Below are 121,896 nucleotides of genomic sequence, written 5' to 3'. Positions count from 1 at the left end.
GGTAGGGTTTGGTAAATTCTCCCAGCTTTGTTACGTCAAAACATCTGCCACACTTTCATCTTAATGTGGATGAGGCTGGTCCTGGGCCTGACCCAGGGGTGGAATGCTACCGGTTCTGCACAGTTCTATAGAACTGTTAGCTCTGAAGAGCAGCAGACACCGAACCAGTTCTGTGTTTGCTGCTGTTTGGGCCACCCGCCTGCTTGGGCTCTTACCTGTCCTTTATTTCCTGCTTTTTCAACCTCAGCTGCTTTGCGCGGCACAGCTGAGGTTGTAAAAGCAGGGGAAAAGAGGCTTTTCAAATGCTGCGCACCTGCACGCAGCACTTTTCAGCTCTCCGGGCGGCACAGCTTAAGGATTTTTTACAAGGGCGCAGAGCGTAGTAAATGTAGTAAACGTAGTTACTGAACTGGTAGTAACACCGGTTCAATCCCACCCCTGGGCTGAGGATATGCTCAGTTTTCAAAGATGGCTAGACCAACAAGTTTAGCTATCTGAAAAAACGTATTCTGTTCTGTATATGTGTGTCCATAGCGGGTGTATTCCAGAAGAGTATTGACTAAAAAACAATCAGTCCTGTTGTTAAAGGGATTGGTTAGAGGATTGCAGCATTAGGTCTTCAAATCTCACCTGAGCATTGCCAGACCTGTTTGTTCATCTTCCTTCATGGTTGAATAGCTCTAATCAAAAATGGGTAATGATTTTGTTGGATTTGTCCAACAATTGGCATGGAACAGTCCATAGATCTAAATCCCAAGAAATGTGATTTAGTTGCTTATTCTACCACCAAATATGCTTTAAAATAAAAGAGGAATTTGGCTCAATGGTCAGTATCAATCTGCTTTTGGGAGATATGTCTTTCCAGAATGACTTTCCTGTCCCCCATCAACTGACGATCTCATAGTAGCTAGGCCATAACATTTATAATTATGCAATTCATATTGTTTGGTCATACCACTTTAATATAGGGGGAAAAAAACCCTGATGATTGATGAGGGGATGAATTACTCAGATTCCCAGATATTTGGGAAACGAAGAAAATAATGTTAAAATAATCCATCCCTGATTGAAACGTTCAAATAGACATAATTAACAGTAATGCCTTGAGATTTGATCTCACACCTGCTTTACAATATAATTTGATACATAAGCTTTTCCCTCCTTTGTCTATGATACTGGAGGAGAAATAGTTGGATACTCTCCCACTCCAGAAAGTGACAATTAACATTAAAATTGCATAACAATTAAAAGGAGGGAATATTTTGCTTAGACCAAGGATTAAATCCTTCCAAAAAATGAATGGGCTTGGCTGCATTTGGTGAAATTGTACTCTTTTTGCTGTCAAATACATAAGATAGTTTTGCTTTTTCCTATGAAAAACTCCAGAGAGTTTGCTGGCTTTGGCTGCTCCAGCCAAACCAAAGAAATGTGAGGTTATAGGCCTAATGAAAAACCCCTAAATATTCTTCCCCCAAAGTATATTCATAATATTTCAGTCTGTCTAGAAGGTGTGAACAGAAATAATTTTGTGGTTTTGCCCTAGGCTAATTTCATTCTGTTTTCTTTCTAATTCTTGGCCTAAACCCTACCATTTATCTTTGCTCTCAGCCTTTCTCAGTCTAATGTCCTCTACCTTCCCCTGGTATGTCGGAAATATAATTCCCAGAATTCCTTAGCACACATGACAATAGCCAATACCAGTGCTGCAATTCTGGTACATTTCATTGGCATGAAGTCAGTGACTTCCACTTAAAATGTCTCTCATTCTGTCTTTCAAAAATCCCATAGGACAATAGACCTGTTCATAAAAGAGCCATGAAGGGATGATGGTTTGTGGGAAAATATCTGGTGCTTAACTGTCGGATATCTTTCGTCAGGTTCCTGTGCTCTCTTCAACTGTCTGCAGAGATTGTTCATAGGAAATAGACCTTTTTGTGGGTTTCTTTTCAAAGAAGGGAAATGGGATGCTCAGTATGATGTAATAATGGAATAAGATACTCAGTGATGTCAGTACTTTTCATATAGTTTGAGAGTTTTTTTAAAAGAAAAGTGAACAAGAGCCCCCAAACCAGCCTCATTCATAAGAGGCGAGACTGAACTACAAGCTGGTCTTAAATCGGAGTACGATGGCAAATGCAGAATTGAAGAAACAAATAGCTGCAAAGGTATAACATGTTCTGATTTTCCAGTGTTACCACAGGAAGTCTTGCCTCAGCCATGAAAACCAGCTGCGGGACTTTGGATCGGTCACTCTCTCTCAGCCCAACCCAGAGTTGTTATCGTGAGGAAGGTAATAGAAGGAGGAAGGTGTGGTGGATATGTTCACTGCCTTGAGTTATTTGTAAAAGTAATAAAGGTGGGGTGCAAATAAATCAAACTTTTTTGGGGGGGGAGGGAAGGGAAAAACACAAAATTTAAGGATCAGATTTTGAAAGTCATATCAAATAATATGACAAATTGTGTAAACTGTTGTTTGGGAAGGATAACGATGGAGGACAAGAAGCATTCATGAACTTTGAAGATAAATATGTATGAGTGTTCCACTTCTGAGTAGTTTAACAATCATTAGAGGATAATTAATTCTCTGGTGAAAATAATAAATAAAATCCTGTGTCCTTTTTATATTTTTTGTAGCGGGGAGCATGATTTCCCATTCTAGGCAGCCAAGTGTCCCTATTCACAGGAATCAGTGTGACGGAATCATTTTACTTTCAGACTGCAACCACTTACCCACATTGGACAAGAGAACCAGGGACCAAAGTATGCAAACCATTACACACGAAGGCCGGTAGGCTCCAGAAATCAATGTCCCTTATATTTTGCACCAATTGTAATGTGCAGGGGTTTTGAGAAGCAATTTGATATAAGCAATGAATCTTAAATAGTTTCCTTTAAGTTGAGCTCAGACATATCAATGTAGGGATTTTTGGGGGGGGGCAACAGTATGGTAGTGATCTGACACTATGTTCATCCAACACTATGTTTCCAACTTTTCAGTCTATTGCCCTGATCTTCCATCCATGTATTAACCAGACCCAACCCTAGTTAGTGTAATAGGTAGAAGGAATAACCTTGAGGAACAGGAGAAAGAGCTGCAACAAAGACAAACCAAGAAAATGGCATGTGGCTATTTAAATGTCATTTTGCTACATCTAATTTTTATCATTAGGACACCAACCAGCATCTTGTACAATTTTTATAAAAGACTAATAGGTTCCAAACTAAAGAGCGTAAGAATCGCTAAAGATCTAGAAAAGTAATAAGTTCACTATAACGCTAAAAGTGCAAACCATGGGATTCTACTTTTAAAAAGTAATAATAATAAAAGGAAATTCTAAATATTAAAAATGAAGAGTGGGATTCGAAAACTACTTTATGGATAAAATGTTTAAAAGCTTGCTTGCTCAGTGCCAAGATGCTAAGCACATATACATATACGTGTGCATATGCATGTAACTTGGGGCTCATGGGCTTAGTGAGGTGCAAATTGAATTATATATTCAACTGGGATCTTGTTGTAAGGATTAAAGGAACAATTTCCTGCCTAAAGCAATAGCAGCTGAAAGAAATGTTACTACTTCCCTCCAGAGCTGGCTTGACGATAGGAAGCCAATGAAATTGTCCTCGGAAGAGCATCCGCAAATGGAATAGTAAAGTTAGGGTGCAAGTCATTATAGAAAGGACATTGAAGAATAGGAGGGCTAAGGTTTCATGTTCTTCTAAGGAGGCAAAGGCAGGTTTGCTCTGCAAGGGGGCTGTTTTGTACTTTTCTTCAAAACTGCAAAGGCAAAACATAAAAATGAGCCTAAGAAAATGCTCTGCAGTGCTTTGGGCAGATATTCTTAAATAAGAGTTCTGTTGGCAATGAAAGGTTTTCTGCTTAGTAGCTGCCAGTACTAGTGATCCTGTTCTCCCTGTTGTACTTGGAGAACTATGTTAAATAACCACTGCTGGATTATGGCTTTAGTTCTAAAACCAGGAGGGTTTTACTTTACAGTGGTATAAGTCATTCTGAATTCCAGCTTTCCAGGAAGAGGGAAATGTACTGAAAAGGATAATGGTAACCGGGGAATGACTAGAAAAGCGAGACATGAACCAGAAACAAGATTGGCATATGTGGGTCCTAGATTTCAGAGGAATCTTTCTGGTTTCTGAACCACGTGCTGCCTCTGAAAGGCAGCCAGGTCTTCAGAATTCTCCTACGCCAATAAACTTTGCCTCTCTCTCTGTTCCACCATGAGACATAACGCCTTCTTACAAAATTCTGAACAATACCCTCTTTAGTTCGTAACTTATATTCTTAGAGTTCTGCTTAAAAAGGAACTCTGTGCTAAATATGCAGTACAAGTGACTGAAAAGCTTCACCCGTTATGCTGGCTATTGGCTGAAATGATAAGGTGTTTGGGGGAGCCCAATTTAAGTGGCAATTAGCCACTTACTTAGGAATAAATCTAATTTGATCAGTGAGGTTGATATCTAAGTTAACACGCATAAGGCTGTGCTTTTTAGCCGAATAATCCTGACATAATGTGTTTTTGTAAAGTATAGATCTCGTGCTTCTCTGCTCCCTTCTGTTCTGACCCATGTCCTTTTCCAACAAATCAAACACAATCCAAAAGGAACAGAAACCTTTTAATACTTCTGCAAAATAATTAGCTGTGATAAGCACAAGCCTTGCCAAACTGTGTGAGACTGCCAAAAGATAACAGATAAGAAATAATTTACAATACAAGAATTTTCAAATACAAACTCAGGATACTGGAATGTCCATGAGGCTGGAGTTTCAAAACGTCTTTGCTTCCTGCAAAGAACATTCATTTCACAGCTGTCTTTTATCTTCTTGAAGGAGGGGCCATTACCTTGCAGCCTTACTCCCGAGTCGCCTGTGCTGCTGAAGCTGCTTTTTCCTGCAAGCAATCCTGCACACATGTGCACTTAGCACAGGCTCCTTGGGAACGTCCTCATCACTGCTGCCTGTCCCCACAATCTCTGAAGGCAGCAGTCCACTCCCTAATGGTCCTGGCCCCTCATCTGAGTCCTCACTCTCCTCAGCCATCCGCACCTGCTGCCAGCTAACCACAACACCTTCATTGGTGATAAAACCTTTCAAAGGATGGCCAGTTACAATGTCTGGTTGCCTATTACAGCTTTCCTATCTTCCATTGCCACATCCAAGTGTGCTCCATCCAATTCTGACTTTCTTGAAAACCCTAGCAGATGTTGACCAGGACATTGTTGTACTTCTAAGTCACATCTCACAAAGGTCACCAATTTTCTACCAACCTGCCATGGCCAACAATAGTTACTTTGATCAATCAATAGGATGAAAATGGGATACCCAGATACTGGTTAAACTCTTGATGACTTCATTTAAAATTGTCAAACTGAATAATTCAGCCATAGGCCACAATGAACCATTACTCCAGAACTCACGAATGCAATTTCCAGGAACTACTTAACTGTAACAGCCTGATTAAAAAGACTGATGAGTTTATGATGAAAAGGTCAAAGATCCTCTACTTTTTTTTCTTTCTCCCAGATTCAATGGAACACGGTGAATTCATTCACCAGACTTCAATTTTCTACCTCAATGGAAAAGTGGAAATTAACTGTATCCGTCACTCAGTCACCCCCTAGCAACATCTGTAGTGCATTATAGCTTACAGAACTGGAGGTGAACCACAATCAGAGAGCTTTAAATCAAAAACCTCTGGAATTCACAGAAAAGAGTGGATTGGATTCATATTGGTATGCTTCAGTTCATTTGTATGTTTTTCCCTCCATTTCTTGACCATTGTGAGAGAACAGAGGAAACACATTTTCTGACTGTCATTTAAACACAGCTATTCTTTGGATAATCTGGGCAACAATGAAGGGAACAAAGTGTAAATGATGAATTAACTTTATTAAATGTCTTTGGCAAACACTGAACCAGGCCATGCTGTATAATTTTGGCACGTCTGATTGTAACCTAAGCTTAAATAAATTTATTCAGCTACTGCTGCATGACATTTTCCAGGTTTCACGGAGAACATTTTAGAAGGGATGTCACAGCCTTGAAACCACTTTAGGGTAAACTTAAAAATAATCCATAATTAAAGTAGCACAGACTGGTTCTTCTCTTCACGCTCATCTTTGGAATCTTCTGACCACATGGTCTTCTGACCATATTTCTGCTTGAATGAACAGCTGCTTCTAAAGAAAGAACTGTTTCTTTTAGTGACTCCAAAAAGTTTAGAAAAAGAAGAGTCAAGACATGGAGTTAAGGCTGAGGTTCTCTGACCCCCTGCTTTTTTCACGTGTTGCCATTTTTGAACGGCAGAGAAGCCATAGGTGTGGCTGATTTCTCCTAATGTGATCCTTTTTCGAAAAAGGTGGATGCATTTTTGTGAGGTTGTCTGGTATAAAACATAAACATTTCAGATATTTATGCCCAAGTGAGATAGAATTTGCTGCACATATGATCTGGAAATATCCCACTTTTTCCAAAAGGATGTTAAGACCTTCCCAGGGATGGATGGATAGAAGGAAGGAAGGAAGGTAGGAAAGTAGGAAGGCAGGAAGGAAGGATCAAATACAGTACAATGCTTTCCTGACCCTAAAAGCAAATTGTTCCGGACTAGCAGGCACGAAAGCCTGCAACTTTGATTGGCCCGCGAATAGCCGATCGTGATTGGTCGCCATAGACTGATGCGATTGGCCAGTAAACGGGCTGCCGCGATTGGCCCTGCCAAGAGCGGCAAACTCAATCGCCTTCATTGGCTGCCTAGCTGCAGCCAGCTCTATATAAGGGGCTGCTGCGGCTGGGATAGTTTGCTCAGATCTGAAGTCACTAATAAAGAGCTGTTGTTGCTATCTGAGTCTTGCCTCCGTTCTTGAACCATCCTCCCAGATCTAACACAAATAATATACACACATTTTTAATTAATCCAATTATGGCAGGAAATCCCTTGACAACAGTAATGTTGGAAAAGGTAGAAGGATAGAGAAGAAGAGAGTTATTGCAACAAGGCACGTGGATTCAATTACAGTGGTGATGGGGGCACATTTAGAAGAACTGAAGGACCAGATTAGGGGTAGATCACTGGGGGAAAAATTTTTTTGTCTGTGTTCTTGATAGGAGCTGAAAACAACTTGATGACACAATCAATCAATGGCAAGAAAATTCCGAATGTATCAATGATCACAGTATCCAGGCACAAAACACTGCAAATTTCTTTAGAAGGTACCATTGAAAGCAGGGAGTCCAAACTTGGTGACTTTAAGACTTGTGACTTCAACTCGCAGAATTCCCCTATAGTTGAAGTCTACAGGACAACCCTGGTCTAAAGGAAAAGAAAGCTACATTTCCTAAAGCTGTACAATTGCATACTTGAATGAATAAGTGATTAATCTTCATTTTCAGAAATTTAACTCAGCATTAACATTAGCGTGTTGCATCGCAAGCCAAATTCAATAGCTTGCAATAGTCCCAGCTTGCTAGTTAATAGGAACTGAGAACATAACCAGCTTCCAGAAATACATCTTCATATCAACCCCTATAAAATCAAGAGTGATTTCAAAGCATAAAATAACTCAATAGCAATTTACCGTAAGTAACTGAGATGGGCAGGCAAGCAGTGGATCACTTTCCTGCATGTACAAGTAGTTCTTAACTTGTGATTGGTTGTTTAACGACTGTTTAAAGATACACTAGCCTCACAAAGGTATTTTACAGCCCATAAAGCACTATTGTAAAATGTAGCATCCCCCGCTTCATAGTCAAATGACCCCAATTGGGGTGTTTGACAATCAGCTTACATTTACAACCAATTGTGGCATCCCAAAGCCATATGGCCAAAATTTGTGACATTTTCTGCTGGTTTCTAGCAAAGAAAAGCCATGTGGGAAAATGGATTTGCTTAACAACCACATGATTTGGACTTACAACTATGTGATTTTCTTAATGACTGCTGTAAAAATGGTTTAAAAATTGGATCTAGTCATTTGGGTGCTTATAACTATAGTCACTTATGAATGAAATTCAAATTGTAGACTTGCAAAATATTCCAATGAAGAATATTCAACACATACACACCCGCATTCATATCCTGTTACAACTTGCACAAATACAGACCTCTATATAGTCCAACTGAAATTCTGAAATTTTGAGTAGTTCGGAGAACCGGCAAATACTACCTCTGACTTGAGATTTTACCGTATCCTTCCCCTGCCACACCCACCAAGCCACGCCCACAGAACCGGTAGTAAAAAAAATTGACTCCCACCATTTCATTCAAGATATTAGTTTACTTGGAACACCTTTAAAATTAGCCCTGAATTTTCAAATACTCCGTAATATAATTTTATTGATATATGTTATTTAGTACCAGTAGTGGGTTGCATGTGTGAGAGAGAACTGGATAGACTACTTTAAGAAAAAGGAAAAATCGACTTTCTCACCAAAGTCAGCAAGCCACCATCAGTCAAAATTCATATTAATGGTCCGCAGGTTTTAAAATTATGAGTTTGGTGGTCCTTGAAGTCCAAAAGGTTGGTGACCCCTGTTCTAGTCCACCCTCTGCTTAATTACAGACAAATAGTTGTCCAATTTCTTCTTTAAAAAACCCCAGCATTGGAGGAAAGTGTTGGAAGCAAGTCATTCTGTCAGGAAATTTCTCCTTAGTTCTAGGTTGCTTCTTCCCTTGATTAGTTTCCACCCATTGTTCCTTGTTTGCCTTCAGGTGCTTTGGAGAATAGGTTGAGCCTCCCTTCTTCTTTGTGGCAACCACTTAGATATTGGAACACTGCTATCATGTCACCTAGTCCTTCTTTTCATTAACAGCAATAGCAATGGCACTTAGAGTTATATACTGCTTTAAAGTGCTTTGCAGCCCTCTCTAAGCAGTTTACAGAGTGACCCCAACAATCTGGGTCCTCATTTTACCCACCTCGGAAGGATGGAAGGCTGAGTCAACCTTGAACCTGGTGAGATTTGAACTGTCAAATTACAGACAGCCGGCAGTCAGCAGAAGTAGCTTGCAGTACTGCACTCTAACCACTGTGCTAAATTAAATTAGACATGCCCGATTTCTGCAACCGTTCTTCATATGTTTTAGCCTCCAATCTCCTAATCATCCTTGTTGCTCTTCTTTGTATTCTTGCTAGATTCTGAACATCTGTTTTTAAATGCCAAGACACTTGTGCCTACATAACCAATCCCACTTCCTACCCACCCTATGATTTCTCTCTCCTCCTGGCTTAACTGATTTTAGCACCACCATAATTGCATCCTTCAAATGGCCAGTTTACTTTCTCCTGAAGCCTTCAGCGCACCACTGAAAAGGCAGGTAAAAATGGTTATTCCCCATCTTTCCAAACTCTATAATTAGTGGAAAAATACATCTGTTCCTTGCCCTTTTTGTCTGTACTGAAGATCATCCACCCTGGAATAGAAGCCAAGCATAATAACTGTGCCAATATCTTATTTCAATATCTATAAACTTAGAAATTTCGTGAAAGTGTACATAGCTGGCACATCGAGACAAGTTGCTGTTTCCATTCGTTTAGCGTTTGTTCATTGAAAATGGTCAATAATAAAAAAAATGTGGGGGGGGGATTTTTCCTGATTTGATCATAGAGACCTCAGGTTTAAGCTCAGACTGGGAGGAATCTTCGCCCAATTAGATTGCTGCATTTTAATCTTTGTCTGGAGTCAATTCTGATTTTGAACCTTTCGTCCCGATTGTGACAGGAACGCTCTGCAGAGAAAGACTTGATTTCCTTCCTACCTAAACTTTAAGTTGTTTGAATCACATACTGAAAATGAATTCAGCTGTAGAAAACCTCTGGCATTCCAGATGTTGTCAAGCTATGAGTCCTGATAGCACTGCCCAACATGGGCTACGATGAGATTGACTGGAACTTGAAACACTGGTTTGGTAATATTAAAGAAGCTACGGGTTCCTGAACCCCTTAAATGAAGCTTAAGTTTCATTTTTTAAAAATATCTGTTTTAACTTGAAGTATTTACCGGTAGTCCTCAACATATGACCACAATTGAGCCCAATATTTCTGTTGTTAAGCGAGACATTTGCTAAGTGAGTTTTGCCCCATTTTATGACCTTTCTTATCACAGGTTAAGTCAGGGGTGTCAAACTCAAGGCCCAAGGGCTGGATCCGGCCCACGGGGTCCTTAGATATGGGTCGTGGGGCTGCCTGGAAACAATAAAGGAGTGGCCCACGGTGCCTCTGCAGGAAAGACAGAGCTCGGGAGAGGCACATATGGCCTTCCCAGACTCCGTTTTCAGTCACGATAGTCTCCTGCAGCCCTCTGCCAGTGAAAATGGAGCTGAGGGGGCCGCTTCAGGAGACCTTCATGGCTGAAAACAGAATTTAGGAGCCCGTTTGGGCTGGCAGAGTGCTCAAGCCACCACAGGCACCCCCTACCCTGACACGAATGATGTCAAACTGGCCATGCCACCCCCGCCCCCCCAAGGTCAAACACAATCCTGATGCGGCCCTCAATGAAATTGAGTTTGACACCCCTGGGTTAAGCGAATCACTGCCCTTATTAAATTAGAACCAAAGTTGTTGAGTGAATTTGCCTCCCTCATTGTCTTTGCTTGTTAGAAGGTCACAAAAGCTGATCACATGACCCCCACCCCACCCACCCCAGGACACGGCAACCATTATAAACCTGAACCAGTTGCCAGGCACCTGAATTTTGATCAGGGGACCGTGGGGATGCTCCAACAGTCGTAAGTGTGGAAAAACGGTCATCAGTCACCTTTTTCAGTGCCATTGACACTTTGAACCATCACTAAGTGAACTGTTGTAAATTGAGAATTACCTGTGTATGAGGTAATCTCAGAATTATATTCATAGACTAAGGCAGTGGTGGATAATCTTTTCCATGTTGCGTGCCAAAAGTGCACAACTCCCCCTGCCTCCCTTCGCATGCGTGCGTGAAACCCCCCTGCACATATGACTATCGTTAAAGGTTATACCTTATGATTCTTGACGAATGTATCTTTCTTTTATGTACACTGAGAGCATTTGCACCAAGACAAATTCCTTGTGTGTCCAATCACACTTGGCCAATAAAGAATTCTATTCTATTCTATTCTATTCTATTCTATCCTACCCTACCCTACCCTACCCTACTCTACTCTACTCTACTCTACTTATTCTATTAAACAAGTCTCTATGTGACCATGCCCAATTTTACGGGACTAAGGTCTCACAATTTCTTATGCTATTGTTATTATTCCTTGCCTTTATGAAGCACCACCATCTCTTCCCCCGCTGCAAAAGATTATGCATGAAATGTTGCCATCTAATCTATGGCACTTCTTAAATATTTCCGATGCGGTGGCCTGCACTGCTGGAAAAGCAAGCTGCTTTAAAAAAAAGAACAAGAATAAAGCTTCCCTTTTCAAACTAAGGAGGCGGGGACGGGACTTCAAAGCAGCTTTCAAAATCTCAGAATGCTCCCTAATTATATTTACACGGCCTTAGAGATCATTTGCAAATCTTCCATTTACCAAAAGAAAATCTTCTCAAACTAAAGGTTACACTTAACTAATCGTAATACTCCTTTGGCATCCTGGAAACATCGCCAAAAAAATAAAATAAAAAGAAGTCCTTAATTAATCAAGGATATTTGAAACTGAATCAAAAGTTTTCTTCCAATTTAATCAGGCCCCCCACCCGGTCGTAATTCCCAGCAGCTGTAACAATGACCCCATGGAAAAGCCAAACACGGAGCCTTAGAAGGAAGGAAACCACAGGAGGTGGAAACCAGCGTTGTCCATTAGATCATCATGCAACCCATATGGCTTCTAAGTGGGTTTTTTCTTTTTTCATATACTTTCCCACCACATCTCTACCTGGCCCCTTTTAACCCAGGCCACTGCGATGTTTAAGGAAGAACAGGTTCCTTTTGAGATGTGTGGGTGGTCCCTTCTGCACTACACATGTTGCCTGAAGTCCTATCAAATCAGAATCACGCACAATTTCTGTCACTTCCAGGCTTCACTCAGTTTGATAGAATCCTCTTTTGTTGTTAGGAAAAAACGAAGATAGGAGTGGAACAAAGGCAGGGTGAGAATGAGAAAAGGAACCAGCTCAATTCGCAAATTATTTCCAGAGTGTGTATTTTAAAATGTGCTTTTAAAAATAATAATAATAATAATTTTAAAAAGCCTTTATTGAGATTAAAATATCAAAATACAAATATGTCTATAAAGAAAATAAATTTGTACAATTCACCGTTGCAGTACTGCAAGCTACTTCTGCTGCAGCTGGCTGCCTACAATTTGGCAGTTCAAATCCCACCAGGCTCAAGGTTGAACTCAGCCTTCCATTTTTCCAAAGTGGGTAAAATGAGGATGCAAATTATTGGAGGCTGAATATGCTGAATCTGAAAACCACTTAGAGAGGGCTGTAAAGCACTATAAAGTGGTATATAAGTCTAAGTACTATTGCTATTGCTGTAAAGCACTATAAAGCAGTATATAGGACTAAGTACTATTGCTATTGCTATTGTATAGTACAAAAATCTTGGCTATATTCATACATTTCAAATATTCATACATTTCAACAGTTTCTAATTAATCATATACATATACAAATTCTTTATCTTATTTTTAACCTATACGTTTTATATTCCTATTCTCTATTCATCGATACCAGTTGCCCCAAATTGAAAAATATTCCAAGTCTTCCTTGTTATTTAATTCTATAGTGAGTTTATCCTAAAATGTGTTTTTCATCAACCTCATCAGTAGCTGTCTTCCCAAACAGTTCCCTCCATTATCACCATTCCTGACCAAAAGGGGAAAAACACTGACTTTAGTACATTGCCATAATTATGCCGACTGGCACTGATGCCATTCAATATCACACTCCTAAAAAAAGGTGGGAAAATAGCAACTATTTCAGTTTTGTTAGAGAAAAGCCATTTGGATCCATATTTATCAATGCTATTTTATCATTGAAAGGACAGAGCGAAAAAAGCAGAGAATCTCTTGGCCTAATCTTTGATGGAACCACATGTCCATAAAAGATTTGCAGATTTTGCATTGTTATGAAGAATTCTTTTCATCATAAGAGCCTTTGAAGGTCCACATTGTAGATGGTTTGGAGCAGGGGTCTCCACCCATGGCAACTTTAAGATTTGTGGACTTCAACTCCCAGAAGTCTTAAAGTTGCCAAGGTTGCAGACCTCTGGTTTGGAGAACATGTAGAGGAAGTATATATGCATGTATGTATTCAACTGATTTTTATTCCACCTTTATTACTTTATAAGCAATCCAAAGTAGCAAACATAACTAATACTCCTTCTTCCTCCTATTTTCTCCAAAGCAATAACCTTGTGAGGTGGGTTGAACTGAGAGAGAGAGAGAGAGAGAGAGAGAGAAAGAGAGAGAGAGATTTACAGTCACTTGGTTAAGTATGCAAAGATTACTACTGATACTCCTTGACTTACAACTGTAAATGAGTCTGGAATTACGCTTTCAAGTCATTAATGGTCATTAAACAGGCCACCATGTGACCAGGCCCAATTTTACAATCTTTTTCATGGCACTCATTAAGAAAACATAGTGGTTGTGAAACAAACGCTGCAGTCATTCAGCAAATGTGATTGGTAAATGAACCCATTGCACCCAATGGGTGTTTGTTTGTTTTTTTGCTGGAAGTTAAATGCCAGTTTCCAGGAAAAATTGCTGAAAATTGAAGTCATATGACTACAGGACCAGATGTGATATTCAGTAGGTTCTGACCAGTTCTGGAGAACTGGTAGTAGAAATTTTGAGTAATTCAGAGAACCAGCAAATACCACCTCCCACTGGCCCTGACCCCATCTATTCTCTGCCTCCCGAGTCCCAGCTGATCGACTGGGTCTTGTTTTGTTGCCCTGCACAGGAGAACAGAGCTGGAAAGCAGGTTAGTGGGGTGGGGAGGGAATGGAGATTTTGCAGTATCCTTCCCTTGCCATGCCCACCAAGTCACACCATGCCCATCAAGCAGGGGTGCAATCCAACAGGATTTACTATCAGTTTGGTCATTTACGAGGTACGGTGATTTACGATGTGCTTCCCTGCACGCTGCCTGCCGCACGCCTATAAATCATCATCAGCATGCTGCCTGAAGAGAAGCAGCCTTTCAAAAAGCCCTTTTTTCCTGAATTTTTAACTGCAGCTGTGCCTCGCACGGCAGCTGAAGTTGAAAAAAATCAGGAAATAAAGGTCAGGTAAGAGCCCAGGCAGGCGGGTGGGCAAAAACATCAGCAGACATAGAACCGGTTCTATGTCTGCTGCTCTTCAGAACTACCGGTTCTACCGAGGTGGACAGAACCGGTAGAAACCCACCCCTGCCACCAAGTCACACCCACCGAACCGGTAGTAAAAAAAAAATATTGAATCCCACCACTGTACACGTCAACAGGCCAATGCAGGCTGGTTTGCCAAGCATCCAAAATGCAATTGCATGACTGTGGGAGCGAGGTCGTGTTGGAATTTCTATGCCAGGTCATAAGTAGCCCTTTGGGGGGAGTCTATTTTAACTTTGGATGGTCAGTAAGCAATTGGTTGTAAGTCAAAGACTACCTGTACTGGCTACGTGCATTGAAGGTATGGGCTAGAAATGAAACACACTTGGAAATCTTCTAACTGTAGGACATTCTGTTTTGTAACTGCATGCATATTTTTTTTTCAAGATCATGACCCATCCTCTAAGTCAGGGGTGTCAAGCTCGATTTCATTGAGGGCTGCATCAGAGTTGGGTTTGACCTCAGGGATTTGGGGTGGGCGTGGCTTGGGTGGGAGTGGCCAGCTTGATATCACTCGTGTCAGGGGCACCTGTGGTGGCCAGAACGCTCTGTTAGTGAAAATGGACTCCTGAGCTCTGTTTTCACTGGCAGAGGGTTGCAAGAGGCCATGGCAGCCGAAAACGGAGCTCAGGAGCCCATTTTCACTGGCAGAAGCATCGCAGGCCTTCACTGTTTCCAGGGCAGCCTAGTGGGCCAGATCTAAGCACCCTGCAGGCTGGATTCATCCCCCAGGCCTTGAGTTTGACACCCCTGCTCTGAGTATATGCAAACCAGCAACACACCAGCAGTCTTACTAGATATCATAGCAATAGCACTTAGAAAACATTCACCAGTTCACAGTGCTTTACAGCCCTCTCAAAGCAGTTTACAGAGTCAACAACAATTTGAGTCCTCATTTTACCCCCAAGGATAGAAGGCTGAATCAACCTTGAGCCAGTCAGGATCAAATTCCTGGTAGTAGGCAGAGCCAGCCTGCAATACTGCCTTCTAATCACTGTGACACTACGGCTCTTAATAATGGTAATCCTAACCCATTATTACAATCTTCCAAATTCTATTTAGCTTGATGCTGAAATTATGAGGCAGGGAAAAAGGAGTGTATCCTTTACCATTTCCCTTCCAGTTCTTTATAAAAGATCTCCAGCTCTGAGAAAAAGCACTTAGACACATACCTCATTTCACAGTGCTTTACAGCCCTCTCCTAGCGGTCTACAGAGTCAACAGCAATTTGGGTCCTCATTTTACCCAGCTCAGAAGGATGGAAGGCTGAGTCAACCTTGAGCCTGGTGAGATTCGAATTGCCATATTGCAGGTAGCTGGCAGTCAGCAGAAGTAGCCTGCAGTACTGCATTCTAACCACTGCACCACTGTGGCTCTTTCTGGTTTTGTGATTTGAAAATTAAATATTATATACAAATAACAATAAATAGAGTGCCAGCTAAAGCCTTTGTAAATATTCTGTTAAAACTGTAAGTGAAAAAAAAAATGTTCTTTTTATTTACCTTAGTATTCCCCACTTACCCCCAAGTAGAGATCTTTGTTATATGCATCTAGCATATAACTGTATAACCTCAGTTGTACACTACCAGATGTTTGAATGTTTGCCTATGTTCACAGTCTCGTGCAAATATCCAACAGGGTAATCAGAATAGGAAAACATCAGTTAATCCTGAAAATCCCAAGTCTTGTTTAGGAACAATAAGTGACTGATGGCTTGATGGTTTAAAAGCTGTTTTTAATGCATTTCCAAAACAAATATGATACTGGAGTTAAAAAACCAGAAATGATGCGCTAAAGTATAAAATTAGATTTCTTTTTTCAAAAATGAGATGATGCCATAGAAATACAAATCAAACAGCCATCAAACTTCTATGCAATAAGACAGTATGTCTTTGTTGAAGAACAGGGGACTGTTTTTTTCATGTTTTTCTCAGTTTCATAAAAATAACTAGTTAGACACAGCTGGAAACAAGATGCTGGATGATGATGCTGGGATTCTGGTTTGATTAGGTATAGATAGATCAATCCTATTCTGATCCATATCCATATTTTTATTCCATCAATTCCATCTCAACTACAATTTAAAACTATATTAAAGTTGCATTTTCCCCTAAATTTTGATTTTGAAAAACAGACTCTACCTGAAAACAGAAATACTTTGCAGGTGTTTTATCCAAAACATCCCAAAGGTGCTTTTTTTCAGTCAACTGGACTTTCTTTCTTTCTGCTTGGTTTCTCATCCAAGAAGCTTCTTCAGTTTTGCTTCAAGATGTCTTCAAGCAAAACGAAGAAAGTCCTGCATGACTGCGAATCTCCATCAACATTTATCCAGAATGAATATGTGTTTTTTTTAAAAAAATGCATGCATATCAAGAGTTCGTACCATAACTTTCCAAAAGTTGCACAATTGTCCATTTTAATAGAATGGGTAGAACCGTGATGGTGACCCTATGACATGCATGCAGAACCAGGGGTGGGATTCTACCAGTTCACACTTATTCACTAGAACCGGTTGTTAACATTCTAAGCAGTTCAGAGGACCAGTTGTTAGAAGAAATTACTGGCCTAATCCTGTAAGGAAGGCAGGAAGGAAACATTCTGGTGTTGCTTACAGAAACTGCCTCTCTGTTAACCCTTATTACATTCTTGGTAGGACTAGACTTCCTGTCTCAGGAACTTCTCTGGAGTTTTTTTCCCCCTCCTTTGCTGGTACTTTGCTTGTGTGGAATGACCATTCAAAGTTACAATGGCATTGAAAAAAGTGACTTATGACCATTTTTCACACTTACGACTGTTGCAGCATCCCCTCAGTCATGAGAGGCCAGGCGAGGAGATGCGTGCCTCGATGTGAGTGATGTTGAGTTGGCCACATGACCACCAAGCCATGCCCACCCAGTCACATGACCACCAAGCCATGTCCATCCAGTCACATGACCACCAAGCCACACCTACCACCTAAGCCACACCCACAGAACCGGTTGTTAAAAAATTTGAATCCCACCCCTGTGCAGAACCATTACTGCCAGCATGCGAGTCCTTGCCCAGAGCAGGTCTACTGTGCATGGCGCATGTTGCCTACCTAACAGCTGATTGTCAGGTATCTGGTGCAGGGGGTGGGAGTACACGGGAGATGTGTGTGTATGCACAGAGATGCACGGTGCACACTGGAGGTTGCTTGCACATGCGCAGAAAAACGCTGGGGGGTGTCGATTGGTTGCAATGAAGCAACAGTTGGCGTCAAAACCAGAGAACATTTTGTTTACATTCCAGATAACAATTCTACTTCTTTCAAAAATTCGTTTTTCTGATTATATTTTAAAAATGCTAAAAATGATCCCTGGGGCCACTGCTTTCGACCGACAGCGATACTGATGGTCTTCTTCATATTTAACCATAGAACTTGGAATATCCATCCAACGAAAGAAGTGATTACTGTATTAACAGGCCATCTTCTTAATCATTAATCGCTACTCCTTTCAAGCAGTCAACCCAAACTGGTTTTGAGAACTATTGCCTGGTCTTCAAGTGACTGTCAGTGATGGGAAACTCTTTGGAGCATGCATTTGGAGGGGAATAAGGTTAAGATGATTAACTGGCGCTAACAAGTTTAGGATGTGGAAGAAATATTTTCTTGGACATCCATCAAAGAGAGGATTGAATGTTCCTAAGCTTGGTAGTGGGGAGAGGGAAGAAAGAATGGACTGCTATGTGTTTACCAGATGATGTTTCTAAACCGTCTTTGCCTTCACAGTCATTTTACCCAGCAGGCATAGTAACATTCTCTGCTCTTCCCTGCAACCATTCCTCCCCCTTCACTCCGCCCCACTCTGTCTAACATGTCCTGGCAGCTGGGCAGAAAAATGATCCAGGAGGAAGAGGGCAACGTCATGGCTCTTCCTGTTGATCAGGGTTTTGAGGACACCCTTTAGATACTGGTCCCAGCAGATCCTCAGGCTGCTCTAAAAGCCGGGCAAAGATGGATCTCAGCAGCTGAAAAGGACTTGCTTTCAATACAACAACCAAACGCTTCCTAGAGAACTTAGCTGCCAATCAGCGAGACGGGAACTTTGTGGCTTTCCTTTTTCTCTGTAGGCAGGAACGGAAGGTGTAAATTTGGGCGAGGAAAGAGGTTTGGGGTTGTGGATCTTTGCATTTATCCCGAATGATGAGGTAAATGAAAATTGCGGCAAGTGTATGAATGCCTTGAGATCAGGCTGGTGATCTTAGATCCTTCATTTGAGCTGGATCTGTCAAGGTGCCATGCTGGAATTGAAAACAGTTGTGGTGGGGTTAGATGAAAACAGTGGAGCAACCCCAAAGTAGATGGCAATGAAACTTTAAAGGGGTACAACTATTTTTTTGGGGGGGGGGGATGCTTACTGCAAATATTTATTTTTTTTCCTTTTTTTTCTTACCATGGTCACTGCTTTGTTTCTCCAACCAGTCATTATTATACTTCAGCGCCAAGTAGATTTGGCTATTTGAAATTATAATTAATTGAGAAAGGAGAGTATACAAATGAACAGGTACCTGCATAAGTAGTACTAAAAATTACCACACTTGTTAAAAACAAACCTAAAGTACTGTGTTGCTCACCAGACTTCAAAATACTGTAACAACTTCTTGAAGCGAGAGAATCCAAAGTGTCCCTCAAAATACTGTAACAACTTCTTGAGTCCAAAATGTCCCCCAGACTTTGAAGTCATCTCTAAAACTTCTCTTGTCCAACCATTTCTTTTTTTTAACTGGGACAGAAAAATGAATTAAATATATAGGCACCAATATGAATTGTCTTAAAGTAATTTTAACGCAGTTAAAGTTGAATCAAATTTAGCTTGTTTTTTTATTGTAGCCTTGCTCACTCCTTAAAATGCCGTGCTACTCAAAACTCAAGGGTGGATCAATGTTTCTTGCATAGTTTTCCTTTAAACCGGGGCGGGGGGGTGGTCTTCAAACTTGATAGCTTTAAGACTTGTGGACTTCAACTCCCAGAATTCCTCCTCCAGTCATGTTGGCTCAGGAATTCTGGGAGTTGAAGTCCACAAGTTTTAAACTTGCCAAGATTGAAGACCCTTGCTTTAAACTCTTACCCAAGTAGATTGGGCTACAATGATCTAATAATTCCCACTAGTTAGCATCACACAGCCCTTTTGAAGATGTAGTAGAGGGATGTGTCAAACTCACGTTGGCCCTGTCAGCTTGGAAGCCATTTTTTTCTTTGAGGCTTCTGGGCTGCCACATTCAGTGCCTGGGAATTTGGGAGGGACGTCTTTCCCCTTCACTAAACCCGGCTTGGGCTTGGCCAACATGTGAAGCATCTGGTCTGTGGGCTGGGAGGTTGACAGCCCTGATGTAGCAGTATCAGGAACTCAGCAGTTTCATCCTGAAAACAGGGCCTTCTAATTGGTTCCCAAGCTATGGCAGGCTAATTTTAAGGAGATCAGTTGGCCTCACTCTCCCAGTGCCTAAAACAATGGCAAATGTACTTATTTATTTTTTGTTAAGCTTCTAAGTATTCATGCAGTGGTGGGATTCAAAAATGTTTACTACTGGTTCTGTGGACTGGCTTGGTGGGTGTGGCTTGGTGGCTTGGTGGGCATGGCTTAGTGGGCGTGGCAAGGGAAGTATACTGGAAAATCCCCATTCCCTCCCCACCCCACTAACCTGCTTTCCAGCTCCGTTCTCCTGTGCAGGGCAACAAAAGAAGACCCAGCTGATCAGCTGGGACTCAGGAGGCAGAGAATAGGTGGGGGCGGGGCCAGTCAGAGGTTGTATTTGCCTGTTCTCTGAACTATTCAAAATTTCCGCTACCGGTTCTCCAGAACTGGTCAGAACCCGCTGTGCTCTCTTCGGCAGCACATATACTAAAATTGGAACGATACAGAGAAGATTAGCATGGCCCCTGTGCAAGGATGACACGCAAATTCGTGAAGCGTTCCATTTTTTTTAAAAAAAAAAGAACCTGCTGAATACCACTTCTGTGTTCATTGTTTCCAACAATACTGATTTTAATTTGTAGTTAATTTCTAAGTTTAACTAAACTGAAATTATTGTAGTAGTTTACACTGTGCATTTTGTGCAAGTGTTGAAAGATACCTAGAAGCATAATGCTGGAGTATAAATATAATAAATAGGCAGACATCCCGTGCATAAATTCCCTGAAATCTACAGACATCTGAATGATTCCTGAACACAGCTAAACTGCCAGTTTACTGGGGTAAGCATATTATCTAATTACATACTAGAAGGGAGCATAAAGCAATGTTGGAAGGAAGTTAACCAATCTCCTGAAAGTCATCAGCATGGAGATCTGCCAAGACTTTACTGTCAAGGAATTGCTTCATGCTTTTAGGACAGAGGTCTCCAAACTTAGCAACTTTAAGACTTGTGGACTTCGACTCCCAGAATTCTGGGAGTTGCAGTCCACAAGTCTTAAAGTTGCCAAGATTGGGGACCTTTGCTGTAGGATATTCCTTTGAGAGGTTCGATTGTTATCTGATCAAATCACATGCTGGTTTCTTCCATCGCACTTAATGCATCACAAAGCGGAAAAGGGATTATATTCCAGGTCCTGCTCCAAAAGCTAGTCAATGCAACAACGTGTTGAAAGGAATATGAGTTTGGATGAGTTTGCTTTTGTTGAAATGGTCTCGTGAGTTGTCCCAGTCATGTCCAGAGTCACAGTCTTTGCTTTAAAACAAGGAAGAAGGTTTTGAGTTTCAGCCAAGTATATGCTTCTTCTTCCTTTACAACGTGTGCAGATCTGCTGAAAATTTCAATTTGTCTTGACTTCCAATTATAAAAGAAATGGATTGTGAATCAGCCGAAAGACAGCTATTAATAGCTACCTGTTCCAGAGAAAACGAGTATGCGGCGGCACCAAAATATGCGGAACACACAGCATTCTATTATACAGGAAGAGGATTAGCAAAGACTAATACATGGCATTCAGAGAATGTTGGTTGAGCTGCAGACTCAGCACATTGTGAAAACTGTAGTGCTTTTCAATGCAGACTAAAGATCGTCCGGACCAACACCCCTTATTTTCAAAAGAAACGAGAAAAAGTTCTACATCATCCAAAAACATTTAGCTAGTTTCAGCAGTTTATTCATCCATCAGGGGTAACACTATGTGCTACTTCCTAATGCTATACAAAGTCTATGTTTTATAGTTGGAATGATGCTATTTTCATGAGGTAGTAATGACCCATTAAGCCAGAATGGTTTTCCCTGTGAATTTCTCCACTTCTCACTGTGCTACACTCTAATGCCAAGCTGGGAAAAACAACTTGGAATCACTAAGCCAACCCCTATTCCATATCTATCCATGTCTAAATTAGATTTATAGCTTTCTACAACTCTGATCGAAACATGTGCAGGCACAAACCTGTTCACACGCACAACTGTCCTCAAGATTGTGTTGAGCATTTGTTCTGTTATTGGGACATAGCTAAGCGAGACATTCAGCTGTTTGGGGTTAGCAGGAAGACATTTCTGGGGGAACTGAACCAGCAGAGAAGCAGGAAGGAGACAGAAAAAAGCTAAGTAGGAAAAGTCACTTGGATATAAAAAGTATAAAAGCACAGAGAAGAACAACCAGGATGATTAGGGGACTGGAGACTAAAACATATGAAAAACGGTTGCAGGAACTGGGCATGGCTAGTCTCAGGAAGAGAAGGACCATGATAGCAGTCTTCCAATATTTGAGGGGCTTCCACAGAGAGGAAGGGGTCAAGCTATTCTCCAAAGCACCTGAAGGCCAGACAAGGAATAATGAATGGAAACTGAACAAGAAGAGATTTAACCTGGAAATAAGGAGAAACTTTCTGACAGTGAGAACAATCAACCAATGGAACAGAAGTTGCTCTCAGAAGTGGGAGAGTCATCACTTGAGACTTTCAAGAAGAGATTGGAGTCCCGTCTGTCAGAAATGGTGTAGGGTCTTCTGCTTGGGCAGGGGGTTGGACTAGATAGCCTACAAGGTCCCTTCCAACTCTGATTATCTTTTAACTGTTAACTACAAGCATTTGCAGGTGGTCTGGTCTTTATATTTTCATATTGATAACACTCAAGGAGCACCTGTGGATGAATGCATGGTGGGTTTTTAAAAAAAGCATCCAAATATGGCATAATTATCAATCCATTGTTCTATTATGCTAAGTCGCTTGTCACAAAACAAAACTCTATACAGATCAAATATTCCCAGTTCTAATCTGGTGTCTGCTGATAAGAATGCAGAACTCAAAAAAAAAAAATGATCTACCCCCAAGATAAAATTTCCTTAAAAATGATATCCATCCAGTGAACAAGCTCTCCTGAGAAAAGGAGAGATGGAAACTTAAATACAGGTAGCCCTGACCAAAGTTACAATGGCACTGAAAAAAGTGACTTATGACCAGTTTCACACTTATGACTGTTGCAGTATCCCCATGGTCATATAATCAAAATTCAAACACATGGCAACTGACATGTACTTATGAACTGTCCTGGGATCGTGTGATCATTAGTTGTGACTCTCCTAGTTGGCTTACAATAAACAAGTCAATGGGAGAAGCCAGATTCCCTTAATGACCACAGGATTCACTTAACAACTGCAGTGATTCATTTAACAGCAGCCCCAAAGGTTGTACAATGGAGCAAAACTCACTTGAAAATTGCCTTGCTCTGCAGTGGAGATGCTGGGCTCGATTCTGGTCATCCTTAAAAGGGGCATGCATAAGTACAGCGGTGTGCCTATCGTCCCTATCTTACTGTCCCCATTTATCTGTATTTACTCCCTTTGTTCTTGTTTATGTTCATATTTATACTTGTTGTCTTGTACATGTTTGATAAACAAACAAACAAATCTATCTCTCACTAGATTGAGATGAGGGCTGCCTTCTCCCCCAGATAGCTTGGAGAAGCTTGCTTGTTTTTAAAGAAACTTTCTTTCCCGTCATTTTCTGTCTGTATTTTCCTGCAGGACATTTATGCAAGATGAGCAGGCAGGGTTGCAATGACTGCCAAGGGACAGGTGTCATGTTTCCCACCCTGCTGAGCTCTTTTGATGGCTGAAGGCCAACAATGGACAAATCGCACTTCCTCCCAACACAGCCTCTGCCCTGAATAGTCAGACCACTCCAAACTGGAATTTGCCTCCAGGAATCCAAACCATCCCTTCTGCTGCTTCCCTCTAGAGCAGGAGGCCCGGCCAAGAGATAAGCTGGCATCCAAGCCTTTAATCTTAACAGGCAGGTCAGGAGCCCCAGAGTCTGTCCTGTTATGGTTTAGGCTAGAGCTAGCAGAGGCCCAGGAAGGGTATCCAAAAAGAACAAAGAATGAAACCATAAAGAAAACCATGGCTTGTTTCAAGGTTTTTCAACCTGGGCAACTTTAACATGAGTCGACCTCAACTCTGAGATTCTGGGAGTTGAGGTCCACAGATTTTAAAGTTGCCCCGACCTATGAGATGAGATGAGTTGAAGTAGGGTGGGATGGAGTGGGAAGAGAAGAGAAGAGAAGAGAAGAGAAGAGAAGAGAAGAGAAGAGAAGAGAAGAGAAGAGAAGAGAAGAGAAGAGAAGAGAAGAGAAGAGAAGAGAAGAGAGAAAACTTGTTATTTTTTTCTTTGGACACACTGACACACATTAAAAATGAAATTCTGTTGCCTGCTCTCAAAAGTGTACACATATACAACACATATACATATGCCACATACATACACATACACACATATATAGACATGCTATATACATATGCATACATATACACTTACACACCCTAACATATAAGTATATATTAATATTAAGCACTGTCCATCTTGAATACAAAGCGGAAAGAGGAAACTTGAGGTATGTACGGTATCACAAGGTTGATACTGTATGGAACAAAACCGTGACTGAATCTAGATGCTCTGCTTCAGATACCATGAAGCCCCCTCACAGAAGGTAACAGAGAAAACAGGTTGTGAAGAAGATGTGTAGCATCCCAGACAATACTGTGGCCTCAAGCATTGCTTATATGGTATCTCCTGGATAGAAAGGAGTGAACTGTCAGTAATCTTTTCTGCCATCCTCACCACTTAAGAAACAATAATTTATTATGTTTTCCAATAGTTAAATATTTTTGCCACAACTAAAGTCACTTTTCCAGTTTGAATAGCAAACGATGATAAATCACCTCTACCTAAGAACTCCAGCACAGCAATATTCTAGAACAAGGGTCTTCAAACTTGGCAAGTTGAAGACTTGTGGATTTCAGCTCCCAGAATGCCTGAGCTAACATGACTGGAGGAGGAATTCTGGGAGTTGAAGTCCACAAGTGTTAAAGGTTGAGGTTTGAAGACCCCTGTTCTAGAATTATACGTAATGCATCATTTCCTTGCCAAATTAAGATTATAGTAATTGAAACACTGGGTTTATAAAGCAACCATTTTGTTTAAATTTCCCATAATTTTCTAAATTATGGTCCAGTTTACCATCCTTTAGATGTGTAATAGCAACAATCCCCAGAATTCCCATTGGCCATGATCCTCCTTTTGCATTTGCTTTGAATTGATGGGGGGTTGAAATAGGGTAGAGAACAGATGAGTGCACACTCCAATGTCTTCAACTCTTCCCAACTTTGATGTGTTCAGCTGGGAAATGTAAGAGGAACTGTACTTACATTCCCTTGAACACAAGTGAGCTTCTTCTGGAACCTCCTTACTAGATATTCTAGATCAGGGGTGTCAAATTCAATTTCATTGAGGGCCGCATCAGTGTGTTTGACCTCAGGGGCTGGGGTGGGCATGGCCAGGGTGGGAGTGGCCAACTCGACGTCATTTGTGTCGGGAGCATCTGTGGTGGCCCAAGTGCTCTGCCAGAGAAAACGGGCTTCTGAGCTCTGTGTCAGAGTTTGGGTTGTGATGGCCTCCTGCAACCTTCTGCCAGTGAAAATGCATGCAGCCCTCCTGAGCGCCATTTTCACTGACAGAGGCACCATGGGGTGGTCCTTTGCTGTTTTCATGGTGGTCCATGGACCAGATATAAGCACCCCAGGAGCTGGAGCTGGCCCCTGGGCCCTGATTTTGACCTCCCTGTTCTAGATTCAAAGGAACCCAAGCCCAGCTCTTCTACATATTTCCAAGCTCCAACTGACAGCATAAAGGATGAGAAGTGGAGGTAGCAGGCGTATATAGGCAGCCTTATTTTCATGCACCTTTCAGCCTCTCTCTCTCCCTCTTCTTCTCCCTTCCTCCCTCCCTCCCTCCCCCCCCTCTCTATATATGATGTGTGTGTGTGTGTGTGCCATCAAGTCATTGTTGACTCCTGTCAACTGCCTAGACTAGTCTCTGCATTTTTCTTGGCAAGATTTTGGAATTTGAATCACCATGGTTATCAAACACAAATCTTTCGATGCAAGATTTTCAGAAGCAGTTTGCCCTTGCCTTCTTCCTAGGCTGAGAGGGATTGACTGGTCCAAGGTGACCAGAGCTGGCTTTGTCCCTAAAGCGGAGCTAGAATTCACATGATGATGTAATTATTTAACACCACTGACAATGCTGTTGCCCTCCAAAGCGACCTTGACTATGTGTCAGAATGGTCGTGCAATTGGAAACTCCAAATTTCAACTAACAAATGCTCTGTCCTACACATTGGCAAAAAAAAAAAAACCCAGAACATCAAATATAAGTTAGGAGGAAACGATCCTGTAGATGACCCTCACTCTGTCAAGGACCTAGGAGTACTTATATCAAACAATTTAAGCACCAGAGCTCACTGCAACAACATTGCCAAAAAGGCTTTAAGAGTTGCTAATCTTAATTTGCGAAGCTTCTTCTCTGGCAATATTGAATTGTAGGGCACACAAAACCTTTGCCAGACCAATTCTCAAGTACAGCTCGTCTGCCTGGAACCTGCACTGTATATCGGACAGTAACACAATTGACAAGGTTCAGAGGTATTTCTCGAGAAAAGTACTCCACTCCTCCACTCACAATAGAATTTCCTTTGCCTCCAGGCTCGAAAATTTGGGCTGGGACAATCTAGAACTGTGCCACTTGCAGTCCGATCTAAGCATAGTACACAAAATGGTCTATTACAATGTCTTACCTGTCAATGACTTCTTCAGTCTCAATCTCAATAATACACGGGCAAACACCCGATACAAACTCAAGGTAAAACCACTTCAAACTCGATTGCAGAAAATATGACTTCAGCAACAGAGTGGTCAATGCCTGAAATGCCCTACGCAACTCCATTGTTACAGCCTCAACCCCTCACAGCTTCAACCTGTCTACTGTGGACCTCAACCCCATTCCTAAGAGGTCCTTAAAGGGGGCATGCATAGGTACAGCGGTGTGCCTATCGTCCCTATCTTACTGTCCCCATTTATCTGTATTTACTCCCTTTGTTCTTGTTTATGTTCATATTTATACTTGTTGTCTTGTACATGTTTGATAAACAAACAAACAAATAAATCCTGATTTATTAATTTTTAGTCTGGTGCTTTAACCACTACACCAAACAGTTTCTCTTTTAGTCCTTATACTTTCAGCAAAATTCTTGTGGAACAGTATAACTCTGAATTCTTGGGTCATAATCTGGGAAAATGCCAGGTTAAAGAAGGCTACTGTTAATGTATTTTCCCTATTATGAAAAAGGGCCGGACTTATAAAAATCTTTTTTTAATATAATATAGAACCATTGCATACCGTCTTTTCTATAGGTTTCTTTTATTCTGTTCCACACATGTCATTCACGCGGATTAAACCACTGTGCAATCGGCAGATTTGCCCCTTGTTTTAGGCTGGTAAGAAGCCACCTCATTCTGGGGAAGAATACAGTCATGAAGTCACCTTTGATAAGTTAAGAATGGCATGTGTGGTGTTTCATTTTCAGACCATACAGACCACACAATTATTAAAGGTCAACATGCAAAGATTATTTACCAAACAAGGCCCTGTATCTCTGGAATACACATTGCAAAAGATCCACTGATTGTTGTGTTCCTTCTCATGCAAATATGTCCCATGAGTGAAACACATGATTAATCCACCATAGCTATTTTACACAACTAATGTAGCAAACCCTTTTGCATTCCTATTCTTTTGCATTTTAGGATTTAATGACTACGGGCCTCACAGTTTAAGGATTGATATTGTAGTATTATAGTTAGGCCATGTGTAACTGACAGATTGGATATCAAATTGTGATTTTAAGATAGATTTTGTCTATTATTTATTACTTTATTCTAGACTTTTTAACTGGATATTCCTTGAGTATTTTTATTTGTTCTAGTCTCTGGTCTCTTTGACTGTAATAAACTTGATTTGATTTGATTTCAGTCTTCCCACAAGTTTCTTTAATTTTAAAATAGGATCTCAGTTGTAAAGTGAGGAAAAAAGATGAATGTCATTAAGTTGCTTCTTATTTAATTGCTCTAAAATGAGCATGCAAAACTTGCCTCAGAAAAATTACTTGATTAATTCATAAATTACACAGGTAGTCCTCAACTTATGACTACAGTTAAGCCTAAAATTTATGTTGTTAAGCAAGACAGTTGTTAACTGAGTTTTGCCTCATTTTATGCCCTTTCTTGCCACTGATGTTAAGTGAATCACTGCAGTTGTTAAGTTAGTAACATGGTTGTAAAATTGAATCTGGCTTCCCCATTGACTTTGCTTCAAATTTTTTTACTACTGGTTCTGTGGGCGTGGCTTGGTGGGCAGGGGAAGGATTCTGTAAAATCTCCGGTCAGAGGCGGTATTCGTCGGTTCTCCGAACTACTCAAAATTTCTGCTACCAGTTCTCCAGAACTGGTCAGAACCTGCTGAATACCACCTCTGCTTTGCTGATCAGAAAATTGCAAAAGGAGATTACATGAGCCTGAGACACCACGGCCATCATAAATATGAGCCCATTTCCTAGCAACCAAACTATTGTTCATGTGGCAATAAAGAGGTTGCAATGGTTGTAAGAGTGAGAAATGGTCATAAGTCACTTTTTTCAGTGCTGTGTACCTTCAAACGGTCATGAAATGAAAAGGTTGCAACTCGAGGACTACCTGTAATGCTGGCTCTAATGCCGGGAAGGTGAAAGGAAGCAGAAAAGAGAACAAACAGCAACAAAGGAGATGGAATCAGGTACAGAGGTGATGAGCGCATCAAAGAACAGGTGAGGACAAAAATCTATGTATGTGATTGCTAAGAATCAAAAAACGATTTGACGGGATAAAATCAATTAATTTTGAGTGTATGTATCTAAATAGACTTTTATCAAACGGAGACACAGGTTGAATGACAGGCATCCTAAGTCTAACTTTCAGTTACCCTAAGATGTTTCTCTCGCTGAGGTACGGGTGCCTTCCTTTCTCCTTGAAAGAGCAGTTTCATGCTTACGTGGGAGAATATTGTTGACTTTGACTCCTTCTAATGTGAAAGAAATTCTACCTCTGGCTTCTCTGTGGGAATTTAAGAGCACTTGGCCCCTTCTCTTCCCCCCAGCCAAAAAGAAACTTTCTGGGAAAGACACGGGGCAATGCAGAGACAAGCAGTGACCTCTGAGTTATTCCACACTCACCAATGTGCTATAAACATTAGAGAAGGCGAGGCCAAGATACATTTTTAACTGCTTCTTAAAGTTTGTTTGGGGGCCTTTTTTCCCACGTTTCCAGATTCATAAAAATTTGAACCAAGGAAAGGCTTATAAAACTCATTTAAGTCTGGCTTTCAGGATGCTTATGCATTATTGTGGCTTGAAACTGTACGGAATAGTTTAAGCTGCATGAAACTCATTCAAATAACAAGAGGAAAACAACCCTTTCCCAAACCAAAAAGGGGGAAAATATTCCTATATACTGCAAAGCAGACAAATGCATACCAAAGACTCCAAATTCAGCCTTGGAAAGCCCCACATCAATCTTTTCTAACTTGTTGCAAAGTTTCACACTATGAGGAAAGAAAAATGTATTCCATATAACCATTTAATCAGAGACCTGCCAATTCTGGGGGAAAAATAAGTTTGGAATATTTAAAATGTATCAGTCTTGAGGTTTTGCTTCAACTCCTTGATTTGTTCTATTGCTTTTGGTGGAAGAGGCGGTCTAAAATAATAATTAAATATATGTTCACTCATCCCAGAGAGCAGAGGCTTTAAGCACATTGACAAGAGATGATCATATATCCAAACTGAATTCTGAAAGGAGTTCAATTGTTAAATGAACAGGAAGTATCAAGGATGCCTCATTTATGATGCCATTCCTTCTACCGCCAGACCTGGCCTCATTAATTGGTCTTTGCTTTTTTAAAAAGTACATTAAATAAAGATATTTCCTAATTAAAGGATCAGTTGATATTTCCTTGACTCTAAAGAATCGCCTCACTTTATAATCATTACTTAACTCACATTAGTACAAGCATGAAGTGTAGAACATTGAGAACTGAACGAGGAGAACGTTTACAAAGAGTAAAGAAGAAAGGACAGAAAAATTAGATTCTTGGCTTTTCTCCCTTCCAGTGCTGGCATTTTGAAACAGCAATAACTGATGATCATACCATCATCCAAGAAGTATTCAATCATCTTATCCTACAGTTTTCATTTCCCCACCACCACCATGCATAAGGAGTCCTTACTGGTTGTCCAATCTTTTCTTAAACACCTCCAGCAATGGAACATCTACAATTCCGGGAAGCAAACCTATAGTCAAGATACACATCCCCACCATGATTGTCCTTCAGTGAGTTGAACAAAACATGCCTGTTTTTATGCATTGCTCTTCAGAGGTCATTCTTTTCTTCATAAAGTAACTCAGGGCACTGCAGCTATGATATATGCTTTCCATAGAATGCTAGCAAAGTGGAAAAAAATACTGGGAAATAAGGAAGTGATTAACGCAAGAGCTTTCCAAGAAGGCCTCTAAAATGGGCCTGAAGATGTTCCCCACAAGAACATTTCTTTACTTGACAGATGGTGGAATCATTAGATAAATGACTGTGCCAACACCCAGCTCATGTTGCAGTCAACAGGGTGGAGTAAGGTTGCTGTGGTTGGGATGTTGCTTATGCAATGCTTCTGGTGTCCTAGCATAAGATGTGCGAGTTACCTCTGCAATATACTCATAGATTCTTTGGAGCTATTTCTCCTCTATGCCCCAAAGTGTATCCTATTCCCCTTGTTTAATAGCTTCAGTTTATTGCAATAATGTTGGCAGCCTTAGATTTTATTTCCTGCCCATCTTTGGTTTCAAATATCAACCAGCTGTCTGTCTTCACAAATTAAGATTAAGGTGTTTTCAGATGATGATTTTACAGGGTATAATATCTTAATGTAAGAGAGAGACTGGCTGAGCCCCGGGTGGGGTGGTGGTGGGGAGAGTCAAATGGGGAATTAGCCTGGAATTTCTACATAGGCAGAAAAGGACCCTTCTTGTATGCCATCTAGTCTAACCCAGGTGCAAAGCACTACACTGAGAAGATTCTTGTGTTATAAGCATAAGCAATAAAGTAGTTAACTTTTCACCTGTGGATCTGATTGTTTGCACCTTACATTTACAATGGCAGCAAGGTAGAAGGAAGGTTGATTCCTCCATTTGAAACAGAACGTTGTTTTCCTCTCACTGTTTTCATTTTTTAAACTTTAAACCACTCAAAAGTGCTAAATGTCAGTGTGTGATGTTGTAGTGTTGCAGGATTTTGGGGGGTGCCTCTGTACACAGGTTTTGTCCAGTAGCAAATCCCTGCATGGATTCCCAGGATCAAAACTTGATATTACATGCATTTTAGAGTGAATCACTGAACCATCCTATCAAAATTTCAAATTTTTTACTACGGTTCTGTGGGCTTGGCTTGGTGGGTATGGTGTGGCTTGGTGGGCGTCGCGGGGGAAGGATACTGAAAAATCTCCATTCCCTCCCCACTCCAGGGGGAAAGTTACTACAAAATCCCATTCCCTCCCCAGCCCACTAACTTGCTTTCCAGCTCCATTCTCCTGTGCAGGGCAACAAAAGGAGACCCAACTGATCAGCTGGGACTTGGGAGGTAGAGAATAGATGGAGGTAGGGCCAGTCAGAGGTGGGATTTGCTGGTTTTTTGAAGTACTCAAAATTTCTGCTACCAGTTCTCCAGAACTGGTCAGAACCTGCTGAATACCATCTCTGCATCGTATGCTTTAAACTATTTTTAGTGGAGCTACTGCAATTTATGGGCGGGGGGGGGGAGAGAATCACCTGCTGGTTAAAAAGATGGAAAATTCATTTTGCTCTGAATTGATTTTGTATTTCATTTTTTTAAAATAGCAAAGATGGAAATTATGGCTTTTAGACATGAAAGCCAAATAAGACAGGCAGATAAACTAGGAGCCACATGTCTTATAATCCCTTTCCAGGAAAATGTTATTGTTTTTGGGGGGGTGGGGTGTTGTAGAGTAATTTAATGCATGCAAGTTGAATTTGACCTCAGGCTTTGTAAAAAAAAACCCAGGTTCCTACTCAGCCAGAAAGAATTATGGCCAGGGATTAATTTAACTCACAGAATCGTTCTGAAAAAAATTACTGCTGGGTGCCAGTCATCAGAATTGCTTCTTACTAAGTCATGCTCTTCATTTCTTGTAGCTCAGAATGACCTATGCTGGTTGATGAAAGCTTTCCTCAGGAAAACAAAAATGACGCAGGAACGAACGGTCATATTTATTTCTATGGGCTGGTGAAAATTCTGTAACGTGAAGAGGAAAAAAAGAAAGGAAAAAAAAACCCCATTTGTGGCCATGAGGTTCACTTTTTTTGACCATCTCCTGCTTCCAGAGCCCTTGCTTGCAATTTGATGGGATTTCCTTGTTCTCTGCAACATTGTCCCATGAACATACCTTATTGGCTACATTCCACAGTGACATCACATAACCATACCTTATTATCCAATCTAGTATAGTTGCTGAGGTGAGTCCAGAAGCCAAGAGAGATAAAGGTTTTAGGAAGAAACTGAACAAAGAATTTCAAAAAGCTGTTAGAAGAGACAATGAGCGGCATTGCAATGACATCTTAAACATATTGAAGGTGGAAACAGACATAGAAAATCAAGGGAAGTCTTCCTAAAGATTTCTGAAATGAGAAGAAGTTTCTGACCTTGGATTGGTGTATTAAAGGAGGCTATGAACAGAGAGTGATTGATTCAAGGAAGATCAAACAAAGATTGGAAATGTTCTGTACAATTGGAATGTCAACTTCCAAGGTATTTTAGAAGATATTCCCAGCTTACTGGAACCTACAATCACCCTGTGAGTGAGATGGGCTATCTCTACATTTGATATGTAAATAAATTAAATAAACCTCTAGTCCTAGAAAATGGAATTAGATCTGCAGTCTGGTCATTACCAAGCTGAAAGGTTAACTATACCAACAGATCTGGAGAAAAACTCAGTGGTCAAGGACTGGAAATGATCAGTTTACATACCAATGCCAAAGAAAGGAAACTTAACAGAGTGTGCAACTATTGTACAATAGCCTTAATTTTACATGCTTGTAAATAAAATAATACTTAGGAAATTAAAACCTTGCGTGGAAAGAGAGATACCAGATGTTCAAACTGGTTTTTTGAAAAGACCAAAGAACAAAAGATATTATTGCTGATGGGTGCTTAGATAATTGAGGAAGTCAAAGAATATTTTTTTAAAGGTTAATATGTGCTTCATTGATTATAGAAAGGCCTTTCAATGGGTCAACCATGTCAAGTTACAGAATGAACTTAAGCAAATGAGAACTCAAGAAGTTTTATAGCTTTAATATGATATACTTTTGATTGGGAGCTGCCCAGAGTAGATTATAAAATGGGTGGCTAAACAAATGTTTTCAATCGATCAATCAATCGATCAATAATAAAATCTCCTTATCATATAAAACCTATAGACGGGTTAAGGAACCATAGTATGCAGGAAATGTAGTAAAACAGTTTGATTGCTGGTCAGCAGAGAAGTGGGACAAAGTTGTATTCTCTCCCTTTATTTATTCAACAGACATATAAAATAATTATTGAGGGAAGCTAGACTGGAGAAGATGAGCGTGGCTTTAAAACTGAAGAAATGTCAACACTTTGTACTAGACTAAGACCAATGTTCTGCAAACCTGAAAAAATGCAAGTGGTCTGGAAGCTCCAGTAATGACAGTCAAAGAGCATTGTGGAAAAAAAAATAAGATTAAGATTAAAAACAAAGAAGACCAAATTAATGACAACAGGTACAAGCAACCAGACTGGTACTGTGGGTATTGAAGTAGTGGAGAGCTGCTGCTTTTTAAGGCTATCAATTTTAAAGGCAACCCCTGGCCTGAGAAATATGCGGCAGAGTAGCACTTGTAGCAACGAAAGCCTTGCAAATGCCATGGTGGAGTTATATGGACAAAGACCAAAATCAGATCAGAATCATGCCAGCCAATTATTTTCCCTTTTGACGTGCTGTGAAAATGAAATATGGACTTCGAAGAAGGAGCATGGAAAGAATGTTAATGCTTTTTAACGTTGGTGTTGGAGAATACCAGAGACAGTCAAGAAAGAAATGGATCAAGCAAAAATGAATCCAGAGTCACTCACTCAAGTTAGAAACAACCCGGTTCAAATTATCATATTTTGGACAAAAGGCTTTGTTCTCTGAAGAAGTTGGTACTGCTGGAAAGTGTCAGAGGCAGGCTCAATTATCATGGTGACGGGTGCAACATTGGAGGTCCTGAAGGATCAGGTGCAGGACAGATCAACCAGGAGAAAATCTATCTCTATGATTGCTAAAATTGCTATGGCAAACTTAGCTAACCCCACAGATGCATTTTTATCCAAGGTGATATATCACATGATGGCATGCACTGTAGTTGGATGTAGAGAACACACCGAATATTGATAGCATAAGCTTTGTCTGATAGTTATTAAACTTGGTGCGATCACCGTGGGAATAGTCCTGAGAAAATCTCTCCTGCCAAGGTGTGCAGCTATAAGTGTGTGAAAATTAAATGATTGGTGGTCTGTATCATTTCAGTGACGTCAGTCAGTCAACGAGACCGATTCTTCCGTTCCCAAATAGCATACTCATTTCAACAAATCAAATACGGAGACATGTTGGTGAAATTCTACCTCTTTTGGGAAAGGAGATTCTAGAATTGTTAAATTAATACACAGATAGGTATTGGTAGAGTCTCAGGGTTCCAAGTAACACATCCAAGGGAATCCAAACTCCAAGGCATGCATATTCCTCAAAGTATAGATTTATTAGGCATGTCATATTGGCACATCTGGGGAAGCCCAACTCAAAACCTTTCCTTTCTTTTCCTTGCCCATGCGATTCATCACATGGTCCAGTTAGGCCACAGTTCAAGAATCACCTAGTCTCAGATCCCATCTCCTCGCACCTGGTGGGAAAGTCCTTGGTTCTCAGAGGAAATAATTTTATTTTGGCTGTAATCCCCAACTATCTATAGAGCCTCTGTGGCACAGTGGTTAGAGTGAAGTATTGCAAGCTACTTCTGCAGCCAGCTGCCTACAATTTGGCAGTTCAAATCTCAGCAGGCTCAAGGTTGACTCGGCCTTCCATCCTTCCGAGGTGGGTCAAATGAGGACCCAGATTGTTGGGGGCCATAGGCTGACTCTGTAAACCGCTTGGAGAGAGCTGTAAAGCACTATAAAGCGGTATATAAGTCTAAGTGCTATTGCTATCTCTACTTCCCCCCTCCTGTTCCACAGCTTGATTCCTCTCCGCTGGGGCAGCCCTGAAGGTGCCAGGGGAAAATGGCTTCAGGGCTGACATAGAGGCTATTTGAAGTTTCCCTCACCTTTAACTTTTTGAAGTTCCCCTAATATTTTAATTACTAAAAAGTGCTTGGCAGAACTACAGTTCCGCCTGTATTATGTCATGGTTTTCTTCGCTTCCTTTAGAATCCACTTTGCCAGGAAGGTGGGGATGAATTAAGAGTCCTTAAAAAGGGATTTAACATAATAGAAAGGGTGAAAAACAATAGCAGGCTCTCATCTACTCCACTTTTCGCTGAGAGTGAAGTTTTAGAATAATTCGAACTGCTTTTGATTAAGGGCTTTTATTCTAAGAATACCTGACATCAGGTTTTATTTGAACCACGAGATGAAAAGACACGATATATGAAGTGCCTACTTTGAAACTCCAGGAGTCTCTTAAACAGTTTATGACATTTACCTGATATATAGGCATAGGTTTTGGACTGAATTATGGGGAGGAGAGATTACCTTGCATTTGCTAAGTAGAATAGACCAGGGGTCTCCAACCTTGGCAACTTTAAGACTTGTGGACTACAATTCCCAGAATTCTGGGAGTTGAAGTCCACAAGTCTTCAAGTTGCCAAGGTTGGAGTCCTTTGGAATAGACCATACTGAACAACAATCGGCAAAAGGTATAAATAGCGTTTCAAAAGCAGATTCCTTTCTGGTGTTTACTTGGAAGGCCCTGTCGTCTTTTGAGTTGTAACTCTTTATGTGTGGTTGACTGTTAAGATAGCGACTGCATCAGTGGCAGGATTCAATTGATTTTACTACCGGTTCTGTGGGCGTGGCTTGGTGGGCGTGGCAGGGGAAGGATACTGTAAAATCTCCAGTCAGAGGTGGTATTTGCTGGTTCTCCGAACTACTCAAAATTTCCGCTACTGGTTTTCCAGAACTGGTCAGAACCTGCTGAATTCCACCTCTGGATTGCGTGAAAAAAAAGGGTAGGATTTAATTTTTTTTTTCTTCTGTTCAGTTGTGTCCAATTTTCAGAGACTGTCTGGACAGATCCCTCCAGTTTTATTGGAAAGGTTTTGCGGAAGTGGTTTTAACATTGCCTGCTTCTTAAGGCTGAGAGAGAGTGACGGGTTCTGGGCCTAAAGTATGAGGAGAATTCAGAAGAGTGGCCTAGTTTCTAGCCTGACCCCCTTAACCAGTCCAGCAAACTGGTTCTCAGGACTGTGATGACCTGACTTACTCTCCCTGTTTTTCCTTCACCTATTCAGTTTATTCTTCTCCTTGCCTCATTTCTACTCAGTTTATTTTCCTCTTTCTCTCTCAGTGTCTTCGGCTTATCCTATCTCCTTTCTGTAGTTTCCCTTTTCCTGTAACTACTAGCAAGAAGAAGGCAATGTGTCTACCAGTATGTGTCTGTCTGAAAAAGAATGGTTGGTATTTGCAGGTAGGGTACTAATTTTTAAATCAGGCTATCTTATTTTACAAGCACTTAACTTTAATCGGCATTCTTTCTTTGACCCTTTCTGGAATGTAGCATCCAGGGGGGGAATTCTACCAGTTCGCACCTATTCGCTAGAACCGGTTGTTAACATTCGAAGCAGTTAGGAGAACCGGTTGTTAGAAGAAATTAGTGCCTAATCCTGTAAGGAAGGCAGGAAGGAAACATTCTGGTGTTGCTTACAGAAACTGCCTCTCTGTTGACCCTTATTACATTCTTGGCAGGACTAGACTTCCTGTCTCAGGAACTTCTCTGGAGTTTTTTTCCCCTCCTTTGCTGGTACTTTGCTTGTGTGGAGTGACCATTCAAAGTTACAATGGCACTGAAAAAAGTGACTTACGACCATTTTTCACACTTATGACTGTTGCAGCATCCCCTCAGTCATGAGAGGCCAGGAGAGGAGATGTGTGCCTCTATGTGAGTGATGTTGAGTTGGCCACACCCAGCCAGTCACATGACCATTAAGCCATGCCCACCAACTAAGCCACACCCACAGAACCGGCTGTTAAAAAATTTGAATCCCACCCCTGGTAGCATCCAACAGAAGTGTTTAGGTGAGAGAGAATGTGTACACACACACACACACACACACACACACACACACACCCTTATAGGATTTGGCTATGGATTCTATGCAGTGGTGGGATTCAACCTGTATAACATCTGGTTCAGTGAGGGTGTGTGTGCGCACCAAACGTGCCCGCTGCGTGCATCCTCCACATTTAAAAAAGCTAATACTTACCTTCAGCTGAAGAAAACAGCTGAGGCATGGCAAACTGCTTTGCCACGCAAATCAGCTGTGCTCTAACAAAAAGATATAAAGCACAGGACAGAGCAGGGAGGACCAGTCCACATGCTCGTCGGAGCGAACCAGTTTAGAGCCAGCTGATCGTTGGTTCGCCCGAACCGGTCCAAACCAGGAGAATCCCACCCGTGATTCTGTTATGTGAAAATTTTATTTTATTTTTATTTATTTGGTTTATCAATTGCTTACAAGATAATAGGTATAAGTAAAAACATAGTTATGAATACATGGATACATATAAGAAAAATAAATATGTATATATATAAAAGAAACAGTGGAACAGGGACAGTAGGCACGTTGGTGCGCTTATGCACGCCCCCTACAGACTTCTTAGGAAAGGGATGAGGTCAACAGTAGACAGTCTAAGGTTAAAGTTTTTGGGGTTTGGGGAAGAAACCACAGAATCAGGTAGAGTATTCCAGACATTGACCACTCTGTTGCTGAAGTCATATTTCCTGCAATCAAGTTTGGTGCGATTAACCTTGAGTTTGTATCTATTGTGTGCTCTTGTGTTGTTATAATTGAAGCTGAAGTATTCATTGACAGCTAGGAGATTGCAATGTATGATTTTATACACTATACTTAGATTGGACCGAAGGCGGTATAGTTCTAGGTTTTCTTGGTCTAGAATTTCAAGTCTGGTGGCATAAGGTATTCTGCAACGAGTAGAGGGGTGGAGAACTCTTCTTGTGAAATATTTCTGGACTTTGTCAACTGTGTTAATATCGGATACGTAATGTGGGTTCCAGACTGATGAGCTGTATTCGAGTATTGGTCTAGCCAATGTTTTGTATGCTCTAGTTAGTAGTGTGATATTATCAGAGAAGAAGCTACGCAGGATTAGGTTAGCAACCCCTAACGCCTTTTTGGCTTTGTCCAAGGAGACGGGAAGTTAACTTATATAGCGCATTCTATGAATGCACACCCGGTCGTTCCCAGTTAATTGTCAGCTGGGTTGCGCGATTCAGACTCCTTCGCAAATTGCCAGTTTCACATCCTCGCTTGTTGCGCTTAGTGTGATATTACCAAAGAAAAAGCTACATAAGATTAGGTTAACAACTCTTAATGCCTTTTTGGCTATGTAGTTACAGTGGGCTCTAGCACTTAGATCATTAGAGATGAGTATTCCAAGGTCCTTTACAGAGCTTGGATCATCAACAAGATCTTGACTATTCAGCCTGTATTTTATTTTCTGATTTTTTTGCCAATATGTAAGACAGTGTATATACATGTGGCTTAAACATTGGCCAATTGATGGAAGATGCAAGTCCACAGATTCCACAGAACATTTTTTTTTACCTTTGAACCTCTGCACAGGATGTACAAATACCTATAAGGATGTTAAAGGCACCTGTGGATTGGGGAAAGAGAAATCTACAGGTTTTAGACGGACGTGGCAGTGTAGGGAGAGTTTATTTGTTTGCATTTATGTAAACCCCAGAGTCAAAACATAAATCCTGGAAGTTTACAACTTTGGAATAATTTTGCTTAGTAGCTACAAGGTAAGCTTGGAGGTTGAACTATTAAAACTGCTACATGGAAATTGGAATCCTTTTACTCCCATACATTATTTTTACAAAAATGAGCCACTTATCTCAGAAGACGAATATAATTGCATTAATGGCAATTTCCTTCTTAATGCAAATAGAGGGGAAAATTCATTTTTGGCATTGTATAACTGGATAAATACAGATAATCCTCAACTTGGGAAAACAACATTTGTGTTTCTAAGCGAGGCAGTTATTAAGTGAATGTTGCCTCCTTTTCCAACCTTCCTTGCCACAGTTATTAAGTGCATCACTGCAATTGTTAAGTTAGTAACACGGTTGTTAAGTGAACCAGGCTTCCCACACCTTTTGTGATGATCACATGACCCTTGGACACTGCAACTGTTATTAATATGAATCAATTGCCAATCATCTGAATTTTGATTATATGACCGTGAGGGATGCTACAACAGTCGTAAGTGTGAAAAATGGTCCTAAGCCATTTTTTTCAGTGCTATCATGCCCCTGTTGGAACCTGATTATGCGGGGGAGATTGAGCAGCTGACAGGGAGTGGGAATGTGGCTCCATTGGCTGTGGAAGAAACTGGGGAAGGACACAGTCCAGCTGGGCATTCAGAGGAAGACCCAGGCTCACCCCCTCTGCATCCTAGGGCACATAGGGAGGAATGGAGAAGGGAGCAACATGAGTTACGGGGGAGAAAAGGGCCCTGATTCCCTTCATTAGCTGTAGCTGGGAAAACAGGATTTTAAAAGGGGCGTTTGCGCATAGCACCTTGCTGGAAGCAAAGTGTGAATTATTTTGGTTTGTCAAAGACTTATCTGGGTTCTGACGTCCTCCCAACTGTATGTGTTTTGTTATCTTTTGAAGTTTTCAATTTCTTATCCTGCCCTGTCTCATTAATTGCTGCAGCGTGGTTTTATGTTGGTTTTTGTTTATAATTTATATGGACTTTGGATTCAAACTGAATTTCTTCCCTTTCAAAACTGTTCTTGGGAGAGTTTTTTCTCCAGCCAATGATGACTGGACATTGGGGGCCAAGTTGGAGATATTAAAGGGACTTTACCTACTTTTGTGACTTTGTTGCTTTTGTGCCATGCCCCGGGTCATCACAAGTGCCTTGTAACTATGAATGGTCACTAAATGAATTGTTGTAAGTAGATGGCTACCTGTAGTTGCAACCTCTCCTCTAGTCATTCTCAGGCTGGGTAGAATTTCACCTAACAAATGTTATGTTAAGTTTTCAGACTAATCTGTACACCAACCAGATTTTTAATATAAGAACAGATCCCTTCCACGTAAAAACACAAATAGAAGAACCTGACTATAGTCAGTTTTATGATGACTATATCATTATTTCTTCCACTACAACCTCCAAAACCTGTCAGATGCCTTTTCTCATAAAATGACTCATGGAGAACCAGGATTTGTTAATATTACAGGGCTTACCCAATGCAAAAATTGGGCCACATTTGTGTTCCATTCCTGGTTTTCCTTTGTTTATATTTAGCACTGGAGGGTTATTTTTTATCAAGAAAAACAAACACGATATGGTCATGGATCTTTAGTTGCATAAACTCTACAGTGTCCAAAAATAAATTCATCCCATCTTCAGCTGATAAAGTGGACTCTAGCCCACAAGAGTTACTACTCAATAAATGTGTCAAATTTTTAAGAAGCCTCAGGACTTTGCATTAAATACAAAGCTTTCGTTCAAGCTTGCATGCATGCATGCATTCATAATCATCCACTTTTCCAAATCTGGGAGGCAACACAACCTGATAAATATCATTTTGGAAACGAGGTCAGCATGTCACACAACATATGAGAGCCCTGGATCCCTGAGTGAACTACAGGATCTGAAATGGTTTGCAATAACATCAAATGTCGGCACCAACAGCCAAGACCACCATGGCTGATTATCATGGTCTCAGCACAGAAACTTCCTGTTCAGACTTACAATGACCTTTAAACATTCAGTAACCCTACAGAAAATTCCACTCCCAGTGGGAGGCTGTATCTATCCATGGCAAGACAGATTAGTAGTGTCAACTTCCCTGCTTTAAAGAAACATTGATTTCCTGATCATGTCTATAAATAACACAGAAAAACAATCTGTTTTTTTTATTCCTGGACTGCATATTCTTATCTATAGTGATGAGATAAGCGACAGCTACCACCCACCATATCCACATCCTCTTCTCTGTTCCACATTTCTCAGCCCGGTATAAATGTACAAACGATTTATCTGGCTGGTTAGACTCCATACAATTTCTAGGTAGAAGCAATATTTTCCTGCTTCTCCCAAGGCATTTACAACCTGCTTCCAAAAAGTCTACAGAGTTGAACTGGGGTGCTTTCCACCTTTCTGTACAATCGCCAGAGTCCTGAAACTCCTAGAAAAATTATGGACCATATGGCGCAACATAATGGATGATAAATAGTTATTTTCATCTTGGAAGATAAGGTCAAACCTGTTTGTCTCCCAAACAAAACGTTGACTCTTCTAATAGTATAAGAAACCTTCAGGGTAGCCTGTGAGGATAATACTTTCTGCATTCAAGAGTTCATCTCAGGTAGCCTTTGCACGATTTATTTTTCTTCCATTCAATCATGTCCAGTTCTCAGAGACTGTCTGGACAGATGCCTGCAATTTTCTTGGCAAGGTTTTTCAGAAGCAGTTTGCTATTGATTCCTTGCTAGGGGCTGAGACAGGCCCAAGGTCACCCGCTGGCTTTGTGCCCATGGTGGAATTAGAACTCACAATCTCCCTATTCTTAGCCTTAATCACGACGTCAAATAGTCTCTCTTGATGCCCTCCATATATATTGGGAGGGCAACTCTTAGACTTCCTAGCTTGCATGATCCTGGAAGGTGTAGTCCAAACTTATAAAGGTGGCACCAGACTATAGATGTTTGATTGCCGACCTAGCATTTAAGTGTCTCAGGCATTGAAGGGATGAGGTTGGGGGGAATCAAGGGTGAAATGGTTCCATGGTCTTATAGAATAGAATAGAATAGAATAGAATAGAATAGAATAGAATAGAATAGAATAGAATAGAATAGAATTCCTTATTGGCCAAGTGTGATTGGACACACAAGGAATTTATCTTGGTGCAAATGCTCTCAGTGTACATAAAAGAAAAGATACATTCATCAAGAGTCAAGAATCATAACATACAACAATGATAGTCATAGGGTACAATAAGCAATCAAATCATACTAGGAAACAGTCAATATAAATCGTAAGAATACAAGCGACAAAGTTACAGTCATACTGTCACAAGTGGGAGGGGATGGGTGATAAGGAGTGATGAGAAGATTAATAGTAAGAGTAGTGCAGATTTTGTAAATAGTTGGACAGTGTTGAGGGAATTATTTGTTTAGCAGAGTGATGGCATTCGGGAAAAAACTGTCCTTGTGTCTAGTTGTTCTGGTGTGCTGTGCTCCACAGCATCGTTTTGAGGGTAAGAGTTGAAACAGTTTATGTCTGGGATGTGAGGGGTCTGTAAATATTTTCACAGCCCTCTTTTTGACTCATGCAGTATACAGGTCTTCGATTGAAAGCAGGTTGGTAATAATTGTTTTTTCTGAAGTCCTAATTCTCCTCTGGTGTCTGTGTCTGTCCTGTTGAGTTGCAGAACCAAACCAGACAGTTATAGAGGTGCAGATGATAGACTCAATAATTCCTCTATAGAACTGGATCAGCAGCTCCTTGGGCAGTTTGAGTTTTCTGAGTTGGCGCAGAAAGAACATTCTCTGTCGTGCTTTTTTGATGACGTTTTTGATGTTAGGTGTCCATTTTAGGTCTTGTGATATGATAGAACCTAGAAATTTGAAGGTCTCTACTGTTGATACTGTGTTGTCTAGTATTGTCAGAGGTGGTAGTATCCATGGTAGTATTCATGGTAATCACCATGAAGAAGCTTTAAATTATTTAAACTTCCACTATATCCAGTTCTAAAGCATAGTTATATCCATTCCACCTAACTATGTCAGCGCTTCTAGGTTCTCCACACAAGAGGAATTCCACCCAAAAACCACAATCCATGAATACTAATACTGCCTTTATTGTAGTAACAGAATCTTGAAGGCGGAAAGCCCTTTAGTTTTACTTTCCAGAAAGCTAGGGAGATTTTTCCCACACTCCTTATAATAAGGTAGTACCTCTGTATGTGTGTATGTGTGTGTGTGTGTGTCTGTCTCTCTCTGTCTCTCTGTCTCTCTCTCTGTCTCTCTCTCTCTCCCCGTGTGTGTGTAAAAGCATAACAAACCATTCACGTAAAAATACCACCATTTATTCCTTAGCTAAGGAATCTTTAATCTATTCAGTCAGATCAAGGCTCCATAAAAAAATTATCCATGATTTGGAAGGTTTAATTACATTAACATCTTTTGCAGTCTTTCTGTGGTTTCTAAGCCTTTTTCACAAATATTGTTAGCCCACATTATACTTCTCATTTGAGTTTGTTTCTTGCATTTACTTCTGTTAAATCTCATTCTTTTGTCTTTAGTGCATTCCTCTAACTTACCAAGATCATTCCTATTTCCTTGAATATTAGAAAGCCTGCTAAACTTTGCTTCGTTTTTAAACTTGGCAAGGGTTCCCACCACCTCTTCATCAAAGTCATTAATAAAAATAAAGGATGAATGTAAGATGGATTGACTTGACCTTGGAGCATGCGATGAGATACCTCACTCCAGTTTGATAAGAATTTCCTGATGATCACTCTTTCTCACCCTCTTAATTGCAACAGGAACATACTTTGCTAACCATTTTTCTACCCAATTCAGATGTTGCTCTGAACTCATCCCCAGCCAAATGTTCTTTTAGGTTTTATAGTACAGTAGGGATACCTGTAGATACTTGTTTTTAGAAATAACCTATGTGTATAATCATTTGTTTTCTAATTTTCACAAATATGATCTGTTTTTTTCTACTCTCCTCCATTTTTTAATTAGAATTGGTTGCCACTGTGCTTTCAATAACTTCCATTTTAAAAATTTCACCTGTCTTTAAGCCCCATTTTCCTTTAGCGTCACTTTTCTGCCTGCCTCTGCTTTGTTTCGATGACTATATTTATTATAGTCTAATTTGCAATGGTTAATTAGAATCCATTTTCAGTCCAAGATGCACTCAGTTTTAATTTCTCTTAAAACCAACTATTTCAGCACTTTCCCCCAATGTGCCTTCTCTTTCTCCTTTCCTGGCTTGGTATATTTAGTCAAGAGTTTGGAAGTAATCAAGTGGTTGGCAGCAGTTAAGAATTCTAAGTTATTATGTGCTTCCCCCAAACTGGTTGGCTCTCTTCTTGAACCAGAGCATATTCCAGGAGTCCCTTTTTTGTGTGTGTGCAAAATTCTTCTCTAAGACCTCTTGATGTTTGCTGTTCCTGGCAATTACCTAGTCTGCATGTCAAAGCTACTGGTAATGAGATATAGTACTTCTGCAGGTATTGAATGCAGAATGAAAGAAAACTATACACATGAGAGCAGAAAAGTGTCAATTTGATTTTTACAGAACAAAAGTCCTGGAAAAAAGACTTTGTATTAAGACTTCAAGAAATGTAAGAGAAATATTGCTGTTAAGTGATTTACTTTTCATGGTTGGATAGCCAACATAATATTCACTTAGGGATACATTTTCTTCTGTTTCCAGATATAAGGCTTAATTTCCCATTTGTAGTTAATCTTGATTCCCAGCTCTTTGCTCTGTATTTTTTAAAAAAATTCATTGACTATTTGTTGAGAGGTTGTATGCCTCTAGATACCAATGGCTAGGGGAAATTAATAGATCCGGAAGAAATTTTTAATCTGACCTGCCTACAAGGCTTCCTATTGGTATCTGGTGACCAGTTTAGAAGCCAGACACTGGACTAAATGGATCTTGTGCTGAATTAATTGGATGCTCTCCTATCTCCCTATGATCAATAATATGTTTGTCAGGGGGACTTCCAGTTTGAAGTCTCTTCAGCGACAGACAGAAATCCGCGATCGTGCGTGGTTTCTGTCTGGGCTCGCTGCTGGAGCGCCCTAAGCTGACTGGTTTCAGGGCTAAGTCACCCCGTAGAGGTGGTGAAGAGGGGGGAGACTGCCAGCAGGGTCGAGGAGAGCCACATCTCTCCTCCTCAGCTGGCCATTACTCCCTTTCCCGAAGGCGGTTGAAGCGATGGTCAGAAATGGCCACCACAAAGAAGAACTCGACCGGAAAAGAATGTGCAAGAGGAAGATAAGAAGTGAAAGTTTTGGCTGACCGGGTTAAATTGTAAAAGCAACAACCAAAATACCCTGGAATTCAAACTTACAAAAAATAACATCGCTCCCTAGAAGAGTCGGAAGCAGCAAAGGAAAGTGAACAGGGAAAGGTTTGGCTTTTTTTTTCTTCTCTCTCCTTCCCTATACTGACAACTAAGAGACTTTAATAAGAAATCAGAAAAATCCACTTTGACATCAGTAGGCAATTAAGCTGAAAATAAAACAAAATGCCAAAGGGATAATAAAGATTTCTGGACTTTTAAAATTCTCTTTTTCATAAGCAGGAAGGGAGAGAAAAAGAATAAGGGCAGGATCTGGAAGAGGGAGGAGACTGCCTGGAATTAAAAAGAATCTACAGTAAAACTTCAACAAGACTTCTAAATGATACATTTTAACTGAAATTTTGTAACCAAATAGTAACCCCAGGAAGAGAAAGTGAAAAAAAGAGCAAAAAGAAACAGCTTTTGTGTATTTGGATTATTTGGTGATCTTTGGATTCTTGGTTATTGCATTTGAATGACTAAAATTAATCAGGTGGTTGTTTAAAAATTTATACAATGGCACCACTTCTGGATGAATGGAAAATGGAACTTAAAAAGTACAAAGAAGATGCACAAAAAGGGAAGGGTTCTTTTGGCTTCATTTTTCAATTCTTAGAAATGCAGATTTGGAACTAAGAGAAACAACAAGAAATGACTGCAAAACAAGAAGACTGGGGCAAAGAAGAAGCCATCTTTAATGAACAAGTAATTATGTGGGGAAGAAAAAGAAAAAGGGGGAAAGAGAATGGAGAATTTAAGACTTAAAAAACAACCAAAGAAAAGAAAAATAATTCAAAAAATAAGTATAATATTGGAAAGCAAGAGAAAAGGGGAATACAGAAGAGAGAAGTAGAGGTAGAGAGACAAGGGGGTAAAAAGGGGAGAGAGAAGAAGAGAGGGAAGACGGAAAGGAAAAGAAGTTACAAAGGACCGGAGCAAGATATAGAGAAACAGGACCTATTTAGAGATAGTGGGTGAAAATCTAACTGAAAAAGGTATTCTGTAAAGGTACATAAGATTGTATTGTTATATTAGTAATAGAAAAAACTTTAGAAAATTGGAAACAATATATGATTAAAATGAGGGATAAAATAGTTAGTGTAATTTAGTGAAATGTTTGTGAATAAAATAAGTGAAATAAAATAAATGAGAAAATTGAATTAGGAAGGAACGGGAACATTTTAATTAGTTAATGTTTTATAAAATATAAGTGAATGGGGGGTGGGAATTAACTATGGAAAGCTTATAATATTTCCCATAGAAGTATGATATTTAATTGAAAAGTAATGTTAAAGATGTTAAGACTTTAATGAATATTAATATTAATGATAGAATTGAATTGGAATGGAATGTTGTTTCAATTATATACATTTATAATTTTTTTTCTTTTTTAAGAATACAGTGTGTATTTTAAGAATGTACCAAGCAGAATCCAAATGGAAGTTATGTATTATATTGAATATTATAACTTTAGGGTATATATCACACTATCACTATGGAAAGGACAACTGAAATGCCTTTTCTGGAGCGTTTCAGCAGACCTCCCATTTGTGAGAAATTTAACAGCAGGTTTAAAAGGTATCCCCCCCCACCTCCATCTTGGCTGATTTCTACCTTATTGTTTGAGATTGCCAATGACTATTGATATATAATACTGATTTTTCCAATTGATATATATTGTATTGTCGTTCTATTTTTATCTGTCATTGGAGGTTGTCGAGGAGACACTGTTCTAAAAGTTGTAACACAATTCATGGAAGCAAACAGAGAAATAATTTTCTCAACATTATTAAATTCATGTTTGCTCCTGGGTTGTATCTATCCAGTGATCATCATTATCATCATCACCCCCACCACCAGGTGTGATTCCTACCTGCTGGGCAGTTGCATCTCTGGTAGATATCTCTAGCCTCCCGATGTCTTGGCAAATTGAAGTTTATCCTCTGTAAAATGAACGAGGAAGAAAGTAACATTAACAATCACAAAGCCAAACGTTTCTGCTTGCTACAACACATTTGTGTGTGTGTGTGTGTGTGTGTAATCAGTTCTGAACTACAAGGAGGAAAAGACATGTGTTCCTGGGTCAAAAACAGACAACAGTCTTCAATTCTAATCTCAGCATCTGTTTGACTGAAAGCAGATAGAACTTAGATAATGGAATTTCTACAAAGCATCTTTGCTGTACTGTCTGAACTGCAACTGTGTGCCAGAGCTCTCTGAAAGGACTATTATCCCCTTAGAAGAGTTGGAGAGAAGTTAAAATATGGAAACTTTGATCCAAGATGGCACCGACAACGGCTGTCTTGGTGAAATGCTTTCTAATGGTTTCATGTACATTGAGAGCATTTGCACCAAGACAAATTCTTTGTGTGTCCAATCACACTTGGCCAATAAAGAATTCTTTTCTATTCTATTCTATTCTATTCTATTCTATTCTATTCTATTCTATTCTATTCTTATTCCTATTCTTATTCCTATTCTATTCTAAAAGCGCATCTTAGTCTTGCTTTTCTTATGGTCACCATGAGATCATAACCTAAAAGAAGGCCTCCTGCATTGAGACAACCTAATCCATGTGGGCTCTAGTGTTTGCAAGAATTGGGGAAATATTTCCTTCCCCAACCATTTTATGATATTTGAGAACTCTTTTCACTACTTGGCCAGCAGGAATGAAACATGGGATGGGGAAAATTCAGCCCATTCTGTTGGGGATATGGGAAAAAATGTGTTTTACTTCACATTATAATGAGAAGTTATCAGATTTATTTTTGTGAGTTATTATATGAAGCACTGTATATATTAATTTTGTCCCCAAGGTGCTTTTCAAAAGCCAACTGGACTTTCTTGAATTTTTCCATGAGTGTTTTGCTTCTTATCCAAGAAGCTTCTTCAGTTATGAAAAATCCAAGAAAAATCAGTTCTTTTTTGAAAAGCACCTTTCTGACAACCACGACCTGGATAACTGAGAATCTCCATAGACCATTTTGGTCCTTTTTTCCCAATTTTATGGTCCGAGTGATTTAAAAAAAATATATTGTTAATTGATTTCACTTGCATACTTCCAGAATCATCTTATGACTCAGTGGAGGTTTAATTTTAAAAAAAACATTAAAAACAGAAACAATTCTTAAAAGCTCAGCATATTCAACAAGCAGGAATCATAACAACATGCAAGCAATAATTATAGTCACCATCATAATATACACCTGATGGTGTCAACCACACATTGGGCAGCTTCCAAGGGCTTTGCAGCATATCTGTATCATCATGGGTTGTCAGAAAAATGCCAGACATGGTCCTAGCCTAACTTCTAGAGCAGGGCTGTCAAACTCATGTCGTCATGGCGGCATCATGTGAAGTATTGGGACTTTTTCCCCCTTTGCTAAACCAAATGTGATGTGGCCAGCACATGACGCATCCAGCCCATGGCCCAGGAGTTTGACAGCCCTATTCTAGAGGGACACAATTACATGAAGTTGGGGACACCATAGGAAAACATCATTGCTCCTTCCAATCTCATCTCTTAAGGCAGGGAAATGTCAAAGTCACGGCGGCATCATGTGAAGTATTGGGACTTTCCCCCCCTTTGCTAAAGCGGGCATGGCGTGGCCAGTACATGACACATCTGGCTTGTGGGCTAGGAATTTGACAGGCCTGTCTTAAGAACTGAGCCGCCTTACCATTCTAAAACATTCATTTTGGGCAAGTGATCTGGATATATTGGTTCTGGAGTATTACAAGTACATAGATATCAATAATTTAGAGCTTTAAATGTCAAAAACAAGATTTGATGTTTTGAATTGAAGCACCATTCAATTTTGAAAGGTAGCCCAATATAGAATAGCAATAACCTATACTAGTGATGATGAAGGTACTCTGAGAAAGGTATGTAAACTGAATGTGGCTCTCTGAAAGTACAGCTGACAGTCATAGCAAAAGGCAAGGAACTAGTAAAGAGACTGGTTTCATGGAATCTCTCCAGATAAGAAGAGGAAGGGAGATCATCCACATGTACACCGGATGGCTGCTCCTTCCAAAGAGACTACAGGACATTGGCTTTCTGTGGGTTTAAGCACCAGGAGACAACAGGATTAGCCATTTGCTTGCAACCATGGAGAAAATTGGGAAAGGCTCTCAGTTCACAATCCTCACTTTCTAACCACTTTCAAACATTTCTTATTAATTACTTCTAAATTACTAGAAACCTTGGGAAGTGCAAGTTTGAAAAGGCTACGTAAGTCTGTCTTCAGTCATGAATAAAAGGACATTTTCATCATAAGCTTAAAAATTTAAGGATTCGGAAATACACAGCAAAAAAGTTAAATATGATTTTAAACTTAGAAAGTTATTAACAGATTAAGGACCAGATAAAAATGGAATATTGAAATTTCTACAATACATTTTTGGATTAATTACAAAGAACAGTTTCTCATTGGAAACAGATTCTATTTTGATTTTTTTAAAAGATACATAAAAGATAAGCAATTTCATGATTTAAAAAACTAGAGAAGACTAAAAAATTTAGGTAAAGATTTATAAAGCTGTAAAATGTTGCAAAGCATTGTAACAATACAAATACTTTTAAAGAATACAAAGAAAATAGTAACAGTATTTATAAGTAATGAATATACCTCTATAAATATACAAAATATATTATTGCAGAAATGACAGATGTAGAATAAATTTTATCTGCCCACTCCCTCCCCAACATGTATGGCAAATGTTCTACAGGTGTTTATTCAAACCCCGCAAATAGGTCCTTGGAAAGCACTCCTATTGTGCAGGTCCAGATTCCAGCGCACTCTGAGCCCCGATCCTGACCAATACTTGGCTCCACGCTTTCCTCTGCAGACTCAAATTTACTCTCCTCCTCTGAACTCGCATCTGGAAAGGGGTCCAGGGGTAGATGTTGATCCATGACATAAAGATAGAAATGGTATCAAAAGTGGATTTACAACTTGACAGGCCAAGAAAATGATTTAGAAAATGATGTTTTACTGTACGTATCTACTAAAAAATACCCTAAAAAAACTGTCTGAACAGTTTTAAAATTTAAAAGAAAAATGGCAAACCAAGAGAGTGATCTGGATAATTTTTCCTACTGCGTTTACCCTAGAACAAAATTTGAATGAACTAAAGACTAAATGAATGAATTTAAGACTGTTAGAAGTGAAAGGAAAGAACATAAAGTTGCCTTCTTTATTCAGGTTAAAACATGATGTGTTATTTCTGATAAACCTTATGATCTTTCCTTATGATCACAATTGAAAATAACAACGTTTTATGAATTTGTTTACAGCTAGGATATGGGCCATGGAATGAAGAGATAAATATTTGTAACCCAGGGTGAGGAGTCACTAAATTTGTTTATAATTGCTGTGATGAAGGTTTGGAAGTCACTTCTTTTTATATTTCTTTTCTCTTTATTATATTTTTACTTTGCTTTCCTTTTTTCTTGCACTTTACTACTTTCTATTCTCTCTCTAGTTTGTATTAGATTTTATTATAATAATCAAAACTATATATATATATATATATATATATATATATATATATATATATATATATGTATGTATGTATGTATGTATGTATATCTATATCTATATCTATATCTATATCTATATCTATCTATATCTATATCTATATCTATCTATCTATCTATCTATCTATCTCTATATATATATTCTTAAGTTTTCGCGGGTACTTACATGTATGGCATTCAGCTTCGTTCCGGTATTTTCCCACGTCATTGTAGTTGTGCTTTTAAAGTTGTAGCAATGTTTCAGCAGAATCTCATCTGCCATCATACAGAAGCCTGATGATGGCAGATGAGATTCTGCCGAAACGTTGCTACAACTTTAAAAGCACAACTACAATGACGTGGGGAAATACCCATATGCATGTATATAAATGTGCACATATAAACTAGTAGTGATGCAATCCATGTTTCTGTCTCCCTCTTTAGGCAGGGTTGCAATGACACATTAGTTAAAGACTCATCTTGCCTCTAAATGCCTTTTCAGTATGCCATGAGTAAGGAGGTCATCATTAGAACTACTGGAGCATAGGTGTCAAACTCACAATGTCACATTGCCATCACATGAAATTTCGTGACATTTTCCCCCCTTTGTGGAGCTGGGGTAGGCGTGGCCTACGTGTGACACACCCCTGTACTAGAGTAACCAATGCTAGATTTGTCCTAGGACTAAGACTGGAACCTGATTGGAAAGGATTCAATTGGTTCGTTTCCTTTAGGGCATTTTTCAGCTGAACCCATAGTATTTTTTCAATAGCCTTCTCTAGAAAGGAAAGGTGATAGTTATAAAATACTGCAGATCTAGGTAAGTCCTCTTCATATGGAACATGCCAATACCTCCTTCAATGCAACGGAGTGGTCTCTTTTTTTTACCAAAAGCATCATTAATACTTTCCTGGTCCCAGCTAGTTATGCTTCTCTTTGATACTCTATATCAGGGGTCTCCAACCTTGGCAACTTTAAGACTTGTGGGCTTCAACTCCCAGCATTCCTCAGCCAGCTGGCTGAGGAATGCTGGGAGTTGAAGTCCACAAGTCTTAAAGTTGCCAAGGGTGGAGATCCCTGCCCTCTATAACCAGGATACATAGATCAAGACCACATCCTTCCATAAACAAGCTCCCTTCCTAGTTCCTTCCTAGGAAAAAGAGAAGGAAGAAGTAATGCATTCTGACTTGCAACTTTCTGTTATTATAAATTTACAAAAAAAGTAATACTGACTTCGATGGCATTGGTTTTTTCTTCTGGAATACATATGCTCCAGCTTTCAGTAATAAATAGGAATAATATTGTTATGCAATTTTGATTTATGACACTCTGTTATTGCTCTCTTCAAATGGGGCCCATTTCATTTTTACCACTAAGGCTAATAAATATTGAGTACAAGAAACTCTAAGGGAAGAAATCATTTATTTGAAAACTCCCCCAGTTTGCTGCCTGTAAATTAGGAATTCAGCACTCTACAGCTGTGATACTGATTGTTAGTAAGTGGTTGGAATATTTGACAATCAAATAATAATAAATATATTCACAGGCATGATGGTTTTATAAATTTGAAGAGTAAGAGAGCAAATTGAAACACATTTTTGCTGAGGAGAAAAACACAAAATAAATTGCTGATGTTCTTTTAAAGATGATTAAACCCTTTGCCGCATTGCAGAGATATGGTTAAGAAACACCACCCATATTTTCAGTCCATCAGGCATGGTATTCACTTTCCTATATCCACAAACTTGCTGAGAGGAGCCAAGGTAGTTAGGAATAAGATCTATCTTTAACCTTCTTCATCTATTTTTAAAATTTAATATATGTGACCTGGATTTTATTAACTCTGAGAAACCCAGCAATTCTTTTCCTCTGAATACACATACATACTTAAAAATGTGATAGATTTAATGAATTCCTCTTTGATGGATTTATCGGTAATGATATTATTCCTAAATATCTACTTATTTTCATACAGTACACGAATTTTCCGATAATTAGGCCTATTAGGTTTGGATTGGACCAGGATTATGAGTGACTATCTCTCCAAGACTATGAAATCAATTGCTCGATAAAGGGCCAAAGAACAGGGTGGCACTGCTCTGCTAAAAGACAGATAAGAACAACAGAGTTTTTAGCATTTTTCTTGTGCCTCACAATCTGGAGCTTTCATATTTCTCAGTTATAGAGATTGATGTTGCATGTTCTTGTCAATAAAGTCTTAAAGTTCTACAGAGTAAGTATAAGCTATGTAAGGTAGCTTGCTAGACTACATTTCATCCTTACACTATGAAGTCCCAGATAATCAACACAATACAATAACATGGTGTCCTTTAACAAAAATGTTGATGCAAATTCATATCTCTCCTGGGATTCTTCCAGCCTGCGTGCTTACCTCAAGACTATTGGCAACGAAAGATTCTAATTCTGGATCTTGGATCTTCTTAAGCGTGTATATAACATTTCACTGAGGGCCATAAATAGGACATGAATAGCATTCAGTCTAATCTGTAACCTGGGCTTTAAAGACATAGTTGGTTCATTTTATCCTCTCTTGTGTTGATTTAAACATCTTGCCATAGGAGTCTGCCATCTCATTAAGGTGGTTCCATTAGAAGTTGATGGGCAAAATATGCCATTTGTTCAGATGAGTTCAGGGATGAAGACATGTGGCAGGATTTGCATGGTCGAAAGAGGTTTGGGACAAGTCATCCTCTAACACAGGGGTCCCCAAACTTGGCAACTTTAAGACTTGTGGATTTCAACTCCCTGATGTTGATAAGCTAAGCATGATCAGACCAGTTTAATACATGAATGGGAGACCATCAGTAAAAAAAAAAAGGCGGAGTGTCAATCATACTATCGTGGTCACAATCTTGATTTTTTTTATTATTGTACCCTGTAAACAATGTCCTTAGGCTGTAGGCTAGTTAGAACAGAGGTCTCCAAACTTGGCAAATTTAAGACTTGTGGATTTCAACTCCCAGAATTCTCCAGCCAGCATAGCTGTTCTAACTAGCCCAAGGACAAATTCTGTACAGTCCAGTAGTCTCTAAGCAAAGAAATCTAGACACAGAATTACAGAGAATGCCATGATGTCTCTTAGCATTCATTTTAACACAGCATTAAATCTGGCCCAATCTACAAACTATACATTTTGGAGGGCCTTTAACTACGGTTGTTCAATATCTTCCCATTAGCATTGTTGGAGGGTAAATACCATAAAATCCCTTACAAAGGTTTTGTCCTTGTAAAGGTGGAAGCATTAAATCATAGGATCACCTCCTGCCGTCCTGTCCATTCTGATACTCTTTCTCCACCCATTCTGCACTGTGGGCTATGCCCTGTCTTATCTAACTGTCCCTTAGGCAGCATTTTTGTTGGCCCATATTTCAAGGTCTTTTTTACATCACATTAAAAAATGTGACTGGACTAGTGTCATAGTCCAGCCTATGACGATTGCAAGACTTGATTGGTTGTTTCTCTGCTCCTTGCCTTTCACACCTACACAAGGAAGAAGGCCCTTGCTGGCTAGGCCCTCTACGATCTGGTCTACCGGTGCCTAACATTTCTTTTTAAGAATTATTCTCTCCTCATTAGACCCCATTATTTTCCTGTATGTATGCACAGATGCCTGCCTTCACACTCTTCCCACGTATCTCCACTGATACAAACTTTTCTTTTTCATTTTCTTTTGCATTGTAGCATCCTTGCTTTGATGTTACCATAATCAAAGCATCGTATTCACCATCAGGTCCAAGAAAACCTTCACAGCAACGAAGAATTGGTAGTTCAGCTACATAAAAAAAAACTAATAAGTAAATGTTGCACCATTAAAGGTGGAGAACAAATGAATAAATAATAGGGGAGGAAAAAGGAGAGGAGCGGTTTTGCGATACTATGGTCAGGGAGAAGGAAAATAAGGTGGGCTTGGCTTACCTGGATGGGCAGAAACTGAAAGAATATCTACTGGCAGAGGTAAGGCTTGAATAGAGCACTAGCTTCTCAGAGTGAGACCTGTTCATGAATGATCAACAGCAAGAATATCTAAAAAGGAAAGATGGGGAACTTGGCAGCCTTTAATCTGGGCTGGAACTGAAAGGGAGCCTGCTGCAAATGATGGGGACCAAATGGAGCTTTTAGAGAGGGTGAGAAATCACTGCTTTTGAAAAGTTTAGCAGGGTATTATTGAGTTGACTGCAACATTTTTTTTTTTAAAGGCAGCAGGAAAGCAGCCAGCCAGTGGGTGGGAGGGGGAACGGGTGCCAGGCCCTGCATCCGATTGCAGCTGCAACTAAATTGAAATGAAGTATTTAAGACCATTCTTAAGATGTGCTTGAGGTGGCTCAGGTTTAAAAAAAAACAACAGAAAATATCTAACACCTTTGGGTGCAAGGTGGAAAATACAACTTGGGTGCATTTGCGATGGACTGGGAATAGGGTGAAGATGACACCTTCTCTTCCCGCACTCTGAAAGTGTTACATCAAGGGTCGCCAACCTTTTAGATCTTGGGGACCACCAAACTCATAATTTTAAATCCTGCAGACCACTAATATTAATTTTGACTGGCAATGGCTTGCTGATGTTGGTGGGAAAGTCGGTCCCCTATTCCAGAACTGCAGTAGTCACAGGACTGGCCCTTTGGTCATCCCGGAGCAGCTGCTCCTCCACCTGGGTGCACCGGCCTTCCATGGACTGGAGGAGCTGCTCTGGGATGACCAAAGGGCCAGTCCTATGACTACTGCAGTTCTGGAATAGGGGACTGACTTTCCCACCAATGTCAGCAAGCCACCTCAGGGCGGATTTCCCTCTCCTGCCGTTGGTCTTACTTTCCAGTTCCAGCTCACGTGGCTCTACTCGAGGTAAGGTTTGTGCTCAGCTGAAGGGTGGGCGGGCCAGCAGGTGGGCGGGCCCTGTGTGTGGCGCAGCCTTGTGTTCGCGCACAGCCTGGATTAATTACTTTGGGGGGAATGTTTGGGGGGGGGATGACATTTCTCTGCAGACCACCAAAATTTTCTCATGGACCACCAGTGGTCCCCAGTCCACCGGTTGGCGACCACTGTGTTAGATGAACCTTATTGGTGATTGGCCAAGCATATAAAATATGGATCTACCTGTGTTGAGGCCTGCATTCGTTGATAAAGGCACCGTTCTTAAACCATGCCAAAAATGCTAAGCGTTGCAAAAAGATTTTGCAATGTTTGAAGTCTTCCCAGGTTTTTGTCCAAACATGCACAGATGTTAAGTGATAATAAAATCAAAATTTTAGATGTTTTCTTACTTGTGTCACAGTAGGAAATCCCAGCCAATTGTACTCTACTACCCTGAGAGAAAGTTGCCCTTTCCCTTTGAAAACTTTGCCAATGCCTCAAATGTTAATGGCCTGGTTTGTCTTTTTTCTCAACGTACCATAAAGGCCGAGGAATTTTGCTTTATGGGAAGCCAGGCTCCTTTCAGTACCTCCTGCTATAGCATTCCTATTCTGCAAACACATTTGTCAGGAAAACATTCCGTACACATTCCGGGTTGGCAGAAAAACTAGCCCGTGGCTTCGTATGGTTGAGAAACAAGATCCTTTGGGAAACCAGATCCTCCCTAAGCTTCCATCTATGAAGGAGGTAATCTCAGTGAAGGAAGTAAAAGAATTTCATTAGGGATCTTGATGAGCGAACTTGGAATTTTCTCCTTCTATGGTATAAAGAATCTTATCAGGAGCAAAGTCTTGATACCTGCCTCAACTAGCTCTTGGCTTTTTTTTTTTTTAGCCTTTTTTAAATTGCAAAATCACCTGGTCTATACACAGCATCATAGCACTCTTCTCAGAGGCTGTATCTCCTTCATGGTATAGCCTGGAATGACCATGTAACCATGCATAATTGTGAAGTTGTACCTTGTCGTTCTAGGAAGTGCTGCATAGGAATAGGAAAGTTTCAGAATGAGGCACGGAGGGAGGAGTTTGTATATCTAGGCAGCATTCATTTATTTATTGCTATGGAGAGAAGACACAGTTGAAAGTTCCAAGTCCCCAAAATGTATAACTATTTCTTAAGATTTTGAATGGAAGAAGAAACAGTAAAGGAGACCATGATAATCTGGGCAAAAATTTTTGGATATAACATTGATTTGGATGTTAGGGGAAAATTATAGGAAATAAACTACAAATTAACATTATCAGCAGCCTATAAAGAGAACTTGTATAAAATGGTCTATCGCTGGCACTTAACTCTGGCAAGGCTGGCTGAAATGTTCCCTAACAGATCGGCAAATTGTTGGAAGTGTGATCATGAACAGGGATCTTTTTTCCATATGTGATGGACCTGCCCTAAAGCTAAGGAATATTGGCTCAAAAATCAAGAATTGGCTAGAAGAAATTACAAAACAAAAAATTGAAATTATAAAACAAAAATACAGAGATATTTTTATTAGGTATATTAAGATATAAAGTTCGCAAAAAAAAATCAATATATCATACTTCATATAATAACTGAGGCAAGAACTGAAAATATGACAATATTCCTTCTGATACCATGATAATAAAAAAGGTTTTAGAATGCACAGAGATGGATAGGTTATCGATGGAATTGAGAGAGAGAGGAAACAAGACTACCGTGAGATTTGAAACCTATGGTATAACTGGTGAAAATGTAGACGTAAAGTAGATGGATGACAGATAGATAGCAGTTATGATAAGATGAAATAATACCACGTATAACCATGTAAATAATTATGTAAATAACTATATGAATATATGCCATAAATTGAATGTTGGAAAAACCGTAACAATACTTAGTAGTAATCTACACATTTAGAAAGGTGTCAATGTGAGTGAATACTGTTACACTCTATGTAATGAGTGGAAATGTGTTTTTAATTGTGAAAATATGTTCAATAAAGATTTATATTTATAATAAAAAAGAAAGAAAGAAAATTCCAAGTCCCCAAGTATTTTCGAAAGTAAATGGAAAAAAAAAAAAACTATCCGCCCTAAACCAAACAGCAGGTTTACATCCTAACATTTCATGGAAAATCAGAACGGGACATCAGAAATGTATTTGTTTATGACAGGAGTTTTGCAACCTGTCCCATTCCATAGAATCAGGGCAATTCACATGAATTCAGAACAAGAAACAAATAGTAAAGTAACATTTGAAATGAGTTAAATCAAACAATAAAAAGGACGGGCATAAAATCGAGCTAAATATGGCCAGCACCATATTAAATACAGCCAACCACCATCTTAAGTCCTGCCACCCATGGCAAAAAGCCCTGTTTTTCACCACTTTCCTAAAAGTTTTAAAAAAGGGCGGGGGGATCAACAACTTCAAAGTTCTAGGGCAGCCATGGAGACGACAATGTTCAATCATCAATCCCTCTGACCACACCACGTGAAAACATCCTTTATACATTGCCCGAGGGCAAGCAAAATCTCCCCATAGCAAAAGTAATAATTTTGCCTCTATCACCATCCTGGCAGTTGGCATTCTGGTAATATATTCATGTGAATGACCAATAATCAAAGTATCCAAAGTCTGAACCTCTTTAATTATCAAGGCTGGTAGCGGTAGAACCTTCGTTCTCCAAGAATTCTGTTAATGTCACTTAAAGTCCTGTAAACCAGTGTTTTTCCAACTGCAACAACTTGCGTGGACTGGTTAATCCTGGGAGATGAAGGCCAGCGGTCTTAAAGCGGCTAAGGCTAAGAATCACGGTTCTATGCCAATGGCCACTGCCATGTTTTGAATATGAGGTTATGCTTAATGATTTCCTTCCTTTCCCCTTTGCTAAGCACTTGATAGTTGGCGCAGACCAGGGGTCTCCAACCTTGGCAACTTTAAGACTTGTGGACTTCAACTCCCAGAATTACTCGGCCAGTTTTGCTTTGCTGACCCCTGGTATAGGGTATCAAAGAGAAGCATAACTAGCTGGAACCAGGAAAGTATTAAGGATGCTTTTGGTTAAAAAAAAGGCCACTCTGTCGCATTGAAGGAGGTATTGGCATGTTCCATATGAAGAGGACTTGCCTAGATCTGCAGTATTTTATAACTATCACCTTTCCTTTCTAGAGAAGGCTGTTGAAAAAATACTATGGGTTCAGCTGAAAAATGCCCTAAAGGGAACGAACCAATTGAATCCTTTCCTATCTGGTTCCAGCCTTAGGCCTAGGACAAATCTAGCATTGGTTACTCTAGTACGGGGGTGTGTCATACGCAGGCCACGGCCATTAGGGGTGGGATTCAAATTTCTTAACAACCGGTTATGTGGGAGTGGCCTAATTTGTGGGGTGTGGCTTGGTGGTCATATGACTGGGTGGACGTGGCTTGCTGATTGGGTGTGGCTAGGTGGTCATGTGACTGGGGTGGGTACTGAAAAAAGCGGCATGACCATTTTTCATACTTATGACCATTACAGCATCCCCATGGGCCTATGTTCAAAATTCACCTGCTTGGCAGCTGACTCATATTTATGACAGTTGCAGTGTCCCAGAGTCACCTTCTGAAAACCTCTGACAAGTCAAGTCCATGGGGAAGCCAGATTCACTTTAACAACCATGTTACTAATTTAACCACCGCAGCGATTTCCTTAACAGCAGTGGCAAGAAAGGTCATAAAAATGGGGCCAAAACTCACTTAACGAACATCTCACTTAGCAACATAAACTCAGGTCTCAATCATGGTCATAAATTGAGGACTACCTGCATGGATTTTTTTTTAAAAAAACAACAACATCTATTTTCACAGCTATAAGAAAATCTGACCTGGGGTGCTCACATTGCAGCCCTGGTCAAAGGGGCCCAGAAGAGATTATACGACCTGAGACTTCTCAGAAAACAACAACTGAATGAGAAACTGCTGGTGACCTTCTACCGCTGCATCATAGAGAACATTTTAACTTACTGCACCTCTGTATGGTTTGCCAATTGCACAGTGGCAGATAGGAAATCACTCCAGAGGGTTAATGTCCAGAAAATCATTGGTTGCCCTCTCCTCTCTTTGGAAGAGCTTTATAGCTCCCACTGCCTTAAGAAAGTTCAAAACATCCTCAAAGATCCATCTCATCCTGGGAACCCCTTTTTTGAACTTTTACCATCTGGCAGATGGTACAGAATAATAAAAACAAGGACAAATAGGCTGAAAAACAGCTTCTATCCCAGGGCAGGAGCTCTTTTGAATTCTACTGTATAATGCAGTATTGGTGCAGTGTCGGGGGTTTCCGGTTCAATGTGTGGAGGGTGAAGGATGTGTGTTTGTGTTTATTTTCATGGTCATGATGTGCACTGAAGATGGTGTTTGATTTCTTTGTACCAGGTGCAATGACAATAAAGTAAACTAAACTAAAACAAAACTAAAACACAGTAGAAATATTTTATATTGTTCATTCCATTGAGAAAACAGGTAGGATATACCATATACAGAGCACACAAGGGTTGTCTACAAGATTGTGATCAAAACTGTACCAGATTTTTACATGTGTAGAACACATGATCTATGTAAAAAAAACAGGCAAGATTTCAATTCCACTACTGTGGCCACCATTTGCCTTTTTTAACCATATTCCAAGGCACCCCTAAAAGTACACTGGCTGGTTTGACACTCATGACACAAATGCATGAATGAAAGTACAGAAATGTATTTACGTAGCTTGAGATGGTCCTCATCCTTTCTACTGTGCAGCCTTGATATGGAGAATTACCCGGTCCAAGATACAATCAGTGAGATGAATGGGATTCAAATGTACTTATATTTGGCTGCATTATGTTGAGGATGGATGGATGGATGGATGGAAGGAAGGAAGGAAGGAAGGAAGGAAGGAAGAAAGGAAGGAAGGAAGGAAGGAAGGAAGGAAGGAAGGAAGGAAGGAAGGAAGGAAGGAAGCTAGCTCTATGCTACTTTATTAATTTGATGCTCTCTCTCTCCCTTAAATATCTCATTTTTAAAACTGTGTTTTTGTTGAATGATGTGAACTTTGCAGCTGTAAAAGTAATTAAAGTTAGAATATCAGGAGGCATGGCTGCTTGTTCATGAGAATGTGATAGTGTAAGAACTGACAAGCTAGAAGAGAGAAATGCTTAGGAATTTGATGGAGGCAAGTCACTCCATCCATGTGTTTTTCTCAGTCCCAGTCTGCTATCCATCATTCTCATCTCCCTCAGTGGTAATTTCCTATCTTGTTCTCTCCATTCCTTTCCTGATTACTTTGCATTTCTTGCCCTGTGTGTTTTACCTTTCCATTTCATACTTGTTTCCTCCCTCTGTGTCAGCCTTTCATTTGGCTGTTTTGGGAACAACATAAAGAAAAGAATAACAGAGTTGGAAGGGACCTTGGAGGTCTTCTAGTCCAACCCTGTGTTGACCCAGGGTGGGATACAAAACAAACACAGTCACAGAAAACAGGTAAAGCCCCTTTTATTCCTTCACTTTGCTTCCAAGCTCCGAAGATTCTTGACGGAAGACAAAAAAACTCCCACACAAACAGTTACAAGAAGAAGGAAAAAAGCAGCACAAACCAGGCAAGATAAGGGCTGGAGGGTGTCCACAGATAACACACACTAGGAAGGATGCCAAACTCAGAGAGGAACTAGAGATATTTCCATGCTTTGTTTCCAGCATTGCCCGTATGCATGTCTGTCCTCTTATTCAGTTGTCACAGCTGCAGCCCATGAAGAGGATCAAGGCCCTCTCCTCCCAGTAGACCACATCTCTCCCTTATCCTCTCCTCCCTGCGTGCCCTAGGATGGAGAGGGGATGGGCCTGGGTCCTCCGCTGACTGCTCAGCCAGCCTCTGCCCTTCCCCAGCCTCCTCCACAACCTCCGGAGCCACACTTCCACTCCCTGTGGGCTGTTCCTCCTCTCCCTCAGTGTCAGTCTCCACCAGAGGCATGACAAACCCCTCCTCAAGCAGGAGACTCTGTACTACTGTTGGCGAACCTTTTCGGCACTGGGTGCTGAAACGGGAGCACGCATGCACGTGTGGGGGAGCGCTGGAAACCAGAAGAGCAGCTCCCTGGAGCGCATGCGTACACCAGCCAACTGGTCTTCTGGTTTCTGGCGCACAGGCATGCATGAAGACCAGCTGGCCAGCATGCGCAACTTGAAGCTCAGCCTTCCATTGTGGATATGCACGCCAGGAAGCTGCTCTTCCGGTTGTGCAGTGCTCCTGCATACACGAAGACCAACTGGTCAGAAGAGCCATGGGCGATGGCCGGTGTGCCCGGAGAGATGGTTCTGCGTGCCACTTCCGGCACATGTGCCATAGGTTCACCATCATGTCCTTCTACCATTCCTGAGAAGTGGCTCTCCAGTCTCCTTTTTTAAAATCTCCAGTGATGGGGCACTCATAGCTTCTGAAGGCAAGCTGTTCCATTGATTAATTGTTCTCAATGTCAAGAAATTTGTCCTTAGTTCTAGGTCACTTCTCTCCTTGATTAGTTTCTATCTGTTGTTGCTTTTCTTGCCTTTTGGTGGTTTAGAGAACAGGTTGGCCTCCTCTTCTTTGTGGCAGCCCCTCGAATATTGGAATACTGCTGTGAATGTCTCCCCTAGTCCTTCTTTTCACTAGACTAGACATTCCCACTCCTACAATCGTTCTTCATATGTTTTAGCCTCCAGCCCCCTAAATTATCTTTGTTGCTCTTTTCTTCATTTTTTTTCCAGAGACTCCATCCCCCCAGAAAGCAATCACTACCCTCTGTATCATTCTGCTCTGACTTACCTCAGTAACTGTAGCAGTGGTGGGATTCAAACATTTTTACTACCGGTTCTGTGGGTGTGGCGTGGTGGGCGTGGTGTGGCTTGGTAGGCATGGTTTGGTGGGCGTGGCAGGGGAAGGAGACTGTAAAATCTTCACTCCCACCTCACTCCTGGGGGAAGGGTACTGCAAAACCCCATTCCCTCCCCACCCCACTAACCTGCTTTCCAGCTCCATTCTCCTGTGCAGGGCAACAAAAGAAGACCCAGCTGATCAGCTGGGACTTGGGAGGCAGAGAATAGATGGGGGCGGAGCCAGTCAGAGGTGGTATTTGCCGGTTATCTGAACTACTCAAAATTTCCGCTACCAGTTCTCCAGAACTGGTCAGAACCTGCTGACTACCACTCCCAAACTGTAGTAAAACAACTATGATCACATCAGGATCTAATTTAATAATCCATTAATGTGGGACAATGCCTTTTGGCGCTATATATATATATATATATATATATATATATATATATATTTGTTGTAATCTTGCTGAACATCTTTCACTGGGTAGGCAAATAACAGTGATCAAACAAAGCTTATTTGCCATTGCTAATTACCCCCTGCAATGCATTACAAAACATTCTGCAAGATGTTGAAAAGTTGCCTGGAAAAGTGAAGCACTCACAATAAGGCTCGCATACATAATGAAGGTAATCCTTAGCTCACAATTTCTGGAAACTTACCAAAATTCTACAGTGCTGATGCGTTTTTTTGGAAGTGAACCATATTACTCTATGGTAGCTGAAAATCAGAAGGAGCACCTTTTCAGACTAATACATTTTATTAAAAGGCATAAGCTTGCATAGGCTTACCCCAAGGGGAAAAGAAAACTGCCCCTTTGATCAATATGGATAGCATTAACCATATTGATATAAAAAAAACAATTGCTACCAACTTGACTTCCATTGAGGACCTGTATACTGCACAAGTCCAAAAGAGGGCTGTGAAAATATTTACAGACCCCTCACATCCTGGACATAAACTGTTTCAACTCCTTCCCTCAATACGATGCTATAGAGCACTGCACACCAGAACAACTAGACACAAGAACAGTTTTTTTTCCCAAACACCATCACTCTGCTAAACAAATAATTCCTTCAATACTGTCCAACTACTGTATTTACAAAGTCTGCATTACTATTACTATTACTATTCCCATCCTTCCTTTCACCCATCTCCTCCCACTTGTGGTGTGGAACCAGGAACAGGGAGACCTAGGATCTGTTCCATCCTGAATCCAGAAAGCTCACTGGGTGACTTTGTTTCAGCCCATATTTCTTCCTACAGCCAAATATAGGGAGTGCTTTACACACTGCCTTGATTCCTGAATAAAAGCTATGATAGAAATAGAAAAAAAATATCTGAATCTGAAGATCTCGGAAGATACAAACGTACACTTTGAAGGGCAGCTGACTAAGACCATCAAAGGTTTGGCAACCGTTATGGATGAAATACACATGGTTCTTAAGAAGGTAAAGCTCTCTGTAATTCTTCTGCAAAATTTCCTGAGAATAGAAAAACCAGACTGTCTTAATTGGGTTATTGCAGCTTTTCACTAATTCACTGTCTTCTCTTTCCATAGGATAATGTGAAGACTGAAGATAAAGATCAAACATCCAAAGAAAACGGAGCAAACTTATGACAAACATGCTGCTTGCTGGGAGAAAAAAAAATGTTACATAATGTAATATAAATCATGAAACTGGAGTGTATGAAAGTGATGCATGTTTAATTTAGTAGTATAAATACTTTAGTCCGAGCAAGGTTGTATAAAGTTTTATAAATGTGTGAGCCTGATTCAAAAGATTGCTTGTAATTCACAGCCCTCGGTTTGTTAGACACTCCTTGAGTGAAAATAATTTTGCATTGCAAAATGTTTTAGGGTAAACTTGGTTATAGCTTGAATGCTAATAAAGTTCATCAACTTCATGAAAAATAGCAAGTATTTAATTACAAAGTTTCCTTTTAAAATTTAGTGCAAACATTTTTCATTATTTATAGAGATGTCATTCTTAGGTTTTATTTCAGACTATTTAGGGTTTTTTAATTAAAAAAATTGGGTATATAAATCATAGCATGCTGCTTAATTTTGCCAGTAAAGATTTTTAAATACAAAAAAACAAAAGAAAAAAGAAATAGAAAAAAATATATACATCTCTCTGTCTACTTCAAGAGATTTTGTTCTTGCTATTCTATTTTGTGTTGGCATTTCTCACACATCTTTTCACCCTTGTTGTTCCTGCCAATTTTTCATTTGGCCTTGTCCCAGTGGGATTCAAATTTTTTTTACTACCGGTTCTGTGGGTGTGGCTTGGTGGGCATGGCAGGGGAAGGATACTGCAAAATCTCCATTCCCATCCCACCCCACTAACCTGCTTTCCAGCTCCGTTCTCCTGTGCAGGGCAGCAAAAGAACACCAAGCCAATCAGCTGGGACTTAGGAGGCACAGAATAGATGGGGGCGAAGCCAGTCAGAGGTGGGATTTGCTGGTTCTCTGAACTACTCAAAATTTCTGCTACTGGTCAGAACCTGCTGAATACCACCTCTATTTTGTCCCTGTAACTCTGGGGCTCTCTCACACATCTTCTTGGACTCCTCTCTGTAGCTACTGGTGACCAGGGTCTCTAAAGATCCAAGGCTACCAATAGTATCACCTTTTTCTTCAGAAGAAACTGGGCTCAGTGTATGAAAGAATAATGTATTTAAAACAAAGATAGAAGCCAGGGATATAATTCCAGGTTAGTTTTCTCCTTCATATACTAAGTTTTCGCTCGGAGAGAGTTATGTTAAATAATGATGATAATAATTATCAATTATCAAGCAACCGAGGAAGAAAAGATCAGCACCTATTTGACAAGATGATTTTGGAAAACTGCAAGAAAAGGGAGACCAACTTGAATGTAGCTTGGTTTGATTTCCAGAAGCCAGGCCACATGACTGGATAATCATGTGCCTAGAAATAACAGGAGTCAGTAGAAATATCAGGAGCTTTGGGCAAAGATCAACGGCACAGTGGAAGGCACAGTAGCTGGTCAATGGGGATAGACTGTGTGTCATTGCACAATCAATTGCAAAAGGCACCTTTCAATTAGAACAGCTTACATTCTGCAATGATACCTTTAATACTATTAAACAAAAAACATCCTTGAGAAGGACTGCACAGTGGATAAAAATGCCAAATCTACTCTAAACATCTGGCTGACTGTGTGACCAACCATAATAATAATAATAATGTTGTATTCTATAAAAATAGCATCCTCAAACTCCTCTCATTTAGAATAAGAATCTATTTTATAACCTCAGAACTTTTCATACGAATAGCAATAGCACTTAGACTTATATACCACTTCACAGTGCTTTACAGCCCTCTCTAAGTGGTTTACAGAGTCAGCATATTGCCCCCAACAATCTGGGTCCGCATTTTACCAACCTTGGAAGGGTAGAAGGCTGAATCAACTTTGAGCCGGTGAGAATCGAACTGCCAAACTGCTGGCAGCCAGCAGTCAGCAGAATTAGCTGCAGTACCGCATTCTAACCACTGCGCCACCACAGCTCTTTAACCTGCATCTTAGATGGTACCATGGCTGATGGGCCTAATCTCCTGGACTCCATTTCTGTGATTTTTCATCTAAATATTGCCACTCTTCTTTCATTAGTCTGCCCACGCACAGCGATATACCCAGTGCCCTTCAGCTATGTGGAATTTCGACTTCCAACAACTTATCCTGGATAACTGGTGGCCACCCTGCCTGTGAATGACTAGAAATTTCATTGCACGCATCTGGAAGGCACCAGCCTGGGAAGATGTGTTCTGCTTTCAAATTCTGCCATCTGTTTGTTGTTCCTAAAATACATGATTAATTAAGAGGGGGAGAAATCAATGTTCTTAGAGGATGAGTAATAACAATAATGGCAATATTTTATTATGTCATGAGCTTTGTGGGTACTGAAGAGCAGATGTTAAGGGGAAGGAGGTACATCCTTCCCTCTCCAACTCCCCCCCAAAATAAGCAGGGCGGAAGATAATTAGTCTTCTACCATAAGCACGATTTATTCCAAGGTTATTTACCCCAGAGCTTAGTCAGCAAATTACATAAAAAGAAAAGGAAAGGGTCAAAATTAGACGAGCACAAATAAATATATGCTGTTATCTATCTTAATATCTATCAATCCCCTGCTAAAACCTTGATTTTAATTACAAAACTCTGCAACAATGTAAATTATTAAAATATCTATCAGGAAGCAGAAAGTTGACATAGGAACAGTCTGATTGTCCAGGAACTGCTACTCCATGGAAAAAGAAAACATTGACAGAATTCCATATAATAAAACCCTTAATATAAAAGAAGATGCTTTGTTGGTTCTATCTCTTACGTGCTGCAAGGGAAGAGGTCTGAAAGTTTGCAATATCTACCCTGTAACTGTAGCAAGTGCTCGACTTATGTCCATGGTTGAGCCTGGAATTACAATTGTGAGTCATAAGGCAAAGTATCACAGGAGCGAACCTGATTTTTAAACTTTTTTTTTTTTTTGTGGCGGTCATTAAGGAAATATTGTGGTTGTTAAGCAAACCCATTTTACCCAATTTTTTTGTTGGAAACTAGAAGTAAATGCCGAAAACTGGCAGAAAATGTCAAAAATGGTGGTCACAATTCTGCAGGATGATAGGTATGTCCATAAGGGCAAGCCAATTGCCAAATGCCCAAAATGTGATCACTTGGTTGTGTGCACGTGGGTGTGGCTTTGGGAGGAGTCCACTATAACTTTATGTGATCATTAAGTGACTGGTCATAAGTCAAAAACTATCTATAGTGGTTAAGGTTCCAGATTAGAAACCAAGAGACCATAAGTTCTAGTCCTGCCTTAGGCACGAATGCCAGCTGGGTGACTTTGGGTCAGTCACTCTCTATCAGCCCTAGGAAGAAGAAGACATGGGCAAACAGCTTCCAAAGTTCTTGCATCAAAAGATTTGGGTTTGGTAACCAGCAATTATCCCAAAGGTGATTTTTCAGGAGGCAACTGGACTTTCTGGTTTTTCTTTGAAGATGTTTCACTTCTCATCCAAGAAGCTTCTTCAGCTCAACGTCTTCAAGCAAAAACACGAAAAGTCCAGTTGCCTCTTGAAAAAGCACCTTTGGGATAACCATGACATGGATGACTGAGAACCTCCATAAACTTTTAACCAGAAATTAGTTCAAATTTGGGGCATTAAGTTCCAAAATTCAGAAGGTCTTTATCTTTGGCCAGGTTTAACGCCTCCCAAAAGCTGTTTCTACGGTATAGTATGCCATACCATCCTCTCCAATTTTTTTAGCTACTTTAGGGTGTGTTTCTCTTTTTTATTTTATTTAAGTGTGATTTTTGTTTTATTTGCTGGTCTATGACCAAATAAAACCTGATTGATTGATTGATTGATTGATTGATTGATTGATTGATTGACTGAAACTATAGCACAGCTCAGTTTAGCCTGATAAAGGTTGTGTAAAATGGTCTGAGAAAGCCCATAAAAAAAGAACTTCATCTTAAGGGACTTCTTGAGAAGAGCACTCCAGCAGACCAGTAATCCATTTAAGCCAATAATGAAATATTACTAGTCTAATTCTGGTTTTTACTCTGATCAGCCCTGTTTCTACCTAAGAGCTGCATTTGAGATACGCTGTGGAGTAGCAAATATGGAGTTACGGAATTTGGGCTGAACAGGTTCCAGAGACTAAAATTAGACTATGGCCTGATAGCTGCTCCAAATAATAGTTGTGTTAAAGCCTTGTGTGTGATGATATCGTAGAATTGATTGGTAGTTCATTGGGCCAGACTACAATGTAATCAGCTCAATTGTCTTGCACAGATCCATCCATGGTCTGCACCAACACCATTTGGATTCTAAACTTACGATCCATGGAACATTTCATGGGAATGTATCTCTAGGCACTAAACAAGAAAAACATGAATTCCATCAAAACTACGTGGCAAGAATCCTTTTCTCAGAACTACAAGTTGCACAGTTCCCACCAAAATTATCACGCAGGATGAATGGCATTTATCAGTTATCAGATATGTCCAAGAAAGAATTCAACAAAGCAGAATATAATAATACAGCATTTTTCAATTGTCAAGTGATCTAAAGAGTTCTCACTCACCACCCACGATGAACAGAAGGGGAAAAAAATCCATAGAACTGATTCTTTTTTTTCCTAGTGTTTATAGATCTGGAATATTTACATCCACATTTTTCACATAATACTTCATGGCGGCGTTCCAGTATAACATGCTTGTCAGAATGGAGGGCAGGGGAGAATATTACTGGATAGCCCTAACTTTTAGATTCTATCTATTTAGATCAAATTATATAATTGTTTTCAACAGAGAGGGAAACCTTATTCCTAACTTAATTCCCCTTTGTAGGAACAACTGTTGAGTATGCCACTGTAAGACTGGTTTGCACAAATACGTTATCCTACTATATCAACTAATCTTTGAGATTTACTAAAAGTTGATTCCAAGGTTTTGGAGGGAACCCCACCATGTTATAAACTTTGGCAATCTCATGTACTTTGGGCTGTTTATTTTAACCCCCAAGGATGCTATCTGGAGGAGACACACTTTCTGCTGGTCTCAGGATGTGGATCTCTGACTGAAACAGTAATCCTCCAAAGATTGGGACTCATTCATCCCCAGCTAAAAAAGTTCTTCAGAATGAATTCTGCCTGAAACCCAAAGGAGGCACTGCTCTATGACCATGAATGAACTCATGGTCCAACTATGTGTAAACTGGCTTCATCTGCTCATGTGATTGATGAGGTGAAAAATGATGGTATGTAACCATCAGCAAAGCTAACAGACATTACCAAGGGAGAGTGGAGTGGTGGGAATTTTCCTGTGATTGGCTTGGAGTAGTAGCCAATCTTCGGAGCTCTGTAGGTGGTCCTGCCAATTTCTGGCACTGCAATTATTTATGCCTTGTCCCACCTCCTCAGAGATTTTGTAAACAGATCATCTCTTCTTTCATTGTTAATCTCCACTAACCACCCCCCATGAGGTTCTTAGCAATAGTTCTTCTTCCTCTTAGGAAAGCGTTGCCAAGGCATTGTTTCTCTGTGTCCCATATTAGTTTCCAAAATAACATCTGCGAACAAGGAATCTGGATGGCAAACTCAGAGCAATCTCTTCTCACAGCTGGCTAGCAAGCGAGAAGCAACTAAGGTGCCTCTTACTAGCTGCCTAATCCCATTTGTTTTCCCATTTCTCTGATCCACTCTCAAGGCTGTGTATTTGGCTTCTGCTGCTAGCAATTGTCTTTCTGGATATTTTATTGAATCACATTGTCTTCAAATTATACACTTCATGTGCTGCTGCTGGCTGTTTTCAATTTGGCTACTATCAATCCTGAAAGCTTCCAGTCACCGGGCGTGAAGTTGCATCAGTTGCATAGCGAAGTCACTGATGTGCTGAATCTCTTCTTTTTTAAATAAAAGTGGCACCCAGAATCTGACCGAAATTGTTACGCTCCTAAGCTTTCTAAAAATATTATTCATTGTGCATTGATTACATTTCCATCCCACCTAAAAGTGGTCTATATTGTTCACCTCCACTCAGGTTTCACCTCAGAGCCACCCTTGCGAATTAGGTTAGGTTGAAATTAATCTAAAGTTCCTTAGAACAAGGATCTCCAACCCTGGCAACTTTAAGCCTGGCGGACTTCAACTGCCAGAATTCCCCAGCCAGCAAAACTTTGCTGGCTGGGGAATTCTGGGAGTTGAAATCCGCCAGGCTAAAAGTTGCCAGGATTGGAGATCCTTGCCTTAGGATCACCAGGCTAAGTGACCATTTCAATTTGGCAGATATTCCCAGCCCTGGCTTAGCATATGAAAAAGTAAAGCCCATTGTAGGAAAATCCCACATGCAACTGACTTCCATAAAGATAAGTTGGATATCTAGAAAGGGGTTAACGTAACTCTTAAGGAGTTACGCTCCTAATGAATTGCTCAAAGTAGCTATCTATTTCAGAGAGGGAGCAACATAAAAGAGGATAATCTAATTTCAGGCTGTCTAGGAAAGTTCAGGCAAACTATCAAAACCAGACGGGAAATCCCAAACACCAGAGAATTGGAGAGAACCAGAAGAATTCTCCCGCTTTTGGGCACTCAAGAGATACTTTATCCAGTGCATCGTTTGTATAAAAGCATCCCACCAGGGGACACACACAAAAAAAACAACAAACCTGACTTTGTACAGAGGCAACAGGCTGTTAGTATACATATGTGAAAATGAAAAGAGCACAAACCTCAGCGAGCAGTTGGTCAACCCTTCCCAAAATAGCTGTCTCCATTTGGTCTGCGGAGAGGCAGGCGGCCGGGAGCGGAGTGGATCTGTCCGCCTCCAAATGAGAAACCCTGGACTGCAGATCTGATGTCCTGAAGTACAGCAAGAGGCTCAGCACCAGAGAAAGGAAAGAGATCCCAGGCAGCCCCGAGTTCAGCAGCAGAGGTACCCTACAGCATCTTTCTCCATCTCCTCCCGTCCTGGGAGGCGCGAGGCTTAAGCCAGTCTCCAAGCGACCAGGAGCAACCCCTTGCCAGCTCTTCTCTTCTACCACCATTCCTTCCCTGGCCTGAGAGGCAATAAATAAATAAATAAGGAACAAATAAATAAAGCAGGGGGCTCTTCCTCTCAGACGCCCAGGATCCGAGATCCAGGAAACGGCACCACCATCCAAAACAAGCTCCCAGAGCCACTGAAGAAAGGACAGGTAGCAAACCACCAAAAATAAAAAATAAAAATAAAAAAATGGATGTAGAACCAAGTGGTGGGGAAGGAATGGATCTGTGTGTGTGTGTGTGTGTGTGTTTTCCCAAAGAGGGGAGGAAAAAAAAAAGTTCAAACTTCAGAAAAGTTCTTTTTAAGAAGACAGTTGGATCAAAGTTGCTGTTTTTGCATTTCTCCTTTAAAGCTTTTTTGATTGTTGCCGATTGTCCTCCTCCCGCTCTCTTGGTCAGATCCTGTGTGGAATAAGCAACAGTCGGTGCGTGAAGGTCCCCATTAGAGAGAGGTAATTCTCAACTGATTGCACATTGCAGTGTGACTGTTCCTGATTTCTCTGTAACATGACACTCTCTCTCACACACACACACACACTCGCACACACACAGGCACACACTCGCACACGCTGTCTCCGATGAGTTGGCTGCACGCTGTTTCCCAAAGCAAGCTCTCCTGTTCCCTCTGCAATGATTTATTTATTTATGCAAAACCGCTGGGTGGGATTTTGATTCTCTGGCTCCTGCCTACTGCAAAGCCCACCAGTCCCTAAAGTGTCGTTCATCAGTCCTTTGAAGAAGGACTTACTGCAGTCATTTATAGCTGCAAATAAGCCACGGTAAGGATAAAGGGGGAAAGGTTTAGGCTGCAGCAGGTCCCCTTCTCACAATCATGGGCCTGATATCGGGTTAGGTAAAATTACATGGCCACATCTGAATGTTCCTTATTGCCACAGAAGGCTTTAACACCTGAGATTTTAATTTTCTGACACCAATTGAGAAGTAATGAACTTTGGCCAGTGCATCTGCATTTTCAGTCTGATTTACCCCAAATGATTTACCCCATCTTTTGTATACTCTGCAATCTTTTGGCACGTTGGCATTTCATACCCATGAGGGAAATTATTAATCCAGACTCCAGCATTTAATGAGCAACACAGAGATGTAGGGTCTGCATTTATGGGGCTTTCTGCTGAAATCAGCATAAATATAGTTCTCGAATAAATTCTGGGTAAGATTAAAGAATGGATTCTCTGTTATGCTAACCATGTCAGGGTTCACAGGAAGATCCATAATCCTGTTCCAAACATTTCTCTGATCAAAATAATACTGGTAACTGCCAGCCTGCTGACTGATTTTACCAAAGTATAGCCATTGTATGCAGGGGTGGGATTCAAATTTTTTAACAACAGCTTCTGTGGGCGTGGGTTAGTGGGTGGGCGTGGCTTGGTGGTCATGTGACTGGGTGGACGTGGCTTGGTGGTCATGTTACTGGCTGGGCATGGCCAACTCAACATCACTCACATCGAGCCGTGCATCTCCTTACCTGGCCTCTCATGACTGTGGGGATGCTGCAACAGTCGTAAGTGTGAAAAAGGGTCATAAGTCACTTTTTTCAGTGCCATTGTAACTTTGAATGGTCACACCACACAAGCAAAGCACCAGCAAAGGAGGGGAAAAAAACTCCAGAGAAGTTCCTGAGGCAGGAAGTCTAGTCCTGCCAAGAATGTAATAAGGGTTAACGGAGAGGCAATTTCTGTAAGCAACACCAGAATGTTTCCTTCCTGCCTTCCTTACAGGATTAGGCCAGTAATTTCTTCTAACAACCGGTTCTCCGAACTGCTTAGAATGTTAACAACCGGTTTGAGCAAATAGGTGCGAACTGGTAGAATCCCACCCCTGATTGTATGCTTGGATAGGAGGAAGATGAATATACTGAATAGAGAAAGCTATTCCATGCATTAACAGATTTTTAAATGCAATTTATGCAGAGACAGATTGTGTATGTGGAATGACAGATTGTGGAATGTGACATAACCTTGGCACCTTTAACTTTAACTGGGTCCTAGTGCTTAGACCCGGATAGCGAACCTATAGCATGCATACAGAGCCATTTCTGCCTGCCTGTGAGAGGTCGCCCAGAAGAGCCCCACTGTGCATGTGCCCTCCCCACCAGCTAGCTGATTGTCAGGTATCTGCCGTAGATGCGCTGGGGGAGATGCGTGAGGGGAAGATGTGTGCACATGTGCAGGGGTAGGGTGCACGTGGAAGGGTCACACATGTATGCGTGGGGCGGGAGGGTCATGCATGCATTGCATCATGGGTGCAGGCATGTGAGCGTGAGCGCCAGAGGTGGAATTCAGCAGGTTCTGACCAGTTCTGGAGAAGCGGTAGCGGAAATTTGGAGTAGTTCAGAGAACCAGCAACTCCCACCTCTGACTGGAGATTTTACAGTATCCTTCCCCTGCCACGCCCACCAAGCCACGCCCACAGAACCGGTAGTAAAAAAAATTTGAATCCCACCACTTGCGAGCGCACTTTGGGCACACGATGTGGAAAAGGTTAGCCATCACTGACTTAGACTAAGTTGAAGCTACACACAAATGGCTTTCCCAATTGCCCACCAAAATTGTGGACATGGAAACTCAGTGAACGGTTTCTCCAAACTTCTCAGGCAGTTCTTCACTTTAGCAGTCACAAAAGCGCCATTACTCCCCCCCCCCCCCACAAAAAAAGAACCCTCGAAAGGGGAAGGGGGAGAATTTATTCCTCAGGGTTTCACTTGGGTTTGACAGAAGTCTAAGAGAGCCAGAGAGGCTCCAGACTGCTGGGGAGATGTTTGTAAAAATGAAAGACAGAATGTTCATGTTCAGCCCTCGGCCACCTCACAATGAAATGCTTGCAGGAACAGCACGTTCCCTTCATCCAAATCTTGGAGAAAACCTCCTCTTTTGAAATAATTGCAATAGCATTGCTTTCCTTTTCTTTTGACAAATGAAATGAAAATGAAAGGAAATGTAGCAGAAGGCAAGGGAAGTAAATCATCACGGAGTTAACCGAAGGAAAACCTCTGTTGCCTACATTATTATTTTTTTGGCTTCAGTTTTTATAACTTTGGTGGTCTCCTAAAAAATTAGTTGAGAGATGTCCCCCAAACATGGAAATATGGGTGGAAATATGGCAGGAAGAGGTTAATAATAATAATAATAATAATAATAATAATAATAATAATAATAATAATAATAATATTCATCGCACAGTCAGCCAGGTGTTGAGACTGAGTTTGGCATTTTTGTCTACCTATCGGGTCCTTACCAAGGACCTGGGATAGGCAAATCTGGATGTTTGATGGCATTACCATTATTATTAATAATAATAATAATAATAATAATAATAATTATTATTATTATTATTATTATTATTATTATTATTATTATTATTATTATTATTGAATAATAATAATAATTGAATTTATAGTGCCACCTATTTGTCCATGGCAACTTACAAAATATAAAATCACATTTAAAACAATAAAACTAATAAAAAAGAATCAAATAAATTAATATAATAAAATCACCCCCCCAACACCTTCCGCCCCAGCGACAGGAGATCACATGAACTATTTGATGGGCTCCATCCCGTTCTGGGTTCCCCAGGCCTGCTGGCAGAACAAGGTTTTCAGCCCCTTCTGGAAGAGCATTATAGTAGGGACTGTTCTAATCTCTGGCAGAATGATGTTCCAGAGAGAGGAAGCCACCATGGAGAAGGCCCTTCTTCTGGGTTCCACCAGGTGTATCTTCCTTGGGGATGCGACCCACAGCATTCCCTTCCTCCCTGCTCTAATGGGTCGGGTAGATGTGACCGGCAAGAGACGGTTCCTCAGATAACCTGGTCCCAAGTCATGAAGGGCTTTCAAGGTGACAACCAGAACCTTTAAGAGGCATACAACTGAAACAATGAGAAAGTTTTGAAGCTGTCTTGGGTCTTACATTTCTTTTCCAGACCTTTGCATTCCTGTGCTGTGACTCAGAAATTTTTCTCTTCTCTTCTCTTCTCTTCTCTTCTCTTCTCTTCTCTTCTCTTCTCTTCTCTTCTCTTCTCTTCTCTTCTCTTCTCTTCTCTTCTCTCCTCTGTTCTGTTCTATTCTATTCTATTCTATTCTATTCTATTCTATTCTATTCTATTCTACTCTACTCTACTCTACTCTACTCTATTTTATTCTTTCACCTTCTCTTCCCTTCTCTTCTCTTTCCTTCCCCTCTCTCATCATTTTTTTCTCAGCTAACATACTGATTTTCATAAACAGCCTGCTCCCTATATCCATCTCTTTTCTTTATTTTCCTTGCCCTAATTAGTACTGTTTTCTGCATCTCCAGTGGATAATGTACTTCCATTCTTCCTTTCAGCACTATTCCACCGGAGCTGTTAGAGTAAAAAGAATTCTATACAAATCCATGTTGGAATATGAATAGGAACATGGCCTAGATATAGGGGAGAACACAAAACAGAAAGAAAGAGGAAGCTCGTGGAACACACAATGAGATTTTGGTGACCCCCAACTCACCAAAGAGGGAAAACATTGTGGGACTTAACACAAATTGGCACAGGAGCCCTCAGAAGATATGACGGGGGAGGGGGGGAATATTAAAAGTTTGCCTATTAGGGGGTCATCACATCACCTAGATTCAGGCCAGGTTCTAACTCACCTGACTGAAATAAACAAAATTCCCAAATCTTACTAAGCTTCTTAAACCTAGATATGAATCCTTCCCATATTTAGCAACACAAAGCTGTGCCTTAAAAATTCAGAACCAAGGAGGACACTGGTATGATCAAAGGGCACCTTCAAAACAGCAAAATAACACCAGACTTCACAATGAAACTGCCCTTCCCTCACACTAGGGCAGAGGTCTCCAAACTCATGAACTTCGTCTCCTAGAATTCTCCATGCTCTATGTTGGCTGGAGAATTCTGGGAGTTGAAGTCCACGAGTCTTAAACTTGCCGTGTTTGGGGATCCCTGGACTAGGGTTAGAACAGGTTCCAATTACTCTGCCAAGATACAGAGGCTGGTTTGTGGATTGTGTAACCAAAAAAAAAAAAAGGCTCCCTACACTAAAATATTGGACTTAACGGCTTGAGACGACGAAGCCTTCTTCTTAAGCACAATAGCCCCATTGACCTGCAATCTCTATTGCTTCTTTCTGAATTTTCTGGCCGACACCGTGTCCATTGAGGTCTGTCAGAGTCATACAGACGTGCTGATAGAAAGCAGCCTGAGGCTCCTCTGTGAGGTGTGCTTACTCAAACACATGCTGAAAATTGGCCCCTGAAATGGAGCTCCCTTCTGACTCCTGGCCTGTCATTTTACACAGCTTTAAATGAACGTTTTTGCATGCGGTCTGTGCTGAAAGTTGCTGGCAAGGAGACTCGCATCCGTCTCTGGACGAGGCTCGCTTTCAAGAGTGTTTTGAAGGAATGGACCTTAGGGGACTTCGTTGAAGAGCCAGAGAAAGATCTGTTTCCCTTCAGTCAAACAAACCTTTGAAGAGCCCAAAGCAAGGGGTGCACCTTTTTTATTTTCCCCGCGAGCAGCCATATCCTTTTTGCGAGCCACTTGTTTTCTTAAATAAGATTTTAGTGCCTGCTTGACAGGAAATCCTTTCTTAATTTCTTCTAATGCGTTCCTTGTCATTTAGCAGCTCAAATGAATGTTGTACATTTGGTATGCTTAGCAAACATTCTCCTATTAACAGATAGCCTCTCTCAACAGCTTTTCATGTGTATACATTAGCCACCCTCATATATTGAGAGGTGCTGAGGAAATGTTCATGCATTTCTGGAGAAGGTTTCGTGGTTTTTTTCCCTAAGCTTCCTGTCTGAGATATGCAGCAGAGCAGCTAACCTTTTTGTCATCGCGTGCTGAAAGTGCGCACCCATAACGCAATGCATGTGCAACACCCCCTTGCAACCCCTGGCCCCTGTGCATGCACACATGACTGCCCCATGCTCCCCCACCCCTGAGCATGTGCACATGTCTCCCGCATGTGCCTCGCCCCTGTGCAAGCATGGTAGACACCCAAAAATCAGCTGGCGCATGGGAAGTGCACACATGAGCAGTGGAACTGAGCTGGGGCAATGGCTCACATGCCTGCATAGATGGCTCTGCATGCCACTTCTGGCACTTGTGCCATAGGTTTGCCATCATGGCACTAGAGTGTCAGCAGCATGTTGATGCTGCTGCAGCCCAGGCTGATGGATGGCATCCTCCAACAGCATCATTAGAGATGGGATTCTACCAGTTCTCACCTATTCGCTAGAACCGGTTATTAACATTCCAAGCAGTTTGGAGAACTGGTTGTTAGAAGAAATTACTGGCCTAATCCTGTAAGGAAGACAGGAAGGAAACATTCTGGTGTTGCTTACAGAAACTGCCTCTCCGTTAAACCTTATTACATTCTTGGCAGGACTAGACTTCCTGTCTCAGGAACGTCTCTGGAGTTTTTTCCCCCCTCCTTTGCTGGTATTTTGCTTGTGTGGAGTGACCATTCAAAGTTACAATGGCACTTATGACCCTTTTTCACACTTACGACTGTTGCAGCATCCCCTCAGTCATGAGAGGCCAGGCGAGAAGATGCGTGCCTCAATGTGAGTGATATTGAGTTGGCCACGCCCAGCCAATAATATGACCACTAAGCCACGTCCACCCAGTCACATGACCACCAAGCCACGCCCACCAACTAAGCCACACCCACAGAACCGGTTGTTTAAAAATTTGAATCCCACCCCTGAGCATCATGTAACTGTTAGAAAGAAGTAGAGAGAGGGCAGAGCTCTGAAGAACCCCACAGGGCAAGGGTCCAGGGCTAAAACTCCCCTTATTAGAAAGAACTGGCCCTGGAGGAAGGAAGAGAACCACTGCAACATAATGCTTCCGACTACCAGTGTACTAAGCCAGTCCAGAAAGACACCATGATTGATGGTATTGAAGACTCAAGGAGGGCCAGAATACATGCATTCCCCTGGCCTGAACTGTCCTGAGATTACAGACAAGTGCAACCAAATCTGTTTCCATCCCAGCCTGAATTCCAACAGAATAGAGTCCAGATAGTCCACTAGATGTTTCGGAATTGCAATCCCACTGGCATCTCCACAACGTTCCCTGGGGATGAATCAATGCATCTTTCAGAGCTTGCAGGACAACCACCACACTCAAGGTTTCTCCCTATGGGCAAAATTTAGGAAAGATTTAGGATGCTTACAAATTCAAGGTGTGTGTCTTATCATGTCTCCTATGGGATGTACCCAGAGGAGAGCCAATCTGTTGTCAAAGATCACACGTGCATCACATGTGTCTGCTGGTTCTGCTGCCAAGCAGGGGCTTGGTGTGCTTGATTGAGTTTGCACCTTGGTTATGTTGATTATGTTGTTATTATATGGGTTCCTATGTTTGTTATTTTTTGTTTTTATGTTTTTATCTTATTTATTTTGGTTAGCCACCCAGAGTCGTATGTTTGAGATGGGTGGGTCGGTGGGTGGATGGATGGATGGATGAGAGTTTGCAGGATTTTGGAGTCTTATCTGTTATTTTGTTCTCCATATTTCCACTCTGGCAAACTCTTTTGGGGTTCTTTTATCTTCTGCTCAGACTTTACCACCCTGAATAATTTGCTTAGAAAACACTTATTTCCAATTCTGGTATGAAAAAAAACTGGTGCCCACCCAAAGCAAACCATAGAATCGCCCTAAAAGTTGCTGCCCTATTATAATTAATGACTGTATGAACAGCTTAATTTAATTTGAATTAATTATATACTGAAAGAGAAATATCTCACATTAAATTTATATCCTTATCACACCCACTTCTTTGTCCTCACCCCAACACATCCATAGCCCAAATGAGATCCTTCTTTAGCCTGAAAGTTTGTATATTTCTGCTTAGGATCATTTGCATATATAGTAAATAGCCTGGTTCCCAATACATATTTAAAAGGAACTTCATTTCTTATTTTCATTAATAATGACAGCTGTTTATTCTCACTCAATTCCTATTGTTTATTGAGATACTATACAATACCCTGTTTTGTTTCCTTTTATAATTGCAGATTCTACTTACAAGTCTTTAGTGATGGATGATGTATCCAATGGCTATTACATTACTTTTACCTGTACTTTGTGGAGGTTAGATAGATAGATGATATAGATAGATGATAGATGATAGATGATAGATGATAGATAGATAGACAGACAGACAGAGAGATAGATAGAGATAATACATAGATCAATAGAGTTGATAGATATAGATAGATAGATAGATAGATAGATAGATAGATAGATAGATAGATATGTTTTCTTAAGTTTTTGCAGGTACTTACATGTATGGTATTCAGCTTTGTTCAGGTATTTTCGCATCGTCATTATAGTTGTGCTTTTAAAGTTGTAGCAACGTTTCAGCAGAATCTCATCTGCCATCATCAGGCTTCTGTATTGTGTTCGTCTGTATTGGTTTTCTCTCTCTCTCTCTCTCTCTTCTCTCTCTCTCTCTATATATATATATATATATATATATATATATATATATATATATAGAGAGAGAGAGAAGAGAGAGAGAGAGAGAGAGAGAGAGTATGCCAAGTGTTTGCCAAGAGTACCCACTGCCAACAGAGTCACCTACGCCATAAAGATCATGCCAACCGCCCAGGTAAGGCAAAAAGCACCCCAGTTAGGCAGCAGCTATATTGGAGGATGCTGGAGGAAGAGGAAGACCTCTTTAATGACAATGACCAAAGTATCATTTCATACAGGTAGTCTTCAACTTACAACAGTTCATTTAGTGACTGTCCAACGTTACCATAGCACTGAAAAAAAGTTACTTATGACCATTTTTCATGCTTACAACTGTTGCAGCATCTCCATGGCCAACATGATCAAGATTTGGATGCTTGGCAATTAATTCATATTGTTGACCTTTGCTGTGTCCCAGGGTCATGAGGTCAACTTTTGTGATCTTCTGACAGGCAAAGTCAATGGGGCAACCAGACCTGCTTAACAACCATGTTACTAACTTAACAACTGCTGTGAGTCACTTAACAGCCATGGCAAGAAAAGTTGTAAAGCAGGACAAAATTCACTTAACAAATGTCTCACTTAGCAACAGAAACTTTGGGCTCAATTGTGCTCATAAGTTGAGGACTACTTGTATAGCAAGGAAGAAGGCAGTGATGAAACCCACCTGTATTTTAACCATGAAAATTACAGGAATAGAAAATATTTAAAAGGATGGATGATATTGTGTGACATGATGGTCCTTTCATCTTGGATGGGACTCAAAGTCCTACCAAGGAAAAGGCAAGGAGTGTTTTTGAGCATTAATGCTTTTTTTGGAGTAATGATGTTTATGAAGCGGTGGCTCAGTGGTTACGACGCTGAGCTTGTCGATCAAAAAGGTCAGCAGTTTGGCAGTTTGAATCCCTAGCACCGTGTAATGGAGTGAGCTCCCGTTACTTGTCCCAGCTTTTGCCAACCTAGCAGTTCGAAAGCATGTAAAAATGCAAGTAGAAAAATAGGGACCACTTTGATGGGAAGGTAACAGCGTGCACCTTCAGTGCTTAGTCATGCCGGCCACATGACCACGGAGACGTCTTCGGACAGTGCTGGGTCTTCGGCTTTGTAACAGAGATGAGCATCGCCCCCTAGAGCCAGAAACGCCTAGCACGTATGTGTGAGGGGAACCTTTACCGTTATCTTTTAAGTAAACTCTTTGGGAATCTATTGACTGATGTTGTCATGCAGAAAAGGAAAATCTAAACCTTCAAAGACAGAATTACAATGGGATCATGGAACAAATAAAACATGAACACGGTAAAGCTCAACACAGTGAACGATGAAATTAATTGACATCATAGACATCAGTAAATTGAAATGGACTGGAATCGGGCACGTTCAGTCAGACTAGTGTTTATTACTACTGTTTACTACTCAGGACATGTAAAACAAAAAAGAAATGGTGTTGCTTTCAGCATGCACAGAAAAAAGATAATTCTTGAATAAAATACAGTCAATGCCAAATTATATCGATTAGATTTGAACACTTAATATGTTGGTTCTCCAAACTGGTGAACCATCCATTGATGCCTGCTTTAAGTCAAGTTCATCTAAATAGAGAAACATGCAAGCTCATGAATGTGAAAGTTATAAAGAGGAAAAAAAACAATTCAACTATACGGCCTAAGAAACAGAAATGACTTATCTGTATCTGTCGATCCAATGATTTCTTCATTGCTAATACAACCTTCAAACATCCAAAATGACACATATATGTGGATAGATATCACCAAATGAAACGCACAGAAATCTAATTGACTGTATTATTGCTACAAGGAGGTGCAAGACCTCAGTTATAATAGCAAGATGTGGAACTATGGAACAACGGAATAGATCATAGCTTGCTCATATGCAAGTTTCAAGGCAACATTAAAGCAGAAGAACAAACCCAACCAGTTTCCACAATATGATCTTGACCATATACCCACCACTTTCAAAGAGAACATCAGGAATCACTTTGGAGTTCTGAATCTCCTTGATAGGGAACCAGATGAACCTGTGGAATGAAATCAAAGAAGTTGTTAAGGATGAATTAAAAAGAGACTGTCAAGACCAAGAAACAGAAGAAAAAGGTGGAAACTTCCCAGAAGAGAGGAAATGACAATGTCAAGAAAGACAAAAGATCTCAAGGAGCAAACTTGACAAAGGATTTTGGAGAGCTGTTAGAAAAACAAGAAGCAGCATTTTATAATGACATCAGTAAAGACACTGAAGATGGAAACAGACATGGAAAAACAAGAAAAGCCCTCCAATTTATTTTTTTTCAGAACTGAGAAGGAGATTCCAAATTCAAAGTGGTATGCTAAATGATGACAATGGACAGATAGTTAATTCGAAGAAGATGGAAGCAGTTTATTGCATTTTTACATAGTAAAGATGTCAAAATCCACACTATATTTTAAGAATCCCTATTTACAACTGTTGAGGTAATTCCCCGTTAGGAGAACGAGCGCATACAGGGAGACGTATTTGAGAGAAGTGTTTGAATAATACACACACAGTACACAGATATGCTGTGCAGTAAATGTAGGTTTTTACTTCCAGAAAGGTTTAAGCAAAGTCCAAAATAAGCAATCCAAAGTCATTCACAAGTTAAATCAGTCAGTTTTCAATCCAGGGAATAATCCAAATATCAAAGTCCAGTGTCAAAAAACAGTTCAGTAACAGACTTACATTAAATCCAGTAATATCAGTCAATTAGAAGAAATGGAGGAACGGCAATACTTTCCAACAGAAGGAAACAGAGATACACTCTCTTCTGAGACTCAGACTAAACAACCCAGGTTTCTGGCTCCATCTTATGGCCGTTTGAGAAACCACACCTAATTACAGTTTTGCATTTTCTTAAAGATACAGTTTTAAAATGTTTATCCTGGTTTATATATTTCTAACCCAAATACCTGTTAGGTGACTTGTATTCCTAACAACAACAATATCTACTAGAAAGAAGGATGCTAGAATAAAATTCTAGTCATTATTAAGTCAGAAGGTTACAGAAATGTATGGAATAACTACAGAAATATGGCAAGCACCAGAAGAAGAATCAGTAAAGGTTCTAACCAAACAAGACCAACAAATTTTGAAAACCAATACCCTACAGATTGGAAGAGGTCAGTCTGCATAACAGTAGCAAAGAAAACAGACTTCACAGCGTGTGAAAATATGGTATAAATGATATGATTTCAGATGCTAGCAAAATAATGTTTAAGAATATCCAACTTTTCCATACATGGAAAGGGAGATTAAGATGTTTAAGGAAACAAGAACAAGGAACAAGAGATAATATTGCTGATACGTACTAGATAACTGAGAAAGAATACCAAAAAAAGAAGTTAAACTTTCCTTCATTTATTATAGAAAAGCTTTAATTTGGGAACGTTGTGGCTGCTTCATTGCTACTGGCTACTGCTGTGCTGCTGCTGCAGTCATGTGACCTTACAAAATACAGAATAACAGAGTTGTGAAAGGGATCTTGAACTTGGTATAGGGGTCTCCAGCTAAGGCAGGATATCCTATACAACTCCAGACAAATGACTGCCCAATCTCTTCCTAAAAACCTCCAGTGATGCAGTACCCACAACTTTTCGAGGGAAGTCGTTCCACTGATTAATTGTTTCCACTATCAGGAAAGTTTTCCTTAGCTTTAGGTTGGATCTTTCCTTGATAAGTTTCCATCCATTACTTCTTGTCCAGCCCTCTGGTGCTTTGGAGAGTGCACTGTCCCCCTCTTTGTTCCGGACTAGCAGGCTCGAAAGGCTGCAACTCTGATTGGCCCGCGAATAGCAGACCGTGATTGGTCACCGCAGACTGATGTGATTGGCTAGTAAACGGGCTGCCGCAATTGGCCCAGCCAAGAGCGGCAAACTCAAATCACCTTCATTGGCTGCCTAGCCGCAGCCAGCCCTATATAAGGGGCTGCTGCGGCTGGGATTCTTTGCTCAGATATGAAGTCACTAATAAAGAGCTGTTGTTGTTATCTGAGTCTTGCCTCCATTCTCGAACCATCCTCCCAGATCCAACACTCTTCTTTGTGGCAGCCCCCAAGTACTGAAATACTGCTATCATGTCCCCCCCGAGTCCTTCTCTTTGTTAGACTAGACATACTCAGTTCCTGCAAACCGTTCATCATATGTTTTAGCCTCCAGCCCACTAATCACGTTTGTTGCTCTTTTCTGCACTCTTTGTAGAGTCTCAACATCTTTTTTGTATCATGGTGACCAAAACTGGATGTAGTATCCCAAATGCGGTCTTACCAAAGCAGTATAAAGACTTCATTCCATCCCTCTGTTCACATAATCTAGGACTGTGTTGACTTTTTTTGCGTAGGGGCAACACGCTGCTGGCTCATATTTAAATGATTCTCTATCTGGACACCTAGATCCCTCTCACAGTCACTACTGTTGAATCAAGTGCCACCTGTTCTATACCTGTGATTTGGTTTTCTTTGCCAATACTTTTCTGTTCTGTCAGGTTCCCAGCTAGTCTCGCAATCCCTTACTCCACCCAGCAGCAGCCATTTACTTACTTGCTGAAGGGGAAAGGAAGGGAGATTTCTGGCGTTCCTTGCCAGATTCCTACAAGAAAACTCAATGGGGAAGCCAGCAGGAAGTTAGAAGTCGCTCCTACACCCACTGCTTTTTTTTTTACCCATCCTTGGTCATTTTGTTTCTCCGTTTGGGTAAAGTAATCTCTCTGAAACAATGACCCAATGGAGCGTAGGTTATCTAGTTCATTACTATTTGTTTCCTGTGGATTTTTAAATCAATTGCAGAATGTTTTTCCTTCTACCTTTGATTTCTGACATTGACCCAGACTCCTGAGCTGGGTGAATGATTTTATAAACTGCCTTTTTTTTCTATATGCCAGCCTTCTCCATTCTTTCCTCCTCTATCATTTCATTTTCTGGCTCTATTAACCCATTTCTGCAGGCCTCAAAAGAATATGTCAGTATAGTTTAAATCAAATGGGAAGTTTTGGCTACCGAAGCTCTGAGAGTGAGGGTGGAGATAATGCCTTTATCCGCAAAACATTCAGGAGTCTTATAATTGTGTGCCAAAATAAACAGACTAATTTAGCTATCAACCACATCCAACTGGTATAACTTTGACTGAAAGGACCTGCTTTGTTTTATAAAGGCCTTCCAGAGACAATTCCTTCCTACCAGACATTTGGGCTCACCTTCTAGCTCTTTCATGTTTGTATGGATCCATTTTGTTCTCCATCAAACTCAAGTAGAAATACCCATATTGTCTGTCTGAAGTGGGATTGTACTGCAGGGAGGAGGAGGAGGAGGAGGAGGAGGAGGAGGAGAGGATCAACAACAAAAGGAGAAAAAAAGAAAATGAACTTTAATCATAATCATCAGGCAGATCCAACAAAGAAAGAGATCAGAAAGTAACTTACTTTGGCCAGGAATTACTGGAAGAGCCAGATTTTAAATAGGTTTTTACTGTTATACTACACTAAAACATAACAGGATTGTGATCTGGACTTAGGGAGAATGCTTTTTAAAAAAATATAATTTTATGGAAAGTTTTAAAAACAACAGTAAAAGTTAATATATACTAAGATAGAACAAGAAGAAAAAAATGCAAAAGGAAGAAAGAAAAGAAAACACTAAAAAGAACAAAGAAAACGGCTAGATTTCCCCCAACTGTTTATCCATTCAAAGAGGAAAAATTCTGGTTACAGTTGTATATTAATTTTTGAAATCCAGTGAATCAAGTATATGCATTTGAACCCAGTCTTATAGGTTTTTTGTATGTTCTCCAAGAATGGTAAAATGACCCTTCTTGTTGTTCACATTTCCGACATAGATTTCAAGTAACTTTATACCTTCTGGATAATTTTTCTTGTATTGTTTATGAAAGGTGTATCATTTTTAAAAGTTGTTTTTAAGATTATAATTTAAATGCCTGTCCTTTTAACCACATATTTCCCCATTGTTTTATCTGTATATTGTAACAAAAAGTTTTGGCTCACTTTATCATACATTTTTTTACTTGTCCTTCTGTTTCAAATTTCAGTAAATGTTTATACATTCACATATTTGTCATGTGTACACAATTCTTAAAGTATTTCTTTTTTAATATTTAATCCCATCGCTCTCTCATCTTGTCTTATATTCCTATTCAGTATTTCAAGAACCAGAATAAATAAGAAAGGAGATAGTGGGCATCCTTGTCTTGTTCCTTTCTGTTTGTAAACAACTTATAGTCATTATTCAATAATGATGTTGAGGTTTAATTTCTTGCTGAAGTCTATGAGTATGTCTAGTCTAATGAAAAGAAGGATTAGTGGTGATTAGCAGTGTTCCAATATTTAAGGACTGCCACAAAAAAGAGTGAGTCAACCTATTTCCAAAATATCTGAAGGTAGGACAAGAAGTAATGGATGGAAACTAATTAAGGAGAGAAGCAACCTAGAACTAAGTTAAGTGGATGGAATCTGGAGTTCACTAGATTCCTGTTTCCTATTCCTAACAATTCTACTTATCTGTTCTGACCAAGGCTTATTGAGACACTAACAACCACATGTTAGTCCTAAAACCCTTTTTGCTTTATTTCAACAGCTGTGAATTTTAGTCATTCACAGTCCATAATGAGTCTCACACAGTTTGTAAATAGTCCCATGGAAATCTGCCAAAGTCCTTCAGGATAAGTCTGATAAGCACCCACCTTTATCTTCCTTGAAATGCTGCTGATGACTAAATTTCCAATTAGTTATATGAGGCCAAATGGAGCACAAATTCAACACAGAGCTTTCAGGTTTCAAACTGACCAGTACGAACAAAGTTGCTTCCTGCAAAGGTTCCTGTCCCTTTACTCTTCCTTTATGTCTTACGGGAGGGCCAATCATCTCCAAGTCTTACTCCTGAGTTGCCATTTTTGTCTTAACTGTTCTTGCCTTCTGGCAGCTCTGCGCACATGTGCACTGGGAACAGGCTCCCCTTGTTCCTTTGCCTCGCTGTTGTCAGATTCTGGAGGCTCCAGACTCAGCACATAACTCCTGGCCCCATCTCTATATCAGACACAGGACCCTCGTCCGAGTCCTCCCCAGACTCGTGGACTGTCCATGTTCCTCCCCACTGTCCAACTCTGCTGCCATTTCCGCAGGCTGCTGGTGGGCCAGAATAATATCTGACAAGCAAGACACTGGCTAAATCAGTAAATCAGTAAAATATGGGCTGAATGATGATTCCCATGACAGTTAAATTATTGCTTTGAACAAATCCTCCTGCTCCATATTTGGTAATACAGATGGTGTTTGGATAAACAGCAGGAAAAAAATGTTAGATTAGACAATAATCTTCCAGCAGCATCTGATTTCATCAGAGTCCATACAGATGCCCATATTATCCAACTGCAGTGACAAAGATCTCACTTCCTGTTCACACTGGGTGGCAAGTCATTTAATGGCAGCTAGCCAAAATGAATAAAATATTTTGCCAGTGAGAATAGAAAGGAAAAAAAAACATCAAAATAACAGTCAAGCTGTTCAGAAAATATACCAAAGAGCACTCTCTTAAACATAAGTACTTTTCATGAATATTGGAACTGCAAGTGTGCCTGTGTTTGTGCATCAATTTATTCCATACATATAATGCTAGATCACCTCTTGCACAACAGACAGTAAAAACCATGTGGACCAGGGGTGGGTTTCTACCAGTTTGCACCTATTCGCAAGAACCAGTTGTTAACATTCTAAGCAGTTCGGAAAACCAATTGTTAGAAAAAATTACAGGCCTAATCCTGTAAGGAAGGCAGGAAGGAAACATTCTGGTGTTGCTTACAGAAACTGCCTCTCCATTAACCCTTATTACATTCTTGGCAGGACTAGACTTCCTGCCTCAGGAACGTCTCTGGAGTTATTTTCCCTCCTTTGCTGGTACTTTGTTTATGTGGGGTGACCATTCAGAGTTACAATGGCACTGAAAAAAGTGACTTATGACCCTTTTTCACACTTTCAACTGTTGCAGCATCCCCACAGTCATGAGAGGCCAAGTGAGGAGATGGTGCCTCAATGTGAGTGATATTGAGTCGGCCACGCCCAGCCAATAACAATACCACCAAGCCAGGCCCACCATCTAGGCCACGCCCACAGAACCAGTTGTTAAAAAATTTGAATCCCACCACTGGTGTGGACCATCTTTATAATTAAAGAATAACAATAGCACTTTATGTGTTGTTCAAATATGTCAACTTTTAAGATACTTCAGCCCACACTAAACCTTTGGTTATATGGGTAGCAGTAATAGTAGCATCTTGGAGGTCATCTAGTCCAGTGATGGCTAACCTTTTCCACACCATGTGACAAAAGTGTGCTTGCACTCACGTGCCTGCACCCATGATGCACAGTGCGGGCTCTTCTGGGCAACCTCTCATGTGCCGGCAGAAATGGTTCTGCATGCCACTTCCAGCTTGCGTGCCATAGGTTCGCCATCACGGATCTCGTCCAACCCCTTGCTCTCACAGGAGATCTATAATTATTTCTTGATAGATGGTCATCCAATCTCTTCTTAAAATCCTCCAATGTTGGGGCACCCACAATTTCCAAAGGCAATTTGTTCCAATTGTTAAATTGTTCTCACAGTTAGGAATTTTCTCCTTAATTCTAGGTTGCTTCTCTCCATGATTAGTTTCCATCTGTTACTTCTTGCTCTGCCCTCTGGGTGCTTTGGAAAATAAGCTCTTCTTTGTGGCAGCCCTTCAAGCGTTGGTTGTCTTCGACTTATGACCACAATTGAGCCTAAAATTTCTGTTGCTAAATGAGATAGTTGTTAAGTAAGTTTTGTTCCATTTTACGGGCCTTTCTTGCCATATGAATGACTGATGAAAATGAATGCTCATTTTCCTCAATACATTAATAAACAGGTAAAATGTTGTTAACTCATTGGTTTGATTAATCTCTTTGTCTGGTTTTAGGATGTATGGAGAACAGATCATTTATGCAGAAATATCAAAAATTCAAACGTTTAAGCACAAGATACATGTACATAAGCATATGCATATGTTCATATAGTAGACATACATATACTTTTACAGGTAAAAAAATAACCCTGTGGTTTGCAGAGCTTCAGCATTGCAAACAGAAAGATTTATTTTTTCCCCTTTAATTTTGATGTTTCAGTAGAATCCGAAATAAATTAACTTAGCTCCGAAGCACAGAGGACAGCATGGGAACTTCAAGGAACTGAACTGTTTCTGGACTGTTTCAAAATACCTACTTGGAAATGCCTTCAGGTAACTGACATTGGGTTATGCGAAAGGGAGAGCAGACGTTTCATTGTTGACAGCTCAGGAGAGAGAAAAACAAGATTTTCTGCCTCAGGTATCCAAATCTTTTGGCTAGCTTTAATACTGTATTACAATCCTGCAATTCATGGAGAGGGTTGTAGCATTTGCTGCACACTTCTCACAACAGAAGGACTATTGGCAAGTCATACTCTTCAAAAATGAGTTCCTATTAGAGAAAAATATTTAGGAAGAGGCGAAGAAATCCATCATTGGTTCCCCAGTCCGTCATTACTTGAAATAATGTGATGGTGGGATCCAGTGGTGATTCAAAAAAAATTATTTATCGATTCTGTGGGTGTGGATTGGTGGGCATGGTGTGGCTTGGTGGGCGTGGCTTGGTGGGTGTGGCAGGGGAAGGTTACTGCAAAATCCACATTCCCTCCCCACCCCACTAACCTGCTTTCTGGCTTCATTCTCCTGCGCAGGGAAACAAAAGAAGACCCAGCCAATCAGCTGGGACTTGGGAGGCAGAGAATAGATGGGGGTGGGGCCAGTCAGAGGAGGTATTTGCTGGTTCTCTGAACTACTCAAAATTTCCGCTACCGGTTCTCCAGATCTGGTCAGAACCTGCTGAATACCACCTCTGGTGGGATCACACGATGGTACTGAAAGAACTGATTTTATAGTAGGTTATCTTGATTTTGTGCCCTGTTTCACATTCTTACATAATTAAGAAAGAGAATGCATGATGGGCATTTGAACCCAGAAAGAGACTTGGATTCCAAGGCCTGGGATATCTCTGCTCCTAAAGGAAGGATTTGGAAACATCTGCAGTGAAGGGCGTGGGGTTAAAGAAAGGATGAAGACCATGCAATGGAATGGCAACCCTCCCAAAAGCATCTGGAGGAAGAAATCAAGATGGCAGCCATGATTAAGTAATCCAGTCCTCATCTTTTTTTATGCACATTGCAGGCAACACAAAATAAATAAGCAAACAAATAAAAAAATAAATTTTAATGCTGCCATTTTAAATTGTATGTTTTATATCAGTGCTTTATTGTACATAACCCAGAGTCCCTCTTTGAGAAAGATGGGTGGTTTAGAAATGTGAAATGTAAATACATACATACTGATAAAAAGAGACAGGGCCTTTGATTCCTTAATCATGGCTGTTTTCTCTAGATGTCTTTGGAAAGATTATCATTCTTTCCGATATTGTTGTGGCCTGTCAGCGGCTGACGGAGCTGGCAGCAGAGTCAGACAGTAGTGAGGAGGTTGGGGAGGAACTGGGCCAGTCTTGGAGGCTGGGGAGGGCTCGGATGAGGGCTCTGCGTCGGAGGCAGAGATGGGGCCAGGGCAGGCTGGCAGTCACCAGCTGCCTTCAGACTCAGACAGCAGTGAGGAGAGGGAGTTCCTGGAACCAGTTCCCAACCTGAGCATGCGCAGGGCTACTAGAAGACAAGAACAATTGAGAAAGCAGGGTTGACTCAGGATTAAGGCTACACCTCGCAGATGATTGGCTCCTCCCATAGGACATAAAAGAGGAGCGAACGGGATGTGAGCTTTTGCAGGAAGCAATTAGTTCATCTGGTCGATTCAAGCTTTGAAAAGTTCTGTTTGACTCTGTGTCAAGTTTGGCCTTGCCTGCGTCTGGCAGTTAGTTCTCTGGCAGCATTCCAAGTGCAATAAGGTGGGTGTGTATAAACATTCCCCTGAAAGACTGTGAAGCCTTGCAGGATGTGAATGAACATAATTCGCAGCCGTTGAAATAAAAGAGGTTTTGCCGGAACTAAGATTGTGTTTTATGCTTTCTAAGGAAGCCTACGTCGGAACATATATAAAGACCATAAAGTCTTGCACATAAAAACAGTATTTCCATGCAGAGAAATCCAACGTGATGAACAGCATTGTGGTCTGTCGAATCTAGATCAGATAAATTAACAAACAAGAAGCAAGCTCGTCTAACACATTAAAATGTTAAATATTGATATACATGGTGTTCCTTCAGACACCTCTTCTGTTCATTCAATATGTCTTCTAATGTGGAGAATCTCTATTTTCTTCAGAAATTTTTGCAGAGTTGAGAAGTTATGATGGTAACAGTTATTCTCTGTATTGCATACTTTCATGACCATTATGCGTGGTTTTTATGATTCTTTTCATTTTTCTGTATTTGCTTGAATTATATGCTTTGAAATGTGATTTGATATTTGTTGAATCCAATAATAATAAAAAAATGGGCTGTATTTTCTATGTTTCTTCTTATCATTTTTAAATAATTTACTTTTTTGTATTTTGCAAAAGTATCAGTCTGCAGCAGACTGGAAATTTTAAAAAGTAACCTGATATAGCACTGCTGTAGAGCCTCTATTTTTTCACAAAGGGCCGTGATCACTACTGCAAAAATGGCTGACAAAAGATATTTACAACCTTCTGAAGGTGGGCTTCAGATCTTGTACTATTTAATTTAAAAAATTGGATTTCTCATGCCTCACGATTGTTGGTCATTCCTATAATCAGAGTAACTTTTGGGGGCCACCAGCTTTGGAAAATCTGTTGTAGACTAATTGCTTTACTGAGCGATCTTTCCTGGAAATAAACATGCTCTTCTGAATCAATTCTTTTCTTTTTTCCATTTCAAATATTTTATTTGAAAAATTTTTATTTATAAAAAGTTTTATTTATAAAATACAGAAATACAAAGAAAAGTGAAAATAAGGGGAAAATAAGGGAGGAAAGGGGGAAGAGAAAAAAGTATAGGGGAAGAGAAAAAGAAAAAGAAAGATATTGACTTCTGACTGTTTTTGGTGCAGTAAAATAAGGTAGCAACACAAAACCTTGACTTTTTACATGTATATAATAATATATGCTAGTCATTTCTAATGTAACAAACCTTTCTAATCAGCACAAATCCAAAAGCTGTCTCCAAATAGAAACAAAACTAATTGCGTTCTTTTGTTTAATCACAGCAGTCAATTTTGCCATCTCTACTAACTCCCATCAATTTTTGCAGGCATCCATCGATTGTGGGAATTGAAGTATCCTTCCATTTTTGTGCATAAAGTATTCTTGCTGCTGTCAACATATATTGTTCTGACCCAACCGGGTTCCCAAAAAGCAAACACAGACAAAGGCAGCAGCCCCCACCTTTTAAGGTTTAATAACAAATTCTGTTCTGAAGGCTGCTTTCCACTAATTAGCTCTGACAAGAAAGAGCCTTGCCAAGTTGTTTTTCAATGATGCCAAAAATTCAGAGATAAGAACTAAATTACAAGATTCTCCAAACACGAACTAAGATGTCCACAAGTTGAGCTTCAGAGCTTCTTTGCTGTCTGCAAAGAACACTTTTCCAAACCTGGCTTTTATCCTCTTAAGGGAGGGGCCATTACCTTGCAGCCTTACTCCCGAGTCGCCTGTGCTGCTGTAACTGCTCTCTCTTATGATCAATCCTGCGTGCACACGCACTTGGCACAGGCTCCTCAGGAACCTCCTCATCGCTGAAGGCAGCAGTCCACTCCCTAATGGTCCTGGTCCTTCATCTGAGTCCTCACTCTCCTCAGCCATCTGCACCTGCTGCCGGCTAACCACAACATATATAACATCAAAATTCCATTTTTTTTTCTCAAATTCTATATCCCTTATGCCTAGGAGAAAAGTCTCTGGTTTTATTTTATATTCACTTTAAGAATCTTCCATATTAAGGTGTGCAACCTATTCCAATGTTTCTTTGCTTTGTCACATGCCCACCATAAATGGTAAAAAGTTCCTTCTTTTTTTTTTCAATAGACAACTCTCAAAAAAAGCCAAATATATAATATTACACATACTTACTGCAGCTAGATTAGCTTCTGCACAATGATGGAAACAAGCCAATATTCCGACAGAGGAAATGACTATTCAGAAAATAGTAAGCTGTGCAGAAATGTCTAAACTGACCCTAGCACTTAAGGATAAAGAATCATCAGAATATTATAAGAGCTGGGAATGATTGGATAGAACAAAGATAGATAATATAATAGTAAACATTGTTAAACCATAAAGGAGGTAGTAACTATATACTCGCATTAAGATTTAATTGTAAATATGACACCAATAATGATAACAAATAAGGAACCACAAACTGTTGATAATGGAATTGCCTTTTATTCGTTTGTTTTTTTTGTTTTTTTCTATTTTTCTATGTTGTGTATGTGTTTGTTCATTTATTTTAATTGTATATTCAATAAAGTTTGTTTTTTTTAACAAAAAAATTCCTTCTTTTTCAACATTCATTTGGGATACCTTTATACCAGAGGTGTCAAACTCAAACCCCGGGGGAAAGATCCAGCCTGTGGGTTGCTAGGATTTGGCCCACAGCGCCACCTTGGGAACAGCAAAGGACTGGCCTCGCGGTGCCTCTGCCAGTGAAAATGGAGGCTCCCCTGAGCTCCATTTTAGCTGGCAGAGGGTAGCAGGAAAAAGTGGAGCACAGGAGCCTGTTTTCTCTGGCAGAGTGCTCAGACCGCCATAAACACCCCTGTCACAAGGGGCATCGAGCTGGCCATTCCCACTCTGGCGCCGCGAGGTCAAACACAACCCTGATGTGGCCCTCAATGAAATCAAGTTTGACACCCCTGCTTTATACATACTTGACATCATTTTATAAAAATATTCTTTTAAATAATAATTTCATGTGAATTCTAGACCTTTCATCTGCATGTTCTCCCATTGTTCAAAGGATTATAGTATATCTAAAATTCTTTGCCCACTGAATCATTCAATGCTTAACAGTGATCAGAGATATAGGGGCTAACTTGACTTTAGAGTAATAAAAGCTTTCCCTAAGTTTGAGGGCAGTTAATAGTTTAAGATAGTTAATAAGTTAACCTCATTAACTGTCTTGGGGTTCAAGTTGCTTGCATCCATTGCACATTATAAGTATCTCTGGATCTATATATATATTCTTCTTTTCTTTTTTCACATAAATAATGGTCTCTTTTTTATTTCTAACACAGGTCCGATGCAGTGGTGGGATTCAATTTTTTTTACTACCGGCTCTGTGGACGTGGCTTGGTGGGCATGGCAGGGGAAGGATACTGTAAAATCTCCAATCAGAAGTAGTATTTGCTGGTTCTCAAAACTACTGAAAATTTCTGCTCCAGAACTGGTCAGAACCTGCTGAATACCACCTCTGGTCCTATGGTGGGAGACATATATGTTTCATTTCCGCCCACAGTATCTGTTCATCACTGAAAGGGCAGAAAAGAGAACTGTTTGCATAAAAGCCCGAGAGCTCTTGAGAATGGATAGCTATTGTAGCTCTGGAAACAACTGTCAAGGAACATTTCTTCTGCCTCTACATTGTTTGATCACAGACTCTTTCTCCTCTTGAGTGTGAAATTCAGGGTTTTGGCATGCACAGCTGCACTAAGGGATAATGTGAAAGGCAGGCATGGTGGCTGGAAGGTTCACAACTAAGTGTTAAAGTCATTTTCAATTATTCTTGGCATTGTTTGCCAGAGAAAAACTGGGGACTCCGAACATGCTAAGGTTATTTGGAGGTTGCACCACTTCCAGTATTCACTGAGACTATCATCAAAATTAATTCCTGTACCTTCAGAGATCACTCTGGGTGCTATATGCCAAGAGGAGACATGTGTGTTCTCTGTATTTTATTTTGGCATCTATACATAGTAACACCCAGACTATCCCTCCAGTCCTAATGTAAAACAAAGACCTAAGTGTTTTAGGTTGGTCCACTTATTGGCATTTTCAAGGGTGACATTATTTCTATGATTGCAAAACCAGCCTGTGAATTATAGCTGGATGGAAATTGGTTTATATAACATTGGAGCTGCATCTTCCTACAGTTTAGTTTAATTTAATTTATTGTCATTGCACCTCGTACAACGAAATCAAACACCATCTTCAGTGCACATCATGACCATGAAAATAAACACAAACACACATCCTTCACCCTTCACACATTGAACCAGAAACCCCGACACCACACCAACACTGCACTATACAGCAGAATTCAAAAGAGCTCCTGCCCTGGGATAGAAGCTGTTTTTAAGCCTATTTGCCCTTGTTTTAATTATCCTGTACCATCTGCCACATGGTAATAGTTCAAAAAAAGAGTTCCCAGGATGAAATGGATCTTTGAGAATGTTTTGAACTTTCTTAAGGCAGCGGGAGCCATAAAGCTCTTCCAAAGAGGGGAGAGGGCAACCAATGATTTTCTGGACATTAACCCTCTGGAGTGGTTTCCTATCTGCCACTGTGCAATTGGCAAACCATACAGAGGTTCAATAACATGGTACAGCGACAGAAGGTCACCAGCAGTTTTTCATTCAGTTGTTGTTTTCTGAGAAGCCTCAGGTCGTATAATCTCTGCTGGGCCCTTTTGACCAGGGCTGCAATGTGGGCACCCCAGGTCAGGTCCGCTTTTAGGGTAACACCCAGAAACTTAGTGCTGCTATCATATGTAAATGCTATCACATGTAACAACTCTGAATTTTCAAACTAAGCTGCTGTCTAGACATGTGAAAAATTACAAATTCACGCAGCCTGGGAGAAAATATACCTTAAACTTAAGGTACGGCCAGGTGGGCAAAGATGATGAGAAGAAATCAATAGACGTATATTAAGCTGTCATGGCCCAGGAATCGGACAATGACTCCGTGCGTGAAGAAACTGTTCCGGGAATGTCAGCCACCGGAGACACAAAGCAATGAATCACCTGAGGGTAATCAAATGCAAGCATCACCTAAGCAAATGGAGAAATCAGGTGATGATGTAAAGCCTCCCATCCCCCTACACTCAGGGAGTAGACAACAGAGATACCCTATGAGGTTCCTTGCCAAGCTAGGGAGTAAATTTGAGAGACAGCTGCCTGCAGTCTGATTTAAGAGGTCCCTCATTGGAAGCAAGTATCTGAACCAGGGGTGGAATTCCAACATTTTTACTATCAGTTCTGTGGGCGTGGCATCAGCGGTGCACAGGCCCAGCGTCTTACCACGTGAGCCACCACGGCCCCCTAAAGAATTAGGTTTGAATGGCATTTAATTCATTTATTGAAATATGTGCCACACTAACGCAGGGCATCTTCTAGTAAATTTTATCCCATGGTTTCTCGGTTATCTTCCATATTTGACTTTATGTGGCTCTTTTGAGGTTGTCAACCAAGTTTCTGGCTGCTGATGCTTGACAGACTATTTACTGAAGGAGGATTGGGAGAGAAGGTGACATAAAAGATTCAGAAAATGAAAATATGGCACCTGGAATTGGCATGCAAAGGTTTATAAGATTTTACATTTGGACATCTGTACAAACAAGAGAAGCAATATAAAGGATTAGCATCATAAAATATTTGTCTGGGGATTTTTTTTTTTAAATCATTTTCCAAATGCAAAGTCTGGACTTTGCTTTGAAATGTCCCATTCAAGAATTCCCTGTCAGGACTGGAACCTCTAATATTTTTGGACATTCTCTCCAGCTCTCGTTTCAATCAAATGATCAAACTCCAGTTTTTTTCCATCTTCCAGGGATCTTCCAGCCCTTCTTCATTTCCTTAGACTCTGACCTTTCGCGCTTGGGTCAGCTGCTGGTGGAAATGTCTGACTGAAGTGAGGCCACAGAGTCTTCCCACTGTCTGTGTGCAGATGTCCCCTAAAGTCATTCCAGCTCACAGCTGCTAGTTGTGGATAAGGTAACAGCAGCTGCTACTGAATAGACTTGTGTTAAACACATACACATTTTTCAGTGGCAAGGTTAATTCGACTTATTAATATCAACTACAGAGCAGAAATGACATTTCTTGAGCTTTTTTCCCACTCATTACAATAGTTGCAGGGATGAGTTGTTTGGAATGGGTACAAAAAACTGGATAGACCCTTAATGTTTTCTTTCAATTGGTTATGATTATAATGATTAAACTACATAATTATTTACTACTACATTCATATTATTACTACTGTTTATTATCTATATATATATAAAAGCAAAATACCATTCACGCATCATCACAAAATCTCCAGAACTGTAAAGCCTACAAACATGAAATTTGGCATGTATGTTCCTCTTGACTTCTAGGTGCTCACTAAGAAAGGATTTTTCGAAATGAACCATCAGAGCATTAGTATTTCGTATATTATTATTATTAACATGCTCTGATGCTAAGGAGTTCTACTCCCCCTCCCCACCTGAAAAGAAATCTGTTCCAAATGCAAAACACAAGCAGAGGAGAGGCGCTTCAGTTTTAGTTTCACAGCACCAAGCAGCTTTAGTACAGAACAGTTGAGCTAAGCCACGCCCAGGCTCCTTGCTGCCACCTTCTTGCTCACACAGCAAATACTGTTTCAGTTTCCAAACAGCCCTCAACTCTCTCACACACTGACTGGACACTAGCCAGATGAAGATCAATGGATGCTGGTAGGCAGAGGCAGAATTTTTTTCCCCTTATTTTCCTCCCCCAAAACCGAGCCCGACCACATAGTTTTGTAGCAAAGCACGGGTATCGAGCTAGTCACTATTATATTTGTTTCTGCCCTGAGGGAAGTTTAAGGAAAGGAATAAAAAGGTTATCTCACATGATATTCTTGTTTAGACTTAACTCTGCAAAACAACAAAAGCTCACAAATCTATAAAATTCTGTGGCATAAGAAGCAACCAAGCAGATAGATATATAAGTTGCTGAATTTGTTCCTATTTCCTGCAGGTAAGGTAGTCCTTTATTTAGGACTGTAATTGAGCCCACAATATTGGTCGTGAGTTGTGACAGTCCTGACCATAGTGAATGCAATATTCATTCACTAAACCTAATTGCTTGCTATGGGGTGTCTGTAAATCATGCTTATGTAACTGAGGGGCACTGCAAACAGACATAAATGTGAGCTGGTTACCCAAAATGAAGTCAAGTGATTGTGGGAACAGGGTGGGGAGACAATAGAATTTCTAAACTGGGTTGTAAGTGTTATGGTTCGTTGGCAGCCAGTGCAGACAGCAGCCGAGTCAGACAGTGAGGAAGAAAGGGGACCAGTCAGGGAGTCTGGAGAGGACTTGAACGACGGTCCTGCACCTGTTGCAGGGATGGGGCCAGGACCATCTGGGAGTGGGGTGCTGCCTTCGGAGTCTGGCAGCAGCGAAGCAGAAAACCCAGGGAGCCTGGTCCCAGTGCGCGTGTGTACAGTTGCTAGAAGGCAACAGCAGCTGAAGCAGAAGAGGCGACTCGGGAGTAAGGCTGGGAGGTGATTTGCCCCTCCCATATAAGGGATAAAAGTCAGACCTCAATGATGAAAGCTTTGCAGGAAGCAAAGTAGTTCGATCACTTCCAAGTCCTCTTTGAAGCTCTGGTTGGTTTTTTCTGGTACTTCGGTTGGTTTTCTGTTATAATTGGAGACTTCTGTTTTTGGCAGCATTCCACAGCACTGAAAGGGGTGTGCTTATCTTGGGGAATTGTTTATAATTAGTTCTGTCTGGGAATGAAAGTAATTCCCAGCCTTGCAATAAAAGAGGTTATGCTTTTAAAACAAGTTTCTGTTTAAGTACGTTTGACGAAGCCTGGGTCAGAACAGTAAGCCCTATTTTTGGACAGTGTCATAACTTCAAAATCAAGCCTTACAGAATCGCAGAGTTGGAAACAGAGGTGGGATTCTACCAGTTCGCACCTATTCGCAAGAACCGGTTGTTAACATTCTAAGCAGTTCGGAGAACCGGTTGTTAGAAGAAATTACAGGCCTAATCCTGTAAGGAAGTCAGGAAGGAAACATTATGGTGTTGCTTATAGAAACTGCCTCTCCGTTGACCCTTATTACATTCTTGGCAGGACTAGACTTCCTGTCTCAGGAACATCTCTGGAGTTTTTTCTCCCCTCCTTTGCTGGTACTTTGCTTTTGTGGAGTGACCATTCAAAGTTACAATGGCACTGAAATAAGTGGCTTATGACCATTTTTCACACTTACAACTGTTGCAACATCCCCACAGTCATGAGAGGTCAGACGAGGAGATGAGTCCCTTGATGTGAGTGATGTTGAGTTGGCCACACCCAGCCAATCACATTAAGCCACGCCCAGCCAGTCATATGACCACCCCCAAGCCACGCTCACCACCTAAGTCACGCCCACAGAACTGGTTGTTAAAAATTTGAATCCCACCCCTGGTTGGAAGGGACCTCGGAGGTCATCTGGTCCAACCCCCTGCTCACTAAATAACTGGTTGTAATTCGAGGACTACCTTTAGGAGAAGCTAGGTAACCTGGAAAGCTCAGCAGTTTAAGAGTGCCAATGCATTCCCTGTCATTTACAAAGAGACAGAGAGGGGAGGAGGGAAGGAGGGAAAGAGAGAGAGAGAGAGAGAGGGAGACTTTATTCTGTAATTTTGACTTTGGCTTATTAAGAGACAGGCAGGCATTTGCTAAGTGGGTTTAAAAAAGTCAATACCAGCAGCTTCCACCACTGAAGTCCACATGAATTGCTTGAAACACGACCTTCACTTTTTGATCCTCACTCCAACCTTCAAGAGGACCCTGAAGAGAAACATGACAGGATTCTCATTTGTTAAAAACAAAACAACCAAACAACAACAACGACAGATTTAAGCATTAGGTTTTATTTTATTTATCTAGCATAAGGCACGTGTTAGCCAGGGATCATCAAAGTGGCTGGCTGCATCTGTGAAAGGAATTTTTTTGGGTGGTGTTATCTTTACTCATGGGATGCCTGAATGCCAGTAGGCAACCGGGGAAGACTCTTTTCTCGTCCCTCCGTGGTTTATTTGCTCATGGGAATTGAACCGCTGAGCTGAGCTGAGCTGCTGCACAGGCCCAGCGTCTTACCACGTGAGCCACCACGGCCCCCTAAAGAATTAGGTATGAATGGCATTTAGTTCATTTATTGAAATACGTGCCACACTAACGCAGGGCATCTTGCTAGTAAATTTTAGTGCTGAATTTTTTAACATTAACTTCTTATCCCATGGTTTCTCGGTTATCTTCCATATTTGACTTTATGTGGCTCTTTTGAGGTTGTCAACCAAGTTTCTGGCTGCTGATGCTTGACAGACTATTTACTGAAGGAGGATTGGGAGAGAAGGTGACATAAAAGATTCAGAAAATGAAAATATGGCACCTGGGGGCCTGATGAGAGCACTTTGTTACATGAAACGTAGTGATTTTTCTGATCTATTCACTCAACAGCTGATCCTTGATTCAATCATTTAATTCCTGGATTAGTGATTCTTATTTTGATAACAGAACAAGACTTTCTAACGCATCCCAGGGTACATTTTTCTCTGTAGCTGTCTTGGGGTTGTTTTTTTTTAAGTGTTAGCATAATAATGGCTCAGAGCAGTGGTGGGATTCAAAAAATTTTACTACTGGTTCTGTGGGCTTGGCTTGGTGGGCATGGCAGGGGAAGGATACTGCAAAATCTCCATTCCCTCCCCACCGCACTAACCTGCTTTCCAGCTCCGTTCTCCTGTATGGGACAACAAAAGAAGATCCAGCCAATCAGCTGGGACTCGGGAGGCAGAGAATAGATAGGGGTGGGGCCAGTCAGAGGTGCTATTTGCCAGTTCTCCGGACTACTCAACCGGTCAGAACCTGCTAAATACAATTTTTAAGAGTCTTGGAAAGCAGGTTTTTTTTCAGGGACTTTTTCACCAGACCTTTCCACAACACCGTTTTCATAATGTCTAAGTGTCAGGAACAATCCTTCGTCATTCAAGCAGACGCTAGCAATGTGGCAGTGGGAGCAATGTTACTCCAAAGAAAGCTCACAGACACAGAGAGGCGATAGGCTGCATGGGAAAAAGAGGCTTTCGCAATAAGGTGACATTCCCCATGGCTCTAGGGGAGAGCTAGAAGTTTTTCCAGTACTTGGCGCACCAGCGGTACGTGGTCATCCATTGTCTCAGTGTAGATGAGAATGTCAACCAAGTAGACAAAGGAATGTTTTATGAGTTGACAGTAAGTTCCATTCCCACTCCATGTGATCCAGCACAGATAAGCAGACTCAAATATCTGAGGTCCAAGCCTACCTCCCAAAAACCTTGAGAACGTGATTACACCAAAATAAATTCTGAGATCCTTAGAAGAGCCCAAACACTGTCCATAGGACCAAACTTCTATCTCCTGTGACTGAGATCCTGGCAAGACAACCCTTCACTCTAATTCCTCTTGGCCCAACAAAACGTCTGCGGTATGAGACAAAGAACAAGGAACCTACCCATTGCTAAGGAATGCCTGCCAACGGATCTATTTCACCCTTCCTTTCTTCCTTAACTAAACATAGCCAGCAATTGTAAGCCTGGCTGCAAGGAAGCACAAGTGTCGTGAAACATGTGGAGGGTATGGACTGGAGGGGAATGACATATCAAACCCAAGCTTTTCAGCACAGCCATATGGAAAAGAAAATAGCAAAGTATCTGATAGCAGGCTCCTTTCAAGATGGACAGGAATAGCAGCACACATCTGATTGGAATCATAGGGGATGAAATGCCTTGAGCCTTGAAACCTGTTGAGAGTCTTCAAATTCTAAAGGAGGGGGGGTTTATTTATTTATTTATTTATTTATTTACTTATTTATTTATTTATCTACCTGCTTACTATTTACTGGAGCACTGTGGCACCGGGGAAATCTCTTTCTACCTGTGTTTCCTTCTTTTTTTAAAATTATTTTTATCATACGCATGTATCACATCTATTAAATTTATACATGCGCATGGATATAAACGTCTTTACATAAGGTGGGTAAACAGTGTCAGTCGATATAAAAATGGTTGGAGGGAAAAGATTTGCCATTTTCTAAAAACGTAATAAATGGCTCCAAATTCCTTTTCCTTGCCCCCTTGGGTTTTTTTTTTTAAAAGATAAATACATAAATTAGAAAATAATACAACTTAACGAACCATTGCTACAAATGATGCATCCTAGAGTTTTCTAAAGATTCTTCGGAATTTTTTTCTTCGTCCTCTGTAAAATTTTTGATAATGCTTGGTAAAAGATTCCAGACACAGGTAGTCCTCAACTTACAACAGTTAATTTTGTGACTGCTCAAAGTTACAATGGCAATGATAAAAGGGACTTATGACCGTTTTTTACACTTAGGACCAATGCAGCAATCCCCATGGTCACGTGATCAAAATGCAAATGCTTGGCAACTGACTCATATTTATGACAGTCGCAGGGGTGGGATCCGACAGGGTGAACTACCAGTTCGGTCATTTACGAGGTTTGGTGATTTACGATGTGTGTCCTTGCATGCTGCCGGCGCGTGCCTGTAAATCGTCATCAGCATGCTGCGCGCAGAGAAGCAGCCTTTCAAAAAGCCCTTTTTTCCTGCTTTTTCAACCTCAGTTGTGCCTCGCACGGCAGCTGAAGTTGAAAAAAATCAGGAAATAAAGGTCAGGTAAGAGCCCAGGTGGGCGGGTGGGCAAAAACATCAGTAGACATAGAACCGGTTCTATGTCTGCTGCTCTTCAGAACTACTGGTTCTACAGAGGTGGACAGAACTGGTCGAAACCCATCCCTGGATGGTTGTAATGTCCTGGGGGTTGTGTGATCACCTTTTGCAACCTTCTGACAAGTGAAGGCAATGGGAAAGCCAGCGTAACTTAAGGACTGGGTTAGTAAAACAACTGCAATGATTCAGTTAACAACTGTGATAAGAAAGCTTGTAAAATGGGGGGAAATCCACTTAACCATGGTTTCGCTTAGCAACAGGAATTTTGGGCTCAGTTGTGATTTTAAGTCGAAAATTACCTGTGTTGAGGACAGAGCTGAGAATACAGCGATCTTTATACAAACTTCTTTATTCAGGAATGGTAGAGGGTCTCCTGCATGAGCAGGGGTTGGACTAGAACCATGATGGCAAACCTATGGCACGCGTGCCACAGGTGGCACGCAGAGCCATTTGTGACAGCACATGCGCGCTGCTGGCAAACTTACCTCACTGAGCATGCGTGCGCCTCACAGCTGATTTTTGGCGGGTTTGAGGCCTTTTTCGGCCTCCCAGAGGCTTGAGGAAGGCTTCTGCAGGCTTCTACAAGGTTTGTAGGCCAAAATCTAGCCCCATTTTGTCACTTCCGGTATTTTCGGAAAAACAGGAAGTGATGAAATGGGGCTTGTAGATGCCTGCAGAAGCCTTCCTCAAGCCTTTGGGAGGCTGAAAAAGCCCTCAAACCCGCCGAAAATCAGCTGTGAGGCACAGTGCAGGTAAGAGACGGTGGGGGGTGGGGGGGTAGATGGAATTGTGCGTGCATATGTAGGGGACGTGGGGGGGGTGCACATTGCCTTCTGGGTGCTGGCACGGGAGCACGAGCGTGCAAGCGCGTGCACAATTTTGGGCACAGGAGCGCCAAAAGCTTAGCCACCACTGGACTAGAACATGAGTCGCCAACCTTTTGGACCTCAGGGACCACTAAACTCATAATTTTAAATCCCATGGACCACTAATATGAATTTTGACTGATGGTGGCTTGCTGACATTGGTGGGAAAATCAGTCCCATATTCCAGAGCTGCAGTAGTCACAGGACTGGCCCTTTGGTCATTCCGGAGCAGCTGCTCCTCCAACCAGGTGCGCCGGCCTGCCATGGACTGGAGGAGCTGCTCCATGGTGACCAAAGGGCCATGTCAGCTGGTGCTCCATTCAAAATCCAAGAAAGAAATACTTAGACTCTTTTAATCAGAGAAAAGATATCTTTTACTGGAAATCAAGCAGTAGCAACAAAAGAATTCTGAATCTGAGAAAATGGGCGCGTCAATCACATATACAAAGTAATGGCAACGTTCCCACCCCCAATAGTTCAATTGGCTCATCCAATTAAAAGTTGTGTATATCATCATGTGGGCATCTCCAGGTGGTGATGAGGCTTCTGTCCGTTGACCTTGACATAGTTTGATAAAGGGCCGCAGCTGCGCATAGCAGAGGATAGAAACCTAAGCAAGAATGTATACCCCCCCAGCTTATACAGTTCTGGTTTGTAACACCTCCAGCTCACTTCCCATAACCCTTCCCCGCTCCTCCCCCCGTTACTTATGACAGCCGAAAGAAGCAAAGCAAAGGGAGAAAAATCTTGAAGGCTGACAGGCCAGTCCTATGACTACTGCAGCTCTGGAATATGGGACCAACTTTCCCACCAACGTCAGCAAGCCACCCCTCCTCCACCATTGGTCTTACCTTCCAGTTCCAGCTTGTGTGGCTCTACTCAAGCTAAGGTTTGCATTCAGCTGAAGGGTGGGGGCCTACGGGTGGGCGGGCCATACAGGTGGCACAGCCTTGCGTTCCCGTGCAGCCTGGATTAATTGCTTCAGGGGGGCTGCTTGCGGGGCAACAAAATTTTCTCATGGACCACCAGTGGTCCCCGGCCCACCGGTTGGCGACCGTTGGACTAGAAGATCTCCAAGGTCCCTTCCAATTATGTTATTCTGAATTTTTAATAATGATAAAATTATACAGCATCAACAATCTTGTAGATTATGCTCCAAAATATGGTAATAGGAGAAGCCCAGATCATATAAGTTAATTCCAATTTGTTACTTGCAACTCCAATAGTAAAGTAATTGTAGTCAATTGTTATTCCCCCAAGATCTATTAGAGAGGAAATTTAGAGTTGGAAGATAATTGAAGTTGGCTTCATCAAGAGTAATTAGTAATTAGGTTCTTTTGTTTCTGCTCTTACTGTTCCTTTGCTTTTATTTTATTTTTTTATGATGTTTGGTTATTTATAACTTTTGTGAGCCACCCAGAACTGTGGTTCAAGTTGGGCAACTACACAAGATTTTTAAATAAATAAATAAATAAGAAGAATGGTTGAGCTTGTTATACCAAAGATTTTATAAACACTTGATATTAACCATCTTTTTTTTTCCAGCTTCCTATAAAAATAGGCTACTAGGTTAGAAGCAACATCTAACAGATGTTGAATTTGAAAACAGCAATGGTATCGGCATATTATATTCCACCTAAAGAATGCTGACGTTCAATACATTGCCAATAAGTGCAGTGAAGTAAATGAAACTCAATTTTATGTTCCATTAAAATTTTAAAAACTGCTTCATCAGAACTGAATTAGTCCAAAAACAATATTATTAGACATTTACCCCAAAATGGATAAACAGCAATTTTTTTAAAAAAAAAATCTGAAAATCTTGCATATAAGTCCAACACTCCTGGCAATAGAAACCCTTTAAAAGGGAACTTTTCTCTTAGTTGATAAAAGAAGATGAATTAAAGCAATCAATTTCTGAAATTAGGAGGAGGAAGGAATATTAGGTAGGTTCACCCCCTTGATTTATATATAAAAATAAGAAAGGAGGGATAACAAAAGTCTAAATATAAAAATATAAAAGTAGGCAAGACTTGAGACTACTTATGAGTAGGAGCAACCTCTCCTCCATTCTCTGCTTCCATTTGTGTGTTTACAATTCATTCTTCTCCAACTATTCCCAAATAATTTTGAACTATCCCTAACCCTTGCCTCAAACCCCACACATTACAAAGATAAGGCTTTTCTGAAGCTACCACTGTCTCCTGCTTGATGGTCATTACCTTTTGTTGGGAGAAATATCCCTCTGGTTTAGTTCCAATCTGGGAGAAAGACACTGGAAACATGGTGGCTGATTTTGGGAAAAAATGGTTTAATGATGAATAGAACCAACAGCAGTCCTGGGTCAGCTGAAGAATTGGTTTGATGAGTACATAGATTTTTATAAGTTTCAGAGATGTTGTGTTCTGACCCAGGCTTCATCAAACATAATTAAACACAAGCTTGTTTTAAAAGCAAAACCTATTTTAATGCAACGCTGGGAATTACTTTCATTCACAGCCAGAACTAATCTTAAACAGTTCCCCAAAATAAGCACACGCCTGTCAGTGCTATGGAATGCTGCCAAAAACAGAAGTATCCAAATTAATTATTACAGAAACCACCTGAAGTACCTGAAAAAAACAACCAGAATACACAGAGCTTCAAGGAGGCCTCGGAATCTATCGAACAGCTTTGCTTCCTGCAAAGTTTTCGTCATTGAGGTCTGACTTTTATCCCTTATGGGGGGGGGGGGCAATCACCTCCCAGCCTTACTCCCGAGTTGCCCCTTCTGCTTCATCTGTTCTCACCTTCTAGCAGCTCTGCACACACACGCACTGGGAATAGGCTCCCAAGCTTCACCTCACTCCCAGATCGTCCTGGCCCCATCCCTGCATCGGATGCAGGACCCTTGTCCAAGTCCTCTCCAGACTCCCAGACTGGTTCCCATTCTTCCTCACTGTCCGATACCGCTGCTGGTGAACCACAACATGTTGATAGGGGGGTTATGCAATGTCTGAAATGCCCTTAGAAAATTGTGCAATTTAGTGAGCTTTATGTCTTCTACTAAATGGCAGTGGGTTAATCTTATTATGTCCTGAAGGATCATGTCCTGTTCTTCTTAATCCCATCACCCTGAAGCTGAAGGTATTTTGTTTTGTAGATAGGCTGACCCAATCTTTCTAAATGGGCACAAAATATCTGCTGGGGCTATTAAGAAAGACTGAGTCTGCTTCCTGCCTCTAAAAAAACATGTTTCTCCGTTTCTCACTTAGGGAAATATAATATCTTGCCTTCTTAATATTCCTCAAAATATATCATTCTTCTAGGCGGTGGGGCTTCCCACACTTTAACTATGAATCTTGGCGTTCCTCTTCCTGCTTTTCAGTCAACAGTTTCTGCTGAATTGATAGGATAGTGTTTAATTGACCGGGAAGATGGGAAAAGGTGGATCCCTTCATCCCTAACTGAGAACAGCTGTCCAATCAGAAGACCTGTGGGGTCAATGTATAAATAAATACCAAGAACCCAAATGATTGTTAGGATTTTGCATGCATGAAATGTAAATTGGAAGAAATGATTCAGACTTCACACGAAGACAGCTTCTCATTGCTATTAGCTGCCTTTTTTGGACTTCCCCCAAATGCTGCTATTTAGAAGCACCTTGTTCTAAGTTGACTCCTCAAAGTAGAAGCACTTTTTTCAAGTTTGTACAGAAACTAGGAAAAAGTTAGCTATTTTAATGGTTGCATGAGGTCTTCTGAATCATTGTCAAAGCAGGCACGGCCTTCATCCAGTATAAAAAGAGGGCCTGTCTCTCACACCATCTTGGGCTTCAGAAATAACCAGATCCCAACATCCCAACCACTAAGAGTCTAATGTTTGAGCACTGCATCTCTAAATGAAGTCAAGAGTCCATAAATCACAGCTAAATATATTGTTTCATTTCTGGATCTTCTACAAGTAGAATGATCAAGAGGATCGAAGTCTCCAAATAAATCCTGGGTTTGGGGAAATTATATCACTACTTTAAAATAAATCATTTGTTTTATTGCCATCACATAAATGGTCGAATGGAAAAAGTGTCCAAAGTGAATGAAAGATAATTTAGATTTTCATATTAAATCTTCGCACAGATCACGCAGATGAGAGAGGAACCTGGATTAATGCACTTGGAGAAGTAAAACTCCAAAAGGACCTATCAAATACAGATTTTTTTTCCAGATCCTGTAGATGGATTTATGTTCTTTAATATATTTATGAGGCTTGTCAAGGAACAAAAATAATCCAGACGTTGCAGAACTGATTTTGGGATAGCTTGGGAACAAATTCCTGTCTCAGCAACAGAATCCATTTTGTAGAGGCAGATGGAGTACCTAAGTTTGTTCTTTGTTGTTGTTAATATTCAGGGAAATGGGGCTGGGATGGATCCATAATCTGAACCATAGGGGGGATTTGGAAAAGCTCATGAGAAAAAGCAGACGAAGCCTGGGCCTGTGGCTTCCTCCTCACAGCTGTGGGTCTTAACAAGTTTGAGGTTCTCAAACTTTTCAGCCATTCTCTGCCAAAAAAAAAACAAAAAACCCACAAATAATCCCCAGTTGCAAACATAAAGAATACTTTTTTCATTCACGCATTGTCAATGGCACTGAGTTATGGGCAAGATCCCATGGGAAACAAACATTGCTGTTTAGCTGATAACATTCAGGCTGTCAGGTTTGCAAAATCGACATTATGCCAGTCACTGCTAGAAATTTTTATGGCTCTTGTCTTCAAACCGTCATCCCTCCCACCCTCAAAGTTACTCTTAACAGTGGCAATTTTACTGCCACCCTAGCATTAAAGCTAAATGGGTTTTAGAAATGATTTGTCAAGGCCATGCAGAGGTATCATGAAAAGCAGTCCCAACATTTCTGGTTTTTTATCTGCAATGTTGAGAAATCTGAGATTCTGGGCTTCTAAATTTGATGTTTGCCAAGGAAGTGACACTCTAGGCATGGATTGGAAATGTTCCCTCACAGTTAACATTTTGGTCAGTTTATATCAAACATTCCCAATGTCATTTTACATATGTTACCACATAGTTCGGAGTAAGTGAAGTTTGTTTCTTGCTTAATAATGTATGCCAGAGTAAAAATAGCTATGGAGAGAAACGTTTAATAAAAGTGCAGTCTGGATACATGCCATCAATGTGTACTGCTAAAATAGCCACTCAAATGCTACAGTAAGACTCTCTTCATCAAAAGGTTTTCTTTATTAGTGTCCTAGGAACCAATAATAGTATAATTTGAGAAAGATTAATATTAATTAATAAATAATTACCTGTCTTACATTTAGAACATCTACAATATTTCCTTCTGTTGGCTTCCTATGGAGCAGAATAGAGTACAGTTGAACCTCTGGTGACGATCATAATTCGTTCCATAACTTTGGCGATTTCTTCATCTTCTAACGTTTCGTCTTCAGGAATTTCTGGATCAGGGGTCGTGTTTGATCATCACCCAAGTATGTGTTCATGACCGGATTAAAAAATGTTGTGAATTTTTTGATTGGACCACGATTTGGTTGTGGTCAGAAGTGTTTGTGAAAAGAGGTTCTACTCTACAGGCAGTCTGCAACTTTCAACCGATCATTTAAGCATCTGTTGAAAGGTACAACAGCAGAGGTGGTATGCAGCAAGTTCTGACCAGTTCTGGAGAACCGGTAGCGGGAATATTGAGTAGTTCAGAGAACTGGCAAATACCACCTCTGACTGGCCCTGCCCCATCTATTCTCTGCCACCTGAGTCCCAGCTGATTGGCTGGGTCTTCTTTTGTTGCCCTGCATAGGAGAACGGAACTGAAAAGCAGGTTGGGGGGCTGGGGAGGGAATGGAGATTTTGCAGTATCCTTCCCCTGCCATGCCCACCAAGCCATTGCCACGCCCACAGAACCGGTAGTAAAAAAAATTTGAATCCCACCACTGCTTGAGGGGCTGTCACACGAGAAGAGAGGGGTCAACCTATTGTCTAAAGCAGTGGTCCCCAACCTTTTTTGTACCACGGCCCAGTACAAAATGATCCACAGACTGGTACCAGCATCAGCATGCACAACTAAGGCAAGGCGAGCCAAGCAACCGGCCAGCCAGCCGTCCCCCGCTTCTCCCCGCCACCTTCAACTCCTCCTTTGTACCTTCTTGCGGTCGATGGGCTTTTCAGGCTCTTTCTTAATCTCCTCCTGAGTAACGTGAGACTCCACCGCCATTGGGACAGATCTTCGTTTGAAGCCGCCCCCCCTTCGACGAAACTAAGGCGTGAGGATTCCTTCAGCACCCAAAAGCCGCCTGGAAGCACTTTCTCAAGCACCGTCGAAACAAGATGGTGGCGGCCAAGCAAAGTATGCGGCCCGGTACAAAATGATCCACGGACCGATACCGGTCCGGGGCCCGGTGGTTGTGGACCCCTGGTCTAAAGCACCAGAGGGCAAGAAGAGAGGGTGGAAGCTTGTTAAAGAGAGATAGAACGTAGACGTAGGAAGAAATGTCCTGACAGTGAGAACAATTAATCAATCGAATAGCTTGCCCCACACCAACATAGACAGGAAATTTGGATCAAGATGTCCTGAGCAGGTTCCTTGTTTTCAGAATGAACCGTTTGGAAAGTACAAATGTGGCTGCCGCCCCCACTACCCCCCGTCCATTGCCATCTGTTTCCACTCCAGAAGTATTTCTTGACATCTGGATCCAATTGAAGAAGTGAGTGATATAAACTTTGAAGAAGGGAGATTGACAGGGGGCATATATTCTCCATTCTCACTTGCCTATCTGCCTTGGCCCAGGCAGTGACCCTTTGCGTGGAAAGTGAATTAATAGTGGAAGGGGTGGGGAAAATAACTTCTTTCATGGTTTGTTCCTGAGCTCTTTTCCTGGAGAAGCTAGTTTAGAGGTTTCCAGGGGAAACTGCTTAGAATGAACAAGTTGGAGGCAAGAACCAAAATGTGGTTCTGCAAACATAGGGTGCCTACTGGGCAGTTTTTTGTGACTGTCTGGACTAATCAGTTTTCTTGGCAAGAAGTGGTAGCGGGAGTTATCCTTGCCTCTTTCCTAGGGCTAAAAGCAAGACTTAAAACATACGCTCTCCCCGTTTCTTCTGCAGTCTGGTACATTAATCACTACACCAAACTTCCCTTGGCATCTGCTAAGCCTTGCACCTTTCCTTCTTCCAGCTTTAAAACATAAACACAAAGCCAAGCCAATGTATGTTAAGAAGGGCACCATGCAGTGGTGGGATTCTTTATTTTTTTACTACCGGTTCTGTGAGCGTGGCTTGGTACACATGGCAGGGGAAGGATACTGTAAAATCTCCATTTCTATCCCACTCCAAGGGAAGGCTACTGCAAAATCCCCATTCCCTCCCCACCCCACTAACCTGCTTTCCAGCTCCATTCTCCTGTGCAGAGCAACCAAAGAAGACCCAGCCGATCAGCTGGGACTCAATGGGAGGCAGAGAATAAATGGGGGCGGGGCCAGTCAGAGGTAGGATTTGCCAGTTCTCCGAACTACTCAAAATTTCCGCTACCAGATCTCCAGAACTGGTCAGAACCTGCTGAATACCACCTCTGGCACCATGGCTCTCTGTGGTACATTCCAGCAGCAAGCTTACAGACTGAAAAAATATTGCTATCTATAGGGGAAACCAGGGGTAGGTGGGTAGGCGGGAGGGAGGGATTAGGAAGCGGGGAAACAAAAGTAAATTAAAGCTAGAGATGGTGGCAGGGAGCAATCTCACCAGGAAATTTGGGGTCACAATTTGTAGCTTGAGGCTGTTTCGGGACCAGCCAAATCCAGTAAGATAACGAGCAAAGGTTGCATATGTATGTGAGAATCAACTTTAGTCAAGAAAGCTCTAATAAAACAAAACGCAGAGGAACAGATACAAACCGCTTCAAAGAAAAAGGCAGGGAGGTAAACCCAGGGAAGATAAAGCAGAGGTTTCTCCAAACAATTCATCACTTCATTCCTCTTTAACCCTAACTGCTTTACAGGACAGTAAGTGTCAGTAATCTCAGGCAATTATGGGATTTTTCAAGCAATTAAGAAAAGATTTCAATGGGCAGTTTGCAAACAGACATAGCTTGGCCGCATGTTTCTGTTTACAGGAAGAAATCCCAGGAAGGAGGAAATGCAGACTGAGATAATAGCTTAATAGGGCAGTCTCCTTTTAATATCAGGCACTAAAAATAACATAAGGGCCGTTTTCTGTGGAGAAACTAGATGGGTGGGTGCTAAGCATCATTTTTAGTTATTTCTTCTTGCTACAAAGTGTTTGGGGGCTTCTAAGGCTACATAAAGGCAGGACATAATTCATTGCTTGTATGTGTAAGGACATAGCAGTTTGTTCTGTAATTTAATTTTCCTGCAGCCCAGGAGAATTTCATTGAGGTGGAAAGGTTAATATTCAAGAACACGGGATGCCCATGGTGCTGAGCACCAATGTGCAGATCTCCATAGATTGATGAGTAGTATATATACATATATACATACATACATACACACATATATATATATATATATACTTGTTTTCTTACAAAGCTGAATACCATACATATAAATACCTGCGAAAACTTAAGAAAACACACACACACACACATATATATGTATATATATATGTATGGTATTCAGCTTTGTTCAGGTATTGACGAACAAATGACGTGGGAAAATACTCAACATCGCTGAATACCATATGTGTGTGTGTGTGTGTGTGTGTGTGTGTGTGTGTGTGTATAGAAGCCTGATGATGGCAGATGAGATTCTGCCGAAACGTTGCTACAACTTTAAAAGCACAACTACAATGACGTGGGAAAATACCCAAACAAAGTTGAATACCATATATGTGTGTGTGTGTGTGTGTGTGTATTTTCTTAAGTTTTCGTGGGTACTTACATGTATGGCATTCAGCCTTGTTCGGGTATTTTCCCACGTCATTGTAGTTGTGCTTTTAAAGTTGTAGCAACGTTTCGGCAGAATCGCATCTGCCATCATCAGGCTTCTGTATAGTGTTCATCTGTGAATCAGTTTATGTGGTTTATGTTTAGGTGGTTTGCCTTTGTTTTGGGTTTTGTTTTAACCTAGGCCTAGGAGCAAGGTACTGGCCCAGGGTTACCCAGATGGCTCTGTGCATATAGCGAGACAAAAGCTCACAATCTCTCTGTTTCTTGCCTGGTACCTTAGCCATTACACCAAACCAGCTCTTGAAATACGTTAAATATTTTAAATATATATAAATATGCATATTTCTAGGTGATATCATGCAGAATGAATTTACTGTCCAATCCTAAAGTATATATAAATTCATCTTCTCCCAATTGGTACCATCCAGCTATTTCTGAATACAACTACTATCAACCCCAGTCAGTATGGCTGGATCTGGTGAGAGTTGTAGTTCAATTACTATAGTGACTGACCACATCAAAGAAATTCAACTGATCCGGCCAAGTAACCACCATAACTTTATCGCGGTCTTTGACCTTAAATTCCATTCTCACCGTATTGAGTTTTAGGGGTGGGATATTTATGATCTCTTTGAGTGCATTCTTGCTCAATAGCTTTTCTCTAAACGTACTTCCCATTGTAACCCTATTAAGAAATAGATCTGATGGTGTCTAACAGGTGTTCTTGTGGGTCCAGCAGGATGTAGTTTCATTGTCAGAAATGGAGGACCAGGCAAAACTCTAGGTTTTTTTTTTTTCTGCGATCACATCGCTCAGAAATATAGCCTGCAAGTGAGAGTATCAGAGCATAATGGCTATCTGGGAAATATTTTTTTCTACAAAAACTAGAGGTTTTTTTTTCTAGGGGATTGTGGACGTTTTATTTTTTTCTTAACTTTTATTTTATCTTAGAAAATAAGATTGATGACACTGAGTGGATAAATTACAACAAGATTTCTCTGGGTCACAAGCATAGAAATAAGTTTTTAAGACAACGGGTAACATTTTTGCTCATAAAATGTCTTGTAGTGAGGGAACATGGCACATTCCAGAGGTGGTATTCAGCAGGTTCTGTCCAGTTCTGGAGAATCGGTAGCGGAAAATTTGAGTAGTTTGGAGAACCGGCAACTCCCATCTCTGACTGGCCCCATCCCCATCTCTTCTCTGCCTCCCAAGTCCCAGCTGATCGGCTGGGTCTTCTTTGGTTGCCCTGCACAGGAGAACGGAGCTGGAAAGCAGGTTAGTGGAGTGGGGAGAATAGGAAGATTTGCAGTATCCTTCTCCCGCCACGCCCACCAAGCCATGCCCACCATACCACGCCCACAGAACCGGTAGTAAAAAAAGTTTGAATCCCACCACTGGCACATATACATCTTTTCACTGTTATCCACTTGTACACTTCACCATTCACATGAATAGCCACACTAGAAAGCCATCCTCATGTAGTAATCAGGATTACAACATGCTTTCTGAGGAGAAAACAAGGATGTTTTAGAAAGAGGGTTTACTCGTCCATCCTGAATGCCCTTCATACTGAAGCGAGGTCAAACCCTCCTGCAGGAAATTGCCAATCTTTTTCATCAAAAACTCATATAATTGTAGACATTCTGTAGCTCCTCTTGCTATCTTGGGGGCGGGTTCTGGTGCATTCAGAAGCTTAGAAATAAATTACATAACTGTAATCCCAAACAAACCAACTCTGTCAAGGACCTTGGAGTACTCATCTCTAATGATCTAAGTGCTAGAGCCCACTGTAACTACATAACCAAAAAGGCATTAAGAGTTTTTAACCTAATCCTGCTAACTAGAGCATACAAAACATTTGCTAGACCAATACTTGAATACAGCTCATCAGTCTGGAACCCACATTACATATTGGATATTAATACAGTTGAGAAAGTCCAGAAATATTTCACGAGAAGAGTTCTCCACTCCTCTACTCGTACCTTGTGTCACCAGACTTGAAATTTTAGACCTAGACAACCTAAAACTATGCTGCCTTCAGTCTGATCTAAGTATAGTCCATAAAATTATCTACTGCAATGTCCTCCCTGTCAACCACAACAATACAAGAGCACAAAATAGATACAAACTCAAGATAAACCGCACCAAACTTGATTGCAGGAAATATGACTTCAGCAACAGATGAATGCAATGTCTGGAATACCTGACTCTATTTATTTATTTTTATTTGTCAATTGCTTACAAGATAATAGGTATAAGGAAAAACATAGTTATGAATACATGAATACATATAAGAAAAATTTTTAAAAATATAAAAGAAACAATAGGACAGGGACAGTAGGCACGTTGGTGTGCTTATGCACGCCTCCTACAGACCTCTTAGGAAAGGGGTGAGGTCAATAGTAGACAGTCTAAGGTTAAAGTTTTTGGGGTTTGGGGAAAAAAACCACAGAGTCAGGCAGAGTATTCCAGACATTGACCACTCTGTTGCTGAAGTCGTATTTCCTGCAATCAAGTTTGGTGCGATTAACCTTGAGTTTGTTTCTATTGTTTGCTCTTGTAGTGTTATGGTTGAAGCTGAAGTATTCATTGACAGGTAGGACATTGCAATGTATGATTTTATATACTATACTTAGATCGGACTGAAGGTGGCGTTTAGTTCTAGGTTTTCTAGGTCTAGAATTTCAAGTCTGGTGGCATAAGGTATTCTGCAACATGTAGAGGAGTTGAGAACTCTTCTTGTGAAATATTTCTGGACTTTCTCAACTGTGTTAATATCAGATACGTAATGTGGGTTCCAGACTGATGAGCTGTATTCGACTATTGGTTTAGCAAATGTTTTGTATGCTCTAGTTATTAGTGTAATTTTACCAGAGAAAAAGCTACGTAAGATTAGGTTAACAGCTCTTAATGCCTTTTTGGCTATGTAGTTTGTTATGTCTCCTCTTGGAGATTCAAACGAACAAACACAAAGCAGCCGTTTCACAATCAAATCAAACTGTAGAAAATAACAAGATAACGGCTGGCAAAAACTGTTAGGACTTTCCTTCAAAATTAAAACAAACAGAGATCTCTTTGCAGTAATGTCCTCATTCAAAATAGACATTTTGTTTCTGGCAAAAGGCACTAGCTCAGCTGTGTCCTTTTATACCCATTAAGGCAATGTGCTAATTAACTGGCTTGCCCTTCAGATTAACGTTTCCTGGTTCTGACGACAATCCACGATCTAACAGTCATCAGATTCAAAGTTTCTTAACAGGGCCGATCCTGCCAATCACAACAGTAGTTACAGTGGGCTCTAGCACTTAGGTCATTTGAGATGAGTACTCCAAGATCCTTGACAGAGTTTGGATCATCAACAAGGTCTTGACTATTCAGCCTGTATTTTATTTTCTGATTATTATTTTTTTGCCAATATGTAGGACAGAGCATTTATTTGTTGAGATTTGAAGTTGCCATTTGTTTGACCATTCTGATACATAGTCGAGGTCTTTTTGAAGGTTAGCAGTATTGTCTGTGGTGTTGAATAACTTTACATCATCAGCGAAGAGAACACAGTTGCTCTTGATATGATCACAGAGGTCATTTATGTAGAGTATGAAAAAAGTTGGTCCTAGAACACTGCTTTGGGGGGCACCACCATTGACAGGTACAGAATTTGATAGGACGCTCCCAATTTTGACCATTTGTTGTCTGTTTGACAGGAATGCTTCTATCAGTTATGCAGGTGTCCAGACATACCGTAAGATTTTAGTTTTAGGAGTAGTTTGTCGTGTACCACTGAATCAAAGGCTTTACAGAAGTCTATGTAGATTGCATCTGTTTTGCCCTGATTGAGTTGTGTAGTCCATACGTTTTTGCAGTGTAAGAGTTGCAGATTACAGGATAGTTTTTTCCTGAAACCAAATTATTAAAGAGTAGGTTGTTTGCTTCTAAGTGGAGGATAATAGATTGGTTAATAATTGATTCCATGACTTTACAGGTGACACAGCATAAAGAGATTGGTCTGTAATTTTCAACTAGGCTGGGGTCTCCCTTTTTGAAGATAGGGATGACCGTGGCTTATGACCATAGTTTTGGCAAGGAGCTGGTCCTGAAAGATTTTTCAAAGATTATGCTTAGAGGTACGGCTATGGCAGTGGGTAGCTTTTTAAAGAAGTAGACACTTATTCCATCCGGTCCTATAGATAGAGATGGTTTTAGATTGCACAATGCTTTTTCAACAATGACTTCTGTAAAATCTTCACAAAACCCCAGAAACTTTAACCTTAAAACTGTCTACTATTGACCTCACACCTTTCCTAAAAGGTCTGTTAGGGGGCGTGCATAAGCGCACCAACGTGCCTACTGTCCCTGTCCTGTTGTTTCTTTTTTTTATTCATATCCATTTCATGTATTCATAATGTTTATACTTATACCTGTTATCTAATACTCGCTTGACAAATAAATACATAAAATAAAACAATAATACCCAGTTCACAATCCTATCTTCTGTAGATTTTTTCCTTATGCCAGTAACTGGGCCAACAGAGCCATTGGTTCTTTGGGAAACATCATGGAGACAATTGTCCCAGCAGGTGGCAGCAGCTTGTCAACCAGCCTGATCTTTGAAAATGTTAAACAGAGTCAAACCTTCTTAGTACTAAATGTGAGATCATGAGAAATTCCAGAGCTCTAGTCTAGACATGGGAATCCAAGGTAGGCATCCAAAACCAGAATGCAATGGCAAATTACTTCCATATGAGTGCGGATCCAACAACATGGAGATTGTCTGTGAAGTCACCAGGAGCTGAGCTTAATTTGGGGGCGGAAGCTATTTCTGGAGGCACTTGAGGCGATTTACATGCTCTCTGCTCAATCCAGATTCACCACAGCCACCTCCTGAAACTGTTCAACCACTCCTTCAAGTAAGAAAAGGATCCAACAGCTGCTGTGCTTGATTTTAAAGTCGTTTCTCCTTACTGGAACTAACACGTGCATTAGGCCAGAGATCCCCAAACTTGGCAACTTGAAGACTTGTGGACTTCAACTCCCAGAGCATAGCTGGCTGGAGAATTCTGGGAGTTGAAGTCCACAAGTCTTCAAGTTGCCAAGTTTGGGGAGCCCTGCGTTAGACTATGGTGATGCTTATTCTCCCACAATAAAAGGTAGCTTTGGTTGGGCTGCTGGGAATGATGGCTGTTGTATCCCAATGTATATGGAGGTCACAAGATTGGAGGCAGCCGGCGGTGGGAGGAGAGAAATTAGCAGCTATCTTGTTAATATTTACAGAATACAGTTGGAGGAGAACTTGGATGTTTTTTAGTCCACCCCCCTGCACAAACAGGAGACCCTATAATAGCTCCTGGTATTTCCACCAGTCTATATGAGGGTGGGTCCTTTTTTGGCCCCAAGAGAGTGTTGGAAGTTAAAACCCACCACTCCTTAAAAAATGAAATATTTTAGGATATACTAAAAAAAGGCAGAATATTTCCCCTAAAAGAAAAGTAAAAACTCAGAGGCAGAAACTCAGCCCTCCTCCCTACCTTTGTTAATGGGCCATTAAGGACTGGTCCTCCTGCACCCCAGGAAGTTCAAAGCCAGAGTGGAGTATGTTGAGGTAATTCCCCGTTAGGAGAATGAGCGCATACAGGGAGACGTATTTGAGATAAGTGTTTGAATAATACACACACAGTACACAGATACGCTGTACGGTAAATGTAGGTTTTTACTTCCAGAAAGGTTTAAGCAAAGTCCAAAATAAGCAATCCAAAGTCATTCACAAGTAAATCAGTCAGTTTTTCAATCCAGGGATAATCCAAATATCAAAGTCCAGTGTCAAAAAACAGTTCAGTAACAGACTTACATTAAATCCAGAAATAGCAGTCAATTAGGAAAAATGGAGGAACGGCAACACTTTCCAACAGAAGGAAACAGAAATACTCACTCAGACACACTCTCTTCTGAGACTAAGACTAAACAACCCAGGTTTCTGGCTCCATCTTATGGCCGTTTGAGAAACCACAACTGCATTTTCTTAAAGATGCAGTTTTAAAATGTTTATCCTGGTTTATATATTTCTAACCCAAATACCTGTTAGGTGACTCATATTCCTAACAGGGTATAAAACCCAGGGACTCTCAGCATTTCTCCCTTTTTCTTCGCCCAAGAGCAGCCCCAAGGCATGTGATCTTGTCCACCATTAAACCACCTTTCCAAATAGCCTCCATGTTTCCAGTGGCTTTCTCCCCATTTGGAACTGAACCCAGAAGGACATTTCTCCCAGCAAGATTAAACAGAGCCATCCAATGGATGGTGGCTATATAAGGTGGGCTCGGATAAAAATCCAGATATACTACACAGTTGATATTAAAGCAACAGAGAACTAATTTAAGTGCAGAAAAGAAAAGAAAAATCTGCTCTTGAAACTTCACAGCCTGTGCAGGAAAAAAAAAAATCACTGAAACCCTAACAAGCATGGCAAGTAGCCCAACGGTTAGAAATTGCGGAAGGAACGAAAGGGACAGAAGGTGGAGAAAATTCCCAGTTAAGCCAAGAAAAAGAGAGTTATTTAAATAGCATAACAATATGTAGCGTCGTGCTGTCACTTAGGGCAAAGTACCGACAGGCCCCCACCTGAATCTATGAAACTGAGTAATTTGGGGGCAAATTCATTTCTTAAGTCACTTTAACCGAGGCTGATTCCTGTGGACTCAGGGCTATAAGCAACGTGAAATCCTACATAAGATCCAGCCAACTTCTAATGTGACATTTCCCACCGGCTCAACTATTTATAAACTCTCCACTCCTTGCCATACCCTTCCTCATTGCGTGCTTTGAAGTTTCCAAACCACGGGTGAGATTTCATTGTTCCATTACAGCTTCCTGTCTCTGGCTGCTGGTATAGTTGGGGTTTTGTTGACCTGGCCCCTTAGTTTATTTCACATGTTGGTAGCTGCCCAGAGAAGCCAAAGGACACCTTGACTTTCTTCACCTCCTGAGGCCTCTCCCGGAGATCCTATAAACGAAACCTTGGAATTAGCAGACAAAACATCCACAGAAAACCCAGCAAAAATCCAAACTGGCAGCACTTTTCAGATTAATTGATTCCATAAGTGGCTTTGGCAAAGTACCTCTACCTAAAACCTGATGTCAAGGCAGTCGTACACAGTCACATACATAGATACTTAAAAAAAAAAAAAAAACCACACTGCACATCTGGAATGGAAAATGAGATTTCCAAAATCATACCATTGAAAGCCAAGGGAATGAGGGAGGAGGGAAAAAGCAGAGGTCCAAAAATGAACCAGAGCAAGGCTTGATGGGCAGTGAGGTGACCAAGCTGGTTCCTGTGATGACCCGGGGCGTGGCACAAAAGCAACAAAGTCACAAAAGTAGGTAAAGTCCCTTTAATAGCTCCAACTTGACCCCCAATGTCCAGTTATCATCGGCGGGAGAAAAAACTCTCCCAAGAACAGTTTTTAAAGGGAAGAAATTCAGTCCAAACCCAAAGTACATATAGATTATAAATAAAAACCAACACAAACCACGCTGCAGCAATTAATGAGACAGGGCAGGATAAGGAATTGAAGACTTCAAAAGATAACGAAACACACACAGTTGGGAGGATGCCAGAACCTAGATAAGACTTTGGCAAACAAAGATAATGCACGCTTTGCTTCCAGAAAGGTGCTGTGCGCAAACACCCCTTTTTAAATCCTGTTTTCCCAGCTGCAGCTAATGAAGGGAATCAGGACCCTTTTCTCCCCCATAACCCATGTAACTCACATTGCTCCCTTCTCCATTCTTCCCTGCATGGCCTAGGATGAAGAGGGGGTGGTCCTGGGTCTTCTTCTGTGCCCCTCCCCAGTTTCTTCCACTGCCACCGGAGCCACACTCCCACTCCCTTGTCAGCTGCTCAACCTCCTCCTCAGAATCAGATTCCAACAGGGGCATGACAGTTCCACCCAGTCTTCCCCAGTTTGCTGCTATCAGTCTTTGAATCCCAGCAGGGATGTCAACATGGGTAGGGGGACATCAAAGAAGTCATGGTGGCAGCTGCAACCACAATTGAAGGCTTGACTCTTTATGTGTTTGTGTGCGTTGCAAATTCACACAGAGGGTTTGGCTATTCCAGCTTTGGGAAACCGAAGTCTACCCACCAGGAGAGCACCAATTTGGCTGCAGTTTATCACTATTGGTTTTCTTCAGGTGTCAGGCGAGATTTCAAAATCCAAGAAAGAAAACCTTAGACTCCGTTGTTATAGAGAAGAGGACTTTTACTGAAAATTGAAGTGGCAGCATCAAAAGAAATACAAGATCTGAGGCAATAGGCGCGAAAATCGTATATAGAAAGTTATCCCAAAAAAACAAAGAGACGGAAGAAAAAAGAAAATACGTTAAAACCAGACAAATATTCTTTTTGACAGTCTACAAGATCCAATTCTCCTACCTTACTTTAAATATACACATCTTATCGCTATTTATGTTTTTTTGTTTTTTGTTTTTCTCTCTTTTATACTTCTTCTTCTCCTTTTTCGGTCGCAAGACCGAGCGTTTTTTTTTTTTTTTTCCTCTCTCTTTCTCTTCTTTCTTTCTTCTTTTTCTCTCTCTGTTTCTTATGTAATGTTGTTATGTTATTTTTTTAATTGTAAATTCAATAAAATTTATATGAAAAAAAAAAAAAAAGAAAGTTATCCCATGTTGCCACTCCCAATAGTTCAAACTGGCCATCCAATCTGAGGTGTGTATAATGTTGTGTGGGTGCATCTTCAGGTGGCATTTCACACATCTGGTATGCCAAGACGGTTGACCTTGGCCTAGAGAGATAAGGGGCTACATCTGCGCAGTAAGTAAGCATAGAAGAAAACATTCCAACTTTTACATTTCACCAACTTAAACCTCTAACACTCTTCCCCCCCATGTAGCCCAATTATTCTTCCCTCCCCCCCCTTCTATGGCAGCCAGAAAGACAGGCAGAAGAAGGATTCTTGGAGGCTGACATCAGGGTTGGTCCTTTATCTTTAGGGTGAGAATGGATGATGACGAAGAGATCTGAGTAACACATCCCTAAATCAGGATGTGGCCTTCAGATCAATCAAAATCTTCTGCAACTTTGCAGCTGTTAATGGGAAGAACAGAAACAACCCACCAAATGCCTATATAATTAAAAGAAATGTGATACAAAGCCCATGAATGAAGATCAAGACAGATGTTTGCTTAGATCTTCTATTTACACAGTGTATTTTAGACACTTACCTGAAAATATAAAGTGTGAATCTGCTGGACTTCTTTGCAAACATGTGTAGCATTGTGTATCTAAAACTAGCTGCAGCTTTCTGTTGAATATAATCACTAAAATATTTCTTCAACAGATCCCATTCATTATCTTAGATTAAAAGAGTTCCCCCCACCGCTTTGGCTTTTTAAAAGCTGTTTGCTCCATATTAAAGCTATCCATAACAAGATATTCTTATATATTTAATCAGATATAAAACCTGTTACAGCTTCTCCCGGTCATTATCCCTTTGTTCTTTTTCATTCACAGAGCTGAATGAACCTGGAGGGACTTTTAAGTTAACCACTTCCTGTTTCTCTTGAAGACCCAAGGAAAATAACTTCATTATTGATTTTTACCAGCCTATTTAAGAAGGAAAAGGAGGGACTTCCAGAAGCCAGAATTCCCATAATCCAAACGGCTGTGGAAGATTGACACTAAGTTCATAGAGCAGACCAAAGCTCACAGCAGCTTTAATGGACCAACCATAGTCAAGCAAATCACCACCCCCCAAAGCTCCCTCCTGCTTGTACCTTAGATTGTCAAAATGCCAATATGAAAGGAAAACTTCTTCTCATGCCAAAGTGCCCAGGGCCAATCTTGGGCTGCCTCAACAGGCTGGTGTTCTGACCCAAGTCTTGTTCAAATCAAACAAACACAAAGTATGTATAAAAGCAAACCTTTTTAATGCAGCACTGTGAATT

General features: G+C 40.7%; 1 long non-coding RNA gene and 1 other non-coding gene across 2 annotated transcripts; one reads left to right on the top strand and one right to left on the bottom strand.

Moving 5' to 3' along the window:
- Window positions 1-645: 645 nt before the first annotated feature.
- LOC148125760 (uncharacterized) lies at window positions 646-71,480 on the bottom strand. The gene is made up of 3 exons (XR_015743415.1): window positions 70,631-71,480; window positions 46,968-47,037; window positions 646-746 (listed from the first exon to the last, which is right to left on the bottom strand). It is a non-coding gene; the product is annotated as an uncharacterized LOC148125760 (long non-coding RNA).
- On the top strand, window positions 20,155-20,261 carry LOC113444714 (U6 spliceosomal RNA). The gene has a single exon (XR_003375287.1). It is a non-coding gene; the product is annotated as a U6 spliceosomal RNA (small nuclear RNA).
- Window positions 71,481-121,896: the final 50,416 nt, after the last annotated feature.

The sequence above is a fragment of the Pseudonaja textilis genome, chromosome 4 (genome assembly GCF_049901715.1).
Source record: "Pseudonaja textilis isolate UNSWEBS1 chromosome 4, rPseTex1.2, whole genome shotgun sequence".
Lineage (NCBI taxonomy): Eukaryota > Metazoa > Chordata > Lepidosauria > Squamata > Elapidae > Pseudonaja > Pseudonaja textilis.
This window is presented reverse-complemented; position numbering and strand designations above follow the sequence as displayed.